This window comes from Vicugna pacos, chromosome 26 (assembly GCF_048564905.1).
Source record: "Vicugna pacos chromosome 26, VicPac4, whole genome shotgun sequence".
Taxonomy (NCBI): domain Eukaryota; kingdom Metazoa; phylum Chordata; class Mammalia; order Artiodactyla; family Camelidae; genus Vicugna; species Vicugna pacos.
In genome coordinates, this window is record NC_133012.1 from 15,470,550 (window position 1) to 15,575,828 (window position 105,279).

Sequence of the window (105,279 nt, forward strand, 5' to 3'; positions counted from 1 at the left end):
CTCCCGCTCCGGGAGCCTGAGGTGGGCAGGCCTGCGCCCTGCCGAGCTCCCCAGCTGGACCGCACCCCTGTCCTGACTCTGCAGGTGAGCAGGGCTGCTGGCTGGGACTGCTGCCTCGGCTCTGCAGGTGAAGTGTGATTAAACCATATTAACCAGTTACATAATTTCTAAAGTGACAAAACCTATTCTGCTGGTTAAAGATATATGACAGCCAAGTTCTCTAGTTCTTAACTGAGACTTTCCCTTATTGAAATAGTTCCCTGTAACTTCACACTGTTGTACTGCAGGGATCAGACTGGTGGTTGACCCACTGTCTGTTAATTCAGTCTCTGGAATAGTAATAAAAGGTTAGGATGTTACTTTAAAAGCTAATATGATCTGAATTCATAGTTAAGAACCAGAGAGTAAATGTTGTTTCTACTTTATTAGGCATTAGACTGGTGTTAGAGAAAAGTAAGTTATAAGTTTTAGCATTTTTTAAATAAGGAGAATTATGAAATTCCAGAAAAAGGCAACAAAACTACTATGACAATTCAAAATATATTATCTAAGGAAAAGCTGAAGTGATCATTAAACCTGAAAGATAAGCTTAAGCAGTTACAAAGCTCACCAATTACAGAAATCTACCTGTTAACCAAAATGTGCTCTGTCATTAGAAATACTGATAACAGATTCAGGAAAGAAGGTAACATCAAATATTTTAGGAAACAATATGCATCTAGAAGTGAAGTAAGAGGTAAGACTAAAGATGATGATAAGTGTGAAGGAACGAGGTCTGGGCACTTTCTGAGCAGACACATGCCGTGCAAGGAAGATTGGAATTGGTAACCTCCAGTGACAGTAGAGGTCACTGCTCTGTAGTGAATAAAACTTCCACAGTCTAGAATGCTTTTCAAAATGGGCAATAATTTTCCTTATATTTATTTGATAAAAGAAATGGCTACTTCCTGTTCTTCAACACCTAGAGAAACTTAAGAGTTGGACTTTTTTCCCTTTTCATTGCTACATTTTATAATTCTCGATGACCTGTACCATTTCTTGGGTTATGTTTTATCTTAAATTGCACTGTTCCCTTATTTTTGGAAAGTGTCTCGTGTGTGTCCTTTGTTTTGGAACTCCCCGGGAAGTTCTCTTCAGGCAGTGAGGAAGACGGCCTCGTCAGAATCTCGGTCCTTGCCGCTGTCCTCGCTCGGGGCACGCTCCCCGCCACTCGGAGAGCGGCAGCTCAAATCCTCCACCCCAGACTCTTGGTCACTGTTGGCTGACAGATCAGGGTCTGAGCTTTTCAAGTTGTCTTGGGTTAGAATCAGAGCAGAATCTTCATCGCCTTGTGAAGGGCTCCTGGACGGAAATGATTTCACGTTTCCACTGTAGTCCTGGGGCGTGTTGGCTGTGCTGTTGTCTGAGGTAGAAAACCCTGAGTGTTTGCTGGGTTCACATTGCTTATTACTCTTCACTTCAGTGCGATTTAACTGGACTTTCTGAATTTTTTCCAGCCTCTAAAAAAGAAATAATAATTTCAGGGAAAAAACGTAACTAATACATATACATGCCTTTAGTATTCGTTACCTTCCAGGTGAGTATAACATGGGATTCAGATGGAGTTGGGTTGAAAGCTAGACTTTATGACCTCAGACAAAATAATTAGTTTCTTTGAGGCTTGCTTTCTTCATCTCTGATGTAAGGATAGCACTACCTTGGCAGAGGTTTCCTACAAAATGCAAAACCCACAGCATGAGTAAAGCACCTGGCGGTGAGTGGTCATCCTTTCTGTGCCTGTGTGATTTTACAGTGATTTTCATCCTATGAACTCAAAGTACGTTTTTTAAAAATCAGAATGAGGTGTTACCTGATTTTTTAAATTAAGATATAAGTAATTCACCCTCTTAAAGTATATAGTTCAGTGGTTTTTAGTATATTCACAAGGTTATGCAACCATTCACGAATCTAGTTCCAAAATCCCATATCCCTCAGTGGTCACTCTCTGTTCTCTACTCCCCACTGTTCCTGACAACCACCAATCTACTTACTATCTCTGGGGATCTGCCTCTCTTGCACATGTCCTATAATGGAGTCATAGGATATATGACTTCTTGTGTCTGGCTTCAGTCACTTATGTTCTCAAGGTCCATCCACACCGTAGCATTATCAGTACTTCATTCTTTTTTATGGCTGAATGATATTCCATTGTATCAATATCCCATATTTTGTTTACCCATTGGGTTGTTCAGAATACATTCTATCAGATTTCATCCTTTAGTGTCAGCAAGAGAGGTGTTATGAGATCAACTATTACATATGTATTCATTCAAAAAGCATTCAAATACGTTACCATGTACAAAAACACTATGCTGAGCAATATGAGGAAAAGAGAGGAATAGAGATCCAGCCATAAGGAACTCCGAATACAGAGGCAGAGTTGACGTAATGTAGGAATTTGGAAGTGGGAAAAGTTATTTAAGAGGTTGGGGTGGAGCATTTTGACAGGACTGTGAAGGAATTAAACTTGGATGTGCTGGTGATAGAGTGTTTCTGGCAGGAGGGACAGAAAAGAAACACACAAAGGCAGGAAGATGTCCATTGTGTCCAAGAAGCAGAGAGTTAAATTTGAGCAAGGGGCATAGTGGAGGCAAGTTGAAAAGGTAGAATTGACTGGCTCGTGGGAAAAAATCTCAAATGCCAGACTTACCAGGCTTAAAATTTTATTCCTTACTCCACAATATTTATATTCCTTATTTCTAAGAATACTGTGGGGGAACCAGAGGAGTTATCCTCACCAAGTGCCTTGAAGTGACCATCTCTGTTGTTGGGGCCCTGAACTAGAGCACCGTTTCCCTCTGGCCATCATTTTCAGGGGTGACCTGCAGGTAACTATCCACTTGGATAATGGAATAGACTTTGTTGGAACCCAACCTGTAATATTTTGCCAGCTTTCATTCAGACACATACCAATCTGAAAGTAGGAAACTGGAAGTTCTCTTCTAGGAATATGACTGCTGTATGAGCCATAACGAAGAACTTACTGACAACATCCCACCCTCCTTCCTAATACTTTTTTTCTGTACATTATCGCAGTAGGAGGAGGGTGGGGAAGGCTTTTCGTCTTATTTAAACTATTTAGCCTCGATTCAGAATTTAGGTCTACACAACAGGAACTAATTGCCAGTTCTTGAGCAAGTGAATGACAGTATTACAGGGTTCACTCGAAGCAGAATAAAGCAAAGAATCCAGGTGGGTTTGGTGGTCAGCTAAGTGAGCAGTGTCACTGTAAACACAGTCATCATATACTTACCAGGTTTCCCCTAATTCTATAACTTCCCTGGCCACTTGTGCTGGGAAGTTAGAAAATCCAAAAAAGAAGATAAATAGAGTAATATATATCATTATATAACTACTCTTAAAAGTGAAGAAACAGATTTTTTTACTACAAGTACATATATCTGATTCTGTTCTTTCACTTTAAATCCCATCTTTTTCATGTATGCGCCAGAAAGAATTCATTTCAGTACCCTCAAATAATAGTGTAAAAAAAAAAAGTGACTTATGCTAGGAACAGCCCACTAACTCAGCAAGCCATGGAAGTGAGCCAAGCCCGATGTCTGAAATGTATCAAGTGCCTCTTCAGTGATCTGGGTGCTCACCTGGTGGGGCTGCGTTTCACATTGTCCACTGGCTAAAAGTAGGAAACGGTTGTGTTGCTACATTTCACACACCTCAAGTCGTGAGAGTCTTTCACAGCAGTGATCATCAAGAAATAAGATTAACAAGAGCAAGTGTGTCTTACTTCTCCTAGGGCTGCGAGCTCCTCCTCCAGCTGCTGGCTCTCCTCCTTCACGGCCATGAGGTAATCTGTGACTGACTGTCGGGGCTGCAGGCCCTTTTCAAAGCGGTTGTACATTCCACTCCAAAACCTGGGAGGGACGGCAGAGCGACACGATACACCACCTCACACTGTGTACTTTCACGTTCTCCAGTCTCCCCAGGTGTCTGTCAAACCACAGTCCTAATAATAACCAAGTACAAAGTACAGGCTCAAAAGGAAAAACTCACTTAAAGTAATAATTCCATGTTGATGTTTTAATTTTCTTGAATCAGTAAACTTCTTTCAGGGAGAATAAATTCATGAAGAGTCTACTTGTATAGATAGTACTGAATTAGAAGGCACATAATGTATTTTTCTAAAGTAGATTGAAGTAGCACATTACCCCTTTTTTTTTTTTGGCTTAAGAAATGACTCTTAGTTGTGAAGTAAACTTGGAAAATTCATGTTTGTATTAACATTCAGGATCTTTCAGCTGCAAAAGAAGTCTTTTGAATTTGAGGTTTTTAGCTTGTTTTATCACAACCACCAAAAATTTACATTTGCAATAAATCCTCCTCCCTTTTTTATCCTATGCAATAAGGCATTCCGGGATGCAGACACGAATACAGGTTCACCTTGTTCTGCTGCGCTTTGCTTCACTGCACTTCACAGATACTGCGGATTTTACAAACTGAAGGTTTGTGGCAACCCCGTGTCAAGCGAGTCTGTCAGCACAATTTTTCTTTTTTTAGTGGAGGTGCTGGGGATTGAACCTAGGATCTCAGCACAGTTTGTTTTTCTAATAGTCTTTGCTTACCCTTGTGTCTCTGTGTCACTTGGTAATTCTCACGAAATTTAAGCTTGTCCATTAATAGTTAACGGTGATCTGTGATCTTTGATGTTAATACTACTATTCACTGAAGGCTAAGATAATAACATTCTTTAGCAACAAAGTGTTTTTAAATTAAGGTATGTACATTGTTTTTTAGACATAATGCTATTGCACACTTAACAGACGCCAGTGTAGTTTAAACATAACGTACATATTACCACAGGTATGTCTGCAGATCCACTCTTTACTCAGAAAGGTACTTGGAGGGCAGGGACTTGGTGTCACTGTTTTATCCACAATGCAATGCATCTGTTGACTGGTAACAACGCAACTGCAACAGATCTGACTGCCGTGTACCTCAACAGCTCGCAAAGCTGCTGTTTTTACACAAACCATGGAGGAATTTTTTAGTGTGACAGAATTAATATTCTTCTGTAAAATTAAGAACTAATCAAGAATAAAAGCTGCAGAGAAGAAAAGCTTCTCAACGAGAGCTGTGTTGAAGGAATGTGGTTTCTCAGTTGTTTCTGTGTTTGGTCTTTTTGCTGACCTGAGTCATCCCTATGTATCATACAGGACGAGGGCAGAAGCCAAAGGATGAAACACAGCCTGTGTACCTAGACAGTCTGCAGGGTGCCGCCTGCTCTCCTATCCCAGTATACACGGTCTTAACCTAATTTATTTCCACAGGGAAATACTTCCATTAGACCTTGATTAAGCAGCAAAAGAAAATAAGCTATGTAGTGGTACTACTTACACTTGTGCTCCCACATTTAACCTCTAAGGTATTTGGTTTATTCAGTCATTCCTTCCTTCTTTCCTTGCTCACCCCCTCCCTCACTTTTAAATAAACTGGAACTTACATTTTTAAGATATCATTACTATTAAAACATCAACTTCTAAGAAAATTTCCTTATTTAGGAGGAAAGGAGAGGGAGAGGAGACACTGGCAAAAATAGCAGTTCAGCCCCCTTTGGTGTGTTTCTGTCCAAAACAGCCTTGAAGCTCAGTGTATCACACGCTTCAGGCTCCAAGTAGTAAACAGTGCAAGAACCTAAGTTCACAGCCATACTGAACGAGGGCCCAGAGGGCTACGTACTTGTGCGTGAAGCTGCACGGCGCCGTGGGGAGGCGAAGGGCTCCGCGGGTCTGGCTGTGGTCAGCTCTGAACAGAGGATTCAGGTAGTCAGCACGGTTCTTCCACAGGTGAGCCCAGGAAGAGTGTGTTCTTTCCTGGATTCTGTTATAAAGAAAAGAAGGCTGCAGATGACTTTATCTTGGTTCTTATAAATAGTAGGCTTGTAATGTTAAAGCTAGAAAGGGCAGTAACTGCTACCTGAACATCAGGGGTCCCCGTTGTCCAGCAGGGAGACTTCCACTCTGTCTCCGAGCTACAGCAGCGGACACTACCCATCTCAGCTCCTGCTCTCGGCCCTGGCCTCAGCAAGATGGTTAAGCCTCTGATTATCAAAACCACATAAAATTTTTTGGAATTTCCCCCAGTTAGTCACTGAACTCTTATTATTTGCTAAGTACTATTTAAATGCTTCATATACTTTCTCTCATTTACTCCTCACTGAATTCCTATGACATTTGTCTGTTTTATAGATGAGGAAACATCTGGGCGAGGTTACGCAGTTTCCCAAAGTCACAACACTAGGGAGAGGAATGGCCAGGATTCAGAACCAAGCATGAAACGGGCTGATCTATCACAACAAATCCCAAAGCTCTGTAGGAAAACAGGTGAGATTAAAGGGTGTGCTCTGCTAGTTTTATATCATTACTGTTTATCAGGAATCACACTTGTAGTTCCTTGGCAAAAGCTTAGACTAGTATCTACCAGAAAAGCATTCTCTTTCCATTCAGATAGTATAAAACTAATGGAATCTATGCTATTTGAACTCATCATTTCCACAATTAAATCTGATAGTTATTATATAAACCACAATTGAAATCATTTAATTTTATGAAAATTTTAAAAATGTTCATTTGTGGTTCAAAAATCACTGTACTGTTAAGTTTTTGACTTTTTTATAAAAAGTCCACATTTCATTACATTTTCCCTCTCGATAAAAGCACTAGTTTTCATCCGAATAAGAGTGACCTGAGTTTCTAACTTAGTTTCCCAGTTACACAGCAGTGCCCCCTTATCCACGGGGTATATGTTCTGAGACCCCCAGTGGATGCCTGAAACCGGATAGTACTGAGTCCAGTGTGTACTGTTTTTCCCGTATATCCATACCTCTGATGAAGTTTCACCTATAATTAGGCACAATTAAGAGAATATCCTAATTGCCAGCATCACTATTCTTGCACCCTGGGGCCATTACTGAGTGAAGTCGGGGTGACGTGAACACAGCACTGTGACACCTCACAGTCAGGTAACAGAGATGGCTTCCAAGTGGTTAACAGGCAGGATGTGCTGGACAGGGGGTTCACATCCCAGGCAGGATGGCAAGGGACACTCCAACTCCATCATGCTACTCAGAATGGCCTGCAATTTAAAACTTACTGTTTACTTCTGTAATTTTCCATTTAATATTTTCGGGCCACAGCTGACCTCAGATAACTGACATCAGGGAAAGCAAATCCGTGGATAAGGGGGGAACTACTGTGTTTGCAGTTCTTACTATGAGTGTATCCACCAAAGATGTCTTCTTCCTTTTAAATGCAAAAATCGCTTTCTCTGACTCCAGGAAGCTTCCTTTCCATATCAGTGTGTCAAGTCTACCTACCTGTCCGTGAACATGAGACAGAAAATGGACAACATGAACTTGTACCTACCTTTGTCAGGTGATGACATTAAACCATTTATGAAGTGTTGTCAGGAAAAAGCAAATAACTTCATTATGCCAGTGTAGATGTGTGGCTAAAAGTCTTCACGATTACGAAAAGCCATCTGAAACTCTCAGTCACGAAATCTTTACATAAAAATTAAACACTGAAACACTTACTTGAGTTCTTGCCTCTCCTTTTGGCTGTTACATAGGAAGTTTCCAAACTGGCAGGAATAGATATGATGTTGAATGTGAATCAGAAACCTCTCATTGAACTCGAAGGCACAGGGAAATTGTTCCATTAGCTGCCAGACGCACTCAATGAACTGGTCAATAACTGGAGAGATTTCTTTTGGGTCCCCGTCTAGATTGCCGTACCTGTGAAAAAATGTATTAGAGACTTTATGGCAAGTTTTTTTTTTTAAATTAGAAAGCTATAAATACAAAAAAAATCATAAAAGCAACCCTTGTTCCTAAGTAGAGCTTATCTTATAAACCTGGAATGCACAAGTAGAAAAATAACTTTTTAAATTCCAATTTCAAGAGAAACTGTAGTGAAAGTCTGGGCAGAGAAGGGACATATTCATGCTATAATTACAGAAGAGAGTGTTAGTGCTGAAGATAAAATTCAAGGAGTCTTTCCATGGGGAAAAAAGAGCATCCTTTCATTCAAGTTTCAAAAGTACATCAGAACTTATGAAACAAGTCTTCCACTTAATTAGTGACCAGTGGGAGAGTGGGAAGAAATACCTGGGCAACTTTAGTGGTTTTCACTTTTGCATTGTTCTGTTGGGAAGAAAGACAACCTGGGAAAACTGTGGTCCCGCGAGTTTCTGGGGTACTTCCACTTCTAGTGCAGTTACTTCCACATGACCACGGATTCCTGTATATCTTTATACCTCCCTCAGCTTTGTTTTCCAAAAGTACATCAGAATCTCCTCCCTCACAGTTGTATCGATTTTTAAATAAAGACTGCCTGGTCCCTTACACTATTAGGTGAATTTTAGAAAGACTCCAAAAGGGTGACTGGGGTGCTAGCAGTTACAGAACAACCATATAGAACCTCACCTTCTCAGCAGTGGATAATCAGCTTGAGGAAGAGAAGTGAGTGAGGATCAGTTCGGGAGTCTTCCAAGGGTGGAAACATCAGAAACTGTCTGGAAACCTCTCAGCGGGTTTAGTCCCACTCACCTTTAGTAGCTTTAAAAAGGGTTGTCTAATTAATATATTCCTGCCTCACAAAACACATACTTATCAGCCATGTCTGTATTCTTCCTGTCCGCACATCTACCTCAGGGACCCTGACTGCCCCGCAGTCAGTGGAACCCCCAAAACTGAAAATAGCAATGTGATTTTAACGTTACTTAATTGCTTTGGGGCTTTAAGTTTCTCATTTGTAAAATCGAATCATTGTGCTTTTGTGGAAAAATCATTAACTATAAAAACAGAACTCCAGAAAACCACACAATAAATGCTCAATTAATGCTAAATGCAAAAGCTACAAAAATAAATACGGCAGCTTCATAAATTTAGAGCTTCCTTTAGGAAAATATTCAATCAATCAAAAATGTCTATCAGAATATCTAATTATTGTCAGCATGATGCCTAAATTTAAATTTTAGCACCAGAAGACTAGACCATACCAGCTACACGTAACATTCTGAGATGAGACACGAGAACACCAGTCAGGCATTAAGCCAGTAACGCCAACACTGACCAGACGGGGCCAGGAGCTTCTGTTTATTTGAAGCCCAGTAGATGGGCTAGTAGGCAAGGAGCGACGCTCCTTTATGTACATGGTTTTAAAAGCCTTGCTGTAACCGTATGGAGCAGGGAGGGTCTCCCCTTTTCACAGATGGGAGACCAGCGCTCAGAAAGGACAGACGCCCAGGGCCACACAGTAAATGCCACAGCCTGAATTTGGAGCTGGATCTGTTGGGCTCACAACCTGGGCCACTGTCCCACATGAGCTCTCCAGAGACACCTGGGACAGAGCTCACCTGTGACACAAATGCCTTAGGACGAGCCCTGTCTAACTCCCACTGTGGAAGATCAACAAGAAACCGTTCCACAGGCATTTCACAACCACAACCGGCAGCCTGAATGTTTGCACTCCAAACCTGGAATAATTTAGTAAGTCAAATGTGTGTGGGAGGCAGGGAGAGCCCACTTTCTAGGCCAATTAGTGAACAAGCTTCTCTGTCTCTTCTGGAATAATTTAACATTAATTAGTTCTGCTCAATAAATGCCAAGAGTACTCAGAGTGAGAACTTTATCTGCGATACAATATATACAACAGCGTTTTAACTTTCTGAGTAAGATACACAAGGAAACTTTAAAAACAAGGCTATTTTCCCCCACTCAGTTGGGAACTACAGGAAACAGTTTTTTTTTAATCCTAAACTATTCACAGCAATTGATTTTAAGATATTTCTTACCTGTGATTAAACTTATGACCAAAGGAAATCCAGTCCTTTTCAATTAATACCTGCACAAGAAAGAATATAAATATTATGGAGAGAAGCAAACGAGGGAAGATAAGAGATCAGAACCAATAATGTTGAAGGATTCAAGGGTGCTCAGAGCAGAGGTCATTATCCTCGGGTAACCTGCAAATGAGCGCTCATCGCCCCCCATCCCCGGAGAGATGCACGTCGGAAGGGCAGAGTGCAAGGTCTTCCGTAGGAAAAACACACAGGACTGGGTGCCTGGAAAGGTAACGCCCCCACCCACAGAGTGCTTTCTGTGCGGCCCTATTCATGCCGCTCGCGTGTGAGCTCATTTCACTGTGGGATGGGTGTCACTGTCACTCTTCATTTTACAGAGGGGGAAACTGAGAGGTTAAACACTCACCTACGCTACTAGCGAGTGGCTGGTGCCACCTCATCACCCCACTCCAGAAAACTGCACAGCCCCTCCCACCCAGCTCTTCCCCAGTATGCGATGCTGCCTGTCTGTTTAATATCAAATACCGACCTTTTAACAAGAAACAATTAGGAGTGTTTTCCAGTGATCTTTAGTTTAGAAGAATCCCAGAATGATGAGGGTTTGGAGCATATTTGAAGTTTTAGCCCTGCTTTGGAGGTAGGGGTAACATGAATTTATTCCCCTCAAATTGTCTGGATTAGAAAAAAAGATTTAACCAAATAATATAGGATAATACCATCAATATCATCAATGAGATTTTCCCTTAAAAAAATAAGGACTGGTTGAATTCTGGCCTTGACAACTCGTAAATTTAATGGGGAGGAATCAAAAAGAGCCAGCGGTGGTGAAGGACAGTGTGAGAAAGCCCTGGGAGTGTGCAACTCAGCCCCTCCGCCGTCCAGATGTAAGGGAATGACTCCAGCCCCCAACCTCAGTCCGAGGAGGGGAAGCTGCACCAGGACTGTCCCCAAGATCTCAGTGCTGGCACAGGTAACAGCGAGTTCTCGGACACTTAAGCCCACGAGCAGGAGCCTGTGTCTTCTCTCTTGTCCCCAGTGTCAGCTGTCCGTACTCAGACCTAGCAGTGGACACACCCCATCAGGCTCCTCTGACAGCATCTGTCCCCAGCATGGATGCGGGATCCACTGAAGCACTTTCTACCAAATCATGCTTCAAGAGGCAGGAACCAGTAACCTCCCAGCCACCAAGAAGTCCCTGCAGTCATTTTAAGAAGATGGTTCCGTCTTAGCCAAAGCTCACCTTCCAGGCAACCATACAAATATTCTGCAGTTGGAAGCAACATGTCAAGTTCTGATGCACACCTGAAAGGTGCAAAATCCAGGAGAGGATGCACTCATCATTTCAGCAAAGAGCAGCCAAACACTGAAATTTTCAATATTCTCAACCAGAGTCGCAAAGGACTACTTAAAATATAAAAGTAGTAAGTGAAAACATTTTTCCCTTTCAAGGACTTGCACAATATGCTTTGTCTCCAAATATTTTTTCTGAAAACAGTTTTCTGTTATACAGTCATGTTACCTCAAACTTGAAAATGTATTTCAAACTTGAAATCTATCTATACAAATGATGTTTAAAACTCTGTTTCATAAACTACTGAAGATATATTTTGTATTTGCCTCCAAATTCATCTTTAGTAGCACTGGTTTGAATTGGTTCCAAAATCCAAGAAATTCACCTCCTTATTCCAGCCTATTTCACCTTTTCCCCTTTAATTAATCTTACTGATCTACTAAGAGAAAAATAATGTTGACAAGGAGGGAAATAAGCTGCTAACAGTTGCCAAAAGAGAGGTCCATTTTGTCCAGGTGCTGCCGGCGAGGGACAGTGGCCCGATGGCTGCACTCACCATGAAGCCCTTCAAGGTCCTGTAGTGAGGGTCCAGCAGGAGGCTGGCCACCGAGCACACCTGAGCAGTCCTGTCCCAGCCATCGGAACAATGAACAAGTACACTTGCTCCTTCCTCTGAAACTGCCTAAAAAACACAGGATTGGCAAAGAGTCACAAAGAACGGCTATAACCAGGATCAGCAGTAGGTTTGGTCTTATAGTCATGGAAAGACTCAAAAAAAGATTTACAGGCAAAAAATCCATACCAAAGCCTCTTCATTCATTTACTGATGTTAACAGCCCCATCGAGTCAAGGCAGAGCCAAGGCCTGGTTTGGTGCTGGTAACTGAAGTCCTCCCTTAGGTCCAGAAGCCTCCACCCGGGCCCTCACAGGCTGCCACACCGCGGGCGAGCATGCCTCCCGTGCCACCGGGTCCCTGCCACCTTCCACCACCCCCCCGCCCTCCCCTCCAGGCTTCCCCCTGAAGCCTTTCCAAGACTGAAATTCTGGAGCTGCTGCTGGCCTCCCTCATCTTCAAAAAGGAAAAGCTACAAAAATGATAAATTGAAAAACTATGAGGTTAGAGACAAAAGGGTAATAAGATCCAAGTAATGGATGGGGAGGGGTGGGGAGGAAACAGATAAAATGACAGCAGCAGGTCTCCACGAGAAAAGCTGCTCACAGGCCGCCGCACACGGGCACGCGAGTTTCACTGAGTCTCTTGGCAGGAAACGTAGCCTGGAAAACATGGTGGAGACTCTGTCATGGCATTTATCACTACCTGAAATTCTGTTTTATTCATTGGTTCATTTTCTGTCTCCTGCACCAGAACGTAAGCTTCGTGAGGGAAGAGACCTGCTCTGGCTTATTCAGCGTCGCATACTCAGCACCTAAAAAAGTGCCCGGCGATGAATAAATATTTGGCGAATAAATTAACTATCTAATAAAGGGGAGCATACCACGTCATCAGAAAAGACATGGTCATCTTTAGATATACATCTGAGGGGAATTGAACAAAAAAAAAAAACTGAGCAACAAAATAGACAGAGCTTTCCCAAACAGCTGATGTGCAAGCTGCAGCAAAATCCCCTGGCAGCCTGGACTCTGCTGGCCAGCTTCAGGAGTAGGGCTTCTGCTAATGCCATCACTGAAAACTGATGCTGACTGACACGGAAGTCTCAGGCCTCGATCACTGCAGTGACTCACATCTGGATATATTCTCCTCCAGAAAATTCTTTCCTCCACCCAGGACCAAGCCTAACCTAACTGAAATGAGAATAGTCTGAAAGTAACTTACCACTTGATCGCTTGATAATCTTCTATCAACTGAGCACTGTCCTCTCTTTCACAAAGTCCCATGGTCAGAGGGCAAACCTCGGGGAGGTCTGCAAAGCCAGCTTCCCACTCAGTACAGCACAGTGTGGCCCAGGGGAGCTCGTGAGGAGGGGACAGGATCTCCACTCCAAAGCCAGAGTGCACCGGCCGGTCTGCCCCAACGCCTCTGTCTGTCCTCTGCAGTCGCTTACCTTTGCAATGAAGATCCCTGCATCCAGGATGGCCTTAATGTGCCTCAGCCAGCCAGAGTTCTCCAGTCCCCACAGAAAATCACTCATGGAGGGAGATTTAAGTTCACACACTGCAAGATAAATTGTGTTACAGAAGCAAAATAGAGGCAGTCTCTCATTTCACATGCGATCGTATTTGCAGGTAGTCTGTTAATGGCTCCTTCATTATAGTGTTTTCTGGAAGACTTGAGTCAAGATAAATGCCCAAGCTTACTGAACCTGGTTCTGCTGGACCACTTCCAAGTAAGGCTTTTCTACTCTGGGCACGGGGGGTGCTGCTTCTGCTTGGAAGTGTTACGTCTGTAGAGTTTAAATTCTAATATTTGTGAAAATTATTGAATGTTGTCATAGTAAAAATAAGACAAGATGTATTTATTCTTCCAGCAAAGATGTTCCAAACGGGCCACCAAGGAGCACTTGAGTAAGACTGCTACGGGGGGAAAGGCTCATGTAACAACTCCAGCACTTGCCCAGTTATAACCCCACCGTCCAGCCACTTCAGCTGAGGACTCCTGTCCAAACACCAAACAGAGAGGGCTGTCTGTCCTAAAGTCTTACACAGAAATGATCCAACAACCCTACCCAACAGAGTAAAGTATGTGGACTTTAATCAACAGAGTAAAGTGTGTGAATATGAGGTCCTGCACTTCTGAATCCCATCTTGAGTATCAAGTCCAGGCTTTTCCCTGTGATTGCAAATGAAGATGAGCTAGGATTCCCATGACACCTGAAGGTCACAAAACTAAGGGAGGTGTGTAAACACTCCTATATTATTATCATGAGCAACTTCATCCCAAGAGCTTATCTTTTAGTTAACGTGAAGCACGCAAAAGCTCTGGAGCTCAGCGTTCTGACCATGTATCACAAATATCACATTCCGAAGTTTACACAGTTTATACCTATAAAGCCCTCTTGAGGAATCCTATAAATCAATCAATGACAATTAAATAATGTTCTGGAGATCTTGTTTGTTGAAGTGTATTTTCTAGTGCTCTGTGAGATGCACGCAGGGAATATGGAGGCCTGTCTCCTCCTCCCAGCTCTGTCAGCAATTAACAGTATCATCTTGCTCAAGTCATTTAACCTCTTTGGGCTTTGATTTCTTCATGCTTAAAATAGGGAAGGTGTACTAAATTATATCTAAGTGCCATTCCAACTCCAAACTCCCCAATTCAACTCTGTTCAGTCTTTGAAAGCATCACGCATTTGCATAATAACCATTAATAAAGTTTATCAGATGCCCTTCCCTCCAATATGCCAGATAACAGAAGGTTCAACTTGTATTTCCTGCAACATAAGAGCCACACGAAAAAAGTACGAGTAAATTCTGAGTCACAGCCGTCAGCAGTGATGAAGGAAATAACACCAAAATCCCCAGGAAAAGCCATTTCTTAAGAAAACCATAGTATGAATATGTTTGGGCAAGATTCCAAACTCTCCTGGAGCTGGAAGCCCAGCTGGAGAACTGAGTTCTCTCTGGCATCGCCCTGGGTCAGGGCACTGTCCCTGTGTCTGAGGTCAAAGGGCTGCCCTCTCCCCACCAGCATCACCAGCAGGAAAGCACCCTCCCTGTCTGGTGCAGCACGTGCACAAAGCAGAGGAGGAGGGGGCCCAGTGACGTCGGCGCAGACCCCACTGCTCTGTTCCTCAGCCCCATGGCCCGGGCCCTCGGCGGCGGGCTGAGGGTTTCCAAGATTACGGTCTCTTTAGTCATTAAAATATGTTAAGTTTGAAATATTTAAACATATGAAAGGTGTTAAAATGTAACGGACACTCAGACTGGCCACAATTGCTTTAACTCTCTCTTAAAGAAAAAACAAAATGTTACAGATAAAAGTCTCATGTCCTCGCACTGATCAGATGTTCCCCTCTGAAGTCTGTTAACATTCCTGAGTAGGCTTTTGTCCCTCTACTACTTACACAGTAGCTGTGTGAGCTTGGACAGTTTACTTAGCCTCTCTGTGCCTCAGTTTCCTCAGCTGTAAAGTGTGGGAGAGCAACAGCCTCGGCAGCAAAGGGCCTTCACTGCTATTATTATCCTCAAATAACTTATATTGTTTTATGTGTGTTGAAAACTTACATACAAACATCATACTGTAGCCTTTGGCAACATGATTTTTTTCATTTAACATTTCATTTCTAGGCTGTAAATAGATTCATTCCCTTCATTTACCAGCTGATAATATTCCACTCTACCAGTATATTTCAGTTTACCATTTCCCTACTGCTGAGTTGTTTCCCTCTTTCTCAATATTTACCATCCCCGGGTGGGTAGGAAGTGGTATCTCACTGTGGTTTTTGATTCCCTTAAGACTAATCCCTGTTCTTTGCTGCAAGTCCAGTAATTCATTTCAGTAAAGATTTGCTGTATCTGCCTGGCATTTCCAGGTGCTTTTATCAGAGGGCATTTCATAGTAGCTTAATCTGCCGTCTTGGGGAAACGGGAAGGCCTCCGTGTTTCACTGAGACTTTAGTCTTACGTAGCTAACTGGCACATCTTAGTCATAATGACGATGTGCACACAGGCAGCACTGTGTCGTACTGTTTAAGGGCATAAGCTTCAGGGTCAGACAATCCAGCGTTCATTTCCCAGCTCTGTCCCCGCCCAACCGTGTAACCTGGGGCTAGTTCCTGAGCCCTCAATTTCTCAATTTCTCAAGTGTAAAATGGGGATAAAAACACCTTCCTCCAATAGCTGCTGAGGGATGAAATGAGATCATACATATAAATTATGCCAGCAGGTAACAGATTAAACAGTGGTAGCTATGGTACACATTTTCTTGTTCATCCAGCATGGTGTCCTGAGAGGTAGGAAGTACTACACTCATCCAGACTTGGGAAAGGTTTGGCTCAGAAAGGCTGAAACACAAAGTGACCAACGGCAGAAGGCGAGCACAAGCCTGCTCATAAACAAGTGTCCGGTTTTTGCCACCACACCGTGGCTACCATAGTGGTTTACCTAGAAGTAATGGCAGTAATAGGGAAACTTCAACAGTGATTCCAGGTGCCAGACACTCTCCTAAGTGCTTCATATATAATAGCTCTTTGATCCCCATAACAATTCTCCGAAGAAGATATTATTCTCATTTTATAAAAGTGGAACCCAATGCAAAGAGAGGTGAAGTAACTTGTCCGAGGTCACCCAGCTGACAAGGAGTGAGGCTGGGATTCAGCCTGGCTCCAGAGTTCACGCTCTTCAGCCATGTCTCTCCATCTCAGTTACGTTATTTCTCATAATTCAAACATGAACCAATCTAAATGCTCCTGGGCTCCCGCACACCATCAGCCTAAAGGCTTTGCATTTTATCCCTTAGAACTGCACGGCCCAATGGACCAGCTAGTAGTCACGGGTAGCTATTAGGGCCCTGAAATGTGGCAGGTCTGAACTGAGACAGGCTTGAGTGTAAAGTAGATTCCAAATTTTAAAGGCTTAGTATGGGGGGAGGGGGGATATAAAATATTTCACTAATGGCTGAAATGAAAATATTTTGGATGTATTGGGTTAAATACAATGTATTATTAAAATTAATTCGCCCATTTATTTCTACTTTAACGTGGCCACTAGAAAATTTAAAATTACAAATGTCCTCACTTGTGACTTCCACCACACTTCCATGGGACAGCAGTGACTGAGACTGCTCGAGGAAGATTAACCCGATCTGCAGTCTTCAAACGTTTTTGCACAAGTACCCCTCCAGTGACTTGTTCAAACCACGTACCCTCGCATGCATGGGGGAATAATGCACCATCATAGGGCTGAAGGTGTGTCTGCGTTTTCTAAGGTGGCTAAAGGGCAATGAGTGAGGGGAGGTGGGGAAAGACGGGCTCTCTCCTGGACCCAGGGGCAATCTAAGGCAGGCGGCGCAGTTTCAGGAAGGAGCACGGGTAGAAGTCGGTGTGTCAAGCAATCCAGCCAGGGCGCCCCTCAAGAAGCCTTCCCGGGAGCGCTGGGTACGCAGTGGAAGACGTGGAATCTGCTGCAGCTGAGAAACGGGCCCCTAGTGAGCAACGATCTGCGCCCGGGGAACTGTCCGCAGTACCGGCCGGGCCCTGCGCGTGGCAGGCGCAGCCCCCGCCGTCCCCGCGCAGCCCCCGCGCCTCCGCGCCCCGCCCCGGTGCCTGCTGTTCGCGCCCCCTGCCCCGGGCCGGGACCCAGAGTGTTCAACTTAATCCAAAAATACACACATTCCACCGCGCAGTCTCAGGATCCCTGAGCCCTTTAAATCGTCCACAGATAACGTTCACTTGCAGTCAGAGATTTTTTGTTTTTTCAAGGAACTGGCCAAACTTTCTGGTTGTTATGATAGGGCCCAGGGCTAGCTGGCATTCTCGTTCATTTCAAAAAGTCCAGGGAGCCTGAGGGATATCTTGGCATCAGAACTCCGAATCTCAGTCCAAGAACAAATGATCCCTTTCACCTTCTCTTCCCACCGGGCGTGGAAATGAGGGCAAGTTTAAAAATAAAGACACCAGGCTTCCCAGCTACCCTGGAGGTGGCCTGTGCCAACTGCAAAAGGGGAAGGGCGAGCTCACAGGACACGGCCCTAAAATGCACCGCGGGAGAGGGTGTCCTACTACCTGCTTCCCTGAGCTCACGCCCGGGGGGAGGAGCTGCTGCATCTCTGCCAGGTCAGCTCCTCTCCTTCCACGCTGAGCACAGCTCCCTGTTTATCAAGTCTATTTTCAGGAACATTAAGCCTGAATAAAACAGCCTCCCCAGGTCTCAGGCAGGGTAACTGCTGAGAGGGTGTTCCCCTCAACCCCCACCAGGTGCTGAGTGGCAGCTGTTAGGGGCAAACAGCCCTGCAGGTGATGAATACACAGGGACAGATGGGGGTACCCTCGAGACCCAAACAATTAGCGCCTGGAGTTTTAAACATAAAACTGGTGAGTTTGTTTGGATACACTCAGGATAAGGCAGAAATACCGATCTGTTCACTCTTGTCGCCAAAGCCAAACCAATATTTACAAACCATTTTGCTGAACAAAGTTCCTTTCAGCTGACATCGGAGGCGTTAAGCCACGGATTACAGAGAACCGTACTTACTAACCAGGAGTTTCATGCCTGGGTCTAGTGATAATTTGTTTTACATAACAGGGCAACTATATCCCACAAAGATTTATGAACAACATTTAAAAGAAAAGACAAATAATTATAGGACCTGAGAAAATGTGGTTTATTTGGAAGAAAATTAATCTCCAGTGATCCTCTCCAGATATTTCCTACACCAATATCATTTCTTCCTACACAGTTGCTGGGTGGGGACAAGTGAGGTGCGAAGTCTCCATCTGAACCCTGTGGGATTGGTCTTTCTTGTCTCCTAAGATACAAAGCGGAAACGTACATGACCCTCCCTCAATTACCAGCCAGACACACAGCTGAGTACTCCTAGTGTTTGATCTCATTCCCATTTACAGTCAAAAAGAAAGCCCAAAGAAATGGTCTTCAAAGAACAAGCAAAATGCTAGTAATCTCCCTTGACTGAACATCCTCGCAGGTAAAACATTCAAAAAGGACTTAGTAATGGCCTGGACAACGGAAATGCCAGGTAAAGCCTGCTTTGCAGTCTCCCTCTCTTACTCAGCGCCCACCATGGTGACACCGACTGAACGCCGCAGCGAACTGGGTCTAGTTCATTACCGTTAGCGGTGCTCTCTGCCCCACCGGGCCAACCCAGAGGGACCCTCTTCACAGAGGATTTTACATTAACTGGAGAGATTTGTGTACTAGCTTCTCCACTGGACACCGACAAGGTTAATGATTATGCTTTAAAACAGCTCCCACTCTGCTGCTGACGCTCCTTTCTGCAGCCTCCACACCATTAATAATGCCCTGAAAGCCATTTTTGAATAGCCTTGTTCTCCTTAGAAGGATCTAATGACAATATAAAACGGTAAAGTGCGATCCGCCTGGACTCTGCACATGGTGTTGGCACTGCTTGCACTAGCAGCACAGATAAGCATCTATACAAACACATGTGCATGAGTGTGTGTCCAGCTACTAATAAGCATGGATGTGCGTGTACACACAGTGTACCACAGTGCAGCAGGTTCACAAAAGAATGCATGCCCTATTAACATCTATTAGCTTTGCCTACGAATTTTGTGCCTAAAGACAATCTGCAGCAAATAAATGTAAAAACATATTACATTTACCATATATAAGGCTTGGGGCTTAGTCATTTTCTGTCAATGAACAGTTAACTGAAGGTAGGACTTAAGCGATGACAAAGTCTAAATAGGAAATGTAAGGCGAATGGAAATAGAGAAGTCTAGTCTGGGAGAAGCTGGGGCACTGAGAGCCTGGGAAGTCGGGGTGGATATATGGTATTTAGTGGTCGATGCTGGAGAGAAGACCACGACTCGTGTAAGGTTAAGACGCCGGCAGGAAATAACTGAAGTGCTGAGACAGCACCATGGGCAGCCGGGGCCAGAATGGGCGGAGAGCCCCTCCGCGCTCCTCACGCTGCCAGGCCCGACGAGCTCGTCAAATCCGAAACCATGTTGTCACTGGCAGCAAGTGCCGAATTGCCACATCCCAGCTTATGGAAAACCAGCTCACCTTGTCACGGTATGAGTCACGCCTATCTTTAGTTTTACGAGAGACACTTTCTTCTACCACCGCTCTTTTCATAAACACCCCAGTTATCCAAAAGCTAGCCGTCGTGATTAACAAAAGAGAAACAATCATTCTGAGGGTAAACGTTTTTAAATTAATCTTTGAACTGTCCAGCGAACGTCAAGATAAAGGATAATTAGGATGAAAAGCAGTCATTATTCTCTCTCTGAATCTCTTTGTTTCCTCTCGTCCTCTCCTTTGCTGAAGTCACCCAGAGGTGAAGTTTTTGCCTCTGGCAACCAATTAAAATAGTCAACCATCCGACTTATGCAAGGAGAGCCCTCAGGGAGACCACTTCTAAACAGGCATCATCTTCTCTTCCTGCCATGATTTTTGCCCTACACCAAAACCAGTAACGTCACTTTGTGTTAATAAATCAAGCGTTTCTCTGCCCAACGCCCAGCCCATAGAAAACTCTCAGTAATTGTCTGACGTGCAGGTGAGCGTGGCGATAAGCATGGCAGCTCCTAGTCACCAGGTACTTACCTTGGGCAGGTTTTGTGCCTGGTACTCTATTACCCACCACACAGGGTGTATTTACTCCCAATTTTCAGATTGGCAGGTGTGGCTTAAAGAGGTTCACTGAGTCACCCATGGTTACTCTGCCAGTAAATAACTGAGCTGGAATCCAGGCCACAACACATACACCCTAAGGGGTCCTGCTCTTTCCTCTCTGCCTTCGTGCTAGAGTATCACAGTCCAGATCAGCCAGCACCGTCCAGCCTGTCTCAGCCACATCCTCTTACATCACAGACAGCAAGGCACACATTCCCGATGCACCTCTTTCCTCCAAACGGCCATGAAGTGACAACTCATGCAGGCTGACCGCGAGCCTGGCTGGTCTAGTGGGACACTCATTAAATACCCTGAGGGCTGCAGGGAGCTCTCCAGTTCCACCTTGATGGGAGAACGGGTTTTCCATGTGGAAACCCATGGCATACTGCTGAATTTTGAGGGACGATGACCAGATTTTCAGCCCGGTCTTATTGACAGTCTCGTCTGATTAGGTCAGTAATCTCAGGAAATTAACAATGGGGAAAAGTCAGATGATAGAGACCTGAAAAATGATTAACCTTTACAGCCTTTTACCAGCTCATATCTGGTAAAAGTTCAGAGCTTAAACTCGCAGGCAAAGTAATAGGAAATAGTCACTTTCAAATGGAAAACTTAAATTTAAGTATCTATAAACGGTTGAAGTCGTCCATTTCTTCTAGGTTGAATTAGCCATCACCTCGGAAAGTAAGAAGGTGAAGAAGAAAATACCAGGTAAAAAGGGCCTTGGGGCTGAGAGTAATAACCTTAACTCCCTGAGCGGAGACAGATATTTCATGGAAACATTGGAGCCGGGTGTGTTAGGGACTGGTCCCTTCTGGACCCTGGTGCACCCAAGACAACCTGGCAGGGACACTGGACCAGGGAGTCACATGGCCATGATCCCCCCACCGTGCTGGCACCTCCCGCGACACAGCCGAAGGTCTCTGCTTTCTACATCCAGTGAAGGTTCTCAGTAACCGGGCTTCACAACTTCGCACAGAAACAAGGATCAGAGATGATCTCGGGGGCCACCTGATTTCATCACAAAACGTTCTCCACAGTCAGTGCCCACACTTCCAGGGGAAATGCCAAAAATGCTTCCCACCTGGGGCCTGCTCAGAAGATTTCAGTCCTTTAAACTGCATCTGCTTCCCCCTGACAAACAGCATAGTGGTGTCCGGGCCGTCCAGACTGCTGACCGGGCCCCGGGCCTCTGCTCCCTGCTCTGGGCCCTCCTCCATCCGACCCCCCAGCAGGCTGAGGCTCGTCCTCTGTCACACAGCCGGCTGAGAAAACGCCCACAAGGCCCAGCGGGGGGTTTATGAAATTATTTTGATGAACTGTGTTGAGGGGACACAGGCCGTATCCCAAGGCAAGCACTTCTGTGCCTCGGAAACTGCTTACTCCCTGCGTCTTGAAGAAAGAAATGAAGACGAGTTACCCATAAGAAAGCAGGGGACCTATCGAATACTTGCCTGGCTGGCCGAGGTCACCTCCAGCCCATTCACTCAGCCATTTCCCTCAGCGCTTCTCTGGCTACAGTACTGCTCCCCAAGGAAGAGCACAATGCACCTTACATGGGAAGCACTTTAGAGTCTGCAAGGAATCATTTTTAGTAGGTCCGTGGGTTAGACAGCAACAGTATGTTGCTTACACAGTTTTACAAATACAGGAAACGAGGTTTGTTCACGCTTACGCAGAGACTAAGGCAAGAACCGAAACCCAGATCTTCAGGCACGTAAGTCAGGGCACTTTCTCCCCCTGCCACTGCCTGGGAGGCTGGAAAGCCAAGGGGATAAGAGTATGGTGTCTGGAGTGATGCTAATAGGTAAAAAGCTTGGTTCCGCTTACCGGAGCTTCCATAACTGTCTTAGCCTCTGTGCCTCCACTCGCTTACTGCAAATGGGGGTATTAAGAACAGCTACAACATGACCGAAAAGAAGATTACTTACATAAAATACAAAAAATTAAAACAGTATCCAGTACATAGTCATCACTCCATAAATGTTACATCGCCATTCCCATGTGGGTGGTTTTCTGTGAGCCTGTCCAATAAAAGACCCACAAATCAACGAGGATCACCGTAAAATGATGGAAAGGACTAGGTTCAAATCTTGCTTTGTCATGTGATACTGGGAAGGACATGCTTTCTAAAACTTTTTAATTAAAAATGTAATATACTAGACTTTGTGCCTGGAGAGAGGCATTGAAGAAATAACTTGCCGTGTTGTGAACAGCGTATGTGGAGGTCCACGTGGCAGAGCATCCTAGGACCCAGAGGTGGCCCCCAGCTGACAGTCCTCAGGCCTGTCAGTTGAATTCAGCCAACAACCTGAACCAGCCGGGAAGCAGATTCTCCCCCACCCAAGGTTCCAGATGAGAACACAGCCCAGCCAACGCCTTGACTACAGTGGTGTTAGACCCCGGGCAGAGGGCTTCTGGGTTCCCAATTAGACATGAGAAATGCCCAGACTCCTGACCCAAAGAAACTGCGACCTAATCAATATGTATCATCCTTCGTTTAAAGTAACATACCAACCATAGAGAATATTTTATAAATAAAGAAGGAGAAAGAAAAATTTCACCCACTGTCCTTTCATGCTAATCCAATTTTCATGCTGGACATTCCTCATAAATATGACTTACCACCTAGTGAATCAGAGGATGCATCCAATTTTACAGCCTGAATTCTCCACTTACATGATACATATTCTCCCAGGTTGGTGCTATATTCGTCATAGTTATTATTTTTAATAATATGCAACCGAGAGATGGAACAAAATCACTTAATCAGTGTACCAATGCTGAACATTCCTGTGGCTTCCAAAATTCTATTACTATGACTAAAACACCACTATCAAAATGAGCATTATATTTATTTTTTTAAACCATATTTTGGATTCGTCCCTAAGGGGAGGCAATCTGGCAAAAAATATGTCTCTCTGAACAAAAAATATGAGGTATCTCTTGCCAATTTCAACGATACTGGAAATATTTAAAGTACTAGTTTCACCACATTCTTTTCAGTATTGGATATTCTAACTTTAAAAAATAAGTGAAAAATAGTACTTTGAGGTGTTAACTTACACTTCTTTAATTACTAGAGCAACATTAAATATTTTTCTATGTGCTTATCTGTTTCAACTCACTGCTTTTTCTTTAAAAAACTACCTTAGATTGAGTTGCCTAATTTTACCGAGACTCAGTTCTTCATCTGTCAAGTGCAGATAAAATCACATACAGCACACTACCGCTGTGGAGTCAGGTTCAGGCAGACTTTGTTTTACCGCACATCACAGATATGGCGTTTTTTATAGATTGAAGGTTTGTAGCCACCCCGCACAGAGCAAGTCTGTTGGCACCATTTTCCCGAAAGCATTTACTCACTTCATATCTCTGTATCACATTTTGGCAATTCTCGAAATATTTCAAACCCTCCACCATCCAGAAGATTTTGACTCCGAAAGTTCAGGTGATGGTTACATTTTTTTAAGCAATAAAGTATTTTTAATTACAGGATGTACATTTTTTAGACATGCTGCTATGGCGCACTTAACAGACTACAGTCTGGTGGAAACTAACTTGTGTGCACACTGAGAAACCAAAAGTTTGGCATGACCGGCTTTACAGAAATACTCGTTTTATGGATGTGGTGTGGGACCAACCCGCAGAATCCCGAACGCGCTCACAGGTCACTCACGTACGTGAAAGCACTGAGGAGCCGGGTGCACGGCAGCTGCTCAGTTCTTAGTGAAATGAAAAGAAAACCAACGAATCAGTGGTCTATTATACAGAACTACACAATGGCCCGCAATGTGAATCTAATATTCACGGAGACTCCAGGCATAAAACTAGCAGTGCGGAGAAAGGGCAATTTTCTGGGCAACAAACAAAAGATGGAGCGTGTGGGCTGAAAAAGGAGGAAGGTCACTGCCACCCCGTCTTCCCCAGAAACACCTGCCTGCCTGGAAAACAGGTACGGTGCAACCACCTCCACAGCCCAGACGTGAAGGCAGTTCCGCGTGCACCTCCCTCCCCCTTCTCACTGACCTCCTCCCCCAAATCAAGGATGCCCGGGAGATCCTCACTTCCACACCTGATGAGAACAACTTCCTCAGCCTTGGAAAGAGCCTATTCCAGGTACTTCTACTGACTGTTTCAACTTTAAAAAAAAGAAAAGAAAATACAGGGCATCCTTTAATTACATGAGAGGTAAACCATTATTTCTATGATACAAAGGAAAGCCTCTGCATAAAGCACCTCCTGCTACGTAACTGGAAGACTTCACTATTATCTCACTGGGAGGTGTGAATGCCACAAAACAGTTTGGTTTAGAACTTAGGAACCAAAGTTAACATTCAATCAGCTCTTTTACAAAAGGACCTACACCGGATGTGAACTTGGTCCTGGATTTCAATTTCTGATGAAATACCCCACAGCTCTTGCTCACGGAGCTATCTGGGGCCAGAATGCAAATCGTTTTTCCGTTCTCTTAGTCAGGATCTATTCTGATAGTAACAGAAACAGCGGTAAAAATTTTTGAAAAAAAAATAATTATGAAGGAGATGCATTATTCCTCTTCCCACCAAGGGACCAGCCAACGTTCCAATCTCTCTGATGCCAAGGACAGCTGTTTGTAGGAGAAAAAGCCTCAGGAGGTGGGTCCGATTGCATCACTTCATCAGCTGAGCCTCCACGAGTGGTTTATCATTTACTTGCTAAAAACAGATAGTCAAACATTGTTCAAGTTCCCTGAAAGACATCCAGAATGTTGTCCTTGCTTACTGCACTGACACAGAGCTGGAAAATTGCAGAAGAACCAGGATCCCTTATGAAACAGAGGCTGCCCTCCCTCCGGAACACGGCCAGTTTGCTGGTCCTTTAGAAACCACGAGTCAGACCAGATGTATGAGGGCAGGAGACATGGTTCCTAGTAAGAAACCAAGTAAAAGGTCATTTTAAAACAAAAGCCCAATTGCCATGTTACACGCACGCTCAGGAGTTGCCCTCTGCATAGAAGAACACGGGTATTCTCAAAAGTCAGCTGGTGATATTACTAAATGAAAAATACAAAGCACATAAATGATTTTTAATGATTCTGACACTGGTGAACACTCTTCATCTGCCCTTTCAGTAACAGGACCAAGCTACCCCTATTTTCAACATCTAGAAAGCCCAGCTCACAGCAGGGACATCCACGCCACTCATGAGAATCTCCAGAAGTTTACGAAGCTCGATCACACCCAGGGCACCGTCCCCAGAACCTGAGACCTGGCAAATTCCACCCAGAAGTAAGACAGAGAGAGCTCTGTGGCCGTGATTTTTTTTTTTTTTTCCCTGATGCAGGAAGAGAGTTCTTCTAACCATTCAAATGCTCAATTTTAGAGAACTTGCAGCTGGGGGCATCAAATTTTGAATTCAGACTGTCAGGGCTGGACGGACCCACAGAAACTGTTAGTCCAATCCTCTCCCATCACAGCAGAGCCCCAGGAAGGTACCTGATGTGTTCAGAGTTTTGTAAGGACTGAGAAGACCCAGGAGTCCAGGAAGGAGAAGAGGAAGCAGACTTGTCTGTGACAATTTCCTCCAGCCTCACTGCCAGCTTCTCAGCCATCCTGTGCTGACTGAGCAGAGAACTGCAGGAGCTACTGAGAGCAAATGTGTATCCGAGAAGAGAGTAAGTCAGCGCTTCCTCTGTCCCTCTTCATCCCCGACCACACATGTCCTGCTGGGACAGGACAGCCCCCGCCTTGCACGCCAGGGCCTCCCCCAGCAGCACCAGCGCAGCAGTTACAGCCTCTCCTGCTCCTAAGGCACGAAGCCCTGCCTTGTGCATCCTCCTCTCCTGCCTTGGTTCCCACTAGACCCAGAAGTGGTGGACCTGGCAACAAGCTCCTGCTAGGGCCGAGACAGTCACAAGAGCATAAGCCATAGATGAAGCTGGTTTTGCTTGAAACGCACAATTTCTGCTCATTAGCTGATGGCTGGTTTGACCACATGAACAATTCCTGTCTATTACAGAATGCATCTTTGTGATTTCCTCTCCCCGTGAGTATTGAAGCCTGTGTGTAGGTGTCCCGTGGTGCTCATTGCTGGGTAGGGGGGAGATGGGGTGCGGGGGTGCACTGCAGCGGTTGCTGCCAATAGAAAGGAGGACCTGGGCCCCCAACATCCTTCTAATGGCCACACAGCCACGGGGATTCAGTTCATGAACCTCATCTCCAGACAAGAACAGTTGGCAACTGCTTTCAATGTAGGGTGGCTTTATCTCCAAATGGTCTTGAATGTGGGTCAAACTAATATTCTGAGGGAGAAAGAAAAAAAATCCCTTTTATCTGGAGTATTAAGTACTGCTGGAGAGAGCCCACCAGTGGACCACTGTGTGACAAAACCACTGCACAATGACACAGAAAATAAGAGAAAGACTGATAAACATTTCAAGGTTCTGTGCTGCACTATATCCCTCCTGACTGAGCCCACCCTCGCCAACAGCACCAGAGTAAAGCAGAACTTCAACGTCAGGAGATGACCTTATCCCATTTGGCATTTAAATATTTAACTGAAATAGACAAGGTCCTTCTATGGCGCACAGAGAACTATTCAATACCTTGTAATAACTTACAATGAAAAAGAACATGAAAAAGATTTTACATATATACATATATGTATAACTGAATCACTGCTGCACACCAGAAACCAACCCAACTTTGCAAATCAACTATACTTCAAAAAACAAAATTTTAACAACATGTTTTTAATGCTGTGCATAAGGAAATGGTTTACCTTCCAGCATTTTCTGCAGACTGTTCCTCATGACATGGATGTTCTCTATCCCGATAAACTGAAACTTGATATTGGAATAATTGTCTTCATTCTCATAGCCTTTCCCTGCAGCACGATTTGCCATCGCATTAAGCTGAAGGGTCAGCAAAACAGAAGAGTCACCAGTGATATTCAGGACATGAAACAATCAAAACATTTCATGGGTGTCCATGAGAACACTGAACGTGACGCGCAGGAACGTGCTTTAAATCCCGGGAACATGGTGCACTGAGTTGTTGGTGTGGGGAGCATTTTCTGAGCTGGGAAGCGTTCTACAGATAAACCCTCCTGAACGCCTGGTCAGAGATGCCAGATTCAGTCTGTATGGAGCCCCGGTGCCCAGATTTAACTCCACACATTACAGACTTAGGTTGGCAGAAGAGGATCAGCAGACACAGTTGGCAACATAAAGCTCTGTAAGTTATATTATTGCATCTTCTAGCATTAGAATGCCAATAAACACACCCATGCATAGGAATGGTTACATCATTCTAATCTGCCTACAAGAACCCCTCAGAGAGCCAATTAAACCTCGAGCAGGAGTCACAGAATAAAACCAAGAGATGCCAAGTATTGAGCACTATTTCCTCCAGCCGCCCTATTTAAATCTCACATTCATTATCATCACCTCACACACAGGAACTGGCAGGTCCCACTGCAAACTGATTAAATGATAATGGACTCTGAAGAAATTCATTAAATGCAAACTTCTGCCTGATTCCTGTGTAACTAAAATCATGAGGGGGACAAGTCCCACCTTAGCTGGGAAATGCACCAGTTTCTAGAATGGATGCCCATTCTTGCTGTTTGGCTAAGCGAGTCATCACATCGCAGACATTGGTATTCACTGACCATCCTCCTCTGCCCACAAAGGGCAGGAGGGCTCACCCACCCAGAGGACTCGCCACCAGAAAAAAATATGTTTCTAGGACCACAATGCAATACAGGGAAAATATGAATACTTTTCAAAAAGCTAAATTTAAAAAGCCAAGTTAACTAAAAAACATACATATTCTTTGACACAGTATATCTCCTACTTGTAAGAATCTAAAACTACTAAAATACCAGCCCATAAAGACAGAGGTCCAAGAATGTTTATTGCAACCCTTTTTTTTTTTAAATAATAGTCAACAGTTAAAAAAAAACCACTTGAAAACCTATGAATATCTCAAGAGGGCAATGACGGAGAAGTTATGGAATATTCATACCCTGGACTAATACGAATAGGACCAAGAAGGAGAGAGACAGAGTTAGAGACAGAGATGGACAGATACTGGGGCTGGGGAAGGGGCGGGAGGACAGATGTGGACCGAGCCCACAGCATGTTAAGTGAGAACAGGAAGCTCCAGGTAATATTCATACGATGCCCCCATTTTCTGTAAAACACCAGCCTACAGACATGCATTTCTGTTCACGCATGTTGGAGTAAGTGGAGTAAGAGTGAATGGAAGACAGTAGCAACTCAGCAGCGGTCACGCAGGGAGACGGGGGTGGCGCGTGGCTGGGGACCTGGAGATGCTACTTGAGATGTGTTCTTTGTTACAAAACGAATAGATTAGGTTTAAAATGTAAATGATAGAAATAAAATTAGAAGTGAAAATAAAACAGGAGAGGCAGGCAACCGCCATCGGGGCTCAGCTGGCAGGCGCCTCCCACTTTGCTCCTGCTCGGTGACCTGGCTCAGGTGACATCAGCTGGGGCCCACCCCTCGCAACACGGTTTCCAGTTGACAACAAGAGGGTCCCCTTTCTCCCAGGCAGGCTATGAGAATAAAGGGTTTGGCCTTCTTCAAGGACAAAAAATACATAAAAAAGGAAGTTATTTTTAAAACAACTTACGTGCATGCTTTAAATTTTTAAAATATTTTAAGGGGAAAACCTTCCTAAAATTACCAGTAGACACTGTTCTTTGGAAACGTACTATTATAAAAATACCACTGGTTTGTGTAACTCCTTTTCAAAGCTGTTGGCTCATCCTTTACAACAAGCTTCATAAATAAAACTTAATAAAATAAATAAATAAATAAATAAATAAATAAATAAAACAGTTAACAGGATACTTGCAAGCATCTTTATGCTACACGAACCTCGCGTTTATTTCGTATCTTGACTAAGTTAAGCCTATTCACCGCACACCGCAGAGATACACTTATTAAACAGTGCAATAAATAAAAGCCAAAATACTATTATTATTTTAATAATCTACAACTGGGACTCTATGTTCACATTTTTTAATAGTTGATTACCTATGACCTGGGAGAATTTACTGATAAGCCATCTTCTTCAAAAGCAAAGGAGCAACACAAGATGGCCTCCTGAAAGTCAGTGGTACTTCTCACAATGAACAGAAGGTGGCAGTATTTAATCTACCAACCAAAGTGTACTTTTCTCAAGCTTTCCACATATTTCACAGGACCTCTTCTGATAATGGGGCAAGAGCTGAACCCTCAAAGCAGAAAATACAATTTTCTCATTGATAAAAATTCAGAAGCTATCTGGGACCTAAATGTGTATTCATTCAGATAGTGTCTCTTATATAAACAAAACACTAAGTCTAATTTGGTGCCCTGTCCCTTTCCTTTGGCTGAGAACTCCATTTCACAACCAAAGAAAAAGCTATTCATTTCAGCTCCTAACAGTCCTCAAACGGTGATTAAAAAAGCAACCTCAAAAGGTCACATACTACATGTTTCCAATTATATAATGTTCTTGAAAGGACAAATGGAAAGAGGTGAAGGACAGATCAGTGGTTACTTGTGGTGACCTAGCTCTTCTGTATCTTGACTGCAGTACTGAATACACAAACACACACATACGATACAAATGTTACAGAGCTAAACACACACACACACACACACACATGCGGCTCCAAGTGAAACTGGGGACATCTGAACGAGATTGGTGGATTGTATCAACACCAATATCCTGGCTGCAATACTGTACCAGAGTTTTGCAAGATGCTACCCTCCAGGGGAAACTGGGCAACATGTACAAGGCATCTCTCTGTACTGTTTCCTACAACTGCAGGTGAGTCTACAGTCACCTCAAAATAGAAAGTTTAATTTTTTAAAAAAAGTTCTCGACTAGATAAAACAACGGAGATAATGGCATTCTAGTCTCAGTTTAGGTTTAAGAAACACGACAAGACAACTTTAAAGTGGGACTGAAAAAAAGTGACCCAAGGTCACTCTGCTGTTGGATAACGTCAGCATCTTTGGGTGCAGAAGAGCTCATAAACGAAACAAGAATCCATTCATTCTCAATAGTCACTTAACAAACACCTACCATGTGCCAGGCATTGGACGGAATACAAATGTGAATAAAAAGCTGTTCCTGCCACCTTAAGCTCATGATGAAGCATGGAAGGGCAAGCTCAATCAACAAGTGACCACGGACAACACCCTGTCACCTGAAGGGTGTGGGTTTGTTTTTTTTTAACAGATATTCAGTACATGCTGAGGACCTCACTGCCTTTGCCTCCTGAAATTTTAACCTCAACAAGCAATTCAGAAGCTTTCATCTGAACAGGCAGCGTCTGGGGTGAGCCTTGCCCCAAGGACAGGAATGATTCTAACTTTTCCCTTTTTCATTAAACCTGTGTGCAAACCTGGCCAGGACCCCACGGGCCGTGCCCACCGCCCACAGCTCCCACAGGCCCCGTCTCCCAGCTACCAGGGGACAAAAGTCAACAGACATGATCTTTCAAAGAGTGAAAGCTCTGAGCAAACAGTTTAAAACCCCTGTGGAGGCGTGTGTGCCTGGGTAGACAGGAAGAGGGCACGCCTCGTATGAGACCCCGATTTTCTTTAATGGAGCAGCATCAGATTTCTTACCACGGGGCCCAAACACACTGAGCACGAAGCACGCCCTGCAAGTCAAACCCCCTGGATGAATTTATCTTAAATCCCGACCAGGCCTGGCTCAACAGCCACCATGCTTCCCAGAAGGTTTGCAGAACGCAGCGCACACCTGGATCACTGGCCCTTAAGTGCGCAGGCGAATCTGCTCGCCTTTAAATCTGGAAGAACAGGATGGGAGAAGGGCATCTCAACTCAGGAAAGCCCCCGCCTTTCCTTTTCTTGTCTTGAGGACACGCAACTAAGAAGCAGGCCTTCCCTCCGTCGGCTCTGACAATTAGGAGATTCAGAGCAGCTCCACTCGCCTGACACAAAAAGGTACAAAGAACAGGAGGGAAACAGCCAAGATGAGCAGGACGATGGCCCAGAGAGAAAAGCATACATCGAAAGAGAGCAGCAAGAGATACTCAGGCACCTTTCGAGTGAAAATCTTCAAGCAGAGAAGCTATTTTTTCCCAGTCTGAGCTCTTTCACCGTTGTTGGATTTTGAGAATTTATCTAAAAGGATGGGCAACCTTGACATAAGATCTAGTTGAACGTGATCCAGCTGCATGGACGTTGCTCTGTCCTTGACCTCCAGGATGGAGATGCGGCCCTGGCATCTCACAGTAACGCCCTCCACCCTGCTCCGCCCACATCTACCCCGTGGTGCCCATCCCTCAGGCCGGAGGGACTGTCCTGAGGTCAGTGGTGGGAGGAAGGGCACTGATCGGACACCAGGAAGACATCAAATTAAGTGATCAAGACCATGAATCACAACAGCTGATGAAATGAGGCTCAGAGAAGCCACGCGGTTGCCAGAGTCTGAGGAGCTCCCCAGCGGACGTTTCCAGCTTTCACTGTTTCTCATGTCACCCGCGATCAGAGGCCATGACTGTCATCACCCACGCCCACCACAGTGTGTACTCTGAAATGACTTGGGCCGTGGGGCGTATTTCCTCCTTCCTGTTCTAATGTGTCTTATGTCCTTACTCTCTCTCTCTTTTTTTTAGTAGCCTCATTGACACAGAATTCACATGCCATACAATTCATCCATTTAAAGTGTACAACTCAAGGGTGTCTGGTGCATTCACAGAGCTGTGCAACCATCACCACAGTCTATTTTCAGAACATTTTAATCACCCAAAAAGAAACCCTCTACCCATCAGCTGTCACCTCCCACTTCCTCCCATCTCCTGGCCCTAAGCAACCACCAGCCTGTCTTCTGTCTCTCTGGAGTGGTCTGTTCTGGGTGTTTCATATAAATGGGACTCAATTAAACTTAAAAGTTTTTTTTGCACAGCATAGGAAATCATAAACAAAATGAGAAGAAAACCTACAAAATGGGAGAAGATATTTGCAAATGATGCAAATGACAAAGGATTAACTTCCAACATATACAAACAGATCATACAGCTTAATATTTAAAAAACAAAAAACAATCAAAGCCCAATCAAAAAATGTGCAGAAGATCTAAATAGACATTTCTCCAAAGAAGACATAAAGATAGCAAAGAGACACATGAAAAGATGCTCAACACTGCTAATTTGAGAAATGCAAATCAAAACTACAATGAGGTAGCACCTCTCACTGGTCAGAATGGCCATCATCAAAAAGTCTACAAATAATAAATGCTGGAGAGGGTTTGGAGAAAAAGGAACCCTCCTACACTGCTGGTGCGAATGTAAATTGGTGCAGCCACTGTGGAGAACAGCATGGAGGTTGCTTAGAAAACTAAAAACAGCTACCATGTGATCCAGCAATGCCATTCCTAGGCATATATCCAGAGAAAACTATATTTCAAAAAGATACGTGCACCCCAGTGTTCATAGGAGCACTACATACAACAGCCAAGACATGGAAGCAACCTACATGTCCACCAACAGACGACTGGATAAAGAAGCTGTGGTATACGTATGTATATATATATGATGAAATATTACTTACTCAGCTATAAAAAGAATGAAATAGTACCATTTTCAGCAACATGGATGGACCTAGAGATCATCATACTAAATGAAGTCAGAAAGAGAAAGAAAAATATCAAATGATATCGCCTATATGCGGAATCTAAAAAAAAATGACACAAATGAACTTATTTACAAAACAGAAAAAGACTCACAGACATAGAAGGCAAACTTCCAGTTACCAAAGGGGAAAGGGGCGGGGGACGGATCTATTAGGAGTTTGGGATTAATATATACACACTACTATATATAAAATAGGTAACCACCAAGGACCTACTGTATACCACAGGGAACTATCCTGAATATCTTATAATAACCTATAATGCAAAAGAATCCAAAAAAGAATACATACATATGTACACATATATGTGTAACTGAATCACATTGCTGTACATCTGAAACTAACATGACATTATAAATCAACTATATTTCAATATGGAGAAAAGGGAACCCTCCTTCACTGCTGGTGGGAATGCAGTTTGGTGCAGCCACTGTGGAAAACAGTATGGAGATTCATCAAAAGACTAGGAATAGACTTACCATATGACCCAGGAATCCCGCTCCTGGGCATATATCCAGAAGGAACCCTACTTCAGGATGACACCTGCACCCCACTGTTCATAGCAGCATTATTTACAATAGCCAAGACATGGAAACAGCCTAAATGTCCATCAACAGGTGACTGGATAAAGAAGATGTGGTATATTTATACAATGGAATACTACTCAGCCATAAAAACCGACAACATAATGCCATTTGTAGCAACATGGATGCTCCTGGAGAATGTCATTCTAAGCGAAGTAAGCCAGAAAGAGAAAGAAAAATACCATATGAGATTGCTCATATGTGGAATCTAAAACAAACAAACAAACAAAGCATAAATACAAAACAGAAATAGACTCACAGACATAGAATATAAACTTGTGGTTGCCAAGGGGGCGGGGGGTGGGAAGAGATAGACTGGTATTTCAAAATGTAGGATGGATAAACAAGATTATACTGTATATCACAGGGAAATACATACAAGATCTTATGGTAGCTCACAGAGAAAAAAAGTGACAATGAATATATATATGTTCATGTATAACTGAAAAATTGTGCTCTACACTGGAATTTGACACAACATTGTAAAATGATTATAAATCAATAAAAAAAGTTAAAAAAATAAAATGAAGTTTTTGTAGAACAACAACAACAAAAAAAACTGTATTTCAATAAAAGAAAAAGAAAAGAAAAAGTTCTTTTATAAACAAACCAAAACAACTTGGAATATTTAGGAGAGCAGTTTCCAACATTAACCCACACTTGTCTGTCGTGTGTACCATGTTCCCTGCACAGTGCTCGGTGCCCAGGAAATATCCAAGGTACCTGCTGTCACTGGGCCCTTCAGCAGCTCAGGACCCCAGGAGGCAGCCGTGAACCAGCCCCTGTGCAGAGGGGGCGACCCGAGTGGGCGAGGGCGGTCAGTGAGTGCCCTCGCGCCCCACTCACGGTTCAGAGCCGCAAAAACACGCATCAGAGTGGTGACGCTTACTTTAGGCCGAGTGTCCACGACGTAAATGAAGTCGCTTCCTGGGTTGGCCTTCCTGATGGCCTGGAGCATCTGCTCATCCTCCAGGCAGCGGGCACTGAAGCCGGACAGGGGCTGGCTGCTCCGGCAGATGGAGGCCTGCGGGGACAGGCGGGGCAACAGTGGCGTCAGGCAGCTGCACCCCCTGGAGATCCTCAAGACAGTCCCACAACGCAGCCACCCTCAGTGCACTTCCGCCCCACACCTTCACCAAATCGAGGTTGGTTTCTTTCTAAATCAAGTCCAGAAACCACTACGTGGTCAAGCGGTGCGAAAGGCTTCTGTGTGTGAGAAACTAGGGATGTGTAAGGCTGTGTAGGAAGGATCCGAATTAGGGACTGTAACATTTAACTGTCCCACCTGCCTTTTCACCAGGACTGTTTCATCTCCTTGACAAAGTAGAAATATAAAGTAAATAACTCTTCTCCTAAAATGTATAAAAATTATAACGGTTACTTCTTCAGTGCTTTCTATCATTTTTTTATGAACTCATTTAGAAACATCAAAAATACCAAAACTAGTTTTCATCCTCAGTGGGGGTTTCACCACGATGCAGCATCTACAGGGCAAGGAGGTCTGTGTTTTTCCTTAAGGAAAATTGCCTCTTGGAAATCTTCCAGAGTTCAGTTTCCCAGCGACTTGCACTATGAATTTGGGAGGTCATGCTATTAACACTTTAAAGCAAAACTGCTTTCTTAAAAATAATTTAAATACTTAATAAGAAAAGAACAAAGGATACAGCAAGTCTAAGGGTTCATACATAACAAATGTACACAGGCTTCCGGACACAAATGGCGTGTGCATGCCTCTAACTGCAATTCATAAAGTGGCTCATGGTTTAATGTCCCAAAGGAGTCTGGGTGGCTCTATACAACCCGTGCGTGGTTTAAGCCCTGAAATTACTATCACGTGCTGCCTCTGACATCTGGCGAAACAGAGTGAGCCTCAAAGGCCTAACGTCAAGTTCCCCTCCACGCTCTGCTCCTACAGACAAAGCCCCGGCAAAGCAATCCTTCTCCCATAGGCCCGGGTGCAGCTCCGGCTCAGCCCTGAGGAGTGGGTTTCCAGTCCTGCCAGAGCCAATCACATCACCCCTCTGGGAACCAGGGGTCACCGCGCCCTCCTGATGCTATGAAAGCCTGCCTCCCACCATCCCTGCTGGTTCACTATGTTCCTGATGTCGCCGTCCGGAGGCCCTGCCTGGCATGCGGTGTCCTGCTCGCCTGAGCAGTGAGCACATGGAACTAATAAACTGCTCTCAACTTCCGTTGTCCAGTGTCAGGTGTCGTGCGTTCAGCCATCCCAGGAACCCTCGGGCAGGAATCCCGATCTCACCAACGGGTGACTCGGAAAGTGATCAGGACACCACGTATGACAGAAGCAGATCCAAAGGGGATGACGTGCTATCTGCAAAGGATTTACACCAAAGGACCCTCAGCAAGACTTCCAGTCGTGAAAGATGTGCATTTCAAGCTTCTTCGTCTCAATCACCAATCCCCAGCACCGAACATTAACCAACTCATCTCGCCAACAAAATCTTAAGTGCCCCTGGGTAATGAGGCGATACGTGAGGAACAGTATTTAACTAGAAAATGTGATCTTAATCACAAGCATAAATTCTCCTGAAGCAGGAAAACATACTCAAGTCTAAAATGCCTAAAATCATAAAAGGGAAGAAAGAAAAGTCAGCCAATGTAGGTACTTTGTATCTGTTTACTCTATGGAAGGCTGCAAGGTTCACATGTGGGTTTTGCTGAGCGATGACCGCGGGAAGTGCAGCAATGATATTTCCGTGTCTTCACTGAACCACAGAAATCCACCTTCACTGACACCTCCCTTTATAAAAGTCCCTAGTCACCTCGGAAGCATTTACATAATTAACCTGGATGTTCAAACCTGAACGCTGTGAGAAAACCACCGATCTGAACGCATTCTACCTGCAGTATGGATTTTGGTTCACGGGGGTAGGAGAGTGGGCGTGCGTGTCTGTGCTCTGAGTGTTTCCCTGCGGCCACCGGCCCCTTCAGCAATGCCTGGAAACACATCTCTATGTTGCACCTTGTAAGAAGAGCTAAAACTTGAAGCGTTGTCTGCTTTAAAATTTGGAATACAGGAAATCAATTATTTTGAACTGTAACTGCCATCAGTGTGAGTTCATTTCCCGGCTTGGAGATCAAGGAAAGGATAGCACATGAGAGCCGGAACAGAGCGAGGAGGGGCCGCCGTCCGCAGGCCAAGAAGCTGGCCTCTGTGGTCTGATGGCTAAAAATTCTAGCCTACCTGGACACAGTACGTATTGGCCCTTTATTGCATCCCCACTGACCAAAAAAGTCCTTTTTCTCAAGAAAATCAGGACAGAAAGAAAAGAAGTAGGCTAAGTACCCAGCCCACCCCGACCTCTGAAATAACAATAAAAGACCTTCTCCACCCTCTTTACTTCTTTTTCCATGGACGCTACAAAAAACATAAAATATTACTGGCATCCTAAATTTCAAGTACAACATCATGAAACTCCTCGTTCCTCCCTTTCCTTCCATCATTTTTTTAAAAAAGACATTCGCATCTTCCTTTGCCTCTCACCACTGCACCAGCTCTGTGTAGGCTGAAATGTATCTGGGGTGAAATAACACAGGGATTAATAAAATACTTGCCTTCTTTAGACCCCATCTCAGAGCAGTGAGTGTAACCGAAAATGAGACCATTTTACCAGAACTTACACTGATGAATGAATATTTCTCTGCAAAGTAGATAATGTCCTTACTCTGGTCAAGCAGGCATGGCTCAGAGTATTTCCAGAAGGCTCCTTTGAGATGTGGACACAGATCCTGCCCCACACCCTGCCCAGAGGTTTGGGTGCACACACGTGGGAGCACCACCCATATGCATCTGTGGCAACTGCTTATAGTTTGGGATTAAAGCCAAAGGAGGCTATGTTATCTAACCTGAAAACCAAACTTTTTCACCTGGTTAAAGTCAAAAGACTTCTGAAGCAGGTAGCAATGACCATTCTTGTCTCCCCAAATTTATTTTCTCACCCTCCTCAGAAATGGAAACACAATTTTTAGTTGTTTACACAGTTACCCAGGAGACCGTGTTTTCTCACTAACATTGTAAGTCAACTACACTTCAATAAAAAATAAGAATTAAAAACAAACAAACAAACAAAAAACTGTGTTCTCTCGCCTCCCCTGTGCAGTTCTGACCAAACGGATGTGAGCAGAAGTGTCACAGGGCAGTTTCTGGAATCCTCCTCCCAAAGCAGTGAACGTACCATTTACCCCTCTTCACCTGCTGTGGCGTGGAGGTCACGGCTGGTACTCCAGGCGTCCCTCAGACCATGTGATGAGGGCCACCCCCAGGGCGGGCAGGGCAGAAGGGTGCAAGGAGCTCAGGTCCCTGGGGGCTGAGTGGGCTGGAGCCAGGACACCAGGCCTGGGCTGCCCACCTGGGGACTTTTATGGGAAAGAAAATAAAGTTCTAGCCTGTCTGATCCTTTGTTACTTAGGTCTCTTATAATTGCAGACAAACCTAATTCCAGCTTTGAACAAATAATATTTTAAAAATAAAACCTGTTCTCCATAAAGATTCCTTATATGCTGAAAGAAAAAAAGAAAGTGCCATTCAAAAAATAAGAATATGTCATGGCTCTGGGGGGCTTTTCTAAACATTCCAAAGCACTCCAAAGGCTCTCCAACACTGCAGATAAACACAGAGCCCCCCAAAGGGACCGGTTACAAGAGGACCAGGCTCAGGGAGACGATCAAGTCTAGGTGGTTCTGACTCTGTCCCTCTACTTTATTGTCAAATAAACACGGAAAGGCGACTTCCCCGGGTGAGAAGGGTTTACACACAAGTGTGTCATGTCTACCACACACATACAGCAATATCCAGATGCTTTAAAAAGAAACCAACCCCCATACACACAGCAGAAGGCCCCTGGAAAATGCCTGTTGACGATAAAAGAAGAAAAGCAAAGCGTGAAACCAAAGCAGGCCCGGGGACTTACGTGGTTCTCTCTGTAGTAGTAAGAAAGCGCAGGAAACCGCCGTCGGCTCCTGAACTTGGAACTCCCCACGATGATGTGCGCCGTGGCCGACCTGGGAACGTACAGGTCAGTAGGGTAGGAATCACAAACCTGCCACGGAAAACACAAGGGCATTTTTTAGGCAATCTAGTAGCGCTCGGCAAACTGCCGCCAGAAATTCCATCTCATATTGGCTGAGGGGTGGCATATTTAAGTTTTCTTAACCAAGTTGCAGAGGAGGCTATTTTGAGGAAACCAAAAGCCACTTCAAAGAAATGAAGCGCTGCAGATTCTATGAAATCACAGTGAAGCAAAGCAGGATACTCGTTAGCGTCCTGCCCTCCGGCACCAGCCGTTCTCTCTAAGGGATCTTTGTGGGAGGCAAGACCGTGACAAACGAGCATTTCCTTCATCAAAAAGGGACAAACTGCAACTGCGCATCCTGGCAGCTGAGAAATCTTCAGCTGCCTGCTTTGACTGAAAGGTAGCCTGACACTGGGAGACAGTTTCCTAAAATGCCAGCACCAGTGGTGACCTCCCCAGGGCACCTTCCTGCCCCTGGCACACCCTCCGTGCGCTCCTGTCCAAGCCGGCAGTCAAGCCAACGCCCTCCCCAGACGCCCCTCCCCTCCATCTTCCCAAAGCTCCTGGCTCTTCAAGGACTTCCCTGGGCTTCCTAACCTTCCGCACTTTACCACCCATTGTAACAGCTTTTTTTTCTTCTGTGTCACTTTGTAACTGGTAAGAAGTGATTTATTCTCTCCGCGCATCCCCACCAGTGATGCCCACAGTGGAAGCTCTGGTGCCTTGGAGTGATCTTACAATTGAGTCAGAAATCAGTAGTTTAGAACCTGGCTCTGATCTGCCAACTCCATGACCTTCATGAAGTCAAACTCCTGAGCACCTTCTACTCTCTAAAACTGATCCGGAAGAGAAATGATATCCCACGGGGCAGAGACCAGGATCCAACCAGGGAACACCCAGGACAAAGCTCTTTATACACCAGCGGGTCTGACGGGAGTGGTGGCAACAGTGACAGTCATTGATTTGTTGCCTGGCAGGTCTTTTGCCTTGATGTCAGCCAATCTTTTTGCAACACAAGAACCGTTTAGATGGCAGTTCCTCAAGGTCAAGCACCTTCTTGGGCATTTCAGGAGAAGACCTTCCTCCAGCAGGTGCAGCAGCAGGAGAGGTGCTTTCCCCGCATGTCCTCGGTCCGTCCCCGCCCGGCCTGACCACTCTGAACGATGAGACTGAAGAGAAGGAAAATCCGGCACCGAGCTCACATTGACCGTTCTGGGATGGTGCCCTCCCAGGCCCACCTCCCTTGTCTTTGTTACCAGCCAGTGAATAACACAGAGCAGGAGACAGAAGGGCCACAAAGTGATGCTCCAAGGCCCAAAGTGTCATTTCAGCGCTTCCCCAAAGACATTTTAGGGAAGATTACCAAAGACGTCAACCTGGTCTCTGGCACTGCGACTCAAGGGAAATCCCAGACCGAGAACAGATGGCCCAGCCTTCCTGGGACCTGAGCTCTTACTGGAACTACTGCCACAGACGCTGTACTCGCTTGCCCTGCCAACCTGGCATCTGGTGCTCCCGGCGTCAGTGAGCTAGAGCATCACCGCACAGACCACACCGGTGAGTCTGAGCGCGCCAGACATGCAGTCACTGCTCTGACTTACAGTGTTTTCTTAAAATAACAGTTTTAAAAAGGAAATTGGTGGGTTTTCTGTAAGTTGGGGATTACCTACTTTCTTCCGTATAACAGCCCTAAGGAAAGGTTGTTTATGATTAAATTAAGTAAGAATAATAAAGTAATGGGTGAGATTTCCCAACATGCTTCTTACACAGGGCCATGGCCTTTCAGAATAGCAAAGAGGAAGCTCTGGGGCTCCCGCCAGGTCCACTGACAGCCTCCCAAGGCCAGAAGGTGCCCAGCACGGCTTAGGCCACGGCCCCACGTGCACCGTACCCTGCATGGGGCCAGGGAGAAGGTAGCCCCCCGAGCCCACTCTCTTTGATACTCTCAGTCCCAACCCACTCAAGGACCTAAATGTGATCTATTCACCCAGGGTCCTTCCTCCTGCCTCTAAGGGTACCAGGCTCTCCCCTCCACAGAGTAGGAAAAGGCAGGCCCTTGGAGTTGGCATGTGCAAGGACCAAGAGCTCGACAACCTGCGCCCGGAAGACAGGCATCCGGCAGCACCTGACGTGTAACACTGCATAATGGAAGCCGTACCACATGTGAGTTTGACACATGTGTACACTGTAAGGCGACTGCCACTATCGTGATAAATTAGCACCTCCGTTGTGTTACATCATCATCGTAATAATACAGTCGTGTGTATCTGTTAATCCCATACTCCTAATTTCCACACCCCCTCCCTTTTGTGGTTGGAATCATTAAGTTCTAGTCTCTTAGCAAGTGTGATGTTTATAACAGAATACTGGTGTCTATCAGCACATTTTTACTGAATACTTAATATGTGCAAGGCATTAGGTCAGGAGCTAGGGCAGTAATGAATAATGAAAGTTACTGGCCCCAAGGACTTCACATTCCCAGGAAAACTGATCTTTGTTATAACCTTCTAGAAAATGCTTTTACACTGCAGGGCAGTATCTGCCTGAGGTGCCAACCAAGGCATCGTAATCCGACCTCTGGTTTCACCGAGGGCCGATCGCTCCACTGAGCACTTTGGGGCTAAGAGTTAGTTATCAGGAACTGAGATAGATATACATACACAATTTTCTTCTTAAATATTCAGGACCTAAAATTTATTTCAAGGAGTTTATGATGTAATGGGGGAGAAGGAATGGAGTATGAGCTGCATGAAATGACTAATATACAAATAAAGTCAAATAATACATAAGTAGAGAATTGAAATAGACAAGATTTTTTTAAATTACTGGTTTGGGTTATACTTTAAATTTTATTCCAAGAGAAACAGATTAAAATTTTAACCTATTAATGAATGCTAATTATTTTACTTAAAGAAGGACAATTTTAAGAGTTAGGTGCAAACAGAAATCTTAGCATAGAGACTCAGAGTACCATAAGCAAGTGTCTGAGAAATGAGGATAACAGCCATGCTGATAGCGATGGTGGTGGTAATAGTACCTGGCCTGCCCAAGACCACACAGAGACAGAATGGCAGCACTGGCTCTGGTACCCAAGTTTCTAACTCTACGTACGGCATCATTTCCACCATGGGCAATAGCTTCCTCTCCATCAGATGACACCACCAGCCCCACTTACCTCACAGAATTTCTGAGAAGAAAGAACTTTTACAACAGAAGGGAGGGGAAAAGTAGATGTTTTCTCAACCATGAGGTCAAAAGCAAAAGTAAAGGATGAGGATACAACCTTCTCAGTGGACTATTAGTCAGAAATATTTCTAAACTGGTAATAAATAAGGTTTATCACCTTTCTCCCTGTTTCAATAATATTTGTAAAATCAGAAAATCCCCTAGATTTTCACCTTTTCTGTTTCAACACAGTTTGTTGATGGTTAGTTTGGTAATTTTGTGTTACTTTTGGGGGAAAAAAATGGCCGAGTAACTCATGTTTTGCAGTCTCTATAACACAGGACTTGGCTGACTAAATATGAGTCATGTTTGTGGTGCTACGTCTAGAAGGAAATCTCACCGAAAATAAGAAGGACCTGTGTTTCCAAGAAAATATTCCTCCACAAGATGTGGCTCAGCCTCATTTTCTTCCTTACCCAAGGGTGTGTCATGGTTGTAAAACATGTCTAAAGGATGTCCAGTTTTCTTTACTAAACTTGGATTTTCCTTCCTTTCATTTCAAGGCTAAAAATTCACAGCAAAGGTTGGCTTTAGTGAGGGAACAAATGACTACGTTAGATACTGTAAAACGACTGAGACAAAAGGGATCAAAGTGTCTACTCGCAGTGTAAGATTATAAGTGTTAGATTTAAGTGTTTAACTATGAAGAAAATTCAGTATCATGAAAGCAGCCATTCTATCCCAAATAATCTATAAATTCAAAATGCTCAGAAGAAGGATTTGTGAGGACCTGACTTGCAGACTATCAAGATTTATTATAAAGCTATAAAAACCATAGTTAGTAAAAATGTAAATTGGGACAAAGGTTAGCAAACAGGCCAGGTTGTTTTTTTTTTTTTTAACAATATGCTAAAAACATGAAACAAAATAGGAGACAATGACAACTCAAAACTTCTGAGGATTAAAAGATACCCTAGGCACAGTACAAAAGTATCTCCTAAGAGGAGATATTTGCAACAGCTATAAATGATAATAGATTTTTACCTAGCATATGTAAAGAGCTTCTACAAATCAATAAGAAAAAAGACCAACGTTATAGAAAAGAAGGATCAAAACTAGGAACAGAGGAGTCAAGCTGAATCACCAACAAACACAAGCTCAAACTTGCTAGGGATGAAGGTCGGGCAATGGAAACAAACCACACTGAGATCTATTTCACACCAATCTGATCAGCATTCTCTACAATTTAACTTTTTGATTAGTTAATAAATTCACATGGTTATAAAAATGAAACAATTCAAAGAGGTGCACATCCTCACCCTTGTGTTCTGTTCATCCCATCCCCATCTGCTCTCTAGGCCAGCACTTCAGGGCCATTATACACACACATGAACATCTTATTTTTCTCACTCCTTTAAAAATGAAAATTATCACACTATACTCATGGCACTGTGCCTTGCTTTTCTAACTCGAACAATATAATTTAGCAATCTTTACTTATCAGTCCAAGAAAATCTTCCACATTTTTTAATGGCTATGCACTAACTATATGAGTAGACCAAGTATTATTTAGCCCTCTATTAAAGAAATTTGGGTTTCTTCTAAGACATGCTATTATAAACAATGCTTCAAGAGATAACTGTGTACACCATTGTGTGTTTGTGCTGTTAACTCTTTAGAAGAAATTCCCAGAAGTAAGACTGCTGGGTCAATTAGTAGGTAGACATCAGACACTATCAATACCAACTGCTGGTGAGTCTGGAAGAGTAATAAGAACTCGTATCTTAGGTCTTCTGTAAGTTCATGCAAACACTTTGGGAAAGAATCTGGCAATATCGAACGAGGCTGAAATCCCCATACCCTCTAACTCAGAGATTCTACTGCTAGGCAGAAACTCACAATATGCTATGAGTTATATATAAGCCAGTTAATAGCTTAATTTGTGATGGTAAAACAAAAGAGAAAGAACAAGTGAATTTTTAAACTATGATATATTGGTAAAATGGAACATAAGCCAATAGTGAAGAATGACTGAATGGAGCTGCAGGCTTCAACAGTTACTTAACTTCTCCGGGTCTTGGACAATTACCTAATCTGTCTGTGCCTGAGTCGTCCCACCGGCACATCAGGGAGAGTAACCGCACCTGCCACACAGGACTGCTAACATCTGTCAAGTCTCTAGGACACTGCCTGGCATGTATACATGTTTGTTAAATGAAATGAATCTCACAAATGTAAGTTGAGTGAAAAGCCAAGTTTCAGTAAACGACATTCAGCACAACACCACATACAGAAGGTATAAAAAACAAACGAAGTAATACTATATGTTGTTATTTACAAATGTAGAAATGTTACGAATAGAAGGGGATGAAAACACCAAATTGCAGTTGGTGACACTGGAGCAGGAGGTGATTTGGAGGAAACCTCAGGGAGGTTTAAGAGTGTTGGCCGTGTTTGTTCTCACATAGTATGTGCGTCCCTGCTGCTTATGTCATTATTCTTCAAAGTTCTGTGTACGCTGTAAGAGCACCAGAATCAGTAAACAGCACTTTTAAAATGAGGCATAATCAATGGAAGAAAAGCAACAGGGTGTGTGTTTCCAAAATGATCACAAGCAAATACAAGAAAAAAAATCTAGCTATAGATACGAAACGGGGAAAAGCGTAACTAGTAAAATGCACAAAGCAGAGCATCTAGAGCAAAGTCACAGAGATCAGTTACGGCAAAAAGATTTTCAGATTGAGTAAAAATCAAAATCTAGCCATAGCTACTTGAAAAAAAATTCCACCCTCACAACCCAAAGATAATTACTGTTAGGTATTTTTTAAAAGGACAAAATATTCATATAGGAGCACTGAAAATAATGGGCTAAGCAGAGCACCACCAGGTAAACGCTGAAAAAAAGGAGAAAACAGTCAAAACATAATCACACAAAACAGAATCCAACACAGAATTCAGAGCTAAAAGCGTTTACAGGAAAAAGGGATATTTGAAGTCGATTAAAAAAACAAACAAACAAACAGTGCACCCAGCAGATGCCCTAAACCATTATGTGCTGGGCAACGTAACTTCAAAAAACATAACACGAACACTTAAGAGATGTAAGGAGAAAACATCTAATCAATACTCGTAACAGAAATTTTCACATACCTGTCAGAAATCAGGTGAGCAGAGACCAAAATAGCTTAAGAAACTTCATTTAGATGGAGGAAGAATTTTATACTCAAATAACAGAAAATACATTTTTCCCAGACTCAAAACATTGATAAAAATTAATCAAATATTGGATGTTTTATGAAGACAGAAATCTTCAAAACTTCCCCAAAGTTCTAATCTGACAGGTCACATATACTGCTTGCCATACAAGGGAGTGGTAACTAACAACCAAATACTGGTCAAAACAAAAATGTCAATGTCAATGAAACCTGAAAAAAAGAGAGAGAGAGAGAGATTTAAGCCTTTTATGCCTTGTGATAGATTCTGGGAATTTATTCTTAGAAAACAATTTAAAATATGAGGAAAACTAAACCCACAGAGATATTGCTCCCAGAATTATTCACATGGCAAAAATTATGAGTAATCTAAATGTCTAATAATAGGGAAATACTTAAGTACGTTACAGTATCTTCATTTGATGGGGTGTTACACAGTCATTTAATTGCTTGATATGAATACTGTGTCACAATATAGAAAACCCCTATGTGAAGGTGAAGGAGATAATCAGGATTCACATTATGTGAACAGAAATAGTCAGTTATCAGCAGACAAGATATAAATGGTCAGCATATCGCGACTACAATTCAAGAGATGAAGGCATGCAGACTAAATTGAGAAACCACTTATCTCACTATCAAGTCATCACAAGATTTTTAAGACAAACGCTCTTTACTGGCGAGGGTACAAGACTCAAGCATTCTCCTATACAACTGCTGAGAACTTACGTAAACTGGTACAATCTTTCTGCAGTTCTTTCTGACAGTATGCAAAAAATTTGTGTAAACCTTTTGACAAAGAAATTCCACCTTTGGGAATATGTCTTTTTAAGAAAGAATTTTAATGTGGGCAGAAGTACAGTTACCAGAATGTTTTCACTATGTTATTTAAAATAGTGACAAATGATAATAACCTAAACGTCTAAAACCTGGAGATTAGATAGAATAGGATGTAGCCATACTATGTCACATTATATAATGTTTTAAAGTGATATAAAATATATTTACTGGCAGGAAAACTCACAATATGCTTGTGTGATGAAACGCAAGACACAAGGCCTGTGGAGAGTGATTCCATTTTTGTTGTATACAGTTGAACGATTCCTTTTCCTCTGTATTTTCCAAGTGTAAACAATGAAACGGATTACTTACAAAAGAAAAAAGTTACTGAACTATACATATGAGACAAAAACTGAAAGAAAAATGTAAAACCTCATAGAATATGGTTATAGAGGAATGTCAGGGCAATGGGGTGGTGGGTGCTTTTCTTTCTTTCCGTCTTTTGCAAACCCTCTGCCTTGTTCTTACATTACTCTTATCCCTGAAAACACTTTAAAAACTACTGGGGAAACCGACACTGACCAGCAAGCCCGCACCAGGGAGAACATGGAATGGGCTCTGCCCCCTGTGGCCCTGAACCTCCAGGCAGCCTTCTGTAAGTGGAGACGTATTTCTCCGCATTTCTCTAGGGGAGCCTCTGGGTGACCTTGTGTACCAATCAAGAGTTCAGGGCGCACAGAAAGGAGCTGGTGCCAAACTGCCACCAGAGCCTCTGTGACTGCCTCAGTCTTCACTCACAGAATCAGAGAAAAAGACCTGATGGGAGAATGGAGCTGCTGGCCAGCTCTCCCACAACTGCCTGCCGCGGGGACCTGTCTGGGCTTCCATCCCTCAACCACTGGAGGGGACGGTCTCTGAGGCTGCCTTGTTCTCGCTTTCTGGTTCTAGGTGCAGGGAGGAGACAGAGCCAGCAACAACCAGGGGAGACTTGGAGATCCACAGATGTACCTACAAAGAGTGATCACAACTCAAGGAGATCAAACGGAAGCCACACTGAGCTACAGGAAACCACGGTTTCGTTCGGATTAAGCATCTGGATTTCACCAGATGCCCCTACTCACTCTGTAATCTCTGTTCACATCGCTGAGCTGCCAGTAGTTATTAGGGAGGCCCATTCGCCTGTACTCTTCACCGAGATCGATCAGCATCCAGCCCTGCTCCCTTTCTTCTTTGTCCAGCTTGGGGTTGAATGAGAAGCAGTATAGCTCCTCATACTTCACTGCAAGAAAAGAAATAATGAAGTCAAATCAAGCCAAGCCAAAGCCAGAACCAAATCTCCCCAAAAGCACGCTGTCCGGGCTGGAGAGGCCAGTCTAGCTCCTCGCCCCTCGGGACTCTCCCTGGGATACCCCGTCTCTGTGGGTGGGGTTACCCACCGCCTCCCAGCAAGGACATGATGACCTCAGAGTAACCAGACTCCATTTTGCAAAAGCTTCTTTCATTTTAGGAACATGGCCTTCTCCATTTTGTGGGTTTTTTTTTTAGTTGCTTTTGAAAGCAAATACATTTTTAGACCACATAAAATATGGCACTTAGAGATTAATTAAGAACATACGTGTGCATTTATGATAGCTTAGACATGGAAGCAACTTAAGTGTCCATCAACAGATGAATGGATGAAGAAGATGTGGGGTATATATATATATTAATTAATCTATATTAATATATAATTATATAAATTATATATAGTAATTAATTATATATTTTTATATATACACTATGGAATACTACTCAGCCATTAAAAAGAATGAAATATTTGCCATTGGCAGTAACATGGATAGAACTAGAGATTATCATACTAAGTGAAGTAAGTCAGAGAAAAACAAATATTATATGATATCACATGTATGTGGAATCTAAAAAAAATGACACAAATGAATTTATTTACAAAACAGAAATAGACTCACAGACATAGAAAATAAACTTATGGTTACCAAAGGGGAAAGGTGAGGGATAATTTAGGAATTTAGGATTAACAGATACATACCACTATATGCATATATATATATATATATAAAACTGAATCACTTTGCTGGATACTTGGAACTAATACAATATTGTAAATCAACTATAGTTCAATTTAAAGAAAACAGGGGTGGCGAGGGGTGGGGAGAATGTATGTATCCCTTAGACATCCAGAACTCAATCTGTTTATGTACATCGAGCTTGGATTTGGGATGGCCTCTCAGAGGCGGACAGAGGCCAGGCCACTGCCCTGTTTTGATGCTCACAATGTTAAAAAAGAAAGAACAAAACAGTTGAAAAAGCTGTGGAATATATTTAAATGTTTGCCCTGAAAACACGTGAACTTTAACAACTATGTATGTGTCATAACTGCATTGCTCATACAACACTGACAGGATTCACTAAGAAGTATCAATTAATTCATAGTACAGGGCACCCTGATGGTGAGGGACCAGTTGAAGGATGTGTGATGACAGACTTCTTTCCGTTCTGCCAGGATATCTTTGACTTTATGCATCACGTGCTACCCTGTGAGGCCAGGCCCAGTAGCCGTCCCTCAACCCCCACCCGTAGGAAGAGCTAGGATTTGGTGTTCTTCTCACCTGGCCCTGCCACGTTGAGGGAAGCAACTAGGCCAGCGCCATCCAACAGAAATATAATGTAGCCATATATGTCATTTAAAATGTCCTTGTAGTCACATTAAAATAGTAAAAAGAAACAGTGAAATTCACTGTAACAATGTATTTAGTCCAATATATCCAAAAAGTCACTTCAATCTAGGCAGAATGTGAAATTTGTTAATGTTTTATGCATTTTGCTTTGTACTGTCTCTGAAATTCCATGTGTATTTCAGAGCACATCCTGGCTCAGACTAGCCACATACCAAGCCCTCGATGGCCACATGTGGCTCCTACTGGACAGTGCAAATCTAAGCACTTCTGGTGACAGTAATTCCGGCTAATTCTCACTGAACTCTTGTTTCATTCCTGCTTCTGTTCTCACCAAATGTACTGACCCATCTAGCAGGCATCATGACAGGCCTCACTGCACAGATGAGAAATCTGAGGCAAAGCGGGGTTCTGGGACATTCCCAGGGTCACACAGCCAGGACACGAGGAGTCAGGTGTGACTTAGGCAGTCTGGCCGGACAGCGCACGCTCGAACCACCACTCACACTGCTCCTGCAAGGCACCCCCTCACTTGTCTCCCCAGATGGGCCGGTTTTGTTTTGGTTTTTTTCTGTCCTGGTTCCATCCCCCTCATCTTCCTGTTTTTTTTCTCCAATAGGATTCTTTCTCCTCAGTCTTCTTAGATCATCCCATTTATTCCTTAATCTGTTGATGGCAGTTCCATGGTCCTAAACATGTGCATGAAAGCTCAGTAAAGCATCTCACCACAGCGAGAGGCCGCAGTGACACACAGGCAGCCTAAGGTCAAAACCCAGTTTCGAGCTTCTTTTCATTACCAGTGAAATAACCCATCTACAAAGATAGTGAGTAAGTGTCATATTTTAGGTACCATACTTTTTGCATCAGATACACACTCTCTCTCATGAAAAAGAATCAAGATGCCGGGGTGGATCAATGAGAAAAGCTACATTCTATTTCAGTCTCTCCTGATGTCACATTTCCAAACCTGAAAATAGAGCATACCACCGATTTCAACCAAAAAGAAAACTCGCACACACAGGGACGTGCACACACGCAGTGTAGACACTTTCAGTAAAAACGGTTTCTTGCCATCTTAGCCAAATGGAGCAGACGGCACATAAAACTGACATCCTGTTCTGGGAATGGCTGGCTCGACACCGACATATGTTTTCCATCTCTCAGTGCCATTTTCATGACTCAGGCTTCTGATATCATAATGTTAACCGCAAATGCGATTTGTTTAGGATGCCAGAAGAATCTCTTGAGAAAGCCTCAGCTCCCTCGGTGAAAGAAGAGGAATGCGGGGCAATGACGGAAGGTAAATTTCCTTTGTTAGATGCCTACAAACGAGTTTAAAGGCATAAGAAGAAAATGACTCCATGACTGCAGATAGTTTTCTGTGTATCGGCTCATTCTTGTTGCCCTTGGGAAGAAGTGAGGAAACGGTCCATAAATGAAAGCAAGAATAATCTGTAACCAACGTTAAGGAGATACTCGAATTGGGAGACATCAGAATGGGTTGCCACCAAAATGATAAAATTTTCCCTTTAATTTATTTTTAAGGAAAAGGGTGATCAACCATATCTTTGGCCCAATTTACATAAAATTCTACACGAGGGCAGAGAAACCCAGAGCTCAGTCTTGTTAATGTGGGTACGTCTCCTACCCAGACACCAGCCCAGGAGAAGCCCTCCGCTGAGGACAGACTCGTTCAAGAAATTTAAAAGCATCATTATCACAGATGTAAATCTTACTGAACATTTCCTATTCACATATTCTGCTCCCCTCAACTCCACCTCCGGCAAAATACACAGCAGAACGTTTAGTAATCGACAGTGGTGGTGGGGAGAGTCAAAGCCAAGCACAAACGAAGCAGGGCTGGAACACCTCCAGTCTTTACAGCATCTGAACTGAGAGAAAACACTCATCTGCTTTGGGAAGGCCACATCCCTGCTGTTCCGCCCACTCTTAAAACAGACATGCTAAGTGCTCCACCAGCTCCTCACATCACAGAGTATGAGCCATCACACCAACATCAAAGGGCCTTTCCTGCTAGTGACAAGGGTGTCAACAGGAGGTGCCTTGAAGGCCTCGCCCCAGGGGCCTGTCACTAGGAGGGCACAGGAACTCCTCTAACAAGAAGCAAATACTCAGCACACCTTTGGCCTGGGTAGGGGTTGGGGTGGGGGTCAACTGAACGTGCACCTCTGATTTAAAAAAAAATGTTTTCAGAAAAGGTTACATGGAAATAATTCTCGCATTTGACTTTATGTACCTATTTAAATCATATATTGCCAAACAAGGGCAGACCTGGAGGTTTCTCTATTTGGAAAGAAAAATGACAATTTCTAAAACAGCACAATAGATTAAGAACGAGTAGCATCTTGGCCATGTTTCTAGGAAGGCCAGATCGGTGACCGGGCAGCCCGCGCAGAGACGCATGCTGAGACTGACTCTGATCTCAGCATCACTGTTCACTGTGTGCGTCTTCCCACAGGGAAGCATGTGTCGCTGAAGTCGATTCAACACCTGCTGCTCTCCTCAACTCCTTCCCTCTCGGATAATCCCACTTCCTACTTCCTGGAGAGGATTTACGCATTCAAGTAGAAACTGCCAACTTGGAACCACCAAGCCCACGAATGCCCTGCTGCTGCACCCAACCCCTGCTCCCTCCTCCCACAAGAAAGGAAAGGGTGTTCACTTCACCAAATGAGAGAGCCCTTGGGTAGAACAAACCAATTAGGGAAAAGGAAAAATAACTGAGCTTGCTTCCCAGGTATTAGGTTAAAGGTTATGAAAACAGAATATTTAGGGGAAAAAAACATAGGGGAATCCTCTCTTGGTATAGGCTAACTGGGAGAAACGAAAGGTAATTTATACTAAAATCATAAGTACTTTAAAAATCGAAAGGAAACTTGTAATAACCAATGTAAACCGTGAATAATACAATTACATTATTGACTGTTATGCAAATTTTTTAAAAATTAAAAAAAAAAACAAAAAACCCAAACGTGAATCAGCATCAGTAGCATGTGAAGGAAGGGCAGGGAAAAGTCACCAGCAGTCTTGGAAGGACACAGACTTGTGGGGTTTTTAGAACCCAAAGTAACAAAAGTCAAATTGCTCTAAGCGCTCTAATTCATTCACGCAACTTAAAATAAATGTAGCTGGAAAACCATTTAAAGAGGGGTGAGATGATAACACAGCTATTACTGGATTTTGCATATTTAAAATAAAAATGAGACCTTTCTTGTCTATTTTCAACAAACAAGTGCTCGAATTAAACATTAGGACGGTGGAAGCTAACACTTAGTAGAAAAGCGGACCCAGAGATTAGTCTCAGCAATAAAATGGAAACTTACTGCAAAAACTGCTTAAGCGGCAATGACTTAGATAAAAACTGTAAAAAGCTGAATTTAGCAAATGAGACTACAACAATCGGGAGATTTTTTAAATCATATTAAATATGCAGAAGAGTCAAGGACTAAGATGTTCTAAAAATGCTGTAATTTAGGAAAAGTGGGAAAACAAACAAAAGAGATGGTTTAAATATTAAAGGGCCCACAAACACTGCAGAGGGAAAGATAATTGATACAAAAATAAACAGCAGGAGGCAAATTAGAGGGAGGAGAAAAGAAAGAACATGGGAAAATGGAAGGCCTCTGAGAAACAGGGGTCTTCCAGTCAGAAAAATGCAGAACCTTATTAAGTATATCAGATCTACGAGGTTGATTTGTTTTCCCATTTGGGCCACACCCCTCTTTTAACTTATTTCTTTATGAAGAATTCCAGAGCTTACTGGATTCAGCTACATTCTTTTTTGTTGGGCTCTTTTCTAGTCCATGACCAAATTCTTACCCATCTTAATTCACGTGAAAGGCAAACCAAGAAAATCTCAACAAATTTTTTTAGTCATTTGATTTATTCTTGTCCCAGAAATTGTAATTTGGTGAAGAGAGAATCCCGAGAGCTTTGGAAATAACGCCTTCACAGGTCTTGACTTCAATGGGCTCCCAAACATTTCTTCTTTTATTTAAAAAGAAAAAAATGTGTGTCCTCCAGAGGACCTTGGAGTTAGCTGTGTCCACAAGGGGAGCTGAAAATACCTGATTGGTGCCGGTGACCAACCACAATAACCACAGAGATCGATTGTGCGCTGCTCGAGTTCAGAGTCACTTCCCCACCACACACACATACACACATACGCACATTCCTCTTCTGCTATATCTTAAGGCGGGGGTGGGAGTGAAGGACCAATCTGTAAAAGCCCCTGGGAATGTCTGATAAGCCACCACACCCCAAGCTGAGACCCTCTCCCTAACCTGTCCCCACCTCCACCCAGATTCAAAACCCTGCTCCCAGGTCACAGGCTGCAACTGGTCCTAATTTTAGCGTTGCCTTTAACATTAAACTGTGAAGCTGCCTGGATTCTACCTCCTCTCCCCACACTTATGAAAGCACTATGTTCTATAGAATGCCAATGTTTTACAGTGCTGGTGGCTTTTTAAAAATCTTCTAAAGTAATGGCTTTAATTCAACTAATTGCTATGGTTTCGTTCTCTGGTCTCTGACTGTGGCTAATATGGAACTCCCAAAACTTCATCTTTAAGCAAAAGTGTGTATTTCTGAAAGCAGGGGAACACAGTGATCTTCCTCCCGGGCGACCCTCCAGTGTGAATCTGGGTGCTGGCTGTCATCAGGGGCCAGAGCCGGCACGGCCACTGCGACTCGCTTTTCCAGCGGCTCGGCTGTCTCCCAGGTCTCTGGGCTGTTCTAAATCCCATTAATCCGGTCAGAGCACACTTATCACCCAGGACATCCGTTAATCAGTGACACAGAAACTGCTGGCGCACAACTGCCCTCGCGTTCTCTGCTGCAGGCAACCCAACGTACATCTTCCCAGAACTCCTGTTCCAATTATAGTGCGCCCTCCAAAAAGTTCAACTGCTCTTCTGGCTAACTCTGCAGTTCTTTTCAACATACTGAGATGAAACAGCCTCGAAGGGACGACTTGAAAGGGGAGCAAAGTCAAGTCCAAAGGATGGGATTCTGACAGTTCCCTGGCATCCTCTCCATCATGTAACTTTAGCTCTGAGACAGACGATCGGGTCGTAGGTTAAGAATCTGAGGACCAACCAAATGCCTCGGGGAGCTTACAATCCAACTTCTTGTCCTGAATCAAAAAGCATTTCATAAAGAAAGTATACGCACAGGTCCTGCTTCCCATTTCAATGACTTCTGGGTAAACACCAGCAAGGATGTTACTGTTATATAACCGATCTCTGCCATGCACTCCCCTAACACTTAAATGTGTATTTCTTTTAAGCAAAAGAATGCCACAATTCACACAAGACACACAGACAAGAAACACGCGTGTCAAATTCCTTAGATTTACAGCATAGTGAGCTACAAACTTCTTAGATTTACAGCCTAATAAGCTATAAATCTGAAGACCCCAAGAAGACAGATGTAACAAGAGGAGAACTGAGAACATGTATTTTTCAAATCAGCCGAACATCCTTCCCACGAAACTTAAGGTTTTGTTTAGGAGAATCCAGGCATACAAACTGCCAATACTCATGGACACTAACAAAGGTCTAGTTATACCAACCTTGGGAAATACAAATTACTATGAAAAGCAACAGAAACCAAACTTTAAAAGCCCCCAGAGGGGGGGAAACTGCACCAGCCCTGTTTGGTATCGATGTTTTCCATACAAAACAATCTGGAGATTTTTGTCTTAGGCCTCAATCAAGGTGGCTGGATTACCCCAGTATGAGGAGGGCATACTTTTAAGATGATTTCACCCTGAAAGTGTAACTCCCTCCAAGATAAGGGGAATCCTATGAACCCTGAAAGAAGCTCATAGCCCAAACCGTATTTCCCCTGCGAGTGGACCCCTGCGGAAGGCCGCGCCGCCCCGCCCTACCTGGCCTTGCGAGGCGGACGAGGGAGAGGTAGACGTCGTGGCAGTCCCTTTCCTGGGGGATGATGAGTTGCAAGAGCTGAAAGTTCTTGCAGCGGATAAGCAGAGGGCACCCAGTAGCGGTTGTAGCCTGTTTCTCGATGGTGGAAATCTGACTGTGAAGAATCTACAACCGAAAGTTAACGTGGATAAGCCCAAGCACAAATAGCAGATAAACACGACAAAAAGTAACACAGGTCTCTGAGCCACACACAGACAAGAAACACACCCTGACCTTCAGCTGGCTTGCACTCGGGTGACAGGAAATGAGATGTCTGGGGAAAGAACCAACTGTCTGAATTCATCATTTTCTTTTGCAATACTGAGCTTTCTGATATCCACGCTAATTATACGAAGCAAACTGTTCAGCATGTAATTCTGCACAGATCCAGGTAAGGGAACGTTTGGGGAGTCGAATGCTGACATGTTCTGGAGAGCTAAAATTAAATAAGGTCATGAGAAGTTTGTAAAATAAACCCTGCAATCAACAAAAGCTAGAGACAGCTCCACTGGGAAGTGCCACCATGCTCCTTAATTCCACATGGAATGCTCAAGTTCAATAGCAACTTGAGATTTTTGTTTTCTGAGCCCTTGGTGGTCAGGCAGGCTGCAGAAGGGATTTATTTTAAAGGCAATCATGCTCAAGGGCTCTGGCATTTCTGAGGGTCTCTGCTCAGCCCTCAGTGGCAACATGTCACTCTTTAAATTCCTCTCCACTAAGCAGTTCCTGCCACCTTCTGCTGAAACCCTAATGTCCACAAGGTAGAAAAGAGGCAAACTCAGGGGTTCGGGTTCTGGCCGTGAGGTCCTGGCTGGGTGGCTGTATTAAACGAGAGCCACTGAATGGTCTCACTGCGATGGAGCAGAAATACCTAGAGACAAGCCTCTTCCCTAGGTTTTTGTTTCCTTTTTCCTTTTTTAAATTATGAGAAAATTGCAGATAACATAATGAAATGACTAAATGGCCTGCCTTCCAAGCTCCTACAAACAAAGTGGACTGCAAATAGGGCGCTATGTAGACTCCGTGCCTGGTACATTCACATCACTGAATCCCTACTTGACAGCCGGACAGGAAGCCCTCGTATCTCTGGCTATTTCTATGTGTATCTTTGACGATGTTCAGATAATTAGTGTTTAAAATGAGTAAACAGATCAAGTGGATGTGACTCTGTACAGAAAAAGGCAAGGCTCACATTCCAATAAAGAATCCTCTGAACGCCCACACACCAAAATCCCACCCTCCTCACCCTGCAGACAAAGAAAAGGACAGAGGGTCAGAACTTGTTACTTCAAACAATGGAAAACACATACAGCCAAAAATAAGGAATGCATACCCAGGTTTCTTTTCTTGTGTCAGGTGCATTTTCCACAAATATGACATGGGTAGCCGTCAGATACAAAGTACCGAGGGCTGCTTTTTTAGAAGAGATTCGATCTACCAAGCGGACATTTTCCACCTAGAGAAATCAGTTCGACAGGGTTACCATGAAGCCAAAGAGCGATTCACACAAGAAAAAAACAATGAGTAGGTAATCTCGTGCTTAATCTAAAATATGATTTTGAAAATTCTCCCAGTAATAAAAAGCAAAACTTGCCCTTTTAAGGTAATTCGATCTCAGAATGATTCTATCAAAACATACAAATTCACCAATTCCTTAAAAAATGTACCATAAAAGATTTATAGACCCTATTCTTTAAAAACACCCTTTCTGTGTTTTTAATAGGTCAACTTTTACCTCACTACAATTACATAATTCTAATTTAAGGCAGGAGGTATACACATGAGAGTTCTGAGTTTCCACAATAACTGTATATGAACTGCAACCCATTAAAAAGAAAATTATGTATTTTCCTATGTGTTTCTTAGTCATAGAAATGGCCCCACAGCTGTTTGATTTCATATAAACTAGGAGAAAATGCAAATTTACATGTAGAAGTAAAAAGTATCAGAGAAATACTCTGCATGCTTACCAGGAAAACCTACCCAATTAAGATGCTAATGTTTGTAATAAAATCTCTCTAATAAATAGAACTTCCACCTCTGACCTAAAACTCAAACTGTTGGAAGAGACCTCTGGAAACAATAATTATCAAACCTACACCTCTGAGATGTAGAGCAATTTGGAGAATATGTGCACTGGGACCGTTCCAATATGAAAAGTAAAAGAAGTGACAATTCGTGTCGTATGAACAACTTGGAATTGGTGTATCAATGCTTTAATATTTCTTATATTTTATCTGCTACAATTGTTTTGTTAAAAAGATTGGCTTTTTTTAAAATAAAAACCTATTTGTGCTACTTTTATCAGATGAAATCATCAGCTTATGATGATATCAAATAATCAGGAAGCTTTCAACATACAAATTATTTAGTATTTGAAACAAATAAGATGCTTCTTTATACAGAAACAATTCTTTAATAAGTCTTTCACTTTTTGTGCAGTTATAGATCTGGTCAGTGTTACTACTTTTTTCTTAATCTCATTTTGACATTTATTTTCTTTTCAGATTATCTTTTACTGCTGATTTTCAAGTTCTTGCAATCTTTTAATTCTTGTCTGTGAGTAAATCTCTCCCCTCATCTCTTCTCGCCTAATGTTGTGAACTATGTTCTTACTTTTTATAATTTCATAGGCAAAGGTTTTTCTTCAAAGTATCAGATCCTGGATTTATCAACTTGATGTTTCTCTTTTCTAAATGTTAATTTCTTCTTGTGTTTCTTAATGAATGTTTTAACATGCTTTCTGTGGGTATGCCCTATCTATGGTTTTTGTTTCTTTGTTCATTACTAAATTCTCAGGTTGAACAGCTCATTAATTCTCATTCTTTTTGATTAAGAACAAGCTTTAAGTCCAATCATCTTCCTCCAAGTAAATCTTTGGCTGCATCTTTTTTTTTTCTTTCTTTCTTCTTTGGCTGCATCTTACAAGTTTTGTTTGTAGTATTATCATTCTTCTTACTTTCCTGGTGGTTTATACCTGCAGTTTTTTTATCTCCTTTGACCCAAGAGTTTTTAAAGAGATTATCCTTCGATTCTCAAGTGACTGGATTATTTTATTTCAACTTTAGTCATTAAATATTCTGTTTTGAACTACAAGGTATTATGGGAGAGACTTTTGGAAGGAGAAAAGCAAGAAGATACATTATTTTTAGAACATTTCTATGGGGGAAAACGTGCCTAGACAAATTATCTGGGGTCCAGGGGTGATATACCAGGTAGCAATATCTAAAAATGGAACATAAATAATTTTCTCTGCATGTAGGACCAATGAAACAAAATCTTACTGGGTTCACTAAATCGAACACAGATAATATTTCGAGGCCAAAATATTTAGTATAGATTACTCTCCCTACAGAAGTGAAGAAAGCTATACCACTTAGATTATTTTTAGAAAACCTCAGTGGAACAGAAGAAGGTTCACAGATACTGGTAGATTAGAACACTTAATGAGATTTTTCCATGTCTTTTTGTTAACTTTGGACGCTGCTGCAGGAAAATTATATTTCAAGATTTGGCAATGGTTCTCACAGGTCTCACAGCTGTCAAAAGTGATTCTGAAGTAGGAGGAAAAAAGAAATAAAAAACAATGAGGGAAACACCAAGAGCATGATTTCCCAGCGATGTAATAAAAGAAATGAGTAATAACAATTAAAGTTCTGCTGTCTGAGAAATTCTGTGCAGACAGAAAGCACTGGTCAGGGCCCACGGTACGGTTTACACTAAGACAGCCAGAACGTTCCTGACAGTGATGCTGGCGGCAGTCAATTCTAGACAAAGGTTTGGAATGAATCTCAAGAGTTCTGGGGCCACCAAGAAGACCCACTGGTTCAATAACTCTGCCTCACTGTTCGCCTAACTTAATTCCAGCTCACCTACGTAAACTGTCTGGTAATACCTCTTTCATTCTTGGAGACAGATGACTCTTAGGAAGCTACCAGCTTCTTAAAACAAAGTAATTGCAACTCATTTGCCTGTTCCTTTGTACACCGTGTTGAAGATGCACTCAGTATCCATGCTCTGCCAACGGCAGTTCATCTCCGCAAAAGATATTACAGTATGTCACTAACTCTTTGCGAACATTTTTCACATCCTGACATTCCCCAAAATGGAATGCCTCTTATGATTAATGTGGTAAGAAGCCACTGTGCCCTTTAATTGGCAGCATTTTTTTTTCTTTCTTTGTGATACATAAAATCTTGGTGCATCTTATAATCCCTGAGGGCTCAGATTTCCTGAAATGCAGTTAAGTGTTTAGTCACTGGCACGTAAATAATATTTGAAATCGTGGGACTGGAAGAGGTTACCTTGTAGCATGTAGGCTGAGAAGAGGAGAGATCTGAGGAAATCCCACGTTTCAGGCTCTGATGGAAGAGGAGGCATGAGAAAAGCAAGCCAGGGAGGACCGGCTAGTCAGGAGGCAGATCAGGGCCAGTGCACAGAGGGACAGGGGAGACAGCACAAGGGAGGCGGGAACAGAAAAGGCCCCTTGGACTCGGTGGCGTGGAAGACCTGGCAAACTTAGCAGGAGTGGTCATGGGAGCGCTGGGACCGGAAGCCACTGCCACAACGGCTGGAGGAGTGCACTCAGCAGAGCTGAGAAAGCAGATTGTACTGTTTGTGGAGGAGAGGGCAGAAGCCAGAGGAGGTGGCCTGACCACCCAGGCTCCACCCCAGAGCCAGCACAAGACCAAAACATGCCAAGAGCTTTCCAGAAGCAGCTGGGACATCGAGACAAAGCAGCCTATTCACATGGCCAGTGAAGGGGCACCTCATGCTGTGACGCACACAGGAAATAAAAGGGCTCCCATCAGGGGGCCTCCATGAGAAACACGGTTTAAAGGGTTAGAAAAAGGAGGTGAGGGTCACTGGGCAAGGATCTGTTTACCCTGCTTACACTGAAGTCTCCCCATCCTGTGAAGCTTTCTTCCCCAGCTTTCAAAACTGGTCTTTCTAAAAATTATGAAACATGCACTTACGTATGCAATGTTTAAAGATTCAGAAATACTGAAGGAAGGAAAGAAAATCACCCCTAGTCCCAGAATCCAAACACAGGCACTGTGAACCCTTTGGTGTATTTTAGAAAATATTTATAATTCATTTTAAACATTTTCTGATTAGGTGGTGAGGTGCCAAGAGAAAGAAACCCAGGAGTGGGAGAGGAAAAAATCTAATCGCAGCCTTTTGCGTTACTGAACCTTTTCTTTTGCCCCCAGTCTTTGGGAGAGCAGGCTGTATACTGTAACACCTTGATGAGTGGGAGCGGGGCTGTGTAAGTAAGAGGCGGGTTTCCATTCAGCAGAGCTGAGTCATGGGATGGAGACGCATAAATGGATGGTGAAACAGTCTGTAACCTGAACTAACTCAATGGGAGAAGAAGATCACGCAAGAGGAGACAGCGAACATTACCAAAACAATAATGATGAAAATGACAACAAATGTTTCTAGAGCACTCACTCTCTGCCACCCACTGTGCTGTATCTCTGCATATCTGACCTCAGTTAATCCCCACAACAACCCTGTGAGCCAGGTCCTCACTAACCCCCATTTCACAGTTACGTTGAGAGACCCAACAGATGTCCCCAGATAAGAGCACATGGTGAGGCTTGGCCCGGATCTGAGGTCCACCCAGCTCCAAAGCCCAAGTTCGTGGGTCACCGAGGCTGTGGACTCCGGTGAACGCCTCATTCTAGTTCTGTTACTCAAAATGGGTATGTTGAGGACAACCAGTTAGCAATTATTTTAAGTAAGTTTATATATGAATTAGTATTTGAAAATGAAATGTGTTAAGACAAAATTATACTGTAAAACTATATTCACAAACCATGATCAGAATACTCTTCTTTGAGATGAACCCAAAGACAGCCTGGGAATGGGACACAGGAACCCAGCTATTGGCACCGGGAGACATTCAGGATTGTCAGACACAAAAGAAAGAACACTGAACGTCCAATTCCACTCAACAAAATGCCTTTGTGTGGGACGGCGTCAGGTTCTGGGGTGAAGAATGAAAGGGTGAGTAAGATGGAATCTTTGTCCGTCCTGAAGAATCTTACAGACTCAATGAAAAAGACTGTGTCCCAGTTTAATGGCCTTTTCATTCCCCTCCCTGCTCTGCTGGGGTTAGACAGAGGGAAAAAAGGTTTCTTCAGCCTTTCTAGGCCAAGGCTAAAAGGCTTCGGTGAGGACACGGGGCCGCACCATGGCACTGCCAGGCTGGAAACAGGACACCCGGCCCAGGAACACAAGCCCGGCTGGGTCCTCCCCTCCCGCTGGGAATCAGGAGGCCCCTGAAACCGCCAGGAGACCAGCCTCTCTTCAACACTTCTCCATCGCACCACCACCTAGTTTCAATCTTAATGGAACACAGGCCTCTCCTTTCTACTCTGCAGGTCGAATCCTGGATCAGTGAATATTTCTGGACTCTAGAATTCTCTCTACCTGAAAAGAAAAGCTTCTCTGGAGGACAGAGTCCACAGTGCAGGGTAGGGTTACCTTTTATCAAAAAAAAAAAAAAATAGAAAGAAAGAAAATGAATAGCACCGGCCATGGTTTTGCTTGGGCCGAAGACCGAGTCCTCAAAACCGAATGACTTACTTAGAAGGTCACCGCCCATCATCTGGGGGAAGAGACCAGAGGTTGCTGAACAGGGAGAAATCAAAATGTCTGCAGCAGCCAAAACCAAAGACAAGTTTATGTTCTAATCTAAGAAAAGCAACTAGACAAATAGTTTGTCGTGCTAAATTTGGTATCATGACATTTTCTAACTCCAGCAACATGAAAAGTCAAGTATTTGCGAGTCAGGAGGCCTGGGCTCTGGTTCTGGTTCTGGTTGTGAAATGGAACTGCTGGGCACAGGCAGCTGAGCGGCTCTCTCTGGGCTCTGATTTCTATAAAGGACCGAAAGGTGTTTGTCCAAGGCCTCTCCACACTGTCGCGGCCGCGGTGTAACCCTGTGGGGGGGCTATAGCAAGAGGCTAGGAAGCACACAGAACAGCAACCATGAATGCGCACAAAACGATGACCCAGCAGGAAACCTCAGCCACTCAGTACCACGGCTGGCCAATGAAACCCTTGTGACATCCCAAGGAAAGGAAGCGCCAGGCTCGGCAACAACGGACGCCACTGCCCTCTCTGAACCGGCCCAGAGGCTGTGCTGCGACCCAGTGCCAGGGCCAAGCCTGCAGGCAGGGCTGCTCCGCCACAGCCGGCTCTTCCTTGGTCTCCAGGCTCCCTCCCCAGCCGAGACCGTCCCCTCTTCCCTCCCATGGCCGGAAGAGTATGAGGCAATGCTGCTGAGAATCCGGGAGTACCTGGCAAGCTGTCCTGAGTCACTTCTACCTGTGATAACTAGGTATTATTTGGTTTTAAACCTGCATGAATGAAGCATCTCACTATACTGCTTGAAAGAAAGTATTCGGGTTGCCCTTCTTTAAGAAATGACATTAGACTACATTTTTTGCAAGAATTACCCTTCATCTTAAGGCTAGTAAAATCTTTTAAGATAAAAACATAAGGCGAAATGTAAGTTGACATCAGAATGCCAATCTGGTTTCTGAAAACACAGTATTTTGCAGTCTCTCCATCTAGTCATCCATCTATTTTTTTTTTGACAGTCTTTAATGGCAATACTTAAGCTACGTGGCACACGGAGCAATCTGGCTTCTCAAGCCCACCAGTGAATGCCCACACCACTGTGCAGGAAGTGGCTAAAGGACAAGGAGGAGCTTACAGAAACCACACTTGAGGCCATGACAATGAAAACCTAGAGAGTCTGTTTTTCCTAAAATGTTCTTCTGTCGTCAGCAGAACACATCATAGGGGCCACAAAGCACGGAGGCGTACCCCACGAAAAGGCGCGTCAGTAACTGCCATTTACAACGCACAGCAGCTACGACAGGTCCGTCACATGGCGCAGCCATTAGCACCGGGGTCAGGGGAAGCGAGGAGGGCTCCCCCAGGCAGGAGGGCTCCACAGTCTCTCTCAGGGGGCTGTTCTGGCTTCAAGCAGTGCCCACTCCCTCGCCCACTAACTACTGAGACTCACAGTCAGGCTGGTCTAGGACTAATTTTCCAGAAAAGCTGCTGGTAAAGAAGGAAGCACAGTTGAGGAAGATTCCTTTCAACCTCTCCCTTGAGCAGAAGGGGCAAAGGAAGGAAAGGTAATAGTAACACTCGTGAGCAGCTGCGGAGTGTCGGGTGTTGTACAGAGCGTCGTCCATCCACTAGGTCTGACCCTGGCTGGGGGGCAGACACAGTTTCCCATTTAACAAGTGATGACATACAAGTGCATGCCGAGGTCCCGCAGCCAGGAGGTGGCAGCGCCAGGTTTCAGACCCCCACATCCTTTTCCCAAGAACCGTCTCATGCTTCACCCCTTCAGTCCAGGCCTAAAATTGTAAATTAACGGCTCAAAAGCCCAGGCTCCATTTTCCCTAAAATTGCAACTGGAGACTTACATAGTTAACAAGTAAGAAGTATCTGGCTACAGCTAAAGCAATGGTAATTCGGTGTAGGGCATTAAGTTAAAGTGGCCACATTAACCCCCTGCCCATTCACTTCGTCTGGTCTGGAGGGAGGACACCCGGTGGCTGGAGAGCCTGGTTCCGGGTGGCCCCAAGACCAACTGGACGGAGTCTCACCACGTGCCCTGGCCAGCTCCACATCATAAGGTGCAGTGACCTCCTGCAGCAGCGGGAGGACCATTTCAGGAATCAAGTTGCACGTCTCCTAACCAAGCACGCATTAATTATAGAAATGCTTTATTTATGGAAAGTGTCCCTGGGTTGCTAAGTAGGGTGTTTTAAGTTTGAAGCCAGAGCTCCTGGACAATGAATGATTCCACCTACGATAACTGCATGTGTGAGAGAAAAAGAAAAAAGTGTCCACATCTATAGTTATGAATAAACAGTGATTACTGACAGATCAGGAACAGCGACTTTAGAGATTTCATTCTTGCTCCCACTGAATGCTCACCTCGTGCCTGTGATTTCATTTCCTCTGTTCAAGTAGTGATCACGAACGACAGTTTGCAGGCAAGATGGGCTACTCAATTACAGTTGCAAAATCTTTTGACAAAGAAAAAGTGAAGCAACAAAAAATTCTTCAGACCATTTAGAATTGTTATAACCCCTTAACAGTAGTGGGGAAAAAAGCACTTGATTTTCCAATTTAAAAAGAAGTATTTTCAATACTGCATATTTGAACATTGCTAAGAGAGTAGACTCTAAAAGTTCTCATCACAAGGAAAAAAAAACTGTTAACTGTGTGAGGTGATGTCAATTAATACTGTGATAATCATTTTACAATACATACATACATCAAATCATTATGCTGCACACCTTAAATACAATGTTCTATGCCAATTATCTCAGCAAAACCAGAAAAATAAAATCATATAGTAAAACGTTTCATAATAAATTCATCTGTAAAAATTTTTTATCTAAAAAAATTAAAAGATGCACTTCTTTCCTAGTTCCATGAAGTTCCTTAAATACATAAAAGTGGGTCGGCATGAAGCTGCAGCAGCTTTCCAATCCAGCCCTTCGGTAGGAAAATCAGAAACACCAAATTCTTCTCCCAAAAGGCATATTTAATCTGTTTAAAACTTACAAAACTAATGAAAGTCTTTTCCCAGGACCATTTTATTCAGAGGTCAGATATTGGAGAAGAACTGAGGGAAAAGCAAAAATCACAAAGCACAATCCAAGGAAATACATGGCATGTAACCAGAAGAACACTCAGACTCTGCCCTTCATAAAATCCGGATCTTTGATACAACACAGAGAGAGACACTGGTGGGATACATACACTCAGACTGCGTGAAAATAATCCTATTTTCAAGCTGCCTGAAAAATTAACTCTTTTAAAAATGCGTCCTGCTAGGAAGCTAAATTATTTTCTAAAACACAGTCAATGCAGTCGGATATAACACAAAGCAAGGCACCTAATGAAAACCTGAGACAGCTGCCATCCAGCAGTTTAAGTCCTCTTAATTAAATTAATGGATTAATTAATGCAAATAATTTGTTGGGTATCTGTTCTGTGGCCGGGACCCAGACCAGTTATCCACAGGCTCCCAGTGATTAATACTGCCACAGATTATCTGATTGCACCTCTGTGTATCAGGACCCTTCCAGGAGCAAGAGACAGAAATCTCAACTTCACATGGCCCTTCAGTGGAAAGGGATTTCAATGAAGCATTTATCCTTGACGATCCGTGGTGGGGCTGGCTTCAGACTGGCTAGGGGTCCAAACCCCCCAAGTCCTCCCCTCATCTCTCAAAGGGGCCCCTCTCTGCTTACGATGGTTCCAGAAACCCAGCCTCACCAGCTGCTTGCCCCGCAGCCAAGCATTTTTACTGCATTTCACTGGGTCACACCCTTATCCTTACACCAGTCAGGGTGGCCACAGAAAGGACATGATGAGTGGCTGGACGTGAGCCACACCAAACACACACGGACTGTGGGCAGAGCAGGTGTGGGCCCTCGGAGGAGCCAGGGAGGAGGGCGGAGAGCAGCCACGGAGCATGACTACCACACAGTCTGCTCCCAGGTGGTCACTCAGCAGACGCCCCAACACACAGCTCTGCCCCGTCGCTCAGAGACTCAGCGGTTCCCAGCGCTGTGGGTCAGGGCCTCCCACAACCTGGTCCCGCCCTCCCTTTTCAGCAGGTTCCTTCCCTAATCACCCATATTGTCAATATCATATAATAATAGAGGCCACTGATTATTTTCCAAAGACACACGAGCTACCAGAATCTGTGCTTGTGAAGATAACCCTTCATTCTGTTTCTTCCTCCACCAACAACAACTGGCCCACATCTTTAACCTTACCTCCTTAAGCACCAACTTCTGGGCAGAACCAGTTTCAGCCAGGTTAACTGAAGTAGGAGATTTGGAAAGACTAAAACCCAGCTTGAAATAGACTCATAATTCAAGGAGATATTGGGTAGATATGGGTAGATATTGGTAGAAAAGTTCATTCCAGTTATCTTGATCTAATTTTCAAAAGTAAGAGGTAAAAGAATGAATGGGTTTATCCAGATTCCTCTGTTGTACTGACTGTACAAAAAGACATTTAAAATAAAGATCCTGAAACTGTAGCATGTCAGGAGGATTTTTCACGTGTCAGCTTTCACAGTAAAGAATCTACGTATTTCCCCAATTTGCTGAAAAATCTAAGACCTCCCTCCACACAGGAAATACGGTACTTGAGACACGTATCTCTATAGATTTCTGAGCCACCTACAAATCTCCAAATAATTCCAATAAATAAGATTATATTCTGTGAAAAATATAAGGCAGGTGAAATTTGCTTTAAAAGAAGAAAAAAAGTCAATCAACTCTCCTATAGAGAATGATGTTTTTATGCAGCTCAAGTCAAGGTGAAGGAAGTATCTTGATTTCAGACAGCCTTGCACGCCTATCAGTGGGCAGGATGTTGAGTTCCACCCACCTATACAGTTGTTAAAACAGTAGATCTGACTGACATTTAACTAAATTCTAAAAATTCCCTGAGGGGGATAATAGAGCTAAAATAGTGACACAGACCCGAGCTACTTAAGAAACGGGAGCGCTCGCAATTCTTGGAAAAGGCAGAGAAAAGAAAAGGGAGCCTGTGTTTGCCCAGGGGAAACTGTGAGTGCTGTGCCAGCGGCCAAGCCCATAAATACGGAGCCAGGCACTTGCAAGTTCTACTCAGGGCCCGTATAATTTATTTTGGTAGGATGACCCTGGATGTGTAGGCTTAACAGAACATGCACTGCTGAACAAGAGGACCGTCTCAGGATTTATTTCAACACCACCTTAAAATAACCTCAACCAAAAATACCATTTTCCAACAAGTATAAATAAGAGAAAAAAGAGGAAGAAAAAAATTAAGAGCAAAATAAGTGAAGAACAGGCGTTGGGCCCATGGTGACCCAAAGAGCAAATGTACGGATACCCACTAAAGACAGCTGGCGGACAAACAACAGTCGCTTTGAAACATAAAACAGTATTGGGGGAATAAGCCCTTGAGAGGAAGCAATATAGAAAGTCAAAGGTTTATCTGATGAGGATGATCTTCCTCTAAAAACATTCCTAAAATTCTAAAGTGCTTCTGAAGTTGACAGTTCTGACAAAGGCGCTGCCAGCAAAGGACGGAGCTGCCTACCTGTATAGCTCTTTGGGGAAACAGCTTTCCAAGGGCAGGCTGTGCCAGACGGGCCTAACCGCGGGTGCAGGGAGAGGAGACGGCCCGGGCACGAGGGGTAGCCAGGTCGCGCACCCCCACACCCAACCCTTGCTGAGCATCGGCGCCTGGAGGAGGGCCCGGGCACCCAGGGCCAGGCCAGGCTCCAGCTCCCGACACATTCCCAGGCCTCGCCCCTGGGCTCCGAGCCCGGAGGACAGGCTCCATAACCAGCACCACATTTTCTCCTTCCCCTCTTTCAGGACGCCCCCGGGAGCCCACGGTCCCCACTCTGGGAGATGAGCACAGAGTAGAAGGCCGTGCAGACACAAAGACGTGGACAGCTCTCGGGGGCCCAGTAAGAAGGCAGCACAACTCCCCAGTCACAAGGAGCCTGGAGCTTCCCTGGGCACGAGGACATCAACCCCCAGCCCGGCACGTCCCCTCTACACCCGAGACCTGCCTCCTAAACTCCCGCCTTCCTCTACCCTCCCAGTCCCCAGGGGCCATCCTCTCTCCTTGGAATTGCTGCGACAGCACCAGCCATTACCAGTTACTTCCCCTTTACCCCACACAGCCGCATTACATACTCCTTTTACTGAGCCACTCTGTTTCCAAATATGTATATTCTCAAGGAAGGCACCACTGCTTTTATTTCCAACATTCCTTGCGACACCTCCAACAATGTAGACCCACAGTTGCATTTAAACTCTGGGAAGAAAGGAAAAGGAGACGCAGTTCTTGGCTTACTGGCGTCCTGCAACAAGAGACCATTACAATGATTTCAGAGCAATGAAGCAGCCCTCATGGGAGGATCCTTAAGGAAAGGCACTGTGTTTTCATCATCTTTGTCCCCTAATATCGAGCACATGCAGGTGCTAACATATTTGTCCAGTGACTGAAAATTAACAGCACTCTGGTAAAAACAAAATATGTGAGGGCTTGTAGGTAGAATCAGGTATGATTAACCAGGAATGCTTTATTATCGAATTCGAATTTTCAGACAAGAAGGAATAGACAACGGTGGAAGATGTTTCAAATACAAGAAATAAGGAACAAAGACCAATAAACAAACAAACAAACAAACCGAACTTCACCTGTAAGTAAAAACTAAACTAAGTGCCATGGAACTAAGACTTTGTACCTTTTCCCCCATAGCGGGGACACAGTGTGCAGCTATGGATGAGCGAGCAATCTTTAAAAGCTGCTGTGAACACAAGCCAGCAAGTAAAAATGAAAGCTGCACCATTAAACTAGATTAGATTTTTTTTTTAATCAGCTAGTCTTCACACTGGAAAGGCGTCACCCAGGTGGAAGAGTTAGAGTCTGACAAGTCTTAAGAAACCTTAGGTCATTTTGCTTTAGGTCATAAGCTCCTTCATGTGATCTCGGTCTGTGAACACAGCTCTTCGTCACATTCTTTATTTGAAAAGTTGAGACTATTCAAGACACTTGGTACACTGCTGAGCTGAACTTGGAGTTGCTGTGCAAGGTTTTTGGGTTTTTTTTCATGCTGTCATTTGTAATGTTCTATGAGAATCTTTGGGATTAAAGTTTTGGTCACAATGTTGCTTCACTTTTTAAAGCCCGGTTTTCCTTGCAAAACTAAAATCTGTGAACTTAGTCCAAGAATAACATCTTTACTGGAAGCCACACTTGTATTTTCTTATAAAGTACTTCTGAATTAATAAAATACTAGCATCAGTGTGTAAAAAATAAGACAGATGTTAACTGGACTTATTGTGATCCTCTTGCAGTGTAAACAAATAGCAGATCATTATGCTGTATGCCTGAAACTTTATGGACCGCGATATGTCAATCATAGCTCAATAAAATTTTTTCTCAAAAAAAGAGTAAGAAGAAACAAACTGTTGAAAGGCAGTGAAGCTTGGATACAGTCACATGAAACCATTCCTTTGATTCATTCATTCTAGGAACAGCCAGTGTGCACCTTTACTCGGAGCCAGTTCTGGCTGCTGGAGATTCAGCAGTGGACAAGACAGCCAGTGCCCACAAGGGGCTTGCACTGTGTCTGGGAATGTGGGGGGAGGGGTAAGGACACAGGCCATAACAAATAAGCAAGCAAGAAAGCAAAAGAAAAAAATTGCATGCATGCACACCAGAAGCTGCTAGGAAGGAAATTCAAGCAAGATAAGCAGTTGGGTGGAGAAGGGCACCTGCATGTCCAATAAAATGACTGGATATTGCAGTAAAGACCAAAGGAAGTGAGAGAGCCAACCACAAAGCCAAGAGGAAACCTGGGAAGAGAGCATCCCAGACAAAAGGAACAGCCACAAGGCCTTGAGCAGGGCTGAGCAAACAGATCTTCTACAAGTGGAGACATTCCAAGGTCTTGGCTTACAGTGATTTTATATATATATTTTTTTCAATATTGCAATATTTTTTGTTTGCTTAATTCTTTCCTACAATGTTAAGTTCTATGTAACTAAGGAGTCTATCTTGTTCACCACTGGATGGACCTCCAGGGCCTCAAACAGTAGCTGGCTTACAGGGAGCACTCGAGGAAGAGCTGTTGAAGGTCCAGGTGAATGAATAAATGCATGTATGGGGTCTTTCCATCGATCTGCTCAGCCCAGGAAGGCAGAATCCCTTCCATAAACCTCCACCATCGCATGGGCCGAACAGCTCGCTCCCATGTGGAGGCCAAGTGCGCCTCGAACATTCAAAATAATTTGTGCTTTGCTATATGCCCTAAGGAATGAAACTTTCCTTCAGAGCTTGGCAATAAATTCCTTTCTCCGGGAATCTGTGATAAGCTGTGTTTTAATACATGAAAAAGAGGACAAAAGTAAACACACAATTTTTATAAGGTTGTCATAGCCTGCCACAAAACGTTAAGTGGGGGTTATTTTTAAACTATTTTAAATGGTTGTGGGAGGAAGGGTTGGGTTTAAGTCCTGGGAAGTACTTTAACTCCCAAAGGCTTCAGCTAGCTGTCCACCAGGGGAAAGGGCTCTAGGAAAAAAAAAAAAAGCAGTTTAGACTGTTCCTGGCTTAAGAAATATGGTACAAAATGAGCTTCTTGGCCTCCCTCAGAGTGCAACAGAAGAACACAAAACTGAACCATCACGCGGGAGAGAGTCACGGAATCCTGGGTGTTTGGTCAAGAGGTTTAATTTCGTGCATACTTCACAGCTTGTCCTGTTCAGAATGGAAAAACCAGTAAAAATAAACCTTAAATAAGGATGAGAAAATATACGTACATCTGTTCTGTGAAAACAATCATTCCAGACGCTGTTTGCCTGGGGAGATCTGACAGAAGTGATGACCAAATGAAATCAGTGAACAATGTGAGTTCAACTGGGAAACGCTGAAATTCACTAATAAATAATGTCCAAAGCGGCCACACATAGAGGGGTTACAGCTTCATGTCTTGATCACTGCTCACAAGCATTCAACTATTTCAAGGTGTATAATGCCTTAATTGTACCCTTCTTGAAAGCTTTAATGGAAGCACAAATCTTACCATGTTACTTTCATCCACTCAAAAAAAAAAAAAACAACAACAAAACAAAGTGTGTTTCTTCATCACACATCTTCTTCAAAAGACTCTCCCTCAGGAATCCTGGGTGATGGCACTGAGACCTCTCCAGGGAACAAAGGCCACTGTGGAGGCTTCCTTTCCTAAAATCCATGTGTTTGAAGAAGTTAATGTTTTTATAAAAGAAAAATAAGCTCTCAAGTATGGGTGTGAACTAGAGCTGGGTTATAGGAAGGCACTCTTAGTGTGCCTTCAGAGGAAAAAATATTCAAACCCATTGTGTAGCGAGGAAGTGAATGAGTAAGCCAAATGAAACGTTTGGAGTAAGAAAAATTAGTTTATTCTCAAATTTCATAGAAGATCTTTCAGCATACAAACCTGTCACCACCTCCTTTTGCAAAGATCTTGATAATAAAAATAATAAAAACAGCTAAAATGTACAAAATGCCAGCATTATTAAGTGTTTTAAACGTATTCTCTCATTTAAGTCTTGAGAGACAGCCTTGAGTTACAGATAAGGAAATCAAGGCTTTGAGAAACTTCAAATGACACACTCAAGATCATATACGTTGCTACAGCAACCAAGACTGGGTGGTATAAGTTAAGGATAGATATGGTGATCAAAGGAATAGAACTGAGAGTTCAGTGAGAAACCCAGGCATATGTGGTTTGTGCAACTATAGTGAACTGACTTTCTACAAGGGTGCCCAGATAATTAAAGGGAATGAGAAAAGTCTTTCAGTAAACGGTGCTGGGACAACTGGAATCCCACATGCAAAAGAATAAATGTAGACCACTATCTCACACCATATACAAAACTGAACCCAAAATGGATCAAAGACCTATACAGCGTAAATCTTTGTGACCTTGGATTAGGTAATGGTTTCTTAGCTATGGCACCTAAAGCACAAGCAATCAAAGAAAAAATAGGTAAATTGGACTTGGTCAAAATTAAAAATTTTAGTGCTTCTAAGGACAACAATAAGAAAGTGAAAAAAAAAAAACCCCACAGAATAGAAGAAAATATCTGCAAGTTATATATCTGGTACAGATCTGGTATCAAGAATATTCAAAGACTTACAACCCAACAATAAAAAGATAGATGACACAACTGAAAATGAACAAAAGCCTAGAACATAATAACACAGAAGAAAATCTTCATGATTATGGGTTTGGTAATGACTTTTTAAATACAACACCAGAGGCATCATCTACAAAAGAAAGAACTGAAAAGCTAGACTTAATTAAAATTTAAAACTTCTGCTTTGCAAAAGACCCTGTCAGGAAAAAATGAAACGACAAGCCACACTGGGAGAAAATATTTGCAAAATACATTTCTGATAAAAAAAAAAACTTGATTAAAAATGAGCCAAAGACCTTCGTAGACATATCACCAAAGACAAACAGATGGCAAATAAGTGTACGCTCTACATCATGCATCATTAAGGAAATGCAAATTAAAACAACAAGATACACTACACACTGATGAGAATGGCCAAAATCCAAAACACTGACAACACGAAATGCTGACAAGGATGTGGAGCAACCGAAACTCCCATTCATTGCTGGCAGAAATGCAAAACAGTATAGTCACTTTGGAAGAAAGTGTAGCAGATTCTTACAAAACTAAACATACTCTTCCCATGTAATCCAGCAACCACTTTCTTTGGGATTTATTCAAAGGAGTTGAAAACTTATGTCTACACAAAAACCCATACAAACGCTTATAGCAGTTTCAATAATAATTGCTAAAACTTGGAAGCAACTAAGATGTCCTTCAGTAAGTGAGTGAATAAATAAACTGTGATACATCCACAGAATGGCATACTATTCAGCATTAAAGAGAAATGAGCTATCAAGGCAAGAAAGGACATGGAGGAAACTTACAGGCATATCACTAAGTAAAAGAAGTCAACTTGAAAAGGTTACATACTGTATGATTCCAAATATATGACATTCTAAAACAGGTAAAACTATGGAGACACAAAAGATCAGTGGGTGCCAGGGGTTGAGAAGGGAGGGATGAACAGGTGGGACACAGGAGTTTTAGGGCAGTGAAGCTGCTCTGTATGTCACTGTGTAATGATGGATACATGTTATTATAAATTTGTCCAAACCCAGAATGTACAACACCAAGAGTGAACCTTAATGTAAACTACAGAATTTGGGTGATAATGATGTATTAATGTATATTAACCAATTACAACAAATGTACCACTCTGGTGGGGGGAAGCTATGCCTGTGTGAAGGAGGGGGAATGAGGAAAATCTCTGTACTTTCTGCTCAATATTGCTGTGAATCTAAAACTCCACCTAAAAAAGGTCTCTTAAAAAATAAGCAACGGATTTGAATAACTATTTCCCCAAGAAAGATATGAAAATAGCTAATCAGCACATCAAAGGATGCCCAACATCATTGGCTATCAAGGAGATGCAGATCAAACCACCGTGAGATAACACTGCACACCCATCAAGATAGTTATGATAAAAAAGACAGACAATAACAGTGCCGGTGAGGATGAGGAGAAACTGGAACCCTCACACATTGCTCTTGAGACTATAAAACGAGGCAGTCTCTTTGGAAAACAGTTTGTTCGTTTCTCAAAAGAGTAAACATATAGTTACCATATGATCCAATAATTCCAATCCTAGGTATATACCAAAGAAAACTGAAAACTTATATTCACACAAAAAAACTTATATATACATCTTCACAACAGCAGTATTCATAACAAGCAAGAAGAGGAGACAACCCAAAAATCCATCAACTGATGAATGAATAAACAGATGTCAGTGGATCTACACAATGGAATATTATTCAGCAATAAAAAAGAATAATGTGCTGATACAGGCTACAATATGGGTGAATCTTGAAAGCGTTATGCTCAATGAAAGAAGCCAGTTACAACAGACCACATACAATCTGATTCCATTTATATAAAATGTCCAGAACAGGTAAATCTGTGCAGGCAAAAAGTAGATTAGTGTTTTCAGGAGTGTGAGGAGAGAGAAACGAATTGATGGGTATGAAGTTGGGTATTTATGAAGTTGGGTATTCATAACACGTACAAAGTTTCTCTTGGGGGTGATGAAAATGTTCTGAAATTAGATGGATAGTAATGATGGTTAAACAACATTGTGACTATAACAAAAGCCACTGAAGTTGCATGCCTTAAAAGGGTAAATTTTATGTTTACATGAATTATTTCTGATTTTTAAAAATTATGCCAAAATTTTTTTAAAAATCATATATCTAATAAGGAAGTGGCAGAGTAAGAATTTATATTGTGGTCACTTGACTTCAGAGTCACACTGTCCCCCAACGATAATGCTAACAGTTGGTGTACATTTGCCAAATTGAGTATAGTTGGCATTCATTCCTTCATCCAACACATTCACTCACTCAGTATCTACTGAGCACTGGTTATGTGCCAGGCAATGTTTTTGCTTCTTTTTTTAAATTTTGGGCAAAATGCACATAACATAAAATTTACCATTTTAACCATTTTAAAGTGTACAATTCAGTGGCATTAAATACATTCATGGTGTTGTATAACCACCACCAATATTTCCAAACTGTTTCATCACTTGAAACAGAAACTTTACATCTGTTAAGTAATAACTTTCATTTTCCCCTGTTAATCTTTACTCTACCTCTGTCTCTAAGAAGTTGTCCATTCTAGACATCTCATGAAAGTGGAATCATACAATAGCTGCCCTTCTGGCCTATTTCACTCAGCAAAACGTTGTAGGGATTCATGTATGCTGTAGTATGAATCAGAACTCTCTTTTAACGGCTACATAATATTCCGCTAAATGTACGTACCACATTTTGTTTACGCATTCTGTTGTTGCTGGAAACTTAGATTGTTTCTATCTTTTGTCTATTATGAATAATGCAGCTCTGAACATGGGCATACAAGTATCTGTTTGTGTCCCTGTTTTTAAGTCTTTTAGGCATCTACCAAGGAGTGGAATTGCTGGGTAATACAGTAATTCTGTTTAAGTTTTTGAGGGACTGCCAAACTGCTTTCCACAGCAGCTGCACCTTTTACATTCCCACCAGCAATGTCCAAGAGTTCCAATTTCTCTACATCCTTGCCCACACTTGTTATTTTCATTTTGGTTTTTGGGGGGGTGTTTGTTTGTTTTACAATAGCCATCCTCATGGGTATGAAGCAGTATTTCATGGTGGCTTTGATTTGCATTTCCCTAATAGCTAGTGATGTTGGACATCTTTTCATGTGTTTATTGGTCATTTGCATATCTTCTTTGGAGAAATGTCTGTTCAAGTCCTTTGCCCAGCTTTTAATTGAGCTGCTTGTTTTTTGCTCTTATTGTTGAGTTATAAGTGTATTTGTTTGCTTTTTGAAAACAGATGCAAACACCTGAAACACAGAGAGCAGAGCAAAGCAGAATCCTGCATATTACAAAGGAACCATCTAGCAGAGCGTTAAATATTACATTCCTCTCACGCTGGGAAATGTGTCTGTTTACAGCGCATCTTGATAAATGATAGGTAAATGTGGTAAAGGAAAAAATTAAACTATTGGGATTAAACATTATTTATGTACAAGATACACAATTCAATATTCAATTGAAAATAATTCGACACGAATTCTCCCTTAAAAACAATGAAATCTATAGGGAACTCTGACTGAACACACAAGCACATGATTTATGAGAAAATTTCCCAGAATTTGTATTTATTGACTGAATTTGTTTACATCAGACTATTTTCAAAAGGGTTTGCAACCTTAATAAAATAATTTTAAAAAGAAACAACACTATTTTTAAAGTATGCCACTCTTGTACTGTCATCCTGTGGTTCCTTCGGGGGGTACGTGGGTCTTACCAAGGAACTCGCCTTTGAGTCTAACAGGCATCTCAAACTCAACATGTCCAAAACTGAGCCCCGGGCTCCCTCCCACCTCACTCCCCATCCTCTCCTCCTGTAGCTTTCCCATCTCAGCAATCCACACTTCCAGGCCTGGAACAAATAACCTTGGCATTATCCTTGACCCCTCCTTTTCTCTCCTTTCACATCTGTTCCACCAGTCAATCCTCACCACTCTACTTCTAAAATATATCCAGTTTCCTCCCATCTCCATCACTACCCCCTGGTCCCCTCTTTCCATCTGTGCCTACCCTCCCACCCACACCCATTTTATCTTTGCCCAACATCCTATTAAATGTGAGTCAGAGCTTGGACCCCTTCTGTGGATCTCCTGACACCTCTGCTCTCCCCAAATCTCACTTCTCACCATTACCCTGCTCAACAGCACTGTCTTTCTGCTATTCCTTGAAGACTCCAAGCACACTCCTGCCCCTGGACCCTTGCACTAGACATTCCCTCTCCTTTCCTTAGGTAAGTGGGTGTCTTGCTCCCTCACTTCAAGGTCTCGAGTCAAATGTCATTTTTTTAAAAAATATTTTTATTGAAGTATAGTCAGTTTACAATGTTGAGTCAATTTCTGGAGTACAACATAATGCTTCAGTCATATAAGAACATATGTATATTCGTTTTCATATTCTTTTCAAATATCTTTTTATCGGGAAGGTTGTATTATCAGCATATGTCAAATGACCATCCTAACTCACTCCCACCAACAGTCCTCTCCTTCTTGCATTTTGCTGTTTTTCTTCCTACTGTTTTCTCCAACACACACATACATACACACACCCCACACACATACAGTTTATATTCTGCTAACTGTAAAGCTACCTGGCAGCTACCTGCATTTATATGGTATAAAATGAATACATATTCTTAAGGTCTACAACACACTATGTGTCCTGACACCCAACCTGCACTTGGAACAACCAGACTCTAACTAAGCTCTTGCTAAATCTACTAAAAGTGTAAGCCACAGTGCCAGAGAGATACAAGCAATATGAAGAAGCAGAGGAACCACTCCCAATTAAAAGATCAAGAGAAATCCCCTGAAAACACAATCAAGGAAATAGACACTGATGGCCTACAAATCAAGATTTCAAAAAAGGAGTGATCAAAGTACTGAAGGAACTAAAAGAAATAGTGTTTAGAGATATAAAATATGTCAAAAATGAAATAGAAGCTATAAAGAAGAACCAAGTAGAATTAGTAAACTCATTTGCTGAGATGAGAGCTGACCTAAAGGCTGTGCAAAGCAGACTAGATAATGCAGAGGAATGAATAAGTGACCTAGAAAACAGGACAACAGAAAGCACCCAATCAGAACAGCTGAGAGAAAAGCAAATAAAAACCAATGAAAACAATATAAGGGACCTATGGGATAATATAAAGCGTGCCAATCTATGCATAGTAGGGGTTCCAGAAGGGGAAGAAAGAGCAAAGGGGATTGAAAAGGTATTTGAAGAAATTATAACTGAAAACTTCCCAAACCTAAAGGAATCAGATATCCAAGTACAGGAGGCTCAGAGGGTCCCAAACAGGAAGAACCCAAACAGACCCACACCAAGACATATCATAATCAAGATGACCAGAGTCAAGGATAAAGAAAGGATCCTCAAGGCAGCACGAGAAAAACAAAGAGTGAGTTACAAGGGAACCCCCATAAGGCTCTCAGCTGATTTCTCTACACAAACACTACAGGCCAGAAGGGAGTGGCAAGATAGATTCAAAGTCCTGAATGAAAAAAAGATGCAGCCTAGGATACTCTATCCAGCAAGGCTATCCTATAGAATAGAAAGAGATAAAGAACTTCCCAGACAAGCAAAAACTAAAAGAGTTTAGCAACACTAAACCCATGCTAAAAGAAATATTCACAGGTCTACTCTAAATAGAAAAGAAGCAGGATGCTACAAAGATGAGAAATTTACAACTGGAAAGGGGATAACTTCCATGAATTACAAAAAGAATAAGCACAAATTTGTAAAAGAAGACATCTAAATCATTAAGAGTGGGAGAGGGAAGCAAGGAAAGCCACTGTGGAAAACAGAATGGAGATTCCTGAAAAGACTAGGAATAGACTTACCATGTGACCCAGGAATCCCGCTCCTGGGCTTGTATCCAGAAGGAACTCTACTTCAAAATGACACCTGCACCCCAACAGCACTATTTACAATAGCCAAGACATGGAGACAGCCTAAATGTCCATCAACAGATGACTGAATAAAGAAGTGGTATATTTATATGATGGAATACTATTCAGCCACAAAAACTGACAACATAATGCCATTTGCAGCAACATGGATGTTTCTGGAGAATGTCATTCTAAGTGAAGTAAGCCAGAAAGAGAAAGAAAAATACCATATAAGATCGCTCATATGAGGAATCTAAAATAAAAACAAAACAAAACAGAAATACAAAACAGAAACAGACTCATAGACATAGAATACAAACTTGTGGTTGCCAAGGGGGCAGAGGGGTGGGAAGGGACAGACTGGGATTTCAAAATGTAGAATAGATAAACAAGATTACACTGTATAGCACAGGGAAATATATACAAGATCTTGTGGTAGCTCATAATGAAAAAAAATGTGACAATAAATATACATATGTTCATGTATAACTGAAAAATTGTGCTCTACACTAGAATTTGACACAACATTGTAAAATGACTACTACTCAATAAAAAAAAGTTAAAAAATAAAAAATAAAAATAAATCTACTATAAGTGAGGATTTCACGAAGTGTGGGTGATTCTTGAAGAATGCTTAACCACAACCTCTGGGATTATCTGGCTCAGACACAATTCATTTTCACTTGGAAAACTAAAGCAAACATTAACTGCCAAAGCTATACTTTCAACTGGTATCTTTCACCGGAACAAACTTATCAGCTTTGTTTTTGTAGTGAAGTAGTGTATTTGATTACACAGATTGCCTCTCCAATATTGTTAAATACTGGGTAATAAAAGAGTCCTTAACAGTTGGGCCATAATCTGTCTTCAGACAGACCTTAATTGAAACAAAATGTTGACCTTGGTTCTTTTGATCAAGTCAAGCCACAATAATAAGAAAAGGGAGCCGTGTGGTCCCACAGAGGCAGCCCACTGGCCTCAAGGTAAAATGCGTGCAGAGCTGGGGCCTGGACCTGGGAGTGTGCGGGCACTGAGACCACGACCCCATTCACGCTCCCCTCTCCTCGGCCAAGCACACAGCAGAGCTGCTGAGAATATGTGCTCTGCAGCTAAACTGGCCGGTTACTCCTCACCCTGCTCTGTGAAGCTGACTGAAGTTATTCTGCCTCAGTTTCCTTGTCTATAAAATGGGGAGAATAGCAGCGCTCACCTAACAGGCTCACTGTGAGGACCAGCACACAGCCAGGCCCACTCAAGGATCTTCCTCCATCAGTACCACCACAGCATCGCTACTGCTACCAACAGTCACCAAAAGCATATCCAATCTCAGCATAAACAAAGCCACAGAAATGAATGAGAAACCACACTGCGTAAAATCACCCTCAAGAATAAAGGAAGAAGGTTCCTCTGCTACACTGGCAGAGCAGACACAAATCTAGAAGAAAATCTAGCAGAAGACGTCAAAAATCTACAAGAAATGTACAGAAATGGTGCCTGAAAACACACTTAAGAAACTTAATCTGAGGCAACAACCTTAAATACACTGATGTCTATCACAGTTATTTGTTCTAGTGACAAATTAAATATCAAACAGGAAGGGAGAGACTTCGTCGAAAACTCTAAAATGTCTGAAATTTTAATCTGCTTGCAGATAATTTAACTGCAGATTAAAATAAATTAGCTTGCCGCAGACCCACAGATGCTGACAGAAGACACAAGACTCCTGGCTCAGAAACAAAGGACTTCATTGCTCTCTGCACAGCGGGGAGCAGGGGCGCCACGTCCGAGGGACACGCGGAGCAGCCCAGCGAATGCTGCACACAGAGCCGCGAGTCACAGGCAGGAAACTCAGAGCTCGGGGCGTGAGACACGCCAGTCTTCCAGAAGGGCTGCTAACAACCCTGACCAACCTCTGTCCCAGGGGGAAACATTCTTCACTATGCCGGACAGCAAACAAATCTCCCCTTTGCCCAAGGGAGACACTGCTTCTCTCCTCCAAGGCTGGTTGCTATAAAATCACCCTTGAAAAGACAGTTCAGAACAAAAGTGCTGAAATGTTTAAGACTCACAGAGAATTAACCACCTCCCAACACTAAATAACTTCTAATGCATCCACACAGTGTGAGGCCGTGTGGTCATGACAAATCTCCTTTCAGAAGAGTGTTTAATAGAGTGAGAAAAATACTAAGAGTATACTGACATACAAAAAAAAGGTTTTCACTCCCCCCAAATTACACACACACACACACACACACACACACACACAGAGGAAACTAATCTCATTTTGTTTTATATTGTTTTCCTGTTTACATATAAAGAAAAGGGCTGACAATATACACAAAGTTAACAGCAGTTCTTCTTGGCTGTTGAGATTATGCATGGCTTTTACTTTCTTTCTGCTCTTTTGAACCAAGTTTTCTATAATATTTCTATAATTTTTGAATCATTAAAAAAAAAGGCTTTAAAAAAAATAGACATGGATATGACACCAAAAGCACAAATGACAAAAGAAAAACTGGATAAGGTGGACTTCATCAAAATTCAAAACTTTTGTGTTTCAAAATACACCATCAAACAGTGAAAAGAAAACTGAGAAAGGGAGACATCTGCACATCATACATCTGATTAGGGGCTTGTATTCATAATACGTAAAGCTCAGTAATTAAAGAGACAAATAATCCAATTAAAAAATGAACAAATGGTGCATGTATCTTTCCAAGTTACAGTTTTCTCTGGATATATGTCCAGGAATGGGATTGCTGGAACACATGGTATACTCTATTTATAGTTTTTTAAGGAACCTCCATATGGATCTCCCTAGTGGCTGCATCCATTTACATTCCCACCGACAGTGTAGGAGGACTCCCTTTGCTCCACACCCTCACCAGCATTTACTGTTCGTAGACTTTCAGCGATGGCCATTCTAACCAGTGTAAGGTGATACCTCACTGTGGTTTTGATTTACATTTCTCTAATAACTAGCGATACTGAGCATCTTTTCAAGTGCCCGTTGGCTATCTGTACATCATCTTTGGAGAACTGTCTATTTAGGTCTTCTGTCCATTTTTTGATTGGGTTGTTTGGGATTTTTTTGATACTGAGCTATATGAGCTGTTCGTGTATTTTAGAAATAAATTCCTTGTCAGTCACAGTGTTCACTAATATTTTCTTCCATTCCGTAGGTTGTATTTTCTTTGCATTTATGGTTTCCTTTGCTGTGCAAAAGCTTTTAAGTTTAATTAGGTCTCATTTGTCTATTTTTGTTTTTATTTCCATTACTGTAGGAGATGGATCAAAAAAATACTGCTGCGATTTATGTCAGAGTGTTCTGCTTATGTTTTTCTCTAGGTGTTTTATAGCATCCAGTCTTATACTTAGGTCTTTAATCTGTTTTGAGGTTATTTTTGTATATGGTGTTAGAGAACAGAATTTCATTCTTTTACATGTAGCTGTCCAGTTTTCCCAACACCACTTATTGAAGAGACGGTCATTTCTCCACTGTATATTTTTGCCTCCTTTGACCATAAGCACATGGATTTATGTCTGGGTTTTCTATCCTGAAAACTCTAATTTAAAAAGATTCATGCATCTCAATTTTCATAGCAGCACTATTTACAACAGCTGAGACATGGAAGCAACCTAAATGTTCGTTGATAGATGACTGGATAAAGAAGATGTGGTATATTTATACAATAGAATACAACTCCGTCATAAGAAAAGAATGAAATAATGCCATTTGCAGCAACATAGATGGACCTAGAAATTATCATATTAATTGAAGTCAGTCAGAGAAAGACAAATATCATATGATATCATTTATACGTGGAATCTAAAGAAAAATCATAGAAATGAAATTATTTACAAAATGGAAATAGATTCACAGACAGAAAAAGTTATGGTTACCAAAGAGGAAGGAAGTGGGGAGACATAAATTAGGAATTTGGGATTAACACATGCACACTACTATATATAAAACAGACAAACAATAAGGACCTACTATATAGCACAGAGAACTATATTCAGTATCTTGTAATAACCTAAAATGGAAAAGAATCTGAAAAAGAATATATACATATAAGTGAATCACTTTGCTATATACCTGAAACTAGCATATTATAAATCAACCATATTTCAGTTAAAAAATAAAATCACACACACACACACAAAAACCAAACCCAAAGGATTTGAATAGACAGTTCTCCAAAGAAGATATACAAATGATCACTCAGCACACAAAAAGATGCTCAACATAATTAGTCATTACAGAAATGCAAATAAAAAACCAAGATGAATACTACTTCACACCCACTAGGGTGAATAAAAGGGAAAGACAATAACAAGTGTTGGCAGGGACACAAAAAAACTGGAACCTTTATGCATTGTTGGTGGGATCTTAAAATTATGCAGTCACTTCCAGAAAATAGTTTGGCAGTCCCTCAAAACGTTAAACATGGAGTTACCACCTGATCCAGCAATTCCACTTCTAGAGAAGTGACATTCCACCTAAGAGAAATAAAAACATGTGCCCACACAAAAATTCGCATACAAAAGTTCATAGCAACATTATCCAGCACAGCCAAACAACAGAAACAACACAAATGTCCAACGACCGATGAACAGATAAACAAAATGTGGTATGTGCACAGGACGGATAAAAAGAAACAAAGTACTGTACACGCTACAACTTGAATGAACCTTCAAACATTATGCTAAGTGAAGACAGCAAGCCACAAAAGACCACATATTCCATGATTCAATTTACATGAAATGTCCAGAAAAGGTAAATACATAAGACAGAGAGTGCATTAGTGGTTCTGCAAGTGGCAGGAGGGAGAAATGGGGACTTACTGCTGATGGGTGTGGGGGTTCTTGTTGGAGTGACATGTTCTGAAATTAGATCGTAGTGATAGTTATGTTAACTGTGTACATACAAAGAAGCACAGAACTGTTAATTTTATAGTATGTAAATTCTCTCAGTAAAGCTGATTTTAAATACACACACACACACACACACACAAACCAATTACTGAAACGGAGAAAAGATGTAAATAGATAATTCAGAAAAATAACAAAATGGTCAATAAACATACTTAAGACAATGCTTCAATCGCACTAGAAATTTTTTTAAAATGATGAAATAATGAGGTGCCATGCCCTCTTTAGCAAATATTTTCTTAAAAATAATAAAGCTGACATATTTTTGGAAAGTCATTAGTCAATATATATCAACCATAAAATTGTTCATCTTCTGTGACACAGTAATTCCATCTAGGGTTCTATCCTAAGGGAATAGTCACATATGCAAATAATAATAAACAAGATAATTCACCATCATATTATTGGAACAGCCTTATGGGGAAATGGTTAATGTGATAATGACATAGCCATAGGATAAAAAATTACACAGTCCTCTAAAAGCATGTTTTCAAAGACCACAATAGGGCCAGTTAAAAGCAGCACACTACAAAATCAAACTGGGTGATCCTGGATTTCTAAACAAACAGTTTTTGAGTATTCATGCAAAGAAAAAAAAAACGTCAGAAGGAAATATTCTCCAATATTAACAGTGGCTAATCTCTATATTTTTCCTAATACAGGATCAAAAGTAAGCATAATTTCATAACCTGAAAATGCATTATTTTTTAGTGCCAGTGGAATAGCCACACTGAGAGACACCAATAAAGCCAATCTCCTGGTAACTCTATTGATCTCTAGTACAGAAAGATCTTGTGAACAAGACCACTATTGTCAAATGGGAAAATGTCTTCCAGAAAGAACAAAGCATAAGAGGTAGAGATTACTTGGCCAGGATCCTAGACACATTAGCATCTATCTAGTAATAAACCAAACTGCGAAACGCGTCAAGCTACCCTAAAAGCCCTGGAGGCTTTATATATGACTAATAATTGAACCCAAATTATCCCTAAGCTTCTTGCAGGGTTTTTTCTTGCCAGAAAAAAACTTTTTTCAGAGCAGCAAAGAAAGCCAGGCAGTGCAGTAGACTCTCAAAAGTCCACTGTGACAAGTACAGATAATGTTCGGTGGCCTCACTTCACCCAACTGCAAAGTAGCTTGTCCTGGGAACATTTTTCTTTTCCTATGCAGGAACCATTCTGGAAGAGAAACACCCAGCTCAGCATATGCTCTGTTCAAGGCTTCAGTTAAACACACACACATATCGAGAAAGGAAGATGAGGGAAGGATTCCAGATTATTTACGTATGTCTGTCTCCTTAAACTGCACTCCAGAGACTGAATCAGAGCACAGAGCTGGGATGGACATCGCGCGGTCTACCAAGAGGAAGTGAATGACTGTCATTGTAGTAGGAAAACAACTGTACATTCTATACACGTTTCCTTTCCTCTGAAAATAAAACCCTGCTACCCTTATGGTAAATGTTACTTCAAACCTACAGTGTGTCAGACAAACTTTGTCTATACTCCTCACAAGCCACCTAACATGTGAAACCATGAAATCTAAGGCAGGCTACCCGCAGGGTATGATGGAAGCCAAAAACAACGATGAATATGACCATCAATAATTATACATTTTACAACACAATCTCTGTCAGCAGTATTGTTCCTGTTTTCCATTTACACTGGGATAGTTTTGCACTTAAAAACGTAAAATGCAATTGTTTAAAATATCAAATCACTATGTTGTGTAACAGGAACTAACTAAGGTTAACTACATGATGTTTAAATTCAAGGAATCGTGTCATCATTTCTATCTTTATCGCTGCTAAGGTTTTCAGTATCTCTGGAGTAGGAATGACTTATTACAATACGCCATATTTACACAACTGCCTGACAGCACCTCCAGCGCTCCTGGTCCTCCTTGGCGCCTGGCATGTTAAGACTCAGCTCTTCCAAGAAGGCTTTCCTCAACCTGTGTCGTGGAGTGGATCCCCCATCCATCCCCTCTCTGCCCACTGTCCCCTGGACACATCTCTCTCCAGACTTACAACCGCCTCCCTCCCACACCAAGAGTACCCTGGTGCTTCCTGCTCCCAGGACCTAACACAGAGCTTCTTGCAGGAAAGGTTCTCAAATGCCTACGGAATGAAATGAATGGATAAATGGATCAGATCCACCTAATCTCTGCAGTTTTTTTTTTAATTTTTCCACTTGCATTATCCTAAACATTAATGACTCTCAACTCAATGAAATCTTAGACAATTGTCCATTTCCCCCCATTTCTCTCATTCCTCATAGAAGGGGATCTCTGGTTTGAAGTAGCACACTGCCTAGAGGGCGTTTACAAAAACCACTTTTAAGAATAAGTGAGAACACTGCTTGCTCTTCAGGTTGGCACACATGGCTTTGTACAGAATGACTCTGAATAGATGAGAAAATGCCTTCACTCCCCAAATTCCCATTCCACAGGAACACAGCTTCTAGGCTCTGGGCACCCTATCACTCCTGCCATTGACATTCACATCAGGTATCATTTTTATCAAGAGCCCCCTTCATCATAACAAAGAAGAGATGCCCTTGGCAAGGGCAGAAGGAGTCCATGAGTTAAATGTCTCATTCCGGAATCAATTATTTAGCACCACTTAAACCCTGAAAGCTTTGAGCCACCTATTTTGCGGTTTATAGCACTCTCCTCTAAGTTTACAGTTTCCTGATTGTGAAGTAACAACTTAATTCCATAGGACAAAATCAATACAATTTAAACTTATTGTTGCAACTGACATTTTCCAGCAACCTAAAAGATTTATTCTTCCACTGACATGAGATCATTGTAAAGCTGCTTTTACAAACAGGCACTTTAGGAACCATTCCAGAATTCAGGAATGCGTTTTTCTTACTGGACTTACTGCAAAGCAATGGCCTCAAGAGATGAACAGGATCCCTGGGGCCTCCTAAGTTCTGACCACTCAGACCCAGCTTTGACTTAACTCTGTCAAGGGCCTAGATTTTGAACATGAGATCATCTGGACGCGCAAGGAGTTGTAGTGGCAGTAAGGAGAGAGAGCCAATAGGCTTCTGAAATAGATTTTCTCACTAGGTTAGGGTTTTTTATCAAAGAGGAATGTGTCTCATCTTTTTCATTCTAAATTATCTTACGAGTTCAACTACGAGTGGAAAGGTTGTTTGGTACAGCAGTCTATGTTCCCAGTGTTATTTAACTGAAATGATCAGGGACCAGTTGCTTTCGTTGAGTTGGCAAAAAGCTGGTGTTTAAAACACAAGTAGACGAATCTGTAAGCTTCAACCTACTGGAAAAAGCAAGCAGATGGAAGGATTGATAATAGCATTCAATCTACAGCGAACACTGACCACGAGCTCCGTGTAACAGTCACTGCAGCTGATGGCCTGCAGCTGGAGAAGCAGGCGGGCAAGTTGGGCGGGTCTGGACTCAGATTCAACAAGCGTCAATGCATTCGATTCACCTGCAAGTAACTAGTTTCCTCGCACCTGTCATTAGGAAAGCTTGTTTCTCTTTCAACTGCCCCGAGCAGCCAACAGGGAGAAAAAAAAAAAAAAGGGCAGCAACCAGAAGGGAGCGTTTATCAGCAGAGAAGCAGCCCCATTACTCAACAGACAATTGGGGTTCCCTCCCGTCCACCCCTATGTCCACTGCGCACCCCCAAGGACAAGAGGTTAGATCCTGCAGCAGCCAAGGCTAGGCCTGTGAGGCAGCAAAAGGAAGCCCAGCCTCCCGGGGAACCGGGAGATGCTCGGGCGCTGCCTCCTCCTCCCTCCCTCGCGGGCGGTGCCGGTTCGGCCGGCGCAGGGCAGGGAAGCCGGGCCTCCGCGGGCTCAGCATCCCTCCTCCGGCTCCCGCTCGCCCTTCTCCGCCCGCACCCGTGCCACCAACCTTGGGCGTGCGGATGTGCTCCATGGCGGGCCCACGTCTGCAGGTCCCGGCCGGGCGCGGCCTCACGTACCTGCGCGCGTCTGCAGCGCGGCGGGAGGGGCGCGGGGAGGGGGCTTCGCGCCCGGGAGCCGGCGGGCCGCGGGCTTGGCTCCGCCCCCAGGTGCGGCGGCGCCCGCGCGAGGCCGGCGTGCGGGGCCCCGGGCGCCCGCGCGGCCCTAGAGCGCGCGCCCGTGCTCTCCCGCCACCTGCGGCGCCTGCCGCCGCCCCACCTAGAGTCTGCTGGGGTCGCCGGGGCAAGAGCCGCTCGCTTCCCTTCCAGAGGGGCAGTCAGCGTAAGATTGCGGGGCTGCTGCTCCCCAAGACACAATGGGGGCCTTGTGTCGGGTGTGGCGTCTTGGAGGAGAGATGGGACCACGCGCGGCTCCACACCGCCCATCGGCTTCCTTCCAGAGCGCCCCAGGATAGGTGGGACGTCAGGGTGGGGCCGGAAAAAGGCTGCCACAAGCACTCCATATCCACTGTGGCCTAGTGGTTTCCGTCCGTACATTTCAGCACATGAGCAGCCGGCAGAGCATTTGGGAGGAGAGCAAAACTAACAGCAGAAGTGTTAGCGGCCCAGGAGGTGCTGTTAAGTCAGGCATCTCACATCCACCTGCGACTTCACTGTTGGAACTGCTGGAAGAGACGCTTTCCCTTGGCACCGTATGGAGTGCTCATTTGCCATCTTCCTTTAGCGCTAACTGAACTGGGAGATACAGATACAAAGCATCCATTACAAAGTATCCCTTTTCCGTTTACGATATTGCGTAGTTGTTGCCATCGGTATTATTAAGCCATCGGGGAAAGTCAAAGAGAAAAAATAGCCCCCTCCACCTTTTTCTTAAAACCCTATGTGTGCAACGATAACTGATAGATATTTAGTACAACTGTACATAGTTCTTAGAATAATATCTATACAATGGTTTCCTAGCTCTTACTCATCTCTCTTTCCACCTGGATTGTAAAATTTTTTGGCTGTCGACATTGTTTCTTATCTCTTTTTGTCCGGTACATGGTAGACATGTCACAACCTTCCAAATAAATGTTTATTTACTCAGTACAATGTTGCTTTTTTTTTTTTTAATTTCCAAATCACCTTCACAGGTCTTTTATCATTTCATCCTCCTTCTGCTCTGGGTAGGAGGCAGTTTGGACAAGTACAATACACTGATGTTTGCATGTGACAAAACTGACCCAGAGGATAATTTTTTATTACTAAAAAACACCAGGAATAGAGTCAGGAGCATTCTGGTTCCAGTTCAGCCTCTGGCTTAGGTCTCCTCATTTGTAAAATGAGAAAGTCACCAGCCTGAACGATCTCAAAGTTAACTTCCATCTCCAAATTCTATCAGTACTAGGAATTCTATGTCCATTTTGAGGGAAGTGCATTCTGAATGGGATAATGATCTTAGAATTATATGATTTCAGGGCTCTCTAGCCCTCTACAAGTGGGCCAATCAGAGGTTTACTTGGTGAGTAATTTTTACATACAGGTATTTCTGACCTTACATATTAGCATAGGTTTTTAAAGCACCCAGAACACACATTGGTAGGTGAAAATCTGAACTATTTAAATAGCCTAATACTAAGAAAAAATTTCCAGATTAGCTCACAAATACATCTTCTTTTAATCATAGCTATAAAATCAGCAGTAGATTAAAATGAGTCAAGAATTATATTCAAATTATTAGGAAAAGTTAACGTACAATAAGCTAAAACTAAAATGGCAAAAGGGAAAGAAATCTCTATAAGCAAACATTTTGATTTGATAGAATAGTTTTCTGAGGAACACTCCTCGACTTGTCCCCCAGCCCCAATCACTATCCAGCTTATTAGATCACAAACTGCATTTAGCCCAGACAGCCACGCTGCACTTTCTGGTACTTACACTGCCTCATATGACCACGTTTCACTGCTTCTCTGAATGACCACCCAGTGGGGCAGAAGAGACTAGACAAAGCAGCAAGAGCTGGAGGGCAGTGAGGCAGGGGAACCCAGAGTACATTGTTGAAACAGCCAACTGTCTCGATCCTAAGAAGGGCAGAAAGTGAAATCAGCCATTAATTTAGTTAATAAACTTCGATATTAATGGACTGATGCACAAGGTACTATGACAGATGCTGGGAAATTGAAGGGAGACCCAGAGTAGAAAGATACTAAATTCCATAACGGTGATATGGGTATCAACAAGGAAGTGAAAGGTAGACCAGTAAGATGGCAACAGAGCATGTGGAAATGCCAAACGTAGCTTCAAGGAGATTGGTCTACTCCCAACATTTTCTGTATTAATTATACAGAAAAGACTAGGTAAACTCAGGATCATATACTTAATTCCTCAAGTTTGATATCTGGTGTGTTTGGAATGAACGACAGGTCGTTTGGATAAATGTTGCACCTCTGAGTCTCCACAGAGCAGAAATCTCTCCACCTGGTCCCAGAACCAAGAAGTAAGAATGGGGGGAAAATGCACAATTTGCAGATGGAGCCACAGCCAGACTTACACTATGTCACTGTTGCCCAGTGAGATGGAAAATGGCTATTTTTCTCTAGCATTTGTGAATCCTGGATGGAAAATAAGTATATTTCAACATAACCCTTTTTACCATTAAGCAAAATATCCAACAATCAGGTTAAGACCTCGCTACCTTTCTCCCCTTGCCAGCAAACAGTGTGGTTGTCCTCGCTTTATCATCAGTGACTCACATTTCAGTGCTTCTTACCTTTGTGGAAATGGTGGGTATGACTGAACACATCAATATTTAATTCTCATTTCCTTCACAGGCACACAGGAGACTACACTTTTCAACTCTGTCACTGTCGGGTGGGGCCATGGACCATTTCTGTGAAAAGTGGCATGTGTCACTTTGAAGCCAAAGTTCTGCAAACCCTGTGTGGCCCTTCAGCATTCTCGCCCCTTGTCTTAATATTTGGAGATCTCATCTTGAAATTATCGAGAAAATAATGATGATTAATTCGCTCCAAGTAAAGAACATGATTGTGGCCCCAAACTATTCAGTAGCAGATTGAAATGAAGAGAAAAATAGACTGTTTCCCCAAGTTGTTACTTGCAAGGGAGCTACTCTGAAGAGTCAGGCTGATTCTCATGAGTGAAAACAGCACATTTTTGTGGTAGTTGCATGAAGCCACTGAGACTTAAAGGTTGACTAAGTTTTACACCTACCCTAGGCCATCCTGACTTTATAGAGAAGGGAAATTGAAAGTCAAAATAATGTACTATCTCTCCCTTCTGTGTCACTGATCTTTTTAAAGGGGGTTGATAATGTCATCAAAGAGCTCTAAGGATAATGTGTCATCGGTCAAGACCTAAACTACTTTATTGTATATTACCAAACTTCCTCTGGAGAACATCTTTAAAAATCTGTTATCACACAGACATTCCAGTTGCAAATAATATTGCTATAGGCATTTTAAAACACAAACTTGAGATTCACTGGGAACATTCCCAAATTCTGTGATCTTCAGTGGCCTGAGGAGATTTGGATACTTATCAAACACTTGCAAGACTTTTTCCGGAATTCTTACATTTCTCCTGAGGCAACTAAAACCTCTGATTTGGAGTGAAGTCAAGAACTGTTTCCTCCGGTGGGGGGGGTAGTATTGCTAATGATTACAAACAATAAATCCTATTCAGCTCTGCTGAGCCTAATGGTCCTCGAGGGCACACATCCCCACATGAGCCGAGCCTCAGCCGGAAGCGTGTGAGACCCAGACTGACATGGTCAGAGCTGCATTTGGGGTTTCACCTGGAGAAAAGTACCCTCACCTTCAGGATTTTTATAAATGTGATGATGCAGAATACTGATGCATTCTCTGGCCTCGCCCTGCCCCAGAGACAGAGAACAAGCCCTCTGTGGATTGCACGCAGCACCGCCCTTTTTCCAGGAACCAAAAGGGAAACTCTGGGCCAGCAGAAAAAGAGCGTTTACTCCATGGACAGGCAAGGTTTTAAAATAGACTCTTGTATTTTGTTCTCCCTCCAAGAAGGCGCATTGCTCAGGCCCAAGCCTGTGTCCTCAGAGCACTGACTGTTCATTCCCTTCCCACTGCTGTCCCTTCCGCCATGACTCTGGTGCAGATAATTCCCAGGTCAATACTGCTAGTCCTGAATTCTCTCTGCCTCACATCTTATATTTCTATCCAACTGCTGAGAACCTCCAGCTGGACATCCCATCAATGTCACAAACGAGGTGTGGCAGACAGCCCTATAATCAAATCACAGCTTCATCACACACTAGCTGTGTGACCTGGAGCAACCTTTCAACCACTCAGCCTCTGTTTTCTTACCCGTAAAATGGATAATATCTGTATAGCTCTGTTTCTCAAGCCGAGGAGTAGGTATCTCTCTATATACAGAGACGTTTATATGTCTGAGGTAGTTCAAAATAAAAAAATAGAATTGATAAGAAAAAAAATGGAACATACTTATACCTCCTTCTTAGGGTGGATGTGACAATTTTTGATAAGATCGAGCATAGATTTTGTGACAAGTATTTACTGAGTGTTCACTGTGTGCCAAGCACTGGGGATAAAACCGAGAACCAAAGCAATCACAGTCCTGCCCTCAAGGAAGGTGCTCCCGTCTAATAATATCAGTTATCACCATCATCATCATCATCATCATCATCTTCTGCCTAACATAAGCCTTCTCTTGATTTTACTACTTCTCCTATTGATCGCACTCAAGTTCAAAACCTTCGAGTTGCTTTTGGCTCATGTCACTTACTGGCCCCACATCCAGACAGATGTGGGTTCCTCCTCCACATCATTTCCTCAACTTTTTTCGCTGTCGTTGCTCTAACTCAGATCCTCATTAACTCTTCCTCATTAGAATATTAGCTTCTGCTGCCCCATCATTCTTCATGAAAAGTAACTCTAATCACATCACTCTCCATCTTAAAAAACTGTCAAGTGGTTTACAATTGCCTCCTGAATGAAGTACCATCTCCTTATTCTGTCACCTAAAGTCCAGCTACATCCCACCTTTCTCTTTTACAGACTCAGTGGGTAAGTCACTGGTCCTTATTAGGTGTTTGATGAATACTTTTTGGAAGGTACCACTTAGTCAGGCAATCACTTCCTACATCCTGCGTTTGCTTACCTTTATGTCTTTGCTCACCCTTGTCCCATCTATCAAATCCTTTGAGGTTCATTTCAAAATTCACTTCTTCCAAAATAACTCTTGTCTGTTCATTCCAATAAGCAGAGATCATCATAAGCAGTTTTTTTTCATCTGGAAGTGTAATTGTATGCATCTCTGTCACAGCTTGTCCTCAGGGGAACTTGAGCCATCCACTATTCCAAGAACCAGACTGGACAACATCATGCTGATTGGATGAATGAAGAGAAAGTCGCAGGGGGTTCCAAGATGGCAAAGTAAAGCACATATGTGTCAAGGAGGGGAGGGGAGGAGATACATTCTGGGAAAATTCAGGGTCCTGCCATCTCGGTGAAGTTTCTAGACATCCGCAGTAGTCTGGGACGTGTTGAAATAGCTTCCCCAACATGACAGGCAAGTTGCTTCACATTGCACCCCCCTTACCTATTACGGAGCTAGCCATCAGGGCCGGCAGCTCTGGACGGGGCCTTGAGTAAGAAAACGCTCTCCAGCTGATGGGAGTTGTGGTAGAAACAGAGCTCCCAGTGGCCTTTTACCCCAGTGGATCCAAATACACTCAAGGCAGAGAGGGGCGCGGTGAGGGCCCCAGGCGAGCTGCAGTTAGAGTTTGGTTATTATGGGTCTCCCCAGCCTCACAATGTTTTTGAGCTAATTTTTTCAAGTTTTATTCTATTTTTAGTTGCGGTAAAATATACATGTGCTTTACCATGTTAACCAAATAGCCGGACTGTTCAGAGACATTCAGTACATTCCCATTGTTGTGCAGTCATGACCACTCTCCATTTCCAGAACCCATTTCATCTCGCGAAACCAAAATTCTATAGCCATAAAAGGATAGCTCCCTATTTCCACGTCCCCTCAGCCCTTGGCAACTCCATTTTACTTCCTATGTCTCTGAACTTGACAACTCTAGGTACCTCTGATAAGTGAAATCGTACAGCATTTGTCTTTTTGTGATTGGCTAATTTCACAGAGCATAATGTCTTCAAAGTTCATCCGTGTTGCAGTGTGTGCATCAGAACATCATTCCTTTTTAAGGTTGAATGATATTCCCTTGTGCACACAGACCACATTTTGTTTATCCATTCATCTGTCAGTGGACGCTTGGGTTGCTTCCACCTCTTGGCTGTTGTGAATAACGTTGCTGTGAGCAGCGGTGTTCAAATACATCCCTTTGCAACTCTGCTTTCAACTCTTTTGAATATACACCTGAAAGTGGAATTTCCAGGTCATATGGTAGTTCTGCTTTAAATTTTTTGAGGAATACTATTTTCCATAGTGGCTGCACCATTTTACATTTCCACCAACAGGGCACAAGGGTTTTGATTTCTCCATATCATTGCCAACATGTGTTATTTTCTGATATTTGGGGTATTTTTTGTTGTTGTTTTGATGGTAGCCATCCTGATGTGTGAGGTGGTCCTTTGTGCCAATTTTTTAAAGATGCAGAAGCAGCCCATGCATTCAATTGGATGTGATCCGTCATGCCACAGAGTCAGCTCTGCCAGCAGCACCCAGGCATCAGGAGAAAGTGGGACACGAGAGATGCCCCTGGAGCCTGAAGGCACAAGTGAGTCACACGAGAAGACAGTTTGGACTCCCGTGCTCCTCTCCCTCGATCCACATTTCTGGCTTCATGGGGCGTGGAATGCACCTAGTTCACAAAAGAAGGAACAACGCCAGCCTGCTTTGCAGCTGGTTCCGCAGGACGCTTGCACAAGCCGGCGGTGGAAGGCTGCAGCCTGCTGCTCCTCTGGGAGTGGCCGCGAAAGACCAAGGAGGGCGTCTGTCCCCCGGGCAGAGCCCTGTGCAGTTCTTCTGGGAATTTCACATGCCTTGAAGGCCAGATGGCCAGATGTACAGACCTATGCCAGTTTAAGGCATAAGACCCGCTGCTTGTTCAAATGTCAGGGACTTGGAAGGAACAAAAATTGGAGATTGGCAATGAGAACTACGGAAAATATTTATAAATTGATTTCTCATGTTGAGCCCAGGGTATGAAAATATTTGTGTCCTATGAAAATACTCACCAGAGGACACCAGCTTCAGTGACACAGTGATAGTCTCCATAATCATATGGACAAGAGAACCCATCCTACGGTTACCACTCGCGTGAGACCTCCTCAGCCACCCCGGAGCTGACGTGGTGGGCTCACGAGTGAGCGGCCTGGGAGGGAGGGGGAGAGGCTATTATGAGCCCAGCATGCAGCCTGCCCTCACCAGGTCGGATTTGGCCGCCACTGTTGGCAGCTGCCCAGTCCACCCACAGCAGGGACCAAGGCCGAGCCCTGCCTTCCCCCAGTTCTAGGCAACACCACCCCGGGGGGACCACCAGCCACCTGTGGGGTAGGCTGCTTATACTGAACCTCTGCTCTCATGGAAGGGGCAGATATTTATCCTCAAGAAAATAAACTCTTATATTAAATATGGATTTACCTTTCCTGCCCATAATACCTCTGTCAGCACCCCATCATTGGACTTCCTTCATGTTCATTCACCATCACTGTAGCCCACAAAATATTTCTTCTCACCGAAGAAAACGTTTTACACAAAAATAAGGAAAGCAACGGGAAAATGTCCACAGGAATCACTGGTCTTGTCGTATGTCTTTTCGCTCGGGAGCCGCTGGCCTCAGGTGGATAAAATAATCTACTAAAGTTCCTGTTATGATACCAGCTAAGAAGTGAATGCCTTGCAAGTGTGGGGCGGTGCCCTCCAGGATGACCTGTATGCTCTGGATAAGCTTCCCACACCAGAGTCTTTTTCCCAAGGGGCAGAAGCAGGAGCGGCACCTCTTAGTTTCGTACCCTCTTAACCTGTCCAAACACTTGATATTTCTGCTCCCTGGCCCTGCAATTGTGAGCTCCTTGGTTCACAGGCTGTCGTAACTGAGGCAGAAAGGTTTCCCCTGGGGGACACGACAATGGTTTTATTGAACTGGAAACTGAGATTGCTGTGGTGGTTCTCATGCCATTCAACCAAAAGCCAAAAAAAAAAAAGGAGGGACTTCGTTTGCTGTGGAGATTGACCCTAATTATCCAGAGGGAAACAGGGCTGCTGCTACATGGTGGAAGAACTGAGGAGCACGTCTGGGGCACCTCTTCTGGGACGCCGCCTTGTCCAGTGGTTGAAAGGCACCAGGAGATGCAGCCACCCCACCCCAGGAGAGATGCGCAAGGGCTCGGGGCGTCGATAGATTAACTGGCAAAGACCCCAGCTGGTTTTACACGCTGTCTGGGAGTCAAAGGAAGACAGAATGGGTAGTGAAGAAGGACATGGTAAGTATTAATAGCCTCACCATCAGCTGCAAAAACAGTGAGTGTATAGTGTTTTCTGTTCTGATATCTGTGATCTATATTAACCAACCCACCACCCCACTTTCCTGTCCTGTTTTCTATGAGCTGTGTAAGTGGTGGTTACTTTTACAGTGAACTATTTAGATTATAAAATATCAAACTGGGATTTTGTTTAAACTGGAAGAGGAATGAGTATCACCCGGAGGTGGATACTGTGGCTGAGGGGGTTCTGGCTTCATTCACCTGGGGATCGGAGGAGCATGGTTCTCCTTGCATAAGGAACAGTTGCCCTAAACTAGGAAGAAGCATGCTGTGGTTACTAGTGTGGGTCGAGCGTTATAGCGGAAGGGTTGTTAAGCAGGGGTGTTAAGCAGTTTGCTGCTCCCCGGCAGGTGCAGAAGGGAATGTTCCCAAAGCCAGTCAGAACAGCGGACCCCGAACCACCACCTCCGCTGACCTCAAGCCCTGATGCCAGGACACACTTCTCAGTCGGATCCAGTCTTCAGTTGGGATACGTTTCTCTCGCTCTTTGGATGGAGTTAGGTGCACTTCTGGGGCAGGTTGCTATGCAGCCTGCATCACGGGTTCCCTAGTTCTTCAGACACCTGCAAATACCTGTGCAAGGCGCAAGTTTTTGGAAAATCAGGACGTTCTTCAGCTCCTGTGAAAGTAACTATATTCCAGCGGACCCCTGGGGGATAGGATTTGCCTAACCTAACAATCTGGAAACAGCTGAGCCCCAGCTCCAGCTCACCCAGACTCCCTGTCATGTTTGGATTAGTGAAACGTTAGAAACAATAAATATCAAAAGTAAATAGAATTTTAAAATTAAATGTGGCATGGCTATATATGAACTACTGCATGAGCGTTTAAGTTTTTCTTCCCAAAGAATACTTAGTGACACAAAAAATGCTTATAACAAAAATTCAAGCAAAAAAGCCAGATACTAAACTGTATACACAGTGTGACCTGAGTTGTGTTTCAAAATGAGTGTGTGTGTACGTGTGAAAGTAAAAAGAGAGAAAATAGAAGAAAAAAATACAGATAAAAACAGTTACTTCTGGGTGGCATGTTTGTGCATGATTTTAGCTTTTTAAAAATGTTTTACAAATATTTACATATTTAAATTTAATAATTACAAAGAATATGTACTTCAAAAGCTCATTTCAAACAAAAACAAGTTATAATCAATAATCATGTCATAATGTCAAGAGTCAAAGCAAATTTTTTTGTGGAGGAAAATTTTATTTTGTTCTTTTAAAGCAAAACATATGTTGGATACCGAATAGTTGAGAGACATTTTAAGTGTATACTTCCTAAAATTTTAAGTTGAAAATAATCTTTCTGAGAAGTAATCACTTTTCAAGGATAAAATCAGTCTTATTTTCCATGAGGATATAAAAAAAAAAAATCCCAAATGTGTAACAATAGCTGGAAAAAGAAAAGAGGCGGACTCTCCCTCCTGAGCTGTCAGGATCTTGGCAATGTTGTTTTTATAATTGAAAAAAAAAAAGGATTTTTTTCTATGAAGTACAGTCAAGCTTGGAGGAATGTTCTGTGGTGCTTCAAAGCCAATGTTCTATAAAAATTACTTAACTGATCTGTAACTTTTAGTAAAACTCTGTAATGCATCTTTGGTGCTTGGGTCATACATAATTAATAAAATCTTATCTTAATCCTTTCTTTAAAAAATTTAGATGCAGATGCTAAATATTTGCAAAATGCATATGAACATGGATCTTGTAGCCAGAACAATTTGAGATTTTTAATAAACAGATGTAAGAGTTGTTCTTGGGTCGTATTAGGGTTTCTTGTGGAGATAATGAGTAATTTTGAATGCTGGTTCTGCAAAAAAATTTTTCCATCTCTTCTTTGGCAGAGAGAATATTTTTGCACACAAAAGCAGTGAATAAGATTTGTGCATGATGGTGAACTAACAACGATTTGAGCTGGATCTGACTTGCTGAGAACCACCTATGTTTGTGTTTGGATTTGGCAGTCATGTCACAGCAAAGACACCCTTAAAGAGCTTGAACACAGCACAAAATAGGAACCCCATTATTTGCAGGCAGAACAGATCCAGTTCATTTTCTGGTTTTGTTCCTGATCATTTGGCCATTTTTCAGGGAGTCTGTATGGACCATCCCCAATTTATGAATGAATTATAATCCAGAAGTCACATTGTGAGCAAGTTGTTGTTAGTGCTCAGGTTTCACAAATGATGACTAAATTTCTGGGCCATTTCTTGGGAGGTTCTGCAAACAATGGTACTAATCGTCCTGCTGCTTATGCAGTGTGGAACTCCCACTTATGACCTTATGTCTACATCAAAACACATAAGGACTAACTGGACCTTGCATTTTAGGACTAGACTTCCTCCCTCCGCCTTAGAAGCAGGAGAGGACACTTCCACAAGCCCCAGAGCAGTAGTGGCTCTCTTAAAGACCAACATCTCAACTCTTCCCTCTTTACATTATTAGGTTAAAGAGCACATGGAAGTCGTATGCTCTTTGTATGAAACAGTATTCCACCAGGATAAAAGATTACATATATACACGTAACTGTATATGCGACTCTGTTTGTGGTCGTATGTAAAATATAACATCACAACCACAATAATATGTCAATAAAAGATCCACTTCATAGGTTGCTCCCAAATTTTATGGTATTATTTGTTAGCAATTTGTTCACTTTAGTCTTGGGAATAGCAAACACAGAAGATTTTAAGAAATTTTATAAGAGAAAAAAATTTTAAGAGATAATTCTATTAACTTTTCCTGAAAATTGAGAAAAATTGATCTTACTCTATTTTAACTGACTACCGGTATCCTGGTCCAAAGTTTTGAATTAAAGAACAAAGGAAATTGACACAACATTATAAACTAACTATACTTCAATTAAAAAAATAAAAGGATGTATTCTAAGTGTAAAATATATACCAGCTTTTGATGGAAAACAGAATGTAAAATCTCATTAACATATTTTTGGTATTGAAATGATAGTATTTTAGATATATTGGTTTAAATAAAATATATCATTAAACTTAAAAAAAAAAAAAGAACAAAGGAGAGGTGGGAGAGGTAGGGTCTGACTTAACAATAATTTCCCATGACCTTTTGTTAATGATCCACATTTGTGTGCCCAGGTTCCCTGAAAACCAAAGCCGGACAACAGACTTGCAGTTGACTAAATGACAAAGGTTCCCTTTCTAGAAAGTTTTAAACTATTACAGGATCCCTAATAGTGGTACAAATGGACAGCATTTGTCTTTTTGCTATATTAATTAAATTTGCTATATACATTAAATAAAATGATATATTTTATTTAAACCAATGATATGTAATATGCACACTAAACACCAAAAAGTAGGGCAAATACACAAAGGCAAAAAAAATTTGTTTAAGTCGTTTTTTTATCTCCATTCTAGTTCAAGTTACTTGAAGTGGCACTGACGTGGAACAAAAGCAATTTGTTTTAATATTAGGAGGAAAATCTTGCTGGGGAAAAAAAAAACCTGTGTATGATTGGGCAAGAGCATGTGATGATGCTCACTGACTCTACTGAGGTATTTACTGCGTGATATGTGCCCACCCGACTCCTTTGTGCTTTGAAGGAGGGGCTGCTGCGGGGGCTCTGAGAACTTCCCTGAGCCTTCGGACCTCTGAGTGTCTTCAATCTAATTCCCAATCTTTCTTTTAAACATTTTCCATGTCTACCACTAGGGCATGTCAACTCTCAGTCATGATCTTCAACAACCTATTTCTAGCATTTCATACGTTTTGCTAATTTTTAAAAAAATGTTTCTTCACGATTTATTACACACTTGATGGACTTCAGTTCAAAAGCACATGATTCACACTAACACCAAACCCCTGATCATAACGAGCTATTTACACCTGCTGGGACTGTCCCATCACTGGTACCATTTTTCTTTTACTCATTATTTAAACTAATGGCAAAGTAAAATAAGTATTCCACAAATACTCAATTAATGGTACAAACACTTCCTGAGCAAACAAAGAAAGTAAAGCAGTTTAAAATAATATGTGCGTTGACATGTATTTTCACCTCTTCTATTTATAAAGGTAAATTTATACGGAAGGATTGTTCACTCTCCATATTATTCTAATGGAAATTTTGATATCAGTTTTTTTTTGCAGAAAATAAAAGTATACTTTGTTATTTGAAGGATGAAGTGAAGAAGTAAAGGCAATACCTTGTCGTACAAAGAACCCACATGACTTTCACTTTTGTGTATTCCCACGATGACCCCAACTTGCCGACTGTAAGCTTCTACTCATCAAGTGATGAACACACACTTAGCGATGTTTCAGCCATGATCCTGTTGGTCAGTCAACATATTATTTTAAACCATGTTGCTTTCTTGGTTTGTCCAGAAGTGTTTGTACAAGTACTTGAGGATTTATTGAATATTTATTGCATTTGGTAGAGAAGTGGATTTGGTGCCACTGAGATTACCAATGCTTTCCTCAAATTGCTTCTCCTAAAACATAATGGGAGACACTACCCAGGAAATCACTTTACTTTAATCTTTTTGAGCTTAAAAAAAACCCACAAAAATTTTCCACTTATCATCGGAAACTCTAAAACCAATTATGCCCACAGTGAGTGCTTTTTGATGTTTAATTACTTTTGCTTAATTTACTTTACTGAGAGGCAAGGTCATGGGATGCTTAAGAGCTGGGGACTCTAGACCCAGACTGCCTGGGTATGGATGCAGCCACTTCCCTGGGAAGTGCTTAACCTCCCTGTGCCTCAGTTTCCTCACTTGTAAAATGGGAATGAAGAACTCCATTGTTGCGGGGAATCAAGGAGTAGTGAATTCAGAGCAGTCAGAGCAGAGATGTCACCTGGAAGCTCTCACAGAGCCCTCTTCATGGGCCCAGTCCCTCCTCTGTCTCGTTTCCTTTTTCTAACTCAAAATAGGCAGAAGGGAAAACACAGCGTTCTCATTCATGGGCACTAGAGATATTTGGGGCAGGACAATTCGGTCATAGTGAGAGACCCACCCACAGGGTATCTGCTGTTCTTGATCTCTGGGCACTGAATGCCAGTGGAACTCCCTGGTCATTGTAACATCCAAAAACAACAAACAATAAAACAAATGGCCCTCCCCAGCAGTATTTACAAACGCCTCCTCCTTCCAGATGCCCCCCTCAGTTAAGAACCACAGACATTCATAGGTGTCAGCTAAAACTTAAAGGGAAAAAAAGGAAATGGTGGTAGAGAAAGTGGACAATAGTAACATTAACTACTACGCTGAGTCCTGACTATATGCTTGAGCTCATGCCAGCCTCGTAAGGAGAGGGAGAAACAAAGACTTTAACATTAAACAGCTAAGCCAGATCACAGAGGTGTCAGGGTGGTACCGGCATTTGAATTCATGGTGGTCCTTCCCTGTATCTTGTGCTCTTGCTCATCAAACTAGTTAGCTTACTGTTTAAGTTAATTAAACTAAGTCAGCTGGCCCTCAGACAGCTCCATCCATTTGATGGAAGACCAGGTTTTGTGCAAAGTTAACACACTCTCCTATCCGTCTTTACAGTAGACCCTGAACAGAGACGGCTTTGCTCCCCCCAAGCCCTGGACTGTTGACTTTAATAATGAGGTAGAGTTCAAACAGTTTGTAGATAAATATAGACAACAATATCTTTGAGAAGTCTTATGAAATCTGCAAAAAATTGCATGGAGTCTAGTTGAATTCTCAGTCTATAAAGTAATGAGTAGAAGCCAGAAGTCTCTGGGTCTTTGCAGCCTGTGGATATGACTTCCACTGGCTCACTGTCTCCACTTGCCCAGACGGAAATTCCTGTCTCCAGAAATGTTCCCCGCAGGACTGTCTAGACATTCCTAGAGGCTTGCTGGGCACACCCAGGAGCACCTGTTCTCCTCAAGCTTCACTCCAGCCTCTGTCTTAGGAAAACCCCCCCCTGGGGGATACGGTCTCAACACCACTGCTACTGGAGCCTCCGGTAAGAAGGCTGACATCCGAGCCAAGGGCGTTGTTTCCCAGAATTCCCAGGCTGACCATTTCAAAGGGTGGGGGCCATGCTGGTTCTTCTACAGGAGTGTGACCCAGCTCCAGGTCACACTTTTCTGAATGGCAAAGCAGCAATGCCTGAGCCCAGAGTCCACATAATTTCTCATGAAGCTCCTTTAGTTTGGGGCTCACTCATCTTTCCACTGGTGCTCAAACCTGTGTGATGACCCAGACAGGGAGCAAACAGTGTGCCCATGTCAATGCCTCCCACTGTCCTTGCCTCTAAAGAAAATGAAAGCAAAACCCCTCAGTTTGGTGCTTCACTTTGTGTCAGCCTGACCAGTCTACAGTGCCGAGTTGTTGGGTCCAACACCAGTCTAGATGTTGCTGTGAAGGTATTTTTTTTAGATGTGATTAACATTTAAAGCCCATTTAACTAGTGTATATAAAACAGATAAAAAGGTTTATTCTGTATGGCACAGGGAACTATATTCAATATCTTGTAATAACCTATAATGAAAAAGAATATGACCATGAATGTATGTATGTATGTGTATGACTGAAATATTATGCTGTACACCAGAAATTGACCCATTGTAAACTGACTACACTTCAATTAAATATACATATATATTTAAAGCCCTCGAGTAGCGGAGAGTTGAACTGAGAGCCACAAAACCTGAAAAAAAAAATGTTTTCTCAATTCCAAAGACTTAGCTTTTATCATCAAAATCCAAAGCCTGAGGGAAGAAGACATACAGTTTACACTCAAACAGTGTATGGGGAGAGGAAAGATGACGAGTCCACCTTCAGCCACACAAGAAGAGGATAAAAGACTTCTCTCGTTGAAAAGAAGAACTTCAAGGGGGAGAGAAGAGCAGGAGGTTGAGTTTGTGAGTGTTTAGTGTTTCCGGCTCCTGGCAACACTATCCCTCTACACCAAGTCCGGGTGGAGAGACAAGGTGGGTTTAGGGGACCGAAAGCAGGAGAGGACTGGACTTTCCTTGTTAAAGCACAGCCCGGGAAGTCTGAGTCTGTCAGAGGAACGCTGGCGGCAGCAAAATCTCAGCCATGCCCAGACAGCTGGCCCAAGGACAGCCGCAGGGGCCGCCAGGGTGACATGGGGACAGCAGCAGAAAGTTCATGTGGCCCCTGAAAGGGAGGTAGGGCTGACAGGCCAGGCCAGGGGGCATAAAGGAAGCGGGGATCTCTGCCCCACTGAGCAGGACCCGGAGTGGCCTGCACTGAACAGATAATCAGGAGGGTTTCAGCACAAGCAGCAGGACGTGCATCCAGAGGCCGGGGGAGAAGGGGCCGGTCAGTGGCCGCCAGAGATGGACACAGGATGAGTGAGGACCAGGCGCCCTCTTCCCTGACCTGGAGGATAGTCAAATTCTCTTTATTGTGGAACGTCTGTCACTTCCCAGGCAGAAAGGAGGAAAGCGTCGAGGAAGAATAGGAAATGACTGAAATGAGAGCCATAATCTACAGGGTTTCAACCCTAAGTATTTGAGTTAACCCTGAGTCAGAGACGACTTTTGTCCCTACCCATTAAAAAGGGAGACTAAAAATTTAGCTCAATTATAGAGAAATGAAGAAAGTTCCAGTTTTGCATTCCTGTGCAATATATGGGGAAGGTTTATAAAATTTCCACTCAAAACGCCAGGCATTCCTGGGGCTGAAGGGCGACTGCACTCACCCCAGACTCTCACTGGCCCTTCACCCAGCCTTTCTTCTTGTGTCTGGCTTTCTGCACTCACATTCACTTCTCTGCTCCTTTCCCACCTAGGCTGGCTTGGGAACTCCAGATTCTGCTGTTGTACTGTGCAGGGCAAGTCAACACCCCCCAGTGCCTACCTTCATCACACACAAACCAGTTAAGTCCTGGGCAACATGAAGCATCTTTCCATGGAACAGAATCCATCCCCAGAAGTCTTTCTCCTTTTACAACCGTGGACCAGTAATGTGCTAGCTTTCTTACGTACCTCACTTAACAGTAACACAAACAAGAAAACTACAGGAGTTTAAGAAAGAAAACTAGGAGACATGGATCAGAAATTGTAGGGGCGATATCCAGACCCCATCCCCCTATTCTGAAATCCTGCACTCTTAGCCACTGTATTGCAAAGATTCCTAGTCTTTGCTTATGTACTTGCTTAACATCCTTGAGGATTAAGTCTTGATCATTCCATTTCTTCCGAAGGCGTGGATTCCTTCCAGCCTGCTTTGCCTGATTTACTGGGTAATCAAATGGCTGATGGCTGATTGGCTCCATCTCCCCAAATGGCGAGCTCATTATCTGCCTTCTCACTTTGGCAACTTGCTCCGTGGTACAATCAGCCTTACTGCCTTTGAGGCCTGAGGGAATCTTTTAATTCCTCTTGGATGAGAATAGTCATTTCCTGTTCTGAGTTTCAGCTGAAATCTGATCGTGAACATTTCCTGTACACCTCCCTGGGAGCAGCAGATGATGGGTGGCATTATTGTTTAATCCTTTCATGTCTCCTCCATGGACTAGCAGGGTCACCCAGAGCGGTGTTCCTGCAACCTCCTCTGAGGAGAACGACTCCCAAATTTCCCAACCAGTGTTCTCACAAAATAGAGGGTGAAGGAGAGCTGTGCAAACAGATGGAACCACACAAAATCCTTTGCCTGAGACTGAAAAGTTAGGTATTTGGAAATGCCCAACAGTTCATGAAAAGTAGACACTTCAAATATTTTCTCATTTCTAAAACGATTAGAGAATGCATTTAACCTGGGCAGTCAGATTATCATTATGAATTTTATCTATTTCAAGATCGTTTCACTCTAAAAAACCCACAATTTTTGAGATTTATTGAGAACATTCATAGTTAGAAGAATAACTTTTCATGGGTTAGTAAACTGTGCTATAACAACTAAGCAGTGAAGTAGATTAAACTCGAATTCAACTTGATGGATTACTGTTTTAAAACCCCTTTCTATCCTAGATTGGCAGGTTATTTTAATAGTCAAAAATCAATGTAATTCACCATATTATTAGACTGAAAAAAAAAAAACAAACCTTATTACCATCGCAGTAGGAGCATTTGACAAAATCCAACACCCATTCCTGATTTAAAAAAAAAAAAACCCCAAACTCTCAGCAAACTAGAAATAGACTGGAACTTCCCTCATCTGATAAATTATTAATGACTGAAAACTTCAATTTTGGCCTAATTTAGATTCCCAGAAAAGCTGCAAAGATGGTACACTTATCATTTACCCAGTTTCTCTTAATATTAACATATTACATAACCATGATACATTTTAAGAAAGAATGTTAAACTGTAAACATTATTTGGATTTGACTTAAATTTTTTTTTTTTACAAAATGTCTTTTTTTTATGTTTCGGGATACCAAATTGTATTTAGCTGTTACATATTCTAGTCTTTCTTTTGGTCTAGAACCATTTTTCCTTGTTTTTCATGACTGTGATTCTTTTGAAGGTCAGAAGATATAGGTCAGATATTTTGTAGAATTTCCCTCAGTTTGGGTTAGTTCCATGTTTTGTTTCATTTTTGTTTTGTTTGTCACTATCACACTAGAGTTTGTGTTTTGGGCAAGAATACCACAGAGATGAGGTGTTAGTTACTTCACATAATATCATGGAGGGAGTGAGTGCCACATGGTGAACAACTTGATCACTTGGTTAAGCTGTTGTCTACAAAGTTTCTCCTCTCCTCTGTAAAGTTATTATGCTCCCTTTGCATTCTCTATTTTTTGGAAGTGAGTCTCTAAATTCAGCCCATACTTAAGAGTAGGGGAATTAGGCTCTACTTTCTAAAGAGGGGAGTATCTACATATGTTAGTTGGCATTCTTATGTAAGGAAAATTTGTCCCTGCTCAATCATTCATTCATTCATTAGCTTATTTAATCATTCATTTATACCAGTATGGATGCTTTGATACATATTATAATCCAAAAATGTCACTGAAATCAGATTATCTAACTCAGATTCCCATGTCCTGTCCCTTCTGTTGGGTTACTGATAAGGTCAGCATGTTACTGGGGATATTGACATATTGACATCATATAGATCACTGAGCTTTTTCAGACAGAGGCTCACATCTGGTCTACGAAAGCCATGGGAGGTCCCTGAGTCCTGTATTCAGAGCCATAGCATAATACCTCTTGTTATCACACCATTATCCATAAATCTGACATAAATAGTAATGAGGCTAAAGAGATGGAAAAGAACATAAATACTGAGATTTTTTTAAAGTACTACAAATATTTCAATTTCTCCTTCTTTTTGCCAAATATAAATTCTCAAACTATTAACTTATAGAAATAAGCAACTCATCTATAAGAGTTGAAGACTTTTATATTTAATTGACTCGGGATCTACTGTCAGCCTTCATAACAAAGCTAGAGAAAGACATGGGTCTATGTTTGTTCATTTCACATGGTGGCTACCGGGTAAATGTTTGTTGAATTAACCAGTTATTCAAATCACCAAATATTTACTGAGCTCAGCTCTGCAGAGGCACCAAGAAGAAAAGGTCTCTGTCCTGCAGGAGCAATGACCTTGTTGAGGAGGTCAGGCAAAAACACCTGCTCATACCGAGAGTCAACAATGCTAGAGTTCAGGGTAATAATGAAAGAGCTAGCACCAGATTAATTGTCAGTTACGTGATGGGTAATAGATGGTGAAGGATTTCCGAGCAAAAGCAACTTCCAAGCAGCAATGATCTGCTTTTACAGGGGAAATGGTTTGACTTCGATCTGAGAAGGTGGCAAAGCTCTGGGTAGATGA

The 105,279-nt window shown here is 42.7% G+C and overlaps 1 protein-coding gene and 1 long non-coding RNA gene across 2 annotated transcripts; one reads left to right on the forward strand and one right to left on the reverse strand.

Annotated features, from left to right (window-relative positions):
- Positions 1 to 886: 886 nt before the first annotated feature.
- MTMR7 (myotubularin related protein 7) lies at positions 887 to 86,323 on the reverse strand. Its single transcript, XM_006198026.3, has 14 exons — positions 86,028 to 86,323; positions 55,838 to 55,960; positions 54,468 to 54,630; positions 46,985 to 47,142; positions 38,605 to 38,733; positions 34,563 to 34,697; positions 27,188 to 27,320; positions 13,213 to 13,322; positions 11,706 to 11,831; positions 9,850 to 9,899; positions 7,589 to 7,789; positions 5,734 to 5,874; positions 3,785 to 3,911; positions 887 to 1,499 (listed from the first exon to the last, which is right to left on the reverse strand). Exons 1-14 carry the CDS (start codon positions 86,049 to 86,051, stop codon positions 1,134 to 1,136), a joined length of 1,986 nt encoding a protein of 661 aa, XP_006198088.2. The 5' UTR covers positions 86,052 to 86,323; the 3' UTR covers positions 887 to 1,133.
- LOC107034706 (uncharacterized) lies at positions 3,869 to 7,581 on the forward strand. The gene is made up of 3 exons (XR_012064490.1): positions 3,869 to 4,499; positions 6,243 to 6,377; positions 7,331 to 7,581. It is a non-coding gene; the product is annotated as an uncharacterized lncRNA (long non-coding RNA).
- Positions 86,324 to 105,279: the final 18,956 nt, after the last annotated feature.

What these genes read in the sequence shown, in the direction of transcription:
- MTMR7 (XM_006198026.3), bottom strand. Translation starts at nt 86,051, where the DNA reads ATGGAGCACATCCGCACGCCCAAG. An exon ending in AAGGAGAGGCAAGAACTCAA is followed by an intron (nt 5,875 to 7,588) that starts GTAAGTGTTTCA and finishes TCTTTATAACAG; the next exon opens with AATCCAGGAAAGAACACACT. An exon ending in CCGTGCAGCTTCACGCACAA is followed by an intron (nt 3,912 to 5,733) that starts GTACGTAGCCCT and finishes CGTCCCTCCCAG; the next exon opens with GTTTTGGAGTGGAATGTACA.